The sequence below is a fragment of the Symphalangus syndactylus genome, chromosome 14, assembly GCF_028878055.3.
Source record: "Symphalangus syndactylus isolate Jambi chromosome 14, NHGRI_mSymSyn1-v2.1_pri, whole genome shotgun sequence".
Classification (NCBI taxonomy): Eukaryota; Metazoa; Chordata; class Mammalia; order Primates; family Hylobatidae; genus Symphalangus; species Symphalangus syndactylus.
This window is the reverse complement of record NC_072436.2, coordinates 10,046,440-10,167,975: the sequence shown is the minus strand read 5'-3', so window position 1 is coordinate 10,167,975 and position 121,536 is coordinate 10,046,440. Positions and strand designations below refer to the sequence as shown.

Below are 121,536 nucleotides of genomic sequence, written 5' to 3'. Positions count from 1 at the left end.
TGGGCCCCTGAGGGCAGAGGGACAGGTGGGACAGGCCTGAGTTGCCTTTCTCTCTCCTCCCCTGTCCCCTTCCCTTCCCCTTTCTTTATTTTTTTTAAGACGGAGCCTTGCTCTGTGGCCTAGGCTGGAGTGCAGTGGCGCCATCTCTGCTCACTGCAAGCTCCGCCTCCCGGGTTCACATCATTCTCTTGCCTCAGCCTCCCGAGTAGCTGGGACTACAGGCGCCCGCCACCACACCTGGCTAATTTTTTGTATTTTTAGTAGAGACGGGGTTTCACCGTGTTAGCCAGGATGGTCTCGATCTCCTGACCTCGTGATCTGCCCGCCTTGGCCTCCCAAAGTGCTGGGATTACAGGCGTGAGCCACCGCGCCCGGCCCTCTCTGTCTCTCTCTCTCTCTCTCTCTCTCTTCTCTTTCTTTCTTTCCCTCCCGCCCTCCCTCCCTCCCTCCCTCCTTCCTTCTTTTTCTTTTTTGGAGTTTCACTCTTGTAGCCCAGGCTGGAGTGCATTGGCGCAATCTCAGCTCACTGATACTCCACCTCTTGGGTTCAAGGGATTCTTCTGCCTCAGCCTCCCAAGTAGCTGTGACTACAGGCATGCACCACCACGCGTGGCTAATTTTTTTATTTTTAGTAGAGACGGTGTTTCACTGTGTTGGCCAGGCTGATGTCGAGCTCCTGACCTCAGGTGATCACCCCACCCCCCGGCCTCAGCCTCCCAAAGTGCTGGGATTACAGACATAAGCCACCACGCCCAGCCTCCTGAGCTGCCTTTCTGATAGTTCCCCACTATCTGCCCAGCTGGAAACTCTGGCTTTTGGATCTGGCTCTGCCAGTAAGTCATTGTGAGAATTGGGGCGCATCCTGCCACCCCCTATCCATGCCACCGTGCTCTGCTGAGCACCCAGCGTGTGCCATACCTGACTCTGGCCAGGTGCCACAGAGAACTGCACACTGCCTCTGCCCTCCTGGAGCTCCCAGTCCAGCAGGGGAGACACAGATGCTGCTGTGGTGAGTGGAGAGGTGGCAGACGTCCACATAGGTCCCCCAGCCGGCAGTGCCCACGAGAAGCCAGCCTCACCTGTGCCACCGTCCTCAGAGCTGTGTCCTCTCTATGCCTCATTTTCTTCAGCTATAGGTGACACTAGAAGGCTCCTGAGGCCTCCTGCAGACGACAGGTGCTTGCTGCTGTCATTGAGGGCTACTCCAGCTGCTCCTGCCTCCCACAAAAGGGCAAACAGACAAACCCCATCTCCCACCTGCACCCCTCAAGGAATCTGGGCCTGCAGCTCCCCAGGACCAGACTTGGAGCTGGGGTCTGCCAGAGGCCCGGCCACCTGACGTGGTGTCTCCTAGAGCTCAGGGCCCAGCCCAGGTGGTTCCCCCAACAAACTTGAACCCCAGCCAGCAGCCAGGAGCCCCACAGTAGGTAGTCTGTGCTGGCAGCAGGCTAGGGGCACGGGTACTGGGCAGGCAGGAACAGAGCCCCCCCCCCCCCCCGCACTTGTCCTCTGCCCTGGAGGCATTCACCAGGCTGCAGGGATGAAGCAGGGAAAGGGATTGTGATGGAGGTCATCCCCCAAACTGAGTTCTAGACCCACCAGCTAAAAGGGTTCAGGTCAAGGGTGGACCACTGGATATGGGCTTTCTGGAACTCTGACCAGCGAGGGGCACAGCGAGTGTCTAGGGATCCCCAGCCCCGACTCTGCTCCAGCCAGGCCCACTCTTCTGTGAGAGGTGGCATTGCCAGAGCTGACATTGGTTCAGGTACCAGCCTGGGGACCCCGATGTGTGTTACCAACTGCCTGCTCAAACAGAAGGGCTAAAAAGGCTGGCACAAGTTCTGCTAGGATGGCGATGCAGGGAGGACCCTCCCTCTGCAGGTGTCACCAGCCACATTGAGAGAAAAGGCTTGCATCTGAGTTTTCAGACCTGGGCTTGGATGGCATGGTGACATGCACCCCGCGGGCTGGTTTATTTTCCTCCTTCCCACCTCTTCACATCTCCTTCGGGTGCTAGACACGGAGAGAGCCAAGAGAACCACTTGGGAAGGGGACTGACAACCTCGCTGGCCATTGTATGGTCATCAGTACCATGTGCCTGCTGTCCCGGGCTCTGGCAGGTGGGCTGTGTTGAGGATGCTGTGGGACCCCAGAGCCCACACCTAACCCAGGTGGAGCCCAGGATTGGGAACTCTGGAACTAAGTCCTGAAGGGTGTTACCCAGGTGAAGCAGGAGAGCAGGAGGGTGGTCATTCAAGGCAGAAGGCAGGGATTGGGACAGGAAGAGTGGAAATAGTGATTCTGAGTGGTGCATTAGTGTGACTGGTCACAGAGGGGAGGGGAGGGGAGGGGAGAAGATGAGAGATGAGCAGGAGTCAGATCTTGATGGAGCTTAGGAGGCCTGAAGCTCCTCCTGTAGACGAGGGAACTCATTGCACTGTTAGCTGAGGAGTGATGTGGCCACAGCTGCACTTGAAAAGGTTCACCCTGGCCCCTTATCTTCCCTAGCACTGAGAGGCTAGCGGCCCCCTGGGCACACTGGTGGGGGTCCCACCTCCATGCCTTTGCTCACTCCCCTCCTTCGGCCTGAAACTCTTTTCCTCCCTGCACTCCTGCTGGATACCTGGGCCATCTCTTTGAAGAATCAACTTAGGGGCTGGGTGCAGTGGCTCATGCCTCTAATCCCAGCACTTCGGGAGGCTGAGGTGGGCAGACCACTTGAGATCAGGAGTTTGAGACCAGCCCAGGCAACATGGTGAAACCCTGTCTCGTCTCTACTAAAAATACAAAAATTAGCCAGGCATGATGGCGTGCACCTGTAGTCCCAGCTACTGGGGAGGCTGAGGCAGGAGAATCGCTTGAACCTGGGAAGCAGAGGTTGCAGTGAGTGGAGATCGCACCACTGCACTCCAGCCTGGGCTACAGAACAAGACTCCATCTCAAAAATAAAAAATAAAGAAAAGAATCAACTCGGTAGTCCTGTTGGACATGGCAGATATATTATACACATATATATCTTCACTTCCGAAACCCCATCCAAATGAAAAGGGATTTTTTTTAAACAAAGCTATATGACAAAAAGCCTTGTACAAGACTGTTCATAGCAGCTTTATTCACAATAGATCAAAATTGGAAACAATCCAGATATCCATGAAGAGGAGACTGGATAAACAAACAGCTACCATCAGCTGATGAAATACTACTCAGCCATGAAGAGGAACAAACTATTGATGCGTGCAACAACATAGTTAAATTCCAAAACTAACATGCTGAGTGAAAGAAGCTGAACACAAAGTACAAACTGTCTGGTGCCATTCATAGGAAATTCTAGAACAGGCAAAAGTGACCGATGGCAATAGAAATCAAATGAGTGGTTGCTTAGGGATGGGGTGATGGTAGGGATCCCCTGGAAAGGGGCATGAGGAAATTTTCTGTGTTTTGATATGTATTTGTCAAAATGGTTTGAACAGTACACTTAAGATCAGCTCATTTAATTGTACATGAATTTTACCTCAATAAGAACAAAATAGGCTGGGCGCAGTGGCTCACACCTGTAATCCCAGCACTTTGGGAGGCCGAGGCGGGTGGATCACGAGGTCCGGAGTTCAAGACCAGCCTGACCAACATGGAGAAACCCCATCTCTACCAAAAATACAAAAATTAGCCAGATGTGGTGGCGCACGCCTGTAATCCAGCTACATGGGAGGCTGAGGCAGGATAATCACTTGAACCCAGGAGGCAGAGGCTGCGGTGAGCCGAGATCACGCCACTTCACTCCAGCCTCGGTGAGACAGAACGAGACTCCATCTCAAAAACAAAAAACAAAAAAACATAAATCCACAAGGAAAAAACTAAAAAACCAGAAGGGGAGATGATGTCTGATGAGAGATTTCAGCAAATCTAGGCTGAGAACACATGAAGATGAAGAGGAAGTGTCGGAGAGTAGAGGGTGCAGCACAGAGCTCCTGTGCAGGTATACGGAAGGGGATACCCAAAGGAAGTTGAATGATTTTTTCCCCCAGATTCTGCAAAAGGTCAGAACACAAAGTGAAGTTTTTGCACTGAGCAGATCTCTAGCCCCCTGTCTTCCCACTCCCTACGGTGTTCCTCCCCAGCTCCAACCCCACTGAGATTGGAGGTTTATTTTCTGGAGCAATTGAACTGGGTCCTGGACCAGGGGACACTAGGCACTTGTAGGTGGTAGGGATCAGACACTGGGGTGAAAACAAGGATATTAAGTGAAAGAAGTCTGCATCCTGAAAAACAAAACCCCAAACCCCTTCCTGCCTCAGCAGCCATCACACCAGTCTCAAACCCTGTAGGGGTAAACTAGATTTTTCTCTGAGCTAATAACATGACCTTGGAGGAAAGCTCTGCTGGTATTGACCATTAGAGCCCTCCTGCAAAAAGGCTAGGTTGTCTTACAATAAAGCCCGATAGTTGACCAACTGCCTCTACTTGCTGACCTTGTAGTTAGCTTTTTAGCACTTCAATTTGAAAAATGAATTTACAGCCAGTATGACTAGACATTTGAAGAAAACCTTCAACTTGAAAGTGAGAGCTTATGATAGGTAGCTCCAAAGTGAAAGAAAGAAAGAAAAACAAGAAAGAAAAAAAGAGGCTGCGAGCAGTAGCTCACGCCTGTAATCCCAGCACTTTGGGAGGCCGAGGTGGGTGGATCACAAGGTCAGCAGATCGAGACCATCCTGGCTAACACGGTGAAACCCCATCTCTACTAAAAATACAAAAAATTAGCTGGGCATGGTGGCGGGTGCCTGTAGTCACAGCTACTCAGGATGCTGAAGCAGGAGAATCGCTTGAACCCAGGAGGCAGAGGTTGCAGAGAGCCAAGATCACGCCACTGCACTCCAGCCTGGGTGATGGAGCGAGACTCCATCTCAAAAGAAAAAAAAAAGAGGAAAGAAGGAAGGAAGGAAGGAAAGAATCCTGACCTTAAGTGATCTACCCACCTTGGCCTCCCAAAGTGCTTGGATTACAGGCATAAGCCACCATGCCCACCGTCTTTTGAGACGGAGTCTTGCTCGTCTTGCCCAGGCTGGAGTGCAGTGGCACAATCTCGGCTCACTGCAACCTCCGTCTCCCGGGTTCAAGCAATTCTCCTGTCTCAGCCCCCCAAGTAGCTGGGATTACAGGTGCATGCCGCCATGCCTGGCTAATTTTTGTATTTTTAGTAGAGACGGGGTTTCGCCTTGTTGGCCAGGCTGGTCTCGAACTCCTGACCTCAGGTGATCCACCTGCCTCTGTCTCCCAAAGTGCTGAGATTACAGGCGTGAGCCACCGTGCCCAGCCTATTTATGGATTTTTAAAAAGGTATTCATTAGAGAATGGCATTGATAAGGATTTGTAAGACTTTTTGGGACATTTGTGTATAATTAGCTATAAGAGCATAAAAAATCTAAACAATGACAAGAAATGAGGTAATTATTAACTCCTGCATCCTTTAGGAAAGGACATAGAGTGCACTGCTGGGCTGTGCAGTGAGCAATATGCACCATGCCATGGCAGTCACATGGTGTCTGCTGTTTAACCAAAAATCTGACCAAATAGGAGGATAGAGGAGGGAATCGAGCCATATCCTTACCTTCTTTTTCTTTTTTTTTTTTTTTTGAGACGGAGTCTTGCTCTGTCGCCCAGGCTGGAGTGCAGTGGCGCAGTCTCGGCTCACTGCAAGCTCCGCCTCCCGGGTTCACGCCATTCTCCTGCCTCAGCCTCCCGAGTAGCTGGGACTACAGGCGCCCACCACCACGCCCGGCTAATTTTTTGTATTTTTAGTAGAGACGGGGTTTCACCGTGGTCTCGATCTCCTGACCTCGTGATCCGCCCGCCTCGGCCTCCCAAAGTGCTGGGATTACAAGCGTGAGCCACCGCGCCCGGCCCATATCCTTACCTTCTATGGCAGGAAGCCATTGGATAACATTCAAATAAATTGAAGATCCAGTGCTGGTAGTATTAATTAGAAGCATAAGGCCGGGCATAGTGGCTCATGCCTGTAATCCCAGCACCTTGGGAGGCGGAGGTGGGCAGATCACTTGACGTCAGGAGTTCGAGACCAGCCTGGTCAACGTGGTAAAACCCCGTCTCTACCAAAAATACAAAATTTAGCTGGGCGTGGTGGTGCACACCTGTAATCCCAGCTACTTGGGATGCTGAGGCAGGAGAATCGCTTGAATCCAGGAGGCGGAGGTTGCAGTGAGCCAAGGTCCTGTCACTGCACTCCAGTCTGGGCAACACAGTGAGACTCTGTCACAAAAAAAAAAAAAAAAAAAAAACCCAGCAAGGATTATTTGAACCAGTGAAAGAACTGAAAGTGGTTGGTTATGGTTACCACAGGAGCAGGACCTGAAGGAAGAGCTAGTGACCTTTTGTGTTTTTTTAAAACTTTTTAACATACTAAGTCTTTTTAAGATTGATATTTATTCCAGGTGCATGTACTGTTACGATGTAAAAATTTTTCCTTAAAAAAAAAAAAAAAAAGCCAGGCGTGGTGGCTCACACCTGTAATATGAGCACCTTCAGAGGCTGAGGCAGGAGGATCACTTGAGCCCAGGAGTTTGAGACCAGCCTGGGCAACCTGGTGAGACCCCATCTCCACAAAAAATTAAAAAAACAGCCAGGCAAGGTGGCATGTGCCCTCTAGTCCCAGCTACTCGGGAGGCTGAGGGGGGAGGATCACTTGAACCCAGGAAGTTGAGGCTGCAGTGACTGTGATTGTGCCACTGCCCTCCAGCCTGGGCAAGAGTGAGAGACTCTGTTTCAAAGAAAAAAAAAAAAAGAAAAAGAGACAGGGTGCGGTTGCTCACGCTTGTAATCCCAGCACTTTGGGAGGCCGAGGTGGGTGGATCACCTGAGGTCAGGAGTTCAAGACCAGCCTGGCCAACATGGTGAAACCCCATCTCTACTAAAAATACAAAACATTAGCTGGGCATGGTGGTGGACACCTGTAATCCCAGCTACTCGGGAGACTGAGGCAAGAGAATCGCTTGAACCCAGGAGGCAGAGGTTACAGTGAGCCGAAATCATGCCACTGCACTCCAGCCTGGGCGACAGAGCAAGACTCCATTAAAAAAAAAAAGAGGAGGCTGGGCGCGGTGGCTCATGCCTGTAATCCCAACACTTTGGGAGGCCGAGGTAGGCGGATCACCTGAGGTTGGGAGTTCGAGACCAGCCTGACTCACATGGAGAAACCCTATCTCTACTAAAAATACAAAATTAGCCAGGCTTGGTGGCACATGCCTGTAATCCCAGCTACTTGGGAAGGCTGAGGCAGGAGAATCGCTTGAACCTGGGAGGTGGAGGTTGCGGTGAGCCGAGATGGCACCATTGCACTCCAGCCTGGGCAAGAGCAAAAACTCTGTCTCAAAAAAAAAAAAAAAAAAAAAGGAATAGAAAAAGACAAAAGAAAGGCCCAGTGGCTGTTAGGTGGAGAACATACTGGAGTGAGGGCAGTGGGCTGGGAGACAGCTGGCTGGGGGTGCCAGTCCCGAGTGAGGGTGCAGTGTGAGGAAGGCCCACACAGGGAGAAGGGGAAGCCGGCCAGGCATACGGAGAGTTTGAGTTGCTCATAGCATGTTTGAGGGGTGCCTGAGAGGCTTCTGGGTAAGGAAGGAGGGTTCTAGGAGACTCAGCTTGGGAAGGGAACCATACCTCATGAGCACAGCTCTGAGAACAGGATTCCCGTCCTGAAGCTGCAATGCCCAAACATTTTAGCCTCAGATTCTGTGAGGCCCATGGGTAAGGTTGTGGGCTTCCCAGCTCGGTGGGTTAGAAAGGCTCCCCAAGACGGGGTCTCGTTCCTTCTTTGGTGCCCCTCCCTGACTCAGCTCAAAGGTATAAGGAACCAGGTCACCAGGTGAGTGACTGACCAGTGTCCAGCAGCACCTGGGACCCTGGCCTTCCTCTCCTGCAGCTGAGAATCTCCGGCCTCCAGCTGTGTCCTGTGAGCTGGGTGCAGGTCAGCTACCCTGCCCTTCTCAGGGCTCCTGTCCCTCCTCTCTGCTCCCCTTGCTCCCGAGTGCCCTTCCAAGTTACTCCAGACCTGCTCCTCCGTGCTTCTGCCCCTTACACCCCGTAGTTCCGCACACTAGCCAGAGCTCCCCACACCCTCCGGTTCACCCTGGCGCAGCCCCACCCCCTCCCCGTCCTCTTCCTCTTCCCTCTCCAAGAAAGGGGCCGGCGCTCACCCTTCCTGCCTCCTCTGAGACCTTCTTCCTCCTGCTCCCACCAGGAGCTCTCTCAGCACTGCCAACCCCTCGGGGTCACCCGTACCCTTCTTTCCTTCAAATACCCTCAGGCCTCCCATCTTTTTTTTTTTTAGACGGAGTCTGGCTCTGTCGCCCAGGCTGGAGTGCAGTGGCGTGATCTCGGCTCACTGCAAGCTCCGCCTCCCGGGTTCACGCCATTCTCCTGCCTCAGCCTCCCGAGTAGCTGGGACTACAGGCGCCTGCCACCACGCCCGGCTAATTTTTTGTATTTTTGGTAGAGACGGGGTTTCACCGTGTTAGCCAGGATGGTCTTGATCTCCTGACCTCGTGATCCGCCCGCCTCGGCCTCCCAGAGTGCTGGGATTACAGGCGTGAGCCACCGCGCCCGGTCAGGCCTCCCATCTTAAAGCTCTCCTTGGGTCTGCCCTGACCCCTGTCCGCACCCTCTGCTTTCTTTCTCCCCATTTGGAGCTGGGGTTTGCTGCCTGCTCTCACTCTGCCCGCACCTCACCAACTGCACTAAGGAAACAGCCCCATGGGAGGCCGCCGGGACCTCCAGGGCCAATGCCGGCTTCCGCTGCCCCCACTCAGGCTGCCCTGGGGCGCTCAGCACTGTGGCCGCTCCCTTCAGGGGGTGGGGAACAGGTGTGGGAGCGCAGTGGCTCCCCCTGCCCGAGTTCCCAGGTGTCCTCCCGCTCCCTCTCGGCTTTGCCTCGTCCTTCCTGGTGCCCTGGTTTCCTAGTGGTGGTCCTCGCTCTCCGCTCCCCTCCCTCTGTTCTCACTTCCGCATGAGAGGCCCCCAAATCCACAGGGTCAACAGCCTGCCCCCTCGCTCAATTCCAGAACCGGGCAGCAATGGAGCTTTCGTCAAAGTTCTCCCTGGGCTGGAATGCCTTCTACCTCTGCACACCCTTGGGTCAAATCACTGCCTCCAGAGGCCTCAGGAATGTTCCCAGCCCGGGGACTGGAGAACCCATGGGTGTTGACTATCTGGCTTGTCGGCTGCCTTTCTATCTTGTGTTGATCTGCCAGCCAGCACATTTATTCATTCATTTATTCAAAAAATACTTAACACGTTGGGGGCTGTGATGCTTCGAAGGTAGGAATCAGCAAGACAGGTAATCTTCCCACAGGGGTCTGCAGACCTGTGGGCTTAGTAGGTAGGGTCTGTATCCCAGTCCACCCCTCCTTGTCCCCTGCCCAACTCATGGACACAGTTCACTCGAAGGAAATTGAAGGCACTCTCTTGCTCAGTGGGGATGGGGACAGGGCTTGGTGCCCAGGGTTAGGCAAGAAGAGAGGCAGGGCAGCTGGTAGGGGTGCGGGGCTGTAGACGGAGCCTGTGGGTGGCTGGGCAAGGGGAGAGCTGTGGGCAGCTGCCCCGCCTCAACTTAATTCCCTGGGCAAACAGCAGCATTGGGAGGGCTGCCCACCGCAATCCCGCTGTGGCTCTGGCTTCAAAGGGCCCTGGGGACTGTGGGTGGGGTGGGCTTCTGGGCTTCGTGGAGGTGTGCACACCCTCTCCAATTCCTGGAAACTCCTACTTTCCTGGGAGCGCAGGTCCTGGGGCTCAGACCTCTCTGTCCTCAGAACACCAAGGGCGGGTGAGGGGCTGGTGGGAGTCAGTTCAGGACTGTACTGGGAGGCTATCAGGGGCCAGTAGGGAGACCCTCAGCCCCGACAGCCCCCTCCGTTACGGTCCCCCCACCTCTCCTTGCCGTGCCAGCTCAGGCTGGCTGGCTTCCGGGGGCAATGTCCTTCCAGTTGGCCCCTGCCAACCTCTGACGCAGACAGGGAAGGTTCAAGCCCCAGCATGCCCAGAAGCTCTGACCCGCCCACCTGGGAGCCACAGAGTGCGGCAGACACAGGTGCCCCGGGAAGAATGCAGCCCCTGAGGGCCTTCTGCGCTTCACCTGCTCAGCTCACACCAGTCAGTGAGGCCTTGGCATGGGGGGGCTCACAAAGCCCCTCCCCTGCCCGAGGTCCCACCCCGCCCACCCCCATCACCTGTGTTTTCCTCCTCATCAAACAAGAATGTGTCAGCAGGGCCCGGGCTCCTCCCCCACCCCATTGTTAACAAGGCTGGCTCGGCGGCCCCTTCCCACATCCCCACCCCCAACAGGCCCAGGCCTGCCCCAAGGGACCAGCCCACTGCCCCCTGCCGGGAGCGCACCTACACCTATTTACCTTTGGGCCTCAGCCCAGGAGGGAGCTGCACCTGACCCTCCACCGCCCCGCCTTCCTTCCTGCCCTCCAGCTCACCCTCTTCCGGCAAGTCTGGGTCCTGGGGCGGGGGAGGAGGTGGAGAGCCATTCCTAACTCCTGCCCCAGATGGAGCTCAGCTCTGCAGGGGGCCTGGCCAGTTTGTCCCAGCGCAGCATAAAGTGCAGGGTTGAGGGGGATCCCTGGGGACCTTCCAGACCTGAGAGTCACTGGGCCCCGGGTGGCCTGTCCTATTTAACAGGATGTGCCCTGGGCAGGGAGGGGGAGCCGTCCAAGGTCTGAGCTCCTGGCCTTTCCTCCCACATCCTGGCCCTCCCTGCTCTCTCCACCACATTCCTAGCTGGGGGATACAGCGGGAAGACAGAATGGGGAAGAGGCTGGAAATTCTGGGACAGAAGGGTGGCTCCGTGCTTTGGGAACAGGCTTCCCTCAACACTTAAAATGAGGTGGGGCTGGGCGTGGTGGCTCACTCCTGTAATCCCAGCACTTTGGGAGCCCGAGGCGGGCGGATCACTTGAGGATCCAGCCTGGCTAACATGATGAAACCCCGTCTCTACTAAAAATACAAAATTATTCGGGCTTGATGGTGCACACCTGTTATCCCAGCTACTCAGGAGGCTGAGGCAGGAGAATCGCTTGAACCTGGGAGGTGGAGGTTGCAGTGAGCTGGGATTGTGCCACTGCACTCCAGCCTGAGCGACAAAGCAAGACTGTCTCAAAACAAAACAAAAAAAAAGAGGTGGTTCAGGTGGGGGCTGTCACGTGCAGCAGGGGCTGGTTATCCCAAAAGTGGAGATTGCAGGTTAGAATGAAAGGAGATGAGGAACCTGCCAGGGAACTTGAGTTATGAGCGCAAAGCCACACAGCTCCAAAGAGATAGGACAGTGAATGAACGGTGATCTCGGATTGGGATGCTGGCACAGGGAGGAGCGTGACAGGGCAATCTGCAAAGTTTGAATGGGGTCCGTGGATTAGATGGGATTATCAGGCCAATGTGAATTTCCTTTTTTTTTTTTTTTTTTTTTTTTTTTTGAGACAGGGTGTCACTCTGCCACCCATGCAGGAATGTAGTGGTGCAATCAGAGCTCACTGAAGCCTTGACCTCCTGGGCTCAGCTCAGGTGATTCTCCTGCCTCAGCCTCTTGTGTAGAGAGTAGCTGGGACCACAGATGCACACCACCATGCCTGGCTAGTTTTAAAAATTATCTGTAGAGGTCGGGCACGGTGGCTCACGCCTGTAATCCCAGCACTTTGGGAGGCCGAGGCGAGCGAATCATGAGGTCAGGAGATCGAGGCCATCCTGGATAACACAGTGAAACCCCTTCCCTACTGAAAATACAAAAACTTAGCCAGGCGTGGTGGTGGGCGCCTGTAGTCCCAGCTACGCGGGAGGCTGAGGCAGGAGAATGGCTTGAACCCGGGAGGCGGAGCTTGCAGTGAGCCGAGATGGCGCCACTACACTCCAGCCTTGAGACTCCATCTCAAGACAAAACAACAACAACAACAACAAAAACCCAGAAGTGCCCTTGTTTTAAGGAAATACATACTGAAGTATTTAGTGGTATGGGGAGTCAGGTCTTCAACGTACTGTCAAATGGTGCAAAACATATTTTGGTTAGGATTACATTGAACCCAGAAATAAGAGGTAAATGGGCTGGGTGAGGTGGCTCACGTCTGTAATCCCAGCACTTTGGGAGGCTGAGGTGGGTGGATTACTTGAGGTCAGGAGTTTGAGACCAGCCTGGCCAACATGGTGAAACCCCATCTCTACTAAAACTACAAAAATTAGCCGGGCATGGCGGCGGGCGCCTGTAGTCCCAGCTACTCGGGAGGCTGAGACAAGAGAATCGCTTCAATCCGGTGGGGCGGGGCGCACAGGTTGCAGTGAGCTGAGATGGCGCCACTGCATTCCAGTATGGGCGGCAGAGCGAGACGACTCAAAAAAAGAAAAAAAAAAAAAAGAGGTAAATGAACATCTTTTTACGAAAAAGCCACCCCACTGAGGGGCAAGGCAGGGGTGAGTAGGAGTGAGGGGCTCCTAGCCCATGCTCTCGCCATTCCCCAGCTTGGCCTGCTCCAAGGGCCCCCTCTCAGTTTTGCTGCACATTGGAAGCATCTGGGGACCTTACAAATGCTGAGGCCTGGGTCTCACCCTGGAAATTCTGGTCTAATTGGTCCAGGGTGCAGCCCGGCAGTGGGACTTTTCAGGAGCCTCCGGGTGACTGTCCAGCTGGGGCAAACCTCGATCTGCTTCTCAGGCCTGGTGCTCCCCCAGTTGGGGGGAGTCCTGCCTGCCCCAGACATTGCCCCTCTTCCCCCCAGCACAGGCCTGGGGCACACAGCTACATGCCCCGCCTGTCAGTCTAAAGCTGGAGGCTGATCCCGTGGGGAAAAGGCTGGAGCCCACCTTGTTCCCCCAATGGTGGGGTCCATGGAGAGGAAGGGGGCAGACAGTGGGGAAAAGGAGAGGGGAGTTGCTTGCAGGGTGAAGGGAATTGGGGCAGCCCTCAGCCTGCCTTCCTGGACCCTGCAGGCTGCGTGCCCTCCTGCAGTATTTAGAATAATTAGCAAGTGAAAGCAGCCGGTTAGCAGGGGAATGCCAGGTTGGCCTAGAGCCAACCCCGAGGATGGAAAAAGAAAGGGGCTTTGGGAGAAAGGGGTCTGTGGAGGCTGGGCAGGAATGCTTGGGACGTTGCCTGTGTGTGCGCCCGTGTGCGAGGAAGTGGCTCTCTGGGGGCGTCGTGCACCCGTGAGGGTGTATATGTGGCGGGGACTGAGTTGGGAGGTGGCTCCCGGGCAAAGCAAGGGGGAGGGGATTGAAAGGTGCTGGCTGAGTGTCACCCAGACACAAATTTCCCATGCCTCAGTTTCCCCATCAGAACTCCGGTAGTCTGGCTCCTGCCAGTGTAGGTGGGAGGGATGGGTCTGAGCTCACTCCCTTCCTTGGTGGCCTTCCTCCTCTCCAAACCTGCGTTGGGCCAGGTTGTGTGGGAAGTGGGGGCCCTGGGGCTGGGTCCCTCCAGGAGAGGACCAAGGGAGGGAGGTGCTGGAGACTGGCCCAGGCCGGGGATGGCTGACTGGGGCAGGCGGGCCCGGGCAGGCCCTCGCAGCGGGGGACAGCAGGGGCTGAGCCCAGTGCACACTTAGCCTTTGAGATTCCCTGGGTCTGGGGGCGGGGGCCATTCCTCCTCCCTTTGTCTCCTGATCCCCCAGAGCTGTGGGCCCCAGTCTTCCCACTGCACAGATGGAGGCACCAAGGCCTAGGCTGCAGGGGACATCCGAGAGCCACCCCTCAGCCCCTTCCTCCCTGGGGATGCTGAGGTCATGGGGAGTTGGTTAGTGCTCTTTGCAGGCCCTAAGTGCCCCCGCATCTTCCTCTCAGCCATCCCTCACTCCAGCCAAGAGAAGCGCTGCCCTCCAGAACACTGAGCCCTCACCTGTTCCCACAGAAAGTTTTGAGCAGGTCCATATTTAGATTTTTAAAAATTTTATTTTTAAAAACTTTTCATTGTAAATAACTTTCATGAAAAGGTTAAATTGCCCCACGGGGCAGGAGGGTGGATGTGGGACGCAGCCCAGGGAGTCCGGGTGGAGCAAGGCACGCCCCGTGCCCCCGAGGAGTGCAGGCAGGAGCGCGGGGTACTCCAGTTCTTGGTCCCAGTAGTTCCAGCAAGCTCGGTGTCCCTCCCAGTTAAGCCTCAGCTACAGCTACACTCACTACATTAGTCTGTCTGTCCTGCCCCTTACAGCTTGGCTGCCCCGGCCCCCAAACCGCCAAACGCAAACTTCCTGCTGCTCTCAGCCTCAAGTCGGGTTTAAAGATTAGGGATTTACGTCCCCTCCCCGCCCCCTAGGGATGGGGCCAGGCAAAGACCCCAGAGGCCCTAGAGAGGATCTCCTTGCCCCACCCTGTGCCCCCACCTCTTTTTGGTCTCCTCTCTCTGCCCCCTCCCCCAGTCCATCTTCTGCCCTGCCCCGCCCCATCCACTGCCTGCCCCAGCCCCAGGGAGGCTCTGCCGGGAGAAGCCTCCAGGGGGTTAATTTGTTGTCATCTAATTAGCATTTGTTGTACCTGGGGACTCTCTCTGGATAGAGACCTTGGGAAGGAGGGGGGAAGCGGAGGTGCTCTGGGAGGGCCCAGTTCTGTTCCTCCCCAGCCTGACCCGGGCCCCTCCAGGCCTTGCTCTCATGGTGCAGGACCCTTTAGCCGGCTTCTGGGGCTGGGAAGACGTGGAGCAATGAAACACTGTGTGTACAAGGCAGGGCTGGGGAGAGGAGGCAGCGATTCGGGGGGTCCTGGGCCCTCATTCTCAGCCTCCTGGGCTTGAATCTGATGGCAGCTGGGGCTGGTGGTCATGTGGCCTGTGGGGCCAGCCTTGGAGCCCTGGCCCAGCCCCTGCCTGGGTAGTGGGGTGTCTGTGGATCTGTGTTGGGGGGCAGTTCTGGGCCCTGACTTGGGCACTGTCCAGAGGTGGGGCAGGGCCTGGCCTCTTACAAGAAGGCCCCCACGCTGGCCCAGTCCTGCAGGTCGGAGGCCAGGGTGGCGTCCCCGGCTTCAAAGAGGGGCTCCGGGGGCAGGCAGCCACTGCCGCTCTCGTCCCAGGGGTGCTGCAGGAAGGAGGTGGCCAGGAAGGTCTCATCGAAGTCCAGGCTGTTGGCAGCCTGCTCCACCGAAGGCCCCCAGGTGGCGGGGCAGTCGATGTGGCGGCCGTGGACGGTGAGGTCCACGTCCACGTGTGAGGCGGGGCTCAGAGGCGGGCTCAGCTCCAGGGCCTCCAGCGCACCCAGCTCCCCACCCAGAGTGCCGGCGTCGAAGATGGCCTCCCAGTCAAAGTTGCCTTTGAGGGGTTCCAGCTCACCCTGCTCCTCCGGGGCGGGCAGCAGGGTGCTGGGGGGCCGCGGGACCTTGGCCACCCGCTTGGGCAGCGGCTGTTTGCGCTTATGCCCCAGCCTGCCCTCGCCTGCACCCCAGCCCGCCTCCCCGGTGGCCTCCTCGAACTCCCGCAGCAGCTGCTGGGCCTCGGTGTTCACCGTCAGCGGCCCGGCCCGGGGGACAGCGCTGGGCTCCTGCGCGGCCTGGCGGGCAAAGGCTGGGTGGATGTGGACAGGGGGCAGTCGCCGCTTCTTGAAAGCCCCGCTCAGTAGCCGCTCCGCGTACTGGGGGTCGATGCGCCAGAAGCCCCCCTTGCCTGGTTCGTCCTTCTCCCGAGGCACTTTGATGAAGCACTTGTTCAGAGACAGGTTGTGGCGGATTGAATTCTGGGTGCAGGGAGAGAGCGAGAGAGAGAGAGGAACCGCAGGGTCAGTGGGGATGGGGAGATGAAGTGGCACCTGGCGCTGCTGCGCGCCCCCCATCTTTTCTCTGGGAGGGGAGAGGAGGGGGGGACAGACACACTGGTCTGCCTAGGCGGCTGCGGCTCTGGGACACCAGCCACGGGGCACTGGGAGCCCGGAGTGCTGTCGGGGGCTTTTGTTCCCTGTTGCCGGGATATCTGCCTGCTCAGTCATCCGAGCTCTGAGCCGCAGGGTGGCTCTCGGTGCCACCCCCGTCGCCTGCCCTCCCTCTCTCACCCTGCCGCTGACAGCCTCTGGCCAAAGCCCTCGGCTCCCCCAGGGCCTGGACCACCGTCTCCCTTTGCCTGGGCCTGGCTGGCCCTCTCTGTGACTGAGTGGTTCCAGGGAGGGGGCTGGGCAGCCGAGAATGGAGAGGGAGGGGGAGAGAGAGAGAGAGCGCGCAGGGATGAGAGGTGGGGGATCTGATGACTTTCCTTGTTTGTTGAGCCGGCTGCTGGCCTGAGCCTTCACCCCCCACGGCCCCCTCCCCCCACTCCAGGCTCAGTTGATCATTACCCAGCCAAGAGCTAAGAGCATAGCACTCATTCCTGGGGCCCGTTTCTTCGAAGCCCAGTTGCACAGGCTTAGGGTAGGGTGGGGCTGAGGGTCTCTGCTTTTTCGGTGCAGCTACAAATGACACTGCTCTAGGGTCAGGGGCATTGGAAATGGCTTGGGACTGTGGTCCTGTGGCCTGCCTGCTTTGGGTGCTTCAGGGAAGAGTCTGGGCGTCCTTGGGGGGCCTCTGCCTCCAACTAGCCCTTGATGGTGATGGCGGAAGACTCTTAGGGCACTGCCTACTCAACCTCAAATCCACCATCCTCCTGCCTTGTCCATTCTTAGGTGCTCAATCTTGTCCAAAGCCTGCTGGGGGACAGGGGTCCTGGGCTGGGACGGCAGGGCAGGTGGGTGGATAGCGCCTGGCAGCAAGGCTGGGATGTTTACATGGTGGCCTGGGCCCCTTGGCTGCTCAGTGCCTGCTTCCAGAGACGTGGAACATGAAGCCAGTGTGGTAGGCAGAGCCCCAGTGGGAGGCACCTGGCTCAGGTAATTGTCCCCCCAGGGAGGTTGGCTGACATCGGGGGTTGGAAGCAGGAAACTGAGCAGAGGTTGAGGTGGGGGGCTGGGACAGCAGCTTTAGGAAGGCCCCTTACCCCCTCCACCCTCCATTGGGACATACCTGGCCCTCACGTGCTACAGCACCCCTTCCATTCCACCCTCCCCAAGCCAACTGCAAAAGGGCAGGATGTAGAGCCTGGCAGGGGGGCCTCGTTCTAGTTTCCGTTTCTGACTCCCGGCCCTGACAAACCATGCCGGGGCAGGGCAGTGTCTAGGAATTCTAGGACTTGGGACAAGAATGTGCCTTCAGTTCATCGCTCTCCCCAAGGAGACTCTGTCCACGCAGAGTCTAGCCCTGGTCTTTGGCCTGGGCCTGCTGGATGAATGGCAGGTTATTTCCCCTTGAATCTCAGCCTCTGCACCCCTGAAGCCCTCCACCTCTGGACATTCTCCCTTCTCTCTCTCTCTCTCTCTCTCTCAGTCAAAGGAGGGGCAGTTGCAAGAACTGGGCTCCTTTGGCAGTGCTCCCTTCTGGGGCCCTGGCCGCACCAAGCCTACTTGGCCTGCAGATCTGGGATATGAATCCAGTGCGGCGTGGAGAGCGAGGAGGGAGTGGGGAGGGAGCGGCCGCCGCCCGTGCCTCCTCTACCTGCCAGGTGGGATCTGCGTGGCGGAAGTAGCAGAAGTTGTCCGTGATCCACTTGTAGATGGCCGACAGGGTGATCTTGGTGGCCTTGCTGGCCTGCATGGCCATGCAGATGAGCGTGGCATACGAGTAGGGTGGCTTCACGTGCGGGTTGGTGGCGTAGTCCACGTCGTCGGGGGGCGGGGCCTGCAGCCCCGGGGGCGCGCTCCGCGACGTGCACGACGACGTGGGCTTGCCCGGCGTGTGTGGCTGCTCCAGGCAGGCGGGGTCGGCCGCCAGGGGGGACCCGGGCGCCGCCGAATCTGGCACCTGGTGGTAGCCGTGGGGGTCGGTGCCCCCCGGGGGCAGGGCGGGGGCCTTGGCGTTGAGAATGGAGAATTCCTGCAGCCACTGCAGGCTGGTCAGGCTGTCATCCAGGGCGTCGGGCTCCTCCAGGCCGCCCTCCGTCCCGGCCTCCTCCGCCGGCCCGGCTCCCGAGAGGCGCAGCCAGCTCTCCGCCATGTCTGCGGGGACTCTCCGAGGGGGCGGTCAGCATCCACGGGCTGAGCCGGGGGTGGCCCGCCGCGCTCTCTGGCCCGCTGAGTCCCGCAGCTCCGGTTAAACGGCCTCCCGGAAGCGCGCTTCCATCTCGCGACCCCGGGGGCGCCTCCTCCGAATAAGTATGTGGTGCCTGCGAGGACCACGGTGGGAGCTGAGCACTACCCCACCCCAGAGGGGACAGTGTGTGTAGGGGGACGCCTCCTCTAACATCATCCCCGCAGCTGGGGAGGATCTTTTAGTGCCGAGGTCTGGGAAACAGAAGCAAGGCCCTGGGGTCCCACCCCCACCAGATCCGCCTGCCTCTTCCTTTCCTCTTGGAGGTTTTATTCGCCAAATAAAGGAAGAGGGTAGGGGCATCCGAGGCTATCCTTTTCTCCCGAAGAGCAGGAAATCAGGACCCCCTTCCTCCTCGCAACAAATGGAGATGGGGCGAGAAGTTTGGGAGGGCAGTACGACGGGGCGGGGGCGGAGGAGGTCCTCTGATCCTTGAAAAGGAATATTATGATAGGGGATCATCGGGAAGGAAGGGGACGGAACAGTTATGGGGGGCAGGAGGCGAGTTTCCCCCAGACTCCTCCGATGTCAGTCCCTGGGCCCACCACTTCCGTCAAGGACGAATGAGAGAGAGGGTTGGGACCGTCGCCCACCCTTCCCCCTGGCCTGCAGCCCTCCCCATCCCTTACCTGGCTCAGAGCGCAGCCCAGGCCAGAGGAAGGTTCTGGAAGAAGTTGCTCCCACCCCCTGCGGCTCTCTGCCCTCAGCTCGGGGGCCCTGCCAGCGCCTCTTGCCGCGCCCCCCGCCCGACGGGCGCTTCTCTGAGCTACCGCGGCCTCGGGACCGGCATTAAGTAGGCGCTCCAAAGGCTTCTCCTGCTGCCATGGCGACGCTCCGCCCCCATAAACAGCTTCCGCCGCTGCCATTGGCCAGCACGTCTCCAAGGAGACCGCGGGCACTTGCCACTCTCTCTGGCGGCAACTCTCTTCCAACTCCCTCCTTCTGCCGCCCTCTCCCGCGCCACCCAACCCCCTACCCGCCGCTACGTCCCGGCTCGGCTCATTCGCGCCCGAGGGCCCCGCGCTGGGGTCGGAGAAGCGCGCGGCCCGCGGCACCGGGAACCGCTATGGATCCGTTCGTCCTGGCGAAGCACGACTCTCGCCCCCACCGCCTTCCTGTCCCGGTCGCTTTGAGGCGTCGACTGCTTCTGGGACAGAGCCTGGGGTTGGGGTGCTAAGGCTGGGAGCGGGCTCAGGCTTGGGAACCGTATCCTTGAGGTTTTCTTTCCTCTCCGCTACAAGTGGCACTTTCTCATGTTTCTGCAGCCTTTCCCTCTCCCCCGACTCTTAGGGTCTTTCTCTGGTGTCCCTGGCAGGTCTGACGTTCTGATGCCACCTGCCGCTTACATCCACAGAGGCGGCAGACACACCAAGAGGGTAGGGTAATCCAGTATGTCCCAGTAAGCAGCTCCTTCCCCACCCGTATCCTCGAGGTTCCAGGAAGCTGACATTCCAGAGGCTTCTGCAGAAGCGCACTCACTCCTCTGGAGACAGCTGATGAACCAGAGCCCCTGGGTAAAACTCTGAAGTCATGGACTTGTCAAATTCTCCTAGCGGGGTCATTTGCCCAATTAATTTCACCAACCTTTAACTGACAGGGATTAAGAGTAGAGGGACTCTGGGGACTGTATCCCTTCCTCCTCCCTTTCCCTGGCCTCCCTCCTGTCACCAGCTTTCCTGCTCTTTAATTATTGAGGAGCTGCAGGGTTAGACGTTCTCCGGTTTAAGGCGGTTGCAGAGGCAGTGGTGGGGGCTGGGTTGCTTACCCCTCCTCTGCCCAGGAGCTGGAGAGCTGGGGTCGGGAAGCCTGGTGCCCAGACCATGAAGAAGGCCCGGCTACGGCGCATCACTCCCCCACCAACATGCCTTTCCCTAGCCCTTGCCTCTCCCACTCCTCCAACTGCAGATCCTCTTGAGTAAAAATATTAGAGTGCTGGAGAAAGTCAGACAGAAACTTTCACAGATAAGCTCACTTTGCAGTTAGCTCTCCTTCCCTTGTAAACAGTTTTATTCATTTTTAAGAATCATGCAGCAATCCATAAATATTGCATTCTTGATGTCCCCGCTGTAGTGTGACCACAAGTGTACTCCAGGGAGAGGGGTACACAGATGGCACAAGCAGTATACACATGCACACACCAGGTGTGCAGACCAAAGCAAAGTGAGCAACCAGCGTGCTAACTCCAAGTGGGCAGGACCCTAACTCCCAGGTGAGCGGGCTTGAGTGTGGTGGTCTGTGCCCAGGAGATGCCTGGGGGGGGGGGGGGGGGGGCGGGGCAGTTAGAAACTGGTGGGATGGAGCTGGGCAGAAGGAAAAAAGGGCTCTGTGAGGAAGCCGGGATCACACCACCTGAAGGCAACAGGGAGAGCACAGGCCTAGTGCAGCAGGAAGGAGCCCTGGGTCTCCATAGTTAGGCTGTGTCCTGTGGTTCCCAGGCTCCACCTCTTCTCTTTGGGTGAACTGTTGACGTGACTATGTGACTGTCTCCAGATGAAGGACTGGGGCAAAAGGGTTGGCCACTGACCCGTCCTCATCAGGCTCACTGAGGACCAACTCCTTGGATGGAGTATTTCTGTGGGCCAGAGAGCTAAATGACAGCCAAGAGAAGGCAGGGGGAGGGAGGAAGAGGAGAAATAGTAACTGAGAAACAAGTAAAGGACATTTCTAACCTAGGTATGCCTTGGACATGGGACTGAGGCCTTGAGGAATCTCTCCAGGAAGGGGGTCCTGGCCACTGCGGCTACTGTTTACCTGAATCTCCTTCATCTCAGCTCCTTCCTCCCTCCTCCCAGGTAACACCACACTGTGAATACTACCTGCAGGGGACAGGACAGGAGGTGGTCTGTGTGCCACCACCCCAGGGTAAGGGAAGCTCCCTGTCGCCTGCTGCTTCTGGGCTCATATTTCAGGGAAATCAGGAAGTGGGATTATTGCTCAGCTTATGCATCTTAACTATGAAAGGGGCGGGAAGAATGTAGCGGGAAGGAAAGTACATTAGGTGGGGCCTGAAATGATAAAGTCTACTGCAGTATTTCAGAGAGGGTGGATGATGGGCTCCCCTCCATCAGGGCAGGATGTGAGCCACAACCACTAGGCAGTGAGACAGTCACTGCACTCCTGGCCTCTGCAGCCACACAGAAGCAAAGGACCCCCTGGGCACCACGCTCTTTTTGAGGCTATCTGCCTTGGAAACAGCCTTGAATTTTTTTTTTTTTTTTTTGAGAAAGAGTTTTGATCTTTTCGATCTTGTTGCCCAGGCTGGAGTGCAGTGGCGCGATCTCGGCTCACGGCAACCTCCACCTCCTGAGTTCAAGCGATTCTCCTGCCTCAGCCTCCCGAGTAGCTGGGATTACAGGCATGTGCCACCACGCCCAGCTAATTTTGTATTTTTAGCAGAGAAGGGATTTCTCCATGTTGTTCAGGCTGGTCTCAAACTCCCGACCTTAGGTGATCTGCCCGCCTTGGCCTCCCAAAGTGCTGGGATTACAGGCATGAGCCACTGTGCCTGGCCAAAAAGCTTTTAGGGTAACAATTCCAAACCCTAAGACAAGTCCACCACAATGGGCATAGCCTATATAAGGCTCTCCCACATCTCAACCTCACAAATAATAGTTGTTCCTAGCTTTGCTTTCCAAATAATCTCATGCCCTACTAAACCACCACCTTTTCCAAAGGCCAGTAGACAACACATCTAAGAGCCACATGGAATCCACTGATGACATGCACGCTGAGGAAGGCGGAGCAGCCACCACCTCACAGTCCAGCCATGCTGTTTCAGCTCTTGTATTTGTGCCCTTGCACTGGACCGGGGCAGGGAGGGCACATGAACAGAACACTGTTTCTGAACTGCCAATCGGCATGTGCCTGGCTCCATCTCCCCCTTCAGTAATTAGGTTCAGCAGCTCTGGAAGGCAAGGGAGGAACACATGGAGGATGGGGAGGGCCCTTGAGGTGAAGGCCCTGAGCCCTGATTCCAACCTCTGTTCCCAGCGCACTGCTGCTGGCCACATGCTGCTGCCTGAACTTAGCTCAAGGCTCCCCACCACTTCCTTTGGGGACCCGGGCACCAAACTGAGAATCACTGGTCCACATTTCTCTCAACCATTAACAAAAGGGGGTACAGATGGGGGCAACAGGGACAAGAATACCACCTCCCAGGTGAGTGAGGATGAATTATGGTAATATATGACCACTCCTCACCCAGTGCTTGGCACACAGAGGTGGTCAACACATGTGTTTCTTGAAATGTCACCTTAGGATGGAGTCGCAGGCCTCCCTGAATGCACCTGATCAAGAGAAATGCTCCTTAAGGGAAATCATCTTAACTGGGGGATTCTCAGATTCAAGGGCTCCTTTTTTTTTGAGATGGAGTCTCGCTCTGTCGCCCAGGCCGGAGTGCAGTGGCGCCATCTCGGCTCACTGCAAGCTCCGCCTCCCGGGTTCACGCCATTCTCCTGCCTCAGCCTGCCGAGTAGCTGGGACTACAGGCGCCTGCAACCACGCCCGGCTAATTTTTTGTATTTTTAGTAGAGACGGGGTTTCACTGTGTTAGCCAGGATGGTCTCGATCTCCTGACCTCGTGATCCGCCCGCCTCGGCCTCCCCAAGTGCTGGGATTACAGGCGTGAGCCACTGAGCCAGGCCAAGAGCTCCTTCTTAAGCACACAGGCACTTGAGGCCCAGAAGACTGGCTCTGCCACCAGAAGGAAGGATTGTTTCCTTCAACCAACCTTTTGGTTGCTACCATTTCTTGTCCTTGAGAAAGGTGCTCCTAGTGCTTGTGGAGGGAAACGCCACATCCGTGCAGTATGGCTCTCCCTTTTCACAGGAGCGGTCCTCCAGCCCTACCCCAAACTGCAGGTTTCCAATTGGTTATGATGTGCCAGAGACCAGCAAATGCCAGAGGGATCTTTGTAACAAAGCTGCCAAAACTCTAAGCCTTCTTGTTCTACCCCCTAAAGAAAAAAAAGATGTGTAACAAATTAGCCCATGGACCCCAGGTTCCACCTGAGCATCAAGGTACTGTGGGGACATTCCAGAGTCCCTGCAAAGGGTCTCGTGAGCTGCAGTTCATTGAGTGGCTTTAGGTCACAGGGAGAAAGGAGGGCTCCAGTTCCCTCTGAGAGGTGAGGGATTGTGGTTACAGGTTGTAACAGCTGTCACAGGAGGGTGAAAAGTCTCCAGCATCTTGCTGAGGATGCCCAGTAGGCAGCAGCTGAGTGAGGATGGATGGAATGCAGGGCAGGAGGGGAGCCCAAGTGCAGAGGCTGGGGCTCAGACAGCCAAAGGGCCCCACACACAGGGCCTCGTCTCAGAGTCCTCCAGGCTGCTGGATGACAAGCGCCGGCGCTGGGCATTCCGACTGACAGCATTGTCATCAGCCTGCCAGGCACCTGGGGAAGAGAAAATGAACATTACAGGAGCCAGACCTTTGGCTAAATCCAGATGGTGTCTCCAGCAGGGCAGCCCAGGAGCCGGCACAGAAGGAGCAGGATGCACATCCCCTGAGACTCCGATGAGGGTGCAAGCCACAGCACTCATGCGTGAGAACGGAGAGAAGCAGGTGCTGGCAGGTGCAGAGCCTGCTCCTGCCCCCTGGGCTAGGTACAGTCACTGCCACTGTGGCTCCCGGACAGGGAGGCACATGAAAGATGTTCCTTGTTTTGTGAACTTACCCTGGGATCCACTTTTGTATTTTAATTGCTTGGTTTTAAAGTTTGCCTATAGGTTACAATAGACAGGAAAAGGAAATTGGGCCTCGCTGAGCTATTTTCATCGGGGCAGGAAGAGGTGGGGGGAAGTGAGAAGACTGTTCATTCTGGCCCCAAGTGTTAATGTTTTCTGTGGGGGCCCAGGTGGGGCAAGAAAGGACTGGCCACCCAGCAGGGTTGCTGGGATGGAAGGCTGCCTGGAGGGAGGACAGTGCGAGACTCCAGTCCCCGTCACCTGCCGCTTTCCTCTCCTCCTGCACCTACGCAGCTGTTGAGGTTTGGTGCCATCAGCCCAGCAGACACCAGCCCGACAGCCTCGGGGTCCCACAGATACCACCACTGAATGCATCCTCTCCCCAAATCTGCTGCTGCCCCCACATGAGGAGTGCCAGCGCCTGTCTGGAAACCCATTCTTGGTGCTTCTCTTTCCTTTGTGCTCTGGATCCAATCCTCCACAACCTCCTGTGGACTCACTTCCTAGCCGTGTCGTGACTCCATCTGTAGTCACACTAACCTGGGCTCCACTCCCAGCTTCCAACGGTGTGATCTTGGGCACATCAATTTACTGTGGGCCTTGGCTTTCTCATCCATCAGATGGGAGATGAGCACTGACCTCACAGGCTTGCTGTGAGGACTAGATGAGAGAATGCGAGTGTTGGTGAGTATCTGCCTCCTAGAACAGCCTGTGCTCAGGCTCCTCCAGGCCATCTCGCCTCTCCCCTGGGAGTCCTCTTCATCTCCTGCCCACAGATGAGCTCGCTCCCTCCAGTGCCCTCCCTCCAGTGAGGCTAGAGCGCTCCTGCCTTGGGCCTCGGCTGCCTCCGCTCTCAGGGCCCCCTGGCTCCCTGGGGTAGGGAAGGCATGTCGTCCTCCGGACACTGGGCCTCCCAAACCATGTCTCCCAGTGCCCCGCCCCCACGAGGCATCTCTGGGCGGGTGAGGCCCAGTGTGCTCCTAAGTGCTCCCTGCACTACAGCTAAGTAGTGCTACCTGAACTACTGCTCCACGCATGCCTCACACGGCGGAAACCGCTAGGTCCTGGAGCTCCTCCATGGGACGAAGCTCCTCCTAGGCAGGGGCCATGACTTCTTCATTGTTGCAGTCGAGAGCCCAGCACAACACCTGACCCATAGGAGGACCTGTTCAGTGGACAAGGCTGACCAACTGCAGAGTGTGGCCATAAGGTTGAGAGAGGCCACTCACAAGTGTCCAGGGTCAGCCTCAGGCCAGCCCAGGACATGAAGCCCTTTAATGGCACGTAGAGTCAGCAGGTATAAACGGCTGATTTCCATCAGTGGCTTGGTGTGCCAATCCACCTCAGGCTCTAGTAACAGTCTCTGGTGCTTGACCCCAGGGCAACAGTGAGAACAGGAGAGTCTTGGATCTCTCTCTCACATCCAAACTGAATTTGGGATCTTTACTCCCTGGGGGTGGGTACTGGAGCCTGGGACATGAGTCAAGTTGTTTTTTTTTTTCACCTCTAATGGTGGCACTATGTGTCTAAGTGTGGCAGGATGAATATAAGGCAATATTAATATTGCCTTTAAAGTGAGGAACCCAAAATAAAATGAGCTGTTTGTTCATTTATATAATTTGGTAGATCTCATACCTATTCCTCAATGTTTATGGGGCAGGACTCCGGAGCTGCGGCTGTTCAGTAGGAAAGACCAAAAGCAAATGGTAAACAAGAGAGAAGACACACATGCATGCACAAATAAAAACAGCAGCACCACCACCACCACCACTGCTGCCACCACCAGCAAGCCATGGAAGGCTGGGCCGGAGAGGCTGCCCAGAGAGCTGTCCTGACTCTGAATTCACAGGAGTCCTTGCTATAAACTCCAACCTTCTATAGAAGCCTTAGCCAGGGCAGAACCGGTTACTTGTGGAAGACTCAAGAATCAGATCTGAAGTCTGCTCTCCTGGCCTCTTGGTATGCTCTGTGGTGAGGGAGATCCTGCAGCAAGCGGGGGGCACCTTCCCCTGGCAAGGACCCTGAGGGGCCCACGGCAAAGCCCTGCTGCTGCTCTCTCCTCAGCCTCATTCTCACGGTGAGCCTGGCTGTGGAAAGTCAGTGTGGGTGCTGAGGGGCCTTCCAGAGCGGGTGCCGCCATTTTGTCTGGCTGAGTCCAGGCCCCTCCAGCCAAAAAATGGAGCATAGAGATTTAAAATCCTCAGAGGGAAATAGATAAAGGTGCTTTCCGTTCACGTCTTGGTTTTTGGGATATCAAAAATGGGAGTATGAAGAGACCTCTAGAGGTAGATTTTGGGAGTACATTCAGGAAAATTTCACAAGCCCCTTTCCTGCCTCTACGAAGCCACTTATTAAATATAAGGACTGTAACAGTCTTTGTAGAGTTGCTCTCCAGGGGAAGGAGAAACTTAGTTTGGAATTTTCCTTAGTGCCCACAAAGTGCAAGTAGCATCTTAGTCTTGGGTTTTGAGGCCTCTCAAAAAGAGGAGAGAATTCAATTTTAGGTCTCCATAAACCTTTTTAGATTTCACTGGATATGCTCATTCCAGTGGAATGCAGTCATTTAAAAATTATATCTGTATTTCCACTAAAAAGACCCAAACTATCTTTGCCTTTTTTTTTTTTTTTTTTTTTTTTTTAGATGGAGTTTCACTCCATCTCAGCCTCCCAGGCTGGAGTGCAGTGGTGTGATCTTGACTCACTGCAACCTCCGGTTCCCAGGCTCAATCGATCCTCCTGCCTCAGCCTCTCGAGTAGCTGGGACCACAGGCGTACGCCACCAAGCCTGGCTCATTTTTGTATTTTCTGTAGAGACGGGGTTTCATGCATTGTCCAGGCTGGTCTCCAGCTCCTGGGCTCAAGTGATCACTTGCCTCAGCCTCTCAAAATGCTGGGATTACAGGCGTGAGCCACTGTGCCTAGCCTATCTTTGCCTTTTTCCATCACTGACTACCCCAAGCCTTCATATAACTATCACTTGCCACGATGACTTTCCTGCCACCTGTGTAACAGTCCACCAAACTCCTCAGAGCCACATCTGCTTAGCGTGGTCTCGCAATTCTAGTCTTACTACCACCTGTCACACCTGTCAACTGAGATCTCCTTCCTTTATTCCTTTCAGAAGCAATCTCAGAACACACCACTCCCCAGTGAAAAACCAAAAATCCACCCTTGGTCTTGGGGCCCAGGAAGACCCAGAAGCTTCTTAGGGGGAGAGGGGCTAGAATGACAAAAGTGCCTCTAAGCCCCTCACCAGTGTTACCAGAGTGGCGAGGATGGGAACCAACAAGGTTCTCAGTCCTTGCCACCAGCCGGGTCTCCTGGCAGAGCCCGTGAGCAAGGTGCAGGGCACAGGGACAACATGGGTTGTACCCCGGGTTCCATTTCCCACTGGCCCTCCACGAAGGGAGTGGCACCCGCTTGAAGAGGGAAATAGACTCAAGCAGAGACCAGGCGCATGTGCAGCTGTCCTGATGGGGAGACAGCTGGCCGCAGGAGCAATGAGGCGCCAAGACAGCCAGTGGTATCTCAGCCCTAGGATAGAAAGCTGAACTTACAGCTGAGTATGAAGAGGCCTATTTATTCCACGGGACCTACCAAAGTGGCTATTCCTGTCTGTAACCTAGCAGACACTTCCAGAGAGTTCTCCAGCAAATTTGCTACCAGTGTGATGCTAACAGTGGAACCAGAGACACATTTTGCCTAGAGATGTGCTTTTCCCTGTCAAGTAAAAAGGGAACCAGAGCTTTTGAGACATCACTTTTCACCCAACTACTGACCAAGGATGCCAATTAAAAACAAATCATGGCCGGGCGCAGTGGCTCACACCTGTAATCTCAGCACTTTGGGGGGCTGAGGTGGGCAGATCACCTGAGGTCAGGAGTTCGAGACCACCCTGATCAACATGGTAAAACCCCGTCTCTGCTAAAAATACAAAAATTAGCTGGGCATGGTGGCATGCGCCTGTAATCCTAGCTACTCAGGAGGCTGAGGCAGGCGAATCACTTGAACCCAGGAGGTGGAGGTTGCAGTGAGCTGAGATCACGCCACTGCCCTCCAGGCTGGGTGACAGAGCGAGACTCTGTCTCAAAAAAACCAAAAAAACCCAAATCCTTTCCATTGTCCTTGCCACAGAAGCATTCCCATTTTTATTGAACAGAAATTAATATAGTCTCACACATATTTTTCTTGGAAAATCTTAGTATATTGAATACAGCCCCTTATCTTGAGGCCTCTGGTGAGGATATAATAGGACACTTAACCGTGCCTATACCTGAGGCCCTCTTCCGAGAGCCACCACAGACATTTGATTTCATGTCTGGCACAAACTGTGAGCCCACCATAATCTCTAAATAGCTGGCTCCACAAGTCACCCTAAGGAACCCCAGGGCTTCTCTCTTCCTCCCAGTCCTCACTCTCCTCCCGTGATCCCATGGAGTAAACTATCAACAAGCAGGTTAGCTGAGAGTAGTCAGGAAGAGGAGGAATAAGCTCAGTTTCCACTAGCACTGTTGGCTAAAACAACTCCCAGCAGCTCCCTCTGCCAAAAAAATAGGGGTAAGGGAGTCCCTTGAGGGAGGCAGGAACCTAAATTTCTCTCCTAAAGCCAAGTAAGGGGTTGACCAGGGTAGAGCTGCCTCAGACACAGGGCACAGCTAAGGCAGAGACATCATTTTCACCCAACTACTGACGGAGGATGCCAATTAAAACCAAATCCTTTCCATAGCCCTTGCCACAGAAGCATTCCCATTTTTGTAAAGCAGAAATTAATGCGGTCTCACAAATATTTTTTCTCAGAAGATCTTAGTACCCTGAATACGGCCCCTTGCCAATTAGGAATGGGAGCCTTGCTCACAGCCCCAAGCGAACGCCTCCCACGTGTGTGCGTGCCCAGCAAGCTTTGGACGGGGTGAAGCATTGGCGAGGAGGACAGTGCTGGCACGGAGTGAACACGAACTTTCATACCAAGTCTAGAGAACATACATGAGTTTAGAAAATAAACAAACCAGACAGACAGATTTACATTTGGCAAAATGATGTGAAACACAAATGGACAGATGGAAGCCAGGCCAGGAGTGGGAAGGCAGGGAGTGAAGCAGCCCCTGGGCCCCAGCAGCTCCAGTCCAGGCCTAACTGGCAGGAGGCTGGCCCTGTGGTCAACACTCCCTCCTCCACACTCAGGCAGGAAGGGGGTCTTCCCTGGGCCTGTGCAGGAGAAGCAGGGGACTGCCTCTTTTGGTCTCACTGAAGATGAAGAGGCCTGGGCAGTGTCTTTAGAACAAACTAAATAGAAAATGACTCAAGAAAGCCCTTTGAAGGGCTGGAGAAAGTATCTCTAGAGAATTCCAGCTTCCCCTGCCACAAGCTTGTGTGGGGCCAGAACGTGCTTGGACTGTGTCTTGCACAGGCTGATGGAGAGTGGCAACCACAGAGGTCGCTCCAGCCACATCGCTGAGCGAGTAAAGCACTGGACCCGGGATGTGGCTGTTCTGAAGCTGAAGTGAGTCTTCGTTCAGGGAACGTTTACGAGGATTCAAACAACACGATCTGAAGGACAATTTCTGTCGTGAAACCCGGAGGGGACATTTGACTGAGTCCACTTGGGCAAGATGTGGATTTTAGAAAAGCAGTTTTTGGAGCCCTTGAACGGGCACATTAACTAAAAAGGCACTCGGTGCTCAAAGTGTGATTAACATGATCCTGTGTAAGGCATTACCTAGATTGGGTTTAGCACCATGAGGAGGAGTAAGGGGCACACTGACAACCTGATCACCTGTGAAGTTACAGCTCCAGGGAGCATAGAGGAGCCCTAACTTGACCTTTCCACTGGGATCCAAATCCAGTAGTATGTACAATGCAACTGGGAACCCAAAGCTCCCTGGATCACAGAGCCATTCCCTAGCCTCTAAAATGCTGGCTTTCACATTCCTCTCTGATCCTAGCTGAAACACATTTCTTCTGAGGAGCTACAGCTTCACTTTTAAAGGGCGCAGGCAATCCTTCCAAGACCTTCGGAGAGAGGTGGTGTCTGTCTGCTCAAACTTTTTGTTGATGAAAACAAGACTGGGCCACCTGACATGGTACCTGCAAGGCCGTGATGTGGGGTGGAGAGTGGTTAGGCCAAATCGTAAGTTTTGCTTCTTTCTTCCTATCCTAATATTCTCACTCAGAGCAAGGCTGGCTCATTGCAAAAAGCTCAAGGACTCTCCCAGGCCTTCTTACTTCCTTCAGCAACTGGTCTCCAGCACTAGCACACCCCAGGCCTTCTTGGCAGGAACTGCAGGGCAGGAGATGGGTGTACCAGGGTGAGAGCAGGGGTAAGAGCACAGGGATCGTCTCCCACCAAGTTCATGTTCGGCAGACTGCCACTCACCAGGTAAGCAGACCTCAGAGCACAGCTTATTGTCCAGTGCTTTCACGCTTGCGATGCCAAAGTCATTGTTATTGTCACACTCCATACCTAGAAATGCGCATGTCCTCTGGCCTGTAACGGAGTTAATGCAGTTAGAGAGGGGCTGGCTGTGTTTTTCTCTGCATTGCTGTACTTAAAATAAAAATCTTAAGGATGGAGACAAAAAAAAAATCAAATCATATGTTAAAAAAACGACAATAATTAAGTGGATAAAGAGTGGACAAGAAAGGAATCACGTTGTGTGGGCATGTCTGTGTTCTCGCACTATCCTGCTGTTTCCCTACAGCCCTTTCCGTCTGCTGTTCCCTAACAAGTCAGATCACTGAGGAGGGCTGTGGGACACAGGCTCAACAAAGAACACTACAGCGAGCAGAGCTGGGCAGAGGACAGGCTGGTGGCTGGTGAGGCTGCGACCAACCAGCAGAAGCTAGGGAGGGCCAGTGGGGAGGGCATCCTGCTCATGCCTGCATCCGCCTTGGGTGCGAGCTGGGTGTGTTTAGGACAACATGGCTCTGCAAAATAAGTACATGAAACAACAACTAAAGGTCTTAGGGTCCACAATTTTGCACATCAAATCAGAATGACTATATTCACAAAATTATGATTTCCCTTCTTATGAGACCTGAGTTGTTATTTTCAGTGTGTTTTAGGTGGCTAACCAGAAATCTACAGACATGTAAGAAGGGAAGCGAAAAGTTTTAAAAGTTGTTTTTTATCAAGCTCCCCTCTTTTTTTCTCAGTGAAACAGAGAGAAGAAAACAAATCCATTCCACGGGCTAGGGAATGTCAGGTGAAACAACCTGGCCACAATGCACCTCTTAGAAGCAAATATTCTATGGGAGAAACAATCACAAGGGGTAACTCTAGAGCCTCAAGCACTGAAGTCATCAGCTGAGTTGGTGACACTCCAAACCCCCTTGGGCTGGGGTGCAAGAGCTGACGGAGGCAGCCTTGGCGGCCACCTTCTCCTTCAAGCTCCTTGGCCAGGCGGGAGCTGTCAGGTCCACATGCACACCTCCAACACTTCCCAAGCGATGGCCAGCGCTAAAGCAGAAGCAATAGGATGACATCTGCTGGCGCGTCTGCATCCAGGCCGGGCATACGTGTGCTCTGGAGGTGCCCCTGAGGGAGGTGCCTCAGAGCAGCAGGGGGAAGAGTCTGGCTCCTGGAACACATAGTGTTCCCTGCTTGGGGGAGACTTTCCTGCCCCCCTTCTTCCTCCTATGTCCTTGCTCTGTGGGCCATTCCTTCTCTTCTAGCCTTACTGGAAACAACATTCTTCCAACTGAAGATATAACTGAGGCCTGAATTATGGTAAAGGAAGATTATTACAACAGCCTTTAAAATACTTGCCTAAGCTGAGCTCTTGAAGAAACCTGGACCTGTTTCCTTGACCACGCCTTTAACATGTCTGCCGGCTCCTGAGAGTCCTCTTTTACAGTAATGTCGGCCATATTCCTAACTAACGCAAGACCTGACCAGCTGCCAAATAGTCCTCCCCCTCCCCCCAGTGGAAGAAATGGCTACTGCTGTTCAACACTGAGAATGCCAGAACAGCTCTGTGGGGCTCCACTGAAAACCTGCAGCAGGGCGGCTGATGATGGGAGTTGCTTAGAGAGCTTCCGAATCTACTTCAGGTAAATATGGACCTGTATGTATCTCCTGCAGCACCCGCACCTGACATCCATGGCTCTAAGGCCCAGAAAGAGCTGAGGAGGTCATAGAGGTCATCAACGCCCTGCTTGCTTTGATGTACCATTAAGAAGACGATCTTTTCCTCTAACAGCCCCATACAACTGAGCAGTGCCATCAAGTCATACCGGTACCCTTTTCTTTACCCCTTAAAGAATACCCAGGAAAGAAAGATAAAGAAAGAAGTAAAGGACCAGATCTTTTACCATCTTCCTGCGTGGGTGACCCATCCTCTTCCTCTATAACATCATTTCCCTAGGACAGAAGCAAGGCCCTGTGAGTCTGTGAAGCGGCAAAATGAGTAAACTGATTGGCTGAAGACAAAACGAATCATCCTAATGGTATCTAACTCCAGCGCCTACGTTAATAGCATATATTTCCATCTGTGTTTAATATGCCTCAGAGGCTGAGTAGAGGCAGATCTTGCTTGGTGAGGCACCATCTGCCTATAGGGATTAGAACCGAGCCACATTACCCATATATGCTCAGAATGGTCTGTCAGGAACATCCTTGTTAATAGTTTAGCTGATACTGTTTCTCTAAGGTGGACGTAAAAATTACTAAATGAAAGAGCAAACCGTGAGATCATAAGACTTTCAGAAATCCCTTAAGATCCCAAACCCCATCCAGATCCTCCATCGAGAGGAGTTGGCTCAAAAAGAGTTCTAGGGCTCTCACTGTGAGCTGGCGTTCCACAGCACACCACGGTCAGGGCACGTCTCACACTGAACTGTGGTCCTGTCTGCCTGCTAGACTGGGCTCCTAGATGGGTGCAGTGGGCTGGGGGTAGGCAGAAACCTCGCCACACAGGTCTGTATAGGTCTGTATGTGCCCCAGCACCAGTAGAGCACCTGTGACGTAGTCCCCCACGTAAATACTAGTGGAATGAAGGACAATATATTCTCAAGGCCAGGGGCTGGCCAGAAAAGTTCCCTCTCAAACTCACTCCACACCAGTGACCCTGGGAACCAGTGGCCCCACTCACTGGACAGTCCACAGGCCTGGGAGCAGCTGCTCTCATCTCTACCCACATTCCACTTCTCACTGATCTAGGCATGTCCCCTAGGAAGGCTTCGTCAGCACAGCCTCCCGGCCCTGGTCCTTACTGGCATCCCCAGCCAAGGCCAGCACTCCTCTGGCTGTGGGAAGGGGCACCACTCTGTGCTGTTGGGGTTACCTCTGCATCCTGCTCTCCAGCTGGGAGGCCAGCAAAGTTGCTGTCTGGAGACTCCGCGGGCAGCCCCTGCAGAAGAGCACAGTTTTTACAGGCTCTTCCATCAAGCTCTCATGGCAGCAAACCCAAACCTTCTTCAGAACAAAACTGGTGTCAAATGGGAGGGTCAGACCTAAGGGAATGCCTTGTTTTCTGCAGCACTCCTGGCATTTTGGGGGCTTTGCAGCCATGCATGGCAGACCTTTGGTTATGCTACTTTGGACATGTGTGCAAAGAACAGAGAAGCCAGGGCAGTTCCCGTCCCTTCCCTTACCTCTCCTTCTTCTGAGGGGGCCCTGCTGGCAGGCTGGGGGGAAGAGAGAGCCTCTCCCTCCTCTTCAGTGCCAGGGGCGATGTAGGAGCCAGACATAGAGGAGACGGTGTCGGTGCTGATCTGGGAGGATGCCATGGACATGACAGACTGGGCCAAGCTGCTGCTGGCAGGGCCTTTGGAGACAGGGGATGGGGAAAGGAGCCTGGAGGTCAGGCAGGGCTTCTGCAAGCTTTCTGGGGAGCAGACCCCTCTCCCTGCATTCAGGCATTGAGGAGTGAAGTGGCCATATCTTGTCCTCCCCTAAAAGTGGTTTTAGCTTTACGGTTTTCCAAAATTCTGTTCCTTTATATTTTAGAGCTCAGAACTCAGCCTCGGGGACAAGACATTTGCTTTTCCCTGTCATAATGCTAAAGGAAACCTCATTACAGCAGGACTGGGGCTGAGAGAATTGACACCCCCCTAGCTACAGGCAAGCCCGCTATCCCATGGTAGGAAAGCAAGTCCTCTTCCCTCTCAAGCCAGGGCCTACTTGTCATGCAGTCCAGGTATTAGCTTGCCACTCCCATGTCCCTTCCTGGAGGAAATACCAGGACACTGTGGGCTGGATAAGGGGGAAGGACATGCAGCCACTCCCCGCTGCTTATGTACCTTCTGGGGAGGAAATAGTGGATGACAGAGGCGTCCCTGTGCAAGATGACTGGTCAATAGCTCCAGATGACGACAAGGTGAGATTCTCACTTTCTGGAGTCATACCACATTCCTGGGGGTTGTGGGGGGACACAACAGGACATGGAGCAAGCGCCAGTCACCTGTGCTGGAGGAAGGGGTCAGGGCGGAGGTCTGGGTAGAGATGAGGAGGAAAGGCGACACTGGGAGGGACTGAGTGGCATGCAGAGGCCGCAGCTTCTCTCTTCCGTCCTCACTTCTCAGCCCAAGCCTGGAATGACTGCCTCCCAGGGGAGGCACACACTTCAGTCAACACCTCCTGCCCAGGGCACAGCATCTGCCGCGGCCATACAAAGACTGCAGCTCAGGTGACCCAGGTCACCCTGCAGCTGTGACATGGGGACACCCCACGTTTCCCCAGGATTATGATCGGCTTTCCTTCTGCGCAAAAGCATACAAAGCCAGCAGAGGCCTTCCTGCCTGCAGGCTATCTCCACGTGGACCCCAGTTAACTCCTGCCCAGCTGCTTTCTGATACAAACACCACCGTGCTCCCCAGCCTGCTGCTCCTCCCACACCCCCACCTCCGATCCCAGCCCCCACCTGCCAGGCATCTGGGTGCACAGCCTCACCCATCCAAGACGGATGCAAAGTTCTACGAACTGTGTCTCCATAATCCCTTCCCTCTCCTCCAGGCACTCCTCTTTTGTCTTAGCACACACAGTCCTTCTTTTTTTTTTTCACTTTTTTTTTTTGTTTGAGATGGAGTCTTGCTCTGTCGCCCAGCCCAGGCTGGAGTACAGTGGCGTGATCTTGGCTCACTGCAACCCCTGCCTCCTGGGTTCAAGCGATTCTCCTGTCTCAGCCTCCCGAGTAGCTGGGACTACAGATGCATGCCACCACACCTGGCTAATTTTTTCTATTTTTAGTAGAGACGGGGCTTCACCATGTTAACCAGGATGGTCTCGATCTGACCTCGTGATCCGCCCGCCTCGGCCTCCCAAAGTGCTGGGATTACAGGCGTGAGTCACCGTGCCCGGCCTGTCACACAGTCCTTCTTGCCTGGGCTACCGAAACCCTTTCCTGGCTGGGTCTGTCTCCCGTCTAGTCCAGGCTGCACGCTGCGGTCGGGTGGGCCTTTGGGGAGTGAAGCACTCACTGTGCCCTTGGCTTGCTCTGAGCCCCGACTTCCTGCTCTGTGCCTTTGCATGCATCATGCTCTCCACATGGATGTTTCTCTCACCTTTTTCTCCATGTCTAAAAAACTTCAAGGTTTAGCTAAAATGCTACTCCTCCATAACACATTTTCTGATTTCCTCCACTTACAATGATCTTTTCCATCTCTGACACAGCAATTTATTGTCTCTGTTTTGGGCACACTTCTTTTTTATAAAATTTACTTAGTCATTTAACAAATACTTACTGAGCAAGAACAATGTGCCAGGCACATGCTATTCCCATGTATATGTCCTGTCCCAGCCAGACCTGAGCACCTAAGGGCAGGGACCACTTTATTTACCTTCCTATGCCCCACTGTACCTAGCTCAGTGCCCTACAGAGAGAAGCTGCATAAGCCTTTGTTAAGTGAGGTCTCTGTGGGATGCACAGAGTAGAAAATTCCAGCCTTGTCTTCCATTCTTCAACATGGGCCTCCCGGCACCCCCCACTTACCCCCAGGACTTTCTCCTTGCTGTTCCCAGGCCTAGGGCCCTCTCTCCTCGTATATCTGCATAGCTAGCTCTCCCACTTCCCTTGGTCTCGGCTCCTGGACCGCTTTTTAAGAATGGCAGCCCCCACTTCCAGCCGTGACACTCCCTTCCCACACGTCACACATGCTGATCCACAGCACCATCTGGCACACGTGTATTTTTTTACTTATTGTCTTTTGTGTCCCCCACCCCCACCCCAGCTAGCAAGAATATAAATGCTACGAGGGCAGGGACTTTTGTAGTGTCCCAGCTACTATCCTCAGCATATAGCACAGTGCCTGGCAAATAATACAGGCTGCACACACAGTTGAACGCATGAATCCAGTGAAACCTTTGCCACTGCCTCAGAGGGTGTTGACAAGGTGTTTGATGAGTGAATGAGAGCAGAGGGACCTGACGAGGCATGCAGGTAGGAGGAAAGTCCCTGGAGTACAACACCCAAGAAGAGAAGAATGTCCATTACCTCTCCAAGATGCTGACCGGACGGTCTCTGAGAGAGCTGTGTCTCCGACTCGCTGCAGGAGCGCTCGTCTTCCTCTTCACGCAGCACGGAAGAGTTCTGGGAAATGGATCTGTAGGAGTCCAGTGGAAAAGCAGCTATATCCAACGTCCACTTAAAGAACAGTACTTACTACAAGGGGAGCTGAGGGGAAAACCCAAATCTTTTTTGTTTATTTTTTGAGACAGCATCTCATTATGTTTCCCAGGCTGGGCTCGGACTCCTGGGCTTCAGCGATCCTCTTGACGCTTTAACAGAGGAGGAGTACAGCTTCCTGAGGAGCTGAGTAGGTCCAGGCTAACTTGCCTGGCTCGAAACCCAAATCTTAAGTAGGACTAGGGAGATAGAAAAGAGAACCAGGGAGGGATGGAGACCTCTTTTGGGTGTCAGAAGCACTAAGTTTTACTTTTAGCTCCTTTGATGACTTGCTATCTAAACTTGGGAAAAACCACTGCCATTTACAGGGTCTCAATATTTTCATCTGTAAAATACCCTGCCCTTTACTCTGCCACAGAAACCTTGTCATGATTTGTGCCTAGCTAGGTTTAGATGTTTAAGAGATATGGATCACAAGGTTCCTTCAGTCTTTGGACTAAGCAATGCTCCCAGGGGCCTAGAAGGCCCTGTCCACAGTGTTCAGCGTCCTCTTCCCTATATCCCATACCCTATCCTTGAAAAAAAAAAAAGAATACATAAGAGATTTGTCTCATCAGAGTTTTCCTAAGTACCTACATACCATCTTATTTTCATCTCTTAATGGATGGGATAACCTTCCCGCAAGCAGCTCTGGGAACAGCCCAGAGGGTTACTCTGCCCTAAGTCCCCAGGATGTGGGCCAGCACCAAGGAGGGTTGAAGCATCTCATCAAGGATTCCGGGGGCAACAGTGTGGAGCACTGGCTACTACTCACTTGGAGAGACTCTTTTTGAGTTTGAGTCCCTGGCTACTGCAGTCAGACAGGCGGTCAAGAGGCGAGATCGTCCTGACGGGGGGCAGGTGGCCATCACTGCCATACGAAGGGAGCATTCCTGAGAGGTGGCCATCTCCAAGCACGTGAAGTGGAGGAACTGCTGGGGACGGGGTGAGGGGCCCGTTGAGGGCCTCCAGAAGAGATACTACTTCATAGCCTGGTGGAATATTCTCTGAGGACTGGGGGAAACAGAGACAGGTTGAAAAATTAATTAGATCCTTTTTGTTTTATGACATGATCATGCTACTTACTCTACACTGAAAAAAATGTTTTATATCTGTTCTTGGGTGGGGGGGTCTGGTAAGAACAACTGTACTAGAGGCAGAGATAAAATATCAAAGAACCACACATTGCAGATCCTGCTTATTGGTAAGCTTTTTCTTAATAGTCTCTATTTTTTTTCCGATTATAATGGAAATTTGGAAAATACATAGAAGTAAGGAAAAAAAATCACCAGTAATCAAATCACCCTAAGTTACTTTTGTTAGCATGCTGGTGTCTCTTCTTCCCATTTTTTTCTGTGTACTATTTACACAGTTTTGATCAATCTGTAAATAACAATTTTATATTCTGCTTATTTTATTATACTTTCCTCTTTTAAAAAAACAGAGATGGGATCTCACTATGTTGCCCAGGCTGGCCTTGAGCTCCTGGTCTCAACTGATCCTCCCGCCTTGGCCTCCCAAAGTGCTAAGATTACAGATGTGAGCCACCATTCCTGGCCAGAACATAAGTATTTTCCTTCGTTTCTGAAGCCTCTTCATGTATGTCCCCTTCTCATAGATCCCCTAAGTTTTCTAACTATTCTCCTAGTGCTGGGAATCTAGTTGTGTCTAACACATCCTATTGTGAACAAGTTTTGATGAACATCCTTGAATGCCTTTTTTCAAATTATCTTCTTGTTATTAAATTACTAGCTCTTAGATGATGAGGTATAAATGTTTCTAAGGCTCTTGATATATACTGCTGTTTTCTGCTGTTTTGTTTTCTTCAGTGCCTTTTCTAGTTATACTCCTATAAGTAATACAGAAGACCTATTCTGACTGCTTCCCCGAAAGCAGGGAGAATCGCTAAAAAGAAAAGTTTTTAAAATTTGAAAGTTGGAAAACGGTATTCTCATATTTGCATATCATTGATTTTTAATGTGATTGAACTTTTTAAAAAATTCTATGTTGAGTATGTTTTGTTTATGCCCTTTGCCCATTTATCTACTGTTTTATTCAATATGAACTATGGCAAAGACACTAGCTTTTCCTCTGATACATACATTGTAAATACTTTTTTTAAAAAACCACTGTTTGTTGTCTAACTTTTAATTTTGGTTACCTTTTAGATCTCTGAAGTGCTAAACTTTTTAGGTGGTAAAATGTATGGTTCTTGCTTTCAAGCTTAGAGAATCCTTTCCAAACCAAAGTCAACTAAATAATCATCTATAATTTATTCTAGGTTTTGAATGTTTTGCTTGGTTTGCTGTAATGTTTGTTTGGTTTGATGCTCTTAATATAGTTAACTAGTTACTCCAGCTGGAATTTATTTGGTAAGGAGTAAAGTGCTAAACTAATTTTTCCTCCTGAAATAGCTAATAATTATCCCAATACCATTCATTAAATAATAATCTCTCCCAGCAGTGCGTTAATCTAAAGAAAGACAGTATCTGCTGCTCTTTAACTGCAAAACTTTGAGGTTTCACCCTAATATCAGCACTTACACTAGGAAACTGAAGTCAGTTACTTTATCTCAGGCACTGAGGTCACAAAACAGGATAAAGAAAAACAGTTACTTTCTTCGAGGATTCAAATAAAGATAATAAGTTGTATTTAAATCCAAAATAATCGTCCCATTGTTTCTGTCTGGGGGAGTTCGAGTTGAACCTCGCTGGAGTGAAACTGCAAGCAGATGGCTCTAGGAATGGTAAACATTAACTGGACACCAAGTTCCCAAGGAGGAAAAGGGAGGTTTTCATGACCAATATTCAATTTTCCACAGTAATAAGTTGGTTTTAATGCATGCTCACAGCCGGCTTGCTAAATACTGCAGCATGCCCGGGTCTAATTCCTTGCTGCAATGCCATGTAGAGAAGCATGAAAAGTTTAAAAAAGCCAATGAGGCATTTGCTTCAGAGGGGCCGTGGTTCTGAGCCCAACTTACTGAATGCTCTTCAGAGTCAGATGTCTGGGATGAGATGATGGGGTTAAAGCTGGTTGGGGACAAGGGGCCCAATTTTTTCCTCATGGCTCGGATCTGAAGCAGTGCCCGGAAGGCTGTGAAGAAGAAAACAGGCAATCAGGACATCCTGATGCAGGATTAAGGATGAACAAGAGCCCAGACAGAAACCATGATCCCTCCCAGCGCGCATCCGTTTCTCAGATCCAGCAGCAGCACGTTTCAGTGTTTTGTAAATGTCCTCTTGTCCTCTCTCCCACCCACCAGTCCCCCTGCCGCTCTGGGGCTTACGCAGTCGGCAGATGGGGCAGTTGTTGGCCTGGTAGCGCAGGGTGTCTGCACAGGTGTTACAGAGGCAGAGGTGACGACAGGGCAGAATCAAGGTGTCCCGGACATCCGAGAGACACACCACACACTCGGCACTGTTATCACTCACTTCGTCTTCAGCCACCTGGCCGAGGAGAAAGAAGTGTAGCCAATGGCACAAAGCCCTTCCTGTCCCATACTTTACTGACAAGGCAGCGTGGCTGAAGAGCTAATATAAGTAATAATTATGAACAAAATCTGCATTGACATTGGACTTTGTCGTTTACCCAGTGCGTCCACACACTTAGCTTCACTGCTTCTGGGAAGTATTTACCTAAAATTGAGAGGACGAGACTAACCACTAGAGGTCCTCCTATAAGGCTCAGAGCTGGGCCTTTCAAGTCTCAGCTGAAGGGACCTAGGGGACCACACAGATAAAGGAAAAGGAGCAAAGAAAGGGCCCTGGTGGAAACCGAGTTGGACAGAGCTCTGCGGCAGAACAAAGCCAAACAAGCCTACTTTTCTCATTTCCAAAGTGGTAAAAGCATAATGATCTGAAATGAGGAACAAGAAAATACCCTTCTAAGACCTAACTGATTTCAGAGCTTGGCACGCTAAATTTCTGGACGCTGGCTTACGATTTCTCACTTGGCCTTGTGGAAAGAGTACATTCAGAATTTTGGATAAAACTTACCTTAGAATCTTGTGTGTTGTACTTGTTTTCAATTCCATAGATCTCCTGAAGGAGGTAGCTGACCCCGTCTACCTGAACAGCAAACAGATAGGTTCAAGGACAGGCTGTCTCTACTGAGAGGCAAGAGTGGGAACTCCCTCCCATCTTACCTCTTTTGGTAACCAAGGACTACCGATTCATAATGAGAAAAAAAATCAAAGGCCTAGATAAGTAAAGGATGCTTTTATTTACTTATGTTTTCTCTTTGAGAGAAGAAAATCAAATATTTAATTCACTCATCATTATATACAACAGGCAACATAAAATTTCACAAATATAATAATAATACTTGCACTGCAGCTTACTATTATGGACAATTAAGAAGGCACAGACTAGAAAAAGGATGGGAGGGTATGCACTAAAACCTAGGCATTTGCTATGTAATCCAATTTGAGTTCAGACATTATAAAAATAAAGGAATGGAAAAGAGAAAGAAAAAGAAGAAGAAATTGGCAAGGAAAAAGATGGGAAGGGAAAATATGGATGCAAAGGGTGATAGCAAGGCCTTGAGGAAGAGGCTAATGGTGTATACCCCACACCATGAAGCCACCCCATCCCCAACATGCAGCAAAATTACACCTCTTGGTCCTGTTTCTTTTCTTTTTTCTTTTCTTTCTTTTTTTTTTTTTTTTTTTTTTTGAGATAGGGTCTTGCTCTGTCATCCAGGCTGGAGTGCAGTGGCACCATCTTGGCTCACTGCAACCTCTGCCTCCTGGGTTCAAGCAATTCTCCTGTCTCAGCCTCCTGAGTAGCTGGGATTACAGGGCGTGATTCACCATGCCTGGCTAATTTTTGTATTTTGTGGTAGAGATGGGGTTTCACCATGTTGACCGGGCTGGTCTCAAACTCCTGACCTCAAGTGATCCACCTGCCTCAGCCTCCCGAAGTGCTAGGATAAGAGGGATGAGCCACCAAGCCCGGCCAGCCCTGTTTCTTAAAACCCCAACTACCAAGGCCCAATCCCACTCCCATTAACCTGGGCCATGTCAGTGCCTACGCTGACCCTGCCCCATTTACTTTTAGCAGCACGCTCTTCTGCCTCACCTCTGTTTCTTAGCCATCCCTTCCCCTAAGACATAGCCGGTCTCTGATTTTATATCCCACTCTCCGGTTTGACAGTCTCTTGCTAATGCCAATCTAACAAGAGGAAAATGGTTGAGCCTTTCCATCCCATCCAGGCCTCCTGGAGAACCAGACCTTCCCCTATGAGGCAACTCACCAAGGCCTGGCCTGCCCAGGTAGTGCCCTGGGCTCAGGATCTGTTTCCTCCTCTGCTGCTCTTAAAACTTGTTTTCATGCAGTGATTATATTGGAAAACTAATTTATACTAAGTTATTCTTATCATTGACCTCATTAAAAGAGAGGCGAGTAATTAACCTAAAAGAATGAACAGTGTAGAATTTCAGGTATCTATCACCCATCTGCAGGGAGGCTTTTCTTTGCATCTCGAAGAAGCCCAACCCCGCCTCCTACCCAGCTGCTCTACACCCTCCGTGAGATGACCTGCCCCTCACCCACCCCCCCCTTGCCAATGCCACTGGCACCACTCTCTCTCCTCCCAGTGATGTCTCCTCCTACCTCTATAAGAGTGGAAAGAAAAGTGCTGGCACATGGTAGGGGCTGGGACTTCTAGCAGACATATGCATAAGGTGCTGATCTTTCTGGAAGAGGGAGAATGGCTAACTTTGAATTTTAGAAAAGGAATGGATAAATTAAGCCAATGACTCTAATTACCCTCAATTGGACCCTGATGCTTTATCCTTTTGCTTGAAATGTTTCTCACTCTGGCATTTTAAAGAAAAGGAGTTCTCCCTAAACCCAATGTTGGGAAATAAATCTTATTCTTTCATTTCTCAAGTCCTTTGCTCAGATAAAGGCTCCCTCAACACCAACACTTCTGGAACAATGAAGACATCAAAAATCAGCATTCCTTTCAGGCCACCCAAGTCGTTTGTAATAGCTTGTAACATTCAAAAGCACTCCCTTTTTTTCTTTTCTTCTCTGATTTAAAAAAAAAAAGAGGAAAAAGAGAGAGCAAAAAGTAAAACAAAAACAAAAACAAAAAAAGAGGGAGAGAGAAGAAGAAAGGAAAGAATAAAAGGAAGGAAGGAGCCTAATACTAACAGTCTGTGGTCTTCAAATACTTACTACTTGTTTCTGTTTGAGGGGCTTGACACAGAAAGTTCCATCCGTGTGCTGGAATGAAAATATGAAAGTTATGACAAGGAAGGGAGGATAATAAAGCACCAGGTATTCTTCTGTTACATCTCCCAGTTACAGTCGCCCTCCCTTATCTGCAGTTCCATTTTCCATGGTTTCAATTACCCACCATTAACCACTGTCTGAAAATATTACATACAATAAGATATTCTGAGAGAGAAAGATCACATTCAGACTTTTATTACCTTATAGTTATAACTGTTTTAGTTTACTCTTAATCTCTTATTGTGCCTAATTTATGAATTAAACTTTATCATAGGTGTAGATGTAGTATGGGAAAAACCACAGTGTATATGAGGGTTCTGCACGATCTGCAGTTTCAGGCATCCACTGGGGGTCTTGGAACTTATCCCCTGAGGATAAGGGGGGACTACTGTACACATGTTCCTGGACACTCTCAGAGTAGAATTATACAATCCTAATTCTTTAAAGGTCTTACAATTATCCAGTCTAACCTTTCTTTTTTTTGAGACACAGCCTCACTCTATCGCCCAGGCTGGAGTGCGGTGGTACCATCTCAGCTCACTGCAACCTCCGCCTCCCAGGTTCAAGCAATTCTCCTGCCTCAGCCTCCTGAGTAGCTGGGATTACAGGTGCCTGCCATCATGCCTGGCTACTTTTTATATTTTTAACAGAGGCGGGGTTTTGCCATGTTTCCCAGGCTAGCCTCGAACTCCTGGCCTCAAGTGATCCACCCACCTTGGCCTCCCAAAGTGCTGGGACTACAGGCATGAGCCACCGCGTGTGACCCAGTCTAATCCTTTCATTTTAAGGAGACTGAGGCCTAAGGAGTTGAAGGTCCTGTAGCAAGCCGGTGGCAGGGCTGGACCTACACCCAAGCGTAGCCCAAAAAGTGATGTTCTTTCACCATCACAGACTCTAAAGCCAGACCCATTCTGCTGAGCTCAGGCACCCAGCAAACGGGTTACATATGCCTCACATGAAAGAAAGGGCTAAAGGCAGTAAAGTGAGGCCCTCTAAAGTCACTCACCTTCTCAAAAGTACCCAGCAGGACATGGCAATGGCCAAAATACTCTGAAAGAAACAAAGGCATGTGAGTGAAGAAGCCCAAACAGCACACCTTGATGCCCATGACCTTCTCTAGTTCCTTGCAATCTGGCAAACCAAATGTGCCAGGCTGTCCCTAGAAGGGGCACATTATATAACCCATACTTTTTTTTTTTTTTTTTTTTTTTGAGACAGAGTCTGGCTTTGTTGCCCAGGCTGCAGTGCGGTGGCATGATCTTGGCTCACTGCGGCCTCCGCCTACCGGGTTCCAGCAATTCTCCTGCCTCAGCCTCCCAAGTATCTGGTATTATAGGCATGAGCCACCATGCCCGGTTAATTTTCTGTATTTTTAGGAGAGACGGGGCTTCACTATGTTGGTCAGGCTGGTCTCGAACTCTTGACTTCAGGTGATCTGCCCGCCTCAGCCTCCCAAAGTGCTAGGATTACAGGGATGAGCCACCACGCCCAGCTAACCCACATTTTTTTCAGACCAAGTCTCACTCTGTCACCTAGGCTGCAGTGCAGTGGCGCAATCTCAGCTCACTGCAACCTCTGCCTCCTGGGTTCAAACGATTGTCCTGCCTCAGCCTCCCAAGTAGTTGAGATTACAGGCACGCACTGCCATGCCCAGCTGATTTTTGTAGTTTTAGTAGAGATAGGGTTTCCCCATGTTGCTCAGGCTGGTCTCGAACTCCTGACCTCAGGTGATCCACCCGCCTCGGCCTCCCAAACTGCTGCGATTACAGGTGTGAGCCACTGTGCCCAGCCAAACCCACACTTTTCACATCAGCCCAGGAGCTTGGAGTCACAGATGTGAGAGGATGCGGAGACTGCCTGACTCACAGTCACAAACACCCACAAAGAAGGCATGTTGTTCTGGGGCCACAGCTGTTGCCAGGAATATGCCACAAAGAGCAGTGTGCACAGCCAAAGAGGACAGAAATCGCCCCTACCATCTCCTTCATCCACCACAGCATGTACCACTAGAGGGTAAACTTCTCGGTCTAGATCAAAGCCAAGCTGAAGGGAAAGAAAGGAAAGAAAAAAAAAAGAGGATTTAACACATTTAGATGGCACAGCTAATCTCAGAAAGGGCGATACTGTCAAGAAGCATTAATCTCATCTCTGCTCCTCATTCTTTAGCTTTGTTAATTACCCAAGTTTGTTAACTGAGGGCCATCAGCTGCTTTTTAAAAATCTCATAGATGTAAATAAGGCCCTCTAACCTATAGGTTTTTTTTTTTTTCTTTGAGCATAGCTTTCTCAAAGTATCCTAGGCTAATGGGCTATTTCCATTCCTAGGGAATGGAAAAATTAACAAAGTTAGGTATATCCTTGATGCAAAATAAGCAGAGCTTTAAAACGACATAACGAAGTCACAAGGCTGAAAGGTAAGCATGGCCTTCAAGCGTCTGAGTAGCCCCTTTGCTGTTGGCCCGAGTCCTAAGTAGTCCCTAGGCCCTTCTGAGTCGATGTGGGAAACCCTCCCTAGAGGCAGCTCACCTCCTCTTCGGCCCACTCGGAGGGATCCACGGTGTGGGAGGGCAGGCAGAACTGCTGACACACTCCTCGCTTGTAGTGCACAGTCTCCGACTGGAGGCTGTTGTCTTTGGGAATGTAGCTATTGATACAAGTGGGAGGCAAAGCAAAAGTCAGTATCCGGCACAGATGGGTCTGACAACTTCCTCTGCTCACGCCTGTTCTCAATTATCAACAGGCTCTAGCGAAGAGAAGAAAGGGTCCTTTATAATCCCTTTCCTTTGCTCTTGCTTGGCAACGTTAAACTTTTCTATTCAACCCACACATCCAAAGAAAGGTAGCTTACTGGATTTTTAACAGCATGTTAAGGACCTGAAGGACTACCACCATTTGCCACTATACCAAGATGGCACAATTTGAAGAGAAAAGGTAAAGGGTAAGGCTTTGTAGAAGAAAATCTAAATTCACGAACCAGATCTCATCTGGCTGCAGAAAAAGAATGTTTTCTGCCCTTGCTGAGAGGATGAGACATGGACTCTACCTATCTGGGAAGGAAGTGGCTCTCCTTGTCTCCTGATCTTACCCGGCGATACCATTCTGGAACTCTTCCGTGGCCTGGTAATAGATGGTGATGGCTACCCGAGCATCTGTGTCAAAGGTGAACTCAACATTGTAGTGGACTTTAGCTTTACTGGCCTCTTCTCCAGGGCTCTTCACTTCCTCAGCACATCTAGAAAACCACAGACTCAGCATTTGCAGAGTAGCATATCAATATTTTAAAATTTACCTTTTAAAAAAATTAGCAATATATTGTGGGCTTCTCTGAATGATAAGCATAGGTCTACCCCTTCACTTTGAATGATCACAGAGTGCTTCATGACCAGTGTTGCTGGGCATTTAGGTTACTTCTGATATTTCATAGTGCTACCACTACACCATTGTGCATTTGGCACTTTTGTTTTTATTTTAGTAAAAGTTATTAATCACATAGTTTAAATAGTTTCCTCAAGGCAAAAAACAGCAGGCCTTACTTCTTCCCTTTCCCCCTCTTCAGAGGACACCCCTTTTAGTGATCATTTTGGCATTTACCCACGTTTCTAAAAAATATACTTGGGTTACTACTTCTTGATTTTTCAGTTTCAGGCACCATCTATGGGTTTCCTACTACGGAAACAAGGATTTCTTTCTTTCCTCATTCTGCTCCATATAGAAACTCCGCCATCCCCACAGTGTAGCTGCATCATGATTTTAATAGTCCAGTACATTTGTGTCTGTATTATTGTGATTATACAAACATATAATCTATGATTTTTCTTTTCCTGCATAACTTCTTTTTCTTAGTGCTCATCCTTTTTTTTTTTTTTTCAATTGTGTAGTTTCCTATGTACTCATCACAAATTCCAACCCAACCTCTCTGGGGCTGTCTAAATCTCTCAAGACGTTCAGATGCACCAAGCAGTCTATTCATTTCATCTTATTGAGGAGGTCCCTTGGACTTGCTCCCATCTGTATTTGGCCCTCTGCACCTGGCTCCCAGCCGCCACCCTGGAATCTCTCCCCCTCCATCATCCTGGTGGGTCCCTTTTGCCTCTGTCCTCCTGTAGAAGCTCATGTTTCCTGCACCTCAAGTCTTCCGCTGTCTTGGGTTATTCTTTCATATCGGCGGAGCACGTGTTCTACCAGCTTCCTGAAAAAGGGTGTGTTGGGAAATAAACTTTTGAGAGCTTTTATTCAACATTCACACTTCATTGAAAGTTTGGCTGAGCAAAGTATTCTAGATTATAAATAATTTCTAAAAGATACTGAAAGCCTTTTTGCTGCCTTATTTTTCACTTCCCAGCGTTGCTCCCAAGTCTAAAGTCGTTCCAACTGCTGACCCTTCTTCTTCTGAAAGCTTACAGACGGCCCTCTTTCTCATCCACTGGGGCACTTGGTGGTCCTTCCCATTTAGAAACTTGTACCCTCTGGTTCTGAGAAATATTCTTAAATTCTATGTCACTGATGATTTCCTTCCTTTTATATTCTCTGTTCTCTGTAGAACCCGTTAGTTGGATGTCAGATCTTCTAAATGGGTGTTCTATTACTTGCATCTTTCTTCTTCTATTTTCCTTCTCTCTGGATTTTTGCTCTACTTTCTAGAATATTTCAAGTTTTCTTCCTATTGTTCTATTGAAATTTTCATTTCTGCTCCTTGTTTTTAATTTCTAAAAGCTATTTTTTTGGTTTCATAAACACTTTGTGTCATCGTGTCCATGAAAGAAAAAGATCTTTTCTCGTGTCTTTGAGACTATTAATGAAGTTTTCTTCTTCCTGCATAGCTTTTGTTTCCAATTAGATTCTTTTTTACTTTATTATTATTTTATATACAGATGGGGTCTCACTATGTTGCCCAGGCTGGTCTCAAACTCCTGAGCTTAAGTGATCCTCCTGCTTTGGCCTCCCAAAGGTCCGGGATTAGAGGTGTGAGCCACCACACCCGGCCTAGTTAGGTTGTTTTAAAATGTTGGGTTTTTTTTGCTACTGTCTTTCCTATTACAGGCATTCCTTACACATCTAAGAACCTGTGGCTGTCTGCTTGTATTTAAGATATTTAAACTGCTGATTAGAGCTCTGAGTGCACAGCAGGACTTGGGGATCCTGGGCTTCACTGTGGGCAGACCTGGATCTGTTGAGGAACCTCTAACTCGTCTCTTAGGTTTTCCTATCCAGGCAGGTCCAATTTCCAGAAAACAGTTTTCCTCTCTCTTGACAAAGGCCTGGCTGCCAGCATTCTAGAGGCAGAGTGGAGAGGCAGCTTGAGGGCTCAACATCCAGTATGCCAGGATCCACTCACCCGCTGTTTTGTTTTGAGACAGGGTCTCACTCTTGCCCAGGCTGGAGTGCAGTGGTGTGATCGTGACTCATTGCAGCCTCGATCTCCCTAGGCTCAGGTGATCCTCCCACTTCAGCCTCCCAAATAGCTGGGACTACAGGTGTGCACTACAATGCCTAGCTAATTTTTGTATTTCTTGTAGAGACAGGGCTTTACCATATTGCCCAGGCTGGTTAGCCTGTTTTTAGTAGTGGCCATTAACTGTGCCTGGGTCTCTCTTGTCCAGAGATTCTCTGTTTTGACCTTTCCAGGGAGAGTCATCTGCCTGCCTTCGGCCAAGGTATAGGAACGTAGCTCTGGCTGTGTGGTACAAGGGAGGGGATCTGCCTACCTTGAGGGCAGACTTTCTACCAATCTTCTTCATTTTAGCCTCCCATCTCAACTTCTAGAGGGACCTGGCACTGCTAATTTCTGAACCCTCTGGGGGATAATATCATAGTATAAATTGGGTGATTATCAGCTTTTCTTTCTGCTAGTTCAGGATTCTGATTTCCTGGGTCTCCTAAGTCATTTAACATTTACTACGTGTTTCCAGCTTCTAAAATTTTGTTGCTGTTGCTCTCTTCCCTTTCTCCAAATACTTACAGATTTATGCCTTTTTAAATTTTTATTTTTATTTTTTACTTATTTTGTTGAGATGGAGTCTCATTCTGTCGCCCAGGCTGGAGTGCAGTGGCACGATCTCACCTCACTGCAACCTCAGTCTCCCGGGTTCACACCATTCTCCTGCCTCAGCCTCCCGAGCAGCTGGGACTACAGGCGCCTGCCACCACGCCCGGCTAATTTTTTGTATTTTAGTGGAGATGGGGTTTCACCGTGTTATCCAGGATGGTCTCGATCTCCTGACCTCGTGATCCACCTGCCTCAGCCTCCCAAAGTGCTGGGATTACAGGCGTGAGCCACCGCACCCGGCCTTATTTTTTATTTTTTAGATGGAATCTCACTCTGTCACCCAGAGTGGAATGCAGTGGTACAATCTTGGCTCACTGCAACCTCTGTCTCCTGGGTTCAAGCAATTCTCCTGCTTCAGCCTCCAGAGCAGCTGGGATTACAGATGCGTGCCACCATGTCTGGCTAATTTTTGTATTTTTAGTAGAGATGGGGTTTTACCACATTGGCCAGACTGGTCTTGAACTCCTGACTTCAGGTGATCCGCCCGCCTTGGTCTCCCAAAGTGCTGGGATTACAGGCATGAGCCATCAGGCCCAGCCAGATTTATGCCCTTTAAATACGTGTTTATAATTACTTAATGGGATTTTCAGAGGAAGCAAAAGTAGGTGTTCAATCCTCCATCTTTACCTGGAAATCTGAGAATCAGAATTTATTCCCATAATCACAGAAAAACAAAACAAAGAACACCCTTCAAGTTAACTTTTTTTTTTTTTCTTGAGACAGAGTCTCACTCTGTCACCCAGGCTGGAGTGCAGTGGTGTGATCTCGGCTCACTGCAAGCTCTGCCTCCCGGGTTCACGCCATTCTCCTGCCTCAGCCTCTCCGAGTAGCTGGGACTACAGGCGCCCGCCACCACGCCCGGCTAATTTTTTGTATTTTTTAGTAGAGACGGGGTTTCACCATGGTCTCGATCTCCTGACCTCGTGATCCGCCTGCCTCAGCCTCCCAAAGTGCTGGGATTACAAGCGTGAGCCACCGCACCCGGCCAAGTTAACATTTATTGAACACTAGGTGTTTTCCCTTCTGTTACCTTAATTTTGACAACCATGAAAGGTAAAGTTGATTATCACCATTTTACAGATAAAAAAACCTGAAGCTCAGACACTCATTTAAGCAAGCATCTGTGGACCTGGGAAGCAAATTGCTCTGCTGCTTTCAAGTCTGGTTCTTCTAGCGCATGACAGCTGCTTCATCCTATTCTAGAGCTGCAGCCAGGCTGCCATGGCAGAGGCTATGACCTTGCAGCAGCTCAGGCCCTTGAATGGTCTCCATCAAATGTGTGAATGTGCCATATGTGATGAGAGAAACCAAGTGGACAGAGTAGCTGGCAACTGGCAGGCCCCAGAGGCCTCGTTAGTCTGCTCTGCTGCTGGATGAACTCCCCTGGGTCGGGTCGGGGGACTGTTCTGCAGCAGATAGGTACCTCCTTGGCTCTCTCCTCCCCAGAGTTGACCCTGGGGTGGAGAGAAGCATAGTTGGGGAACCAGTAGAAACTTCAGGGATAAATAAAATATAAAAAATTAAGAGACAGAAACAGAAAATAGATTAGTGGTTTACTTAGGGCTGAGAGGACTGCTTGAGCCCAGGAAGTCAAGGCTGCAGTGAGCTGAGATCGCGCCACTGTACTGCAGCCTGGGTGACAAAGCGAGACTCTGGGCCGGGTGCGGTGGCTCACGCCTGTAATCCTAGCACTTTGGGAGGCCGAGACGGGCAGATCACCGGAGGTCGGGAGTTCAAGACCAGCCTGACCAACATGGAGAAACCCCATCTCTACTAAAAATACAAAATTAACCAGGCGTGGTGGTGCATGCCTGTAATCCCAGCTACTTAGGCAGATGAGGCAGAAGAATCGCTTGAACCCGGGAGGTGGGGGTTGCAGTGAGCCGAGATTGTGCCATTGCACTCCAGCGTGGGCAACAAGAGCAAAACTCCGTTTCAAAAAAAAAAAAAAAGCGAGACTGTCTCAAAAATATATATATATATCAGACAGAAACATCGTAATGCTAATAAGGCTGTTCTATAGAAGCATGAGATGGTCTCTGAGTCCTCTTCCTTGCCTATTCAGAAAAATCTGGGACCTTGATTTGCCCTAACCAAATTTTTTCACCAGGGAATCAGAGAGCCTTGGTAGACATATCATCTAGGGGTGGCGGGCGGTGGGAATGTATCAGATTAAAAATTACACTGTCTCGAGGATGGCACCAAGAAGGCAAATGACGAAAACAAACATTGATGATGAGGATTAAACAATCAACCCAGGGAACTATGAGTTCCTTAGAGAACAGACACATAAGATAGGGAATAAAAAAGGAAAAGAAGGCTGGGTGCAGTGGCTCACGCCTATAATCCCAGCACTCTGGGAGGCCAAGGCAGGTGGATCATGAGGTCAGGAGATCGAGACCATCCTGGCTAACACGGTGAAACCCCGTCTCTACTAAAAATACAAAAAATTAGCCAGGCGTGGTGGCGGGCGCCTGTAGTCCCAGCTACTCGGGAGGCTGAGGCAGGAGAATGGTGTGAACCCAGGAGACGGAGCTTGCAGTGAGCCGAGATTGTGCCACTGCACTCCAGCCTGGGCGACAGAGTGAGACTCTGTCTCAAAGAAAAAAAAAAAGTAAGAAAAAGAAAAAGAAAATATAGCAATAAAATAAAGGATTTGATATTCTAAGTTCAAATTTCCCATTTTTACATTGGCTTGTTGGAGTAGCTGCAAAAATTCCCATTTTACCTTAATAATTCTTCTTCCCTTTTAAAAAATATTCATAAAATAAGGATACTGAGCATTTCTAGGCAAGTGAAAGTTTTTCACAAACACAGACCATTGCATCCAGTGCTGAACGACATGGGTGTGGATGGCCTGATCTCGGCAGAAAGTAGTGCCCGCACTCCTGTCTGAGGCCTGGAGAAGCAAGCTCTGGGGCTGCCAGAAACTGCTATGTGAGTTCCTTGGGAAGTCTGTCCCCCGGCTCCCAACCTCCCCAAAGGAAGGTGCCCGGGACCTGGCCCCAGCCTCTGGGAACTTACTTGACAAGCCTCAGTGTGTCCTTTCGGATATTGACCAGGCTTCTCAGAGTCTTCACGGGTTCTTGGGGAGGTGGGGCGGCGTAAGGAAACTGTGTCGGAAACAAAGTAGGAGAAGGTAGTGTGTTTAAAAAGACCCACAGCTGTCCCTCGCTTTACAGTTCACCAAGAATAGCCCTAAGAGGTGAGGCAGGAAGGCACAACTCTCCTAATTAAGTGAGGAAACTGAAACTCCGACATACTGAGTCAACCTGCTCAAGGTCACAGCTAGCAGGAAAACTGGGATTCAATTTGGGGCCCAAAGAGCCAGATTTATCTTCTTTTTCCATTATATGAAGCTTATCTGGGTCAGTGTTCAAAACTTGGAGAATTAATAAAAAAAAAAAACAAAAAAACACTGAAGTTCCAAATACCAAAGGACACACTGTGGCCGAGTTAATCACAAAAGGCTTTTCCATCTGACCTCAGACGACAGGGAGCCAGACCTGCAAGCCCTTTCCTTTGGTGAGGCCATGTGGTATCCCAGGAATTTAGGGACTGCAAATAAAAGAGAACCCCATCATGTGTACAGAGCTGAAGTTTGCAAACAGTAAAGAACAAATTTCCCCTGCAGCTGATCATATAAAGCAGAGCTCTTTAACATGCGAGCCAAGAGTTATTTTGGGGTCACCAAAGGTTTATGGTTGTCTTCATCATTTACCATCCACTTTTTCCCCCTTTGCCCGTTTAGACCTTTGGATTTGAAGTTCTGAGTTGTTGATAATAAAGAGATAAAGAAAGGGGAAACAGCCAAAAACTTCACTGGGAATTGCCTTCTGAGGATCAAGAATGATTTCAAATGTTCCCAGTAATTTTAAAATGTTATTTGGGCAATCAAAATGTTTTAACATATAATTCTCAAAAAACCTAATGGTCTCTGCAGCTTTGCAAAACTGTGGTTCTCTTGGCTCAAGAAGAGTCTGCCTCCATAGTGTGGTATCACAAAACAGGACACCCAAGTTATAATCGAATTGTGCCTTCACAGGTTTTTATTGAATATGGTTATTTTACTTGGGAAACAACATAGTTAAACCATAGTTAAGGTGCATCTGACTTTATGTATGCAGTAAGATTGCTTATAATTCAAATGTATGAATGTGACTCTTACATTCAATAGAAATTATTTGCATTCAGATTACTCACTTTGTGGGCATGATGTAGTAATTTACTTTTTCATTGATATATTAACCATATATTCTTTTAAAAATGATAGTTTTTTCTAATTACAAAGTAATACATGTTTAAGCAGAAAACTTGAAAAACACCAAAAAGTACAAAACTATCCCTAATTTTACTACTCAGCAATACCAAAATTAACACTACGGAATATGTATCTCCATCCGTCCGTCTATCCATCCATCCATCCACCTCTGTATCTATGTGCTGTTTCAAACTGAACATACCATTTTGCAGTTTCTTTTTCACCTAAAAAGATGTGGTAAACATTTTTAAAGTCTATAATTTTGATAACGTGCAGATAACAGCATACTTTAATCAATTCCATATTATTCAATATTTTATGTTGGTCTTACTTTTTTTTTGCGGCTATAAATGTTGTGGTGAATATCCTTGTCCCTGTATTTCTGCATGCTTGTTTGATTATTTCCTTAGGACAAATTCCTAGAAGTGGAATTACTGGATCAAAGAGTAAGCATATTTTTAAGACTTTAAAAATTATTTTGCCAAACTGTTTTCCACAAAGCTGACTCCAACTTTGCCCTCCTGCAAGCAGTGCATCAGGAGGCCTTGACATGGGAAAACTGAAATTCTAGTTCAGATCCCATCTGTGGCCTGTTTCTCCTCCCCCAACTTTCCTAGGCTGTCATACTAAAGGAATTTAAAACAATTTTTAAATAAGCTTAAGCAAAAAGTAATTAGGCAGGAAAATCCGACACAAACGCTAGTCTATTCTAAAGCCAAAATAAATGACTTTGGGATTAACCTTGTTTCTGGAGTAGCAAAGTTAATCATTTTCACTGGTACAGGTACTTGGGTGTTACCCATAACTCCTACCTGCATTTCAAAAAAAAGATGCGTCTTTTCCCTTATTCTTTACTCTTTCTCCTCCAATGCCACCCCCTGCCGCAAAAGGAAGAAAAATAAAAAGAAAGAAAAAAAATCCTGGCACTCTTCATCCTCCATTTTGAATATATTTGATGATAACTGTGGCAATGAAACATAAGCTATTTGGCTCTGAAGGAAAGGTATCAATGAGCTCAATTGTTAATAAATCCACCCCTACACTTTAGGCTCTCCCTATACACACACATACACGCACAAGACAACAACGGCAAAACTGTTCAGGAGAACCTTGTTCGTGGGCTGCTACCTACCAAAGTTTGTGCCTTGCTGGACTTTCATTCATGCAATCAGAGTCTACATGCAACACTCCACGCCAGGAGTAAGGAGAGATTGAAAACCAAGAAGATTAGGCCCTGCTCTTTCAGGAAGCTGCGTTATAAGGCAGCGACATAGTAATTGTAATATTAAAGAGATTAAACATATTAATATTTTTTGCCACAAAAGGCAAAAATAAAGGAAGTGATCATTTCTGGCTGAGGTAATCTGAAGGCTTCATGGAGGAGGTGGTAGTTGATCTGGGATCTTAAAGGATAAATGAAATTTGCAAATTCAGAGATGACAGAGAAGATGGAGGGGACAGTAGGATCAGAGGCAAATTGAAAAACAAATATTTTTCTGCTCTTAGAGTTGTCTCCCATTCTTCTGTAAATCGATTTTGCCTACCATTACTCTCTAAATTTCTTAGTGAGTTATCTTCCTTTCAAAAATTACCATTTATTGAGTGCTTACTATTGATGACAGTGGTGGGCCGTCTGGAGCAGCCGCTGCCATCACAACGGCCGCTGCAGGGAGGTCGCAGGGAGCAGACAGACAGCCCCTCCACAGCTTGCCGCCCTGGAGGCCACCCCATGGGGCTGACCGGGTTACCCGCCAGCAGAGGAGCAGCGTGGCAGAAGAGCAGCGCGGTAGGGCAGAAAGGAGCCCCGAGGTGCAGCTGGGCCTCGGACAGTGTCCCGTTTGCACATGGAGCGCCAGGGCCAGGGCGCGGAGCTGGGGCCATACTTCAGGGGCCTTGGGCAGGAAGTGGAAGCAGCTTCCGCTTCAGGCACCTGGCCATTGGCGCAGCCACTGTGCCCACCCTGCTGAGGGTGCCAGATTCCTGTGCCTCGGGAGGAGGCTCTGCACAGCCCGTCTGGGGCTGCGCCCCCGGGTCTGCCCCACATTGGGGTGACCACTGAGCCTGACACTCCTGGCCAGATGGCCTGGCCCAGGCCCAGGCCCAGGCCCAGGATCCACTCTGTCCCAGGCTGCCCGTGAAGCGCCGGGGCAACAGGTGGAGCTCATGGCGATGTCACCCTGCCCTGGATGCTGGCTCCGGCCCAGTGAGGACCTGGAACCCCTGCCCTAGGCTGCAAGGGGGTGCTGCAGGGGCTGCATGCTCCACAGAGCTGGTGGAAGCCAGGAACAGGCAGTGGCCCCGCCTTGGGCTGTGGACCTGGGGCCTCCATAAGCTCTTGGAGACACGGAAAAGCCCTGCCACCCCCGTGCCCCAGCAGGCTTGGAAGTGCCTGCTCCTGCCGCCTAGCTTCTGCCTGCTCTTGGTGCTGGCTCTGATCTTAGAGCAGTGTGGCGCCAAGCCCAGGTGCTGTCGCAGCCAGGCTGGGAGTGCACACGCTTGGGGTAGCACTGACAAGCCAGCCCCCTGCTGCCTCCGCCCCTTCCAGACTTTGGGCACTGATGAGCATGAGGGAAGGGAAAGAGGCGAGGGGGTGCTGAGGGCAGCTTGGTGCTGGCCTTCAGGGAGGACGTGAAGGCTGGGGGCCTGGCTGCCAGTCCCGCTCACGGGAGTGGGAACTTGTGTTGCCTTTTCTAGGCCTGTCCATGGCTGCCCAGGGACCAGTCTACCTGCACTTCCTCCCCTCTGAGGCCCATAAAACGCCCAGGCTCAGCCAGAACAGAGCAGAGGTTGGGACCACTAGCTGCAGAGAGGAGCAACCTACTCCAGTGCCTCCTCTCTACTGATAGCTGCAGAGATGTCCATAAGACCAGCTGCAGAGAGGAGCTAAGCACTCCAGGGCCTCCTCTCTGCTGAGAGCTGCAGAGAAGACAGGATGACCTTCCTGTGGAAAAGAGCTTCCCACTCCAGGGTCTCTATGCTAGGACACTTGTCAGGACACCCTGGCTGCAGAAAGGAGCTACCCACTGTGGGTATCCTCTGAGCTGTTCTAAGGCTCAGTAAGGCTCCTCTTCATCTTGCTCACTCTATGTTTGTCTGTGTATCTCATTCTTCCTGGTTGCAGGACAAGAATTTTGGACCCATGGAATGGTGGGACTAAAAGAGCTGTAACACAAACAGGACTGAAACATGCTCCTTGCTTGTCATGTTGCAGGCGAAGAGGAGAGAAGAGCTGTGGCCCTTCGGGGAGCCCAGACCTGGGAGCTGCCCAATCCAGGGCTGTGACTTCCTCTTTGTGGCCCTGTGGTTCCTGGCATCTCCAAGCTTCCAGGTGCCACCACATTCCCTGGTGCCAACCGGGAGAGCTGCCTGCAGTGCACCTGGTCCAGCCACAGCCTTGCAGACAGCTGGCACCTATGCTGGCACCCGGGGCTGCCAGCCCCACAGCAGCAGCTGGACAGTGGCCGGACCCCACTCTTGCTCACACCCCCCTTGCTGCTCCATGCCTGATTTGCAGTCTCCCTTGGAGGCGTGGGATATAGGCTGGTAGTGTGAGCTGAGTGCAGCCTGTCAGGCCAAGTGGGTAGAAGAAGCCCAATGTGCCTGAGGCGAACCTGTGCAACGCACCACTAGCCACAGGTTTCCAGCTAGAAAAGTGACACCCCAAAGATCACATAATACTATGTGCCAGGCACTATGCTGAGCTCTTTATTTATATTATCTTATTTAATCTTTGAGGAATCCTGTGAAATAGTCATGGTTGTTCCCATTTTTGCAGGTAAGAAAATAGTGGTTGCAAAGAGGTTGAAAAAATTCTCTAAAGTCTCCCAAGTTTTAGGGAGCAGAGGTTATTTTTCTCTCTTTTTTTTTTTTCCAGTAACTAACATGTCTTAAAGGGAGCAGAGTTGAGGTTTGAACACGTTCTACCTTTATCTTTCCCCAAGATGCTCTGGATGCAGCTTTTTAATCTAGAGATGAGATTTCCAAGGATTAAAGTGCTGGTAATTAAAAGATCTGAAGACACAAATTTATTTATTTTCTCATTCCTTTCTAAAGTCAAGACATCAAATAAATGTTTGTGTTTGTCCACACTATCTCCTCAATACATGCACCATTACTAAGTTATATTTAAGACACAAGACGTATCCTGGCTGGGCACAGTAGCTCACACTTGTAATTCCAGCACTTTGGGAGGCTGAGGCAGAAGGATCGCTTGAGCTTAGGAGTTTGAGACCAGCCTGGGCAACATGGCGAGACTTTGTCCCCACAAAAAAATAAAGAATTTAGTCAGCATGGTGACACACACCTGTAGTCCCAGCTACTCAGAAGGCTGACGCAAGAGGATCACTTGACCCCAGGAGACTGAGGCTTCAGTGGGCTATGATAGCATCACTGCACTCCAGCTTGGGGGAGAGAGTGAGACCATCTCAAAAAGAAAAAAAAAGAAGCCAAGCATGGTGGTTCATGTCTGTAATCCCAGCACTTTGGGAGGTTGAGGTGGGCAGATCACTTGAGGTCAGGAGTTTTGAGACCAGCCTGGCCAACACAGCAAAACCCCATCTCTACTAAAAATACAAAAATTAGCCGGGTGTGGTGGCACGGGCCTGTAGTCCCAGCTACTCCGGAGGCTGAGGCAGAAGAATTGTTTGAACCTGGGAGCTGGAGGTTGCAGTGAGCTGAGCTCATGCCACTACACTCCACCCTAGGCAACAGAGCGAGACTGTGTCTCAAAAACAAAAAATAAGTACCGTATTTCAACCTAAAACCAGAGATCTCACTCATAGGCTAACAGGTAAGTATGAAAGGAAAGAAAACTAATGCCTTCTTGGGACCAAGAAAGATGAAGCTCAGAACAGATTCAGGGCCAAGCATTTTTCTGAAGTGCTCATGCACCAGTCCACTGTACTTAACATTAGCGATTGTTTTCTCAGTTCATATCCACAGAGTTTCTGTTTTTTTTAGAGTTTGCAAAGGGTAATTTTCTCAGCCCTAGGTCTACTGAGTAAGGGAGTGCATGGTGACAAGGAAGACCAGATAAAGTCTTTCTGATGTAAGCATCCTGGCATATCCGGAAACAGGAAGAGCTTCCTTTTCTGTCTTGCATACAGCATGCCCCAGGTCCACAGACAGAGGGAGACTGAGAAGCTTTCTGATCTCTTACCTCAAGCTCAACATGGATTTATAGAATGGCTTCCTGTTTCTCAGGTATCATTCTGGAGTAAATAAACCCTTAACAGCCTTATGAAGGATAACTAAATGCAGCTTCTAGAATCCTATTTCACTTTTTATAATGAAAACAGGCCTCAGATCAAGACTTATGAACAAAGAATGAAATTTGGTCTGCTCAGGGATTTGCGGACCAAACATTATGTGTGAGTATCTTTACGACAGAAAAGCAAGGCACAGATCCCCCTAATCTATTCATCTAACCAGAAAACTCTGCCAAAAGAAAGCCCCTTTCATGGGGTAAAACTTGGGTAACCTGCAATTACAGCTTGGCAAATCATGAAAAAAGAGAACGTAAGGAAATATTTAATTGAGTATGTACTATGTGCCAGGCATTATGCTAGGTACTTTAGATAGATTCTTTTTGTCCCCCATTTTACTTATTTTTTATCTTTATTTTTAAATTTTTGTAGAGATGGGGTTTTACTATGTTGCCCAGGCTAGTCTCAAACTCTTGAGTTCAAGTGATCTTCTCGCCTGAGCTTCCCAAAGTGCGGGGATTAGAGGTGTAAGCCACCACGGCTGGTCTTTTTTATTTTTATTTTGGTAAAATACACATAACGTGAAATTTACTATCTCAATCATATTCAAGTATACAGTTCAGTGGCATTAAATAACATTCACATTCGCATTATCGTGCGGCCATCACCGCCATCCAGCTCCAGTTTAGGTATGCTCTTATTTCATATTCTCGACAGAAACCATATGCCTGCCACTCTCACCAGCCTGTAAGTTCTGTGTGTATGCTGGAGGACGGCCTAACATGCAGGAGAAACACAGTAGCTGACTGAAAAATGAAGAATGTCAGTTAAAGAAACTGACGTTCTATAGATAAAGAAACTGAGACTCAAAAGATTCACTTAATCATCCAGGGTCCCAGAGATAGTGAGCAGCAGAACCACAATTTGAACCCGGGTACATCTGACTCCAAAAGCCATACTCTACTGCACCGCTTCTACTGTAGGGCAAATCTACAGGCTCTTCTAATCCTAGGGGTTTTCTAGGGACCTGAGCAGAGTTTGGGGAGTCCGAAAGTTATACCATCATGGCAAACAGTACTGAATTCTGTGAAGGTTCTAGAAGCTAGCCAAAAATCTCCGATGGCGCCCTATGCTTAGGTGGCAGTATGTACAAAATCATACCACACACCACACTCCTTTCCATCTTTAACAGGAGTATCTAAGGTCTTCTTAGAGAAGAGGTTTCTTGGAGCACAGTATGACAAAATCTTTGTAAGATCTAACAGTGCCTGCAGAAGATACAAATGTACACTGAGGGCAGGGTGACTGCCGGCAGCCACAGCCGCAATGGACATGTCAGTCAGTGTTTACCTTCCACCCAAGATGCTTAAAGATGTGTTACTGCCAGATAGTTCTAAAATATGGCGACTTCTCCACTAAATTATTTTCAAAACACGGTCGGGCGCAGTGGCTCACATCTGTAATCCCAGCACTTTGGGAAGCCGAGACAGGCAGATCACCTGAGGTCCAGAGTTTGAGACCAGGCTGGCCAACATGGTGAAACCTCATCTCTACTAAAAATACAAAAATCAGCTGGGCGTGGTGGCGTGTGCCTGTACTCCCAGTTACTCAGGAGGCTGAGGCAAGAGAATTGCTTAAACCCAGGAGGCAGAGGTTGCAGTGAGCTGAGATCACACCACTGCACTCCAGCCTGGGTGACAGAGTGAGACTCCGTCTCAAAAAAAAAAAAAAAAGAATAAATAAATAATTTTCAAAAAACAAAGACATTTACCCATCCATTCAGCACTCTCACTATGTCCTGAGTACTGAACTAGGCCTGGGGGACACACTGAAGAGTCAAGCAAACCTCTCTTAGTTCCATCTGTAAAGGGGCGTCAAGCTTGCATCTGGTGCCCTGCATGCTTGGATACAACATCCTCCTGGGACTGGGCTGCTGTGTCTGTCCTGAAGTAAGCCTGAATCTGAGAATAACTTAAATCCCAAACATCTCAAGCCCAGAATGGAAGTAGAGTTTGGCTCAGCCAGAAGACCCCTTTTGGTGGACCTCAGGTGTTTACCGACGAAGGCTCTGTGGGCTACATGAGCAACTCCTCTTTGGCTTTTTCACCCTGGTGCTCATCAGCTTCCTTTTACGGGCACATCACATCAGCAAAGTGCCACCTGGTGATGAAAGACGAAATTGCCAGGCCAGGCCCAAATGCAGGCCAGAAGGGTGCACATGCATTCACATACACATGGGCACACACGCATTTAGTCTGTGTGTGTGTGTGTGTGTGTGTGTGTATCAACCACATGTCCTAGATTTTTTTTTTTTTACCATTCTGATTTCAAATATTACACTACTCCTACGGTTGTACTATTTTTGCTGTAAAAAAATATGGTCACAGTACATGTGAAAGGACATCTTACTCTGTGTATAAATTATTAGGCAATTCCCAGTAGTCTATAAAAAAACACAATAATCCATTCATCCCATCCATAAAAATAAATAGTTAACTTCAACATAAATCTTTTGTTAAAAGTATACACTTTGTTTTCATTTGCTATTAGATTCAGGCCTTGTCATATATATATATATAAAATAAATAAGTGAAAACTATATTATTACCATCAATTCTCAGGTAAAGAAAGTATTGATACTGTATACTTCTGTTCCTTACTTTTAATTTCATAATTTTTATTTATTTTTATTTTTATTTTTTGAGATGGGGTTTCGCTCTTGTTGCCCAGGTAGTAGTGCAGTGCATGATCCCAGCTCACTGTAACCTCCCCCCACCCCTGGGCTCAAGTGATCCTCCTGCCTCAGCCTCCCAAGTAGCTGGGATTACAGGTACATGCCACCACGCCTAGCTAATTTTTGTATTTTTAGTAGAGACGGGGTTTCACCATGTTGGCCAGGCTGGTCTTGAACTTCTGACCTCAGGTGATCCACCCGCCTCGGCCTCCCAAAATGCTGGGATTACAAGCGTGAGCCACTGTGCCTGGCCTATTTTTATGTTTATATTAATTTTTTTTTTTGGAGACGAAGTCTCACTCAGCCGCCCAGGCTAGAGCGCAGTGGCACAATCTCAGCTCACTGCAACAACTGTCTCCCAGGTTCAAGCGATTCTCCCCTCTCAGCCTCCCAAATAGCTGGGATTACAGACACCCGCCATCATGCCCGGCTAATTTTTGAATTTTTTTTTTTTTTTCAGACGGAGTTTTCGCTCTTGTTGCCCACGCTGGAGTGCAATGGCGCGATCTCCACTCACCACAACCTCCACCTGCCGGGTTCAAGCAATTCTCCTGCCTCAGCCTCCTGAGTAGCTGGGATTACAGGCATGCACCACCACGCCCAGCTAATTTTGTATTTTTAGTAGAGACGGGGTTTCTCCATGTTGGTCAGGCTGGCCTCGAATTCCCAATCTCTGGTGATCCACCCGCCTTGGCCTTCCAAAGTGCTGGGATTACAGGCGTGAGCCACTGCGCCCAGCTAATTTTTGAATTTTTGTAGAGACGAGGTTTCACCATGTTGGCCAGGATGGTCTTGAACTCCTGACCTCAGGTGATCTGCCTGCCTCGGCCTCCCAAAGTGCCAGGATTACAGGCGTTGAGCCACCATGCCTGGCCTATTTTTATTTTTTTGAGACAGGGTCTTGTTCTGTCACCCAGGTTGGAGTGCAGCAGCCTGATCACGGCTCACTTGCCACCTAGACTTCCTAGGCACAAGCAATCCTCCTGCATCAGCTTCCTGAGTAGCTGGGGTCACAGGTGCATGCCACCATGCCCAGCTAATTTTTTTTATTTCCTGAGATGGAGTCTTGCTCTGTTGCACAGGCTGGAGTGCAGTGGTACAATCTTGACTCACTGCAACCTCCGCCTTCCGGGTTCAAGCAATTCTCCTGCCTCAGCCTATTGAGTAGCTGGGATTATAGGTGCCTGCCACCACACCTGGCTAATTTTTGTATTTTTAGGAGAGACAGGGTTTCACCATGTTGGCCAGGCTGGTCTTGAACTCCTGACATCGTGATCCACCTGCCTCGGCCTTCCAAAGTGCTGGGATTACAGGCATGAGCCACTGCTCCCAGCCTAATTTTTTTTACTTCTAGTGGAGACAAGATGTCATTATGTTACCTAGGCTGGTCTCAAGCCTCTCAAAGTGCTGCGGTGCGAGCCACTGCACCTGGCCCCCTTCTGTTGGTTATGCGTGTGCATTTTTTCTGACTACTTCATGTTAATCATAATATTCTGGCTTTTCTTCAATTAACATAATTATTCAAATAATAATTTTTAGTCCACCTAACCAATACTTCCTTGGGAGATAGGTCAGGATTATTAAAATAATTAACGGTTTGGGCAACTCTAGAAATAATGACAGATTTCAAGATGAGGCACTAAGAAAGTATGTAAAGTTTGTTAATGATCATGTAGGGAGGCAGTAATACAGTTTGCATCTGATTCTGTGTCCACTACTTAGCCAGTTAACTTCTAACTCAGTGATTCTCAAACTTGAGAGGGGCCAAGAATCACATGAGAGTTTTTGTTTTTGTTTTTGTTTTTGAGACGGAATTTTGCTCTTGTTGCCCTGGCTGGAGTGCAATGGCACGATCTCGGCTCACTGCAACCTCCGCCTCCCGGGTTCAAGCGATTCTCCTGCCTCAGCCTTGCCTCCCAAGTAGCTGGGATTACAGGCGCCCGCCACCATGCCTGGCTAACTTTTTAAATTTTTTTTAGAGATGGGGTATCTCCATGTTGATCAGACTGGTCTCGAACTCCTGACCTCAGGTGATCAGCCCGCCTCAGCCTCCCAAAGTGCTGAGATTCCAGGTGTGAGCCACCACGCCCGGCCTCACATGAGAGTATTTTTGAAAACTGCAGATCCCAGGGCCCTGTCACTAGAATTCTGATTCAGCTAGTTTGGGGTAGGAACTAGGAATCTGTATTTTAATAAACATTCCAACCAATTCTGATGCAGGTAGGTTAGAGACCCCACTGAAAGAAAAACTGCTGGTCTTCTGCAGCTAATAATATTTAATTATATACCAAAATAAATTCACATAAAGTTATTTTTGTTTTGTTTTTTAGAGGGAGGGTCTTGCTATGTTTCCAGGCTGGAATGCAGTGGCTATTCACTGTGACCATAGTGCACTACAGCCTTGAACTACTGGGCTCAAGTGATCCTCCTGCCTCAGCTTCCCGAGTAGCTGGGACTACAAGCAAGTCATCACAGCTGGCTAATTTCTATCATTTCTTGCACATTAAAAAGCATTTACGGATATAGAATAATTATAGCTTTCTACATTTATTAGCTGGGATTCTACTGTAAGGAAGAGCTGTCCTTTATCATTCAATTATTTCTTCATTTGTTTAATTATAAATTATGTATTTATGTAATTTATTTTATATTAATTTTTTACTTAAGTAAAAACAAAAAACCCAAAATACCAAAAATATGCTTCCAAAGACAGGAAATCATTTTAGACAATTTATAATTAAAATAGCAAAGTACAAGCTGGGAGTGGTGGCTCACACCTGTAATCCCAGCACATTGGGAGGCTGAGGTGGGAGGGTTGGTTGAGGCCAGGAGTTCGAGACCAGCCTGGCCCGCATGGTGAAACCCCATCTCTACTAAAAACACAAAAAATTAGCCAGGCACAGTGGCACGCGCCTGTAATCCTAGCTACTTGGGAGGCTGAGGCAAGAGAATCGCTTGAACCTGGGAGACAGAGGTTGCAGTGAGCCAAGATAGTACCACTGCATTCCAGCCTGGACGACAGAGCAAGACTCCATCTAAAAAAAAAAAAAAAAAAAAAGCAAAGTACACATTTTATATATTGAGCAGACATTTAATATTTATGCCAAAGAATCAAATAATAATCACTATAGAAACCAACACCTGGGGTCATATCGAAAACTCATTTATGGTACTACATAATCTCTTTCTTTTATAGGGTTTTGTGTTTAAATTCTATTTCATTTTTATTTGATGCCTGGTTATTTTCCCAGCTTTCTCTGCTTCCCTTCTTCTGAGATAGATAACGTGTCCAAGGCTTACCAGTGGATATTTTTAGACTGGTGATGGATCAGTGTTGGGGAGAGCAGCTTCGTATTTGCTTGAATGCTGTGAAGTGAATACAAATTTGCCTTAAATTTAGCCAGATTCATCCCTGAGACAGACTGATGTGCCTGCTGTAGATCAGAACAACAATGACCTATATTAACTGCAGTAAACCTCTTTTCACTAATTTTCCAAACAATCCTCATGGGGAGCCAATCACCAGCTTAGAATGAATGGTAATCACAAAGCTGACAAGATACAAGACATTCTTTCTACTCAAATCAAAGATATGAGGGAGATAGCAAGAGAGTGTCACAAGATGACCTTGCACACAAAAATGCTTTGTATTCAGATTTGGCTATCAAAGAAATCAATCCAAGAAAGCACTCCATTTATAATCTTCCAACTCCTCTGGCTAGGTCTCTTGGCTGGAAGTACACAAGACCAATGTCATGGCTATATGACCTCCCACCTAATGCTGACCTTTTCCAAAATATTTAATTAAGCAATTGCCATTTAAGCAATTCTCTCTGTTCACCCTAACAGGTGATAAGAGTACGAAAAACCTACCACAGAGTGAAGAACACATCATAAAATTGCATAGATCTTGGTAGTGACCATCACAGATCCATTCTATATCTCTCCTTATGTTTTAGGTCTTGACTCATTGTTTGAGAATACTGAGACCGGGCAACATGCTCAGTACCACTCTGTCATTAAACACACCTACATGGCTATGTGAACTGCTTAGATGACAAACGAACCTACTCGACTTCCAGGCCCCCACAGATAGGAAGCCTCCCTTCCCAGCAGGCTAAAACCTTCTACCCAATCATGTTGTGCTTCTAAAATAAAACTACCTTCCAGAAGATGAATTTTTTTTAGTTGCAAAAGATTTTGCCTAACACCAGCTAATTTTAAGTTGAGTTAAAAGGAGAAAGGAGTGCTTTTAATAAAGCAGACACAGTCATCTTTTCCCCTCCAGCGAGTTGGTAAATAATGACTAGTGGTCAGAGATTACTCCTTTCACACGAGCAACCCATCCTCACTGCCTCACTTCCTGATTTCATTTGGTCAGGAGACTCATAACCCAGCTCACAAATAAGAATACACTTTTAAGCAGCAGGTTTTGAGATGCCTTGACACTGTATGTATGTGAAGAATATGCTTAGAGAAGCAAGCACCAGTATCAGACTAAATAGGCATTTAAAAATATAAAACATATATATATTTCCTCCTGAGCAAGTATTTGAATGTTCTAATGCCAAGTATTAAGTTTTCCAGATATTTTAAAACAGAGGCATTTTTGATAGGCCAATTACTAAGGGCAAGAGGACCAAAATCTTCCCCACTCTCTATTTCAAAAACAGAAAATAAGAAACCGTAAACTGGTCTTCAAGCTGAAAAACTCCAAGCTGTCCTTTCATGTCCCATTAAAAAACATCAACTCTAAAACTATTTATGGGCCGGGTGCGGTGACTCACGCCTGTAATCCCAGCACTTTGGGAGGCTGAGGTGGGTGGATCACCTGAGGTCAGGAGTTTGAGACCAGCCTGGCCAACATGGTGAAACCCGTCTCTACTAAAAATACAAAAAGTTAGTTGGGCGTGGTGACGGGCGCCTGTAATCCCAGCTACTTGGGAGGCTGAGGCAGGAGAATCACTTGAACTGAGGAGGCAGAGGTTGCAGTGAGCCGAGATCACACCACTGCACTCCAGCCTGAGCAACAAGAGTGAGACTGTCTCAAAACAAAAAACAAAACAAAACAAAACAAAAAAAACAAAACAACTACTCATGTGAGATTCAAGATTAATTACAAGAGTTGTCAATACTTCTCTCACATTCCTGGAAGGAAAATATGCTCTGAGGTCTACCAGGCTATAAATCTCAGGTCTGGGCGGAGGGCAGTGGCTCACGCCTGTAATCCCAGCACTTTGGGAGGCCAAGGCGGGCAGATCACCTGAGGTCAGGAGTTTGAGACCAGCCTGGCCAAACTGGTGAAACCCCATCTCTATTACAAATACGAAAATTAGCCGGGCATGACAATACACATCTGTAATCACAGCTACTTGGGAGGCTGAGGCAGAATTGCCTGAACCCAGGAGGCAGAGGTTGCAGTGAGCTGAGATCACGCCACTGCACTCCAGCCTGGGTGACAGAATGAGACTCCGACTCAAAATAAATAAATAAATAAATAAATATATATATAAAAATAAAATCTCAACTCTGGTTTGAGAAAAATAATAATAGTATGAAATTTATCAATAGAAATAGTTAAGTTTATAAGCCAAACAAACATGGAATTCAAAGCCCTGGCAAGGTCTGGTTATCCTGGCTAGGCTATGTATTTGCAGATGCAGCCCTGGGAAGAAAGCCACTATTCAATCAATAACTCTAATAGGATTTTTTTTTCTTCTTTTTTTTTTTCTTGAGATGGAGTCTCGCTCTATCACCCAGGCTGGAGTGCAGTGGTGTGATCTCAGCTCACCACAACCTCTGCCTCCCAGGTTCAAGCCATTCTCCTGCCTCAGTCTCCCGAGTAGCTGGGATTACAGATGCGTTGACACCATGCCCCACTAATTTTTTGTATTTTGAGTAGAGACGCGGTTTCATCATGTTGGCCAGGCTGGTCTTGAACTCCTGACCTTGTGATCCACCCACCTCGGCCGCCCAAAGTGCTGGGATTACAGGCATGAGCCACGGCGCCTGGCCAGGATTTTATTTTCTTTAGCTAATCCTGTGGTACAGAAGCCCTAGATAATTAGAACAAAATAGCATAAAATAAAAATCCATAGCATATACCTGATAGTTTTATTTTATTTTATTTATTTATTTATTTATCTTCTGAGACAGGTTCTCACTCTGTCGCCCAGGCTGGAGTGCAGTGTGGCAATCTCAGCTCACTGCAACCTCCACATCCGGGGTTCAAGCAAGCGACTCTCCTGCTTCAGCTTCTCGAGTAGCTGGGATTACAGGTGCTCGCCACCACATCTGGCTAATTTTTTTTTGTAATTTTTAGTAGAGATAGGGTTTTACCATGTTGATCAGGCTGTTCTTGAACTCCTGACCTCAAATGATCTGACTGCCTTAGCCTTCCAAAATGCTGAGATTACAAGTGTGAGCCACCGCGCCCAGCCCTGATAGTTTTATTTTCTGAGTTACTAATGTAAAGATGTGTGGAAACCCTAGTGGAAAAACCTATTCTGCAGCTAGTTTAATAAGGTGGCACTTGTTCCATTTTGCATTGCTAAGCTCCTAAGAGTCTTGAGAGCTCTGATTATTCTTCAGTCACCCCTCAATAGCAATGGGCAGCCAAGATTCTGTAAACCAAGTGAACTACTTTCTTTGGCTTTTATGAAAGTCTAAACTCATTTAAAGACTGGATATAGTGAAATGCAGTGGCTAGAACTTTAGGTTCTAGATGGTGAACACCCATACTCTCTATCATGCTCCAACTCCAAGGTGACTTATGTTCTCTTGTACTGCATCCCACGGCCCCCTACCTGGGATCACTCCACTGCCCCACGTGGTCACCCATCACTTCTCAGCCTATCCTGGTAAATCTCCACTCCTTGAGCCACATCCTTCATCACCTCCAATTTCCTCATTCTCAGCAACCTCTTCTCTGTGGTTCTTCCTCTTTTTACTGATTTTCTGCACTTCATTAAGACCCTGGGCTTCCGATCCTCTTTCAGGGCTTGTCAGAGGTGATTACAGTCCCTGAAGAATAAATAGATGTCTTAGCATTAACCACAAGCTTTCTGAGACTAAAAATAGCCAAGTTCCAACTTTAAACAAGGTGCAAGCAAAGATGGTGCAACAGATGCAACAGATAATTCCCCCCAAAGCAATGCATGCTAGTATCTCCTAACAGTGTTAGTTTGGCTTCTAAGTTTATAATTCTCAGTCTGGTCATTAATACAAAGATTCTTTTATGCTAGTTAATAGTCTATAAAGAAAGCATGGCTCCATAATTAAGTGGGAAGTCAAAAGTTCAGCAAGAGGATTTAGTGACTGGCTTCTAACGAATACATCATGGAAAGGGGAAGATTTACAGTGGATAAACCTGTACCATCCGGACCAAGTAACCAGGGCTAATATCAACAGCAATAAGTCATGTGATACTATGTACCTCTGATATGATGCAACTACGTCTGTGGTTTTCTTTCCCAATGTCTATAACCCTGGTCTTTTGATATTTCAGAAGAAAACATTAGAAAAACCCAAATCAAGGGAAGTTCTACAAAATACCTAGCCAAGTACATCTAAAAATTGTCAAGGTCATGAAGAACAAGGAAAAATTGAGAAACTAGCACACATTGAAGGAGATGAAGGAAACATGAGAACCAAAAGTATCCTGGACTAGATCCTAGAACTAAAAAAGGACAATAGAGGAAAAGCTGGTAAAATCCTAATAAAGTCTAGTTTTAAAAATAGTAACGTAACTGGGTTAATTTTCAGTTTGGATAAATGTGTTGCAGTTATGTAAGATGTTAACCTTAGGTGGAGGTGGGTAAAGGCTATATGGCAACTCTATTATCCTTTGTGATTCTTCCGTAGGAATAAATTATTAAAAAAATTAATTGAGCAAGAGAAACGCAGAGATGAAATGGAAAAAGCTCAGGATCTACGAGCAAAAGGCGTGGGTCTCAGCTCCTGTGCTGCTCATTATGGTGACTTTAGACAAGCTGCTTTGCCCTACTAAGCCTCAATTTCCTTATCAGTGAAATGAGCTCCATAACAGCAACCTCAAAATTTGTGAGAGTAAAAGTTGTATTAATCATGGTTTAGTCAGGAAAACAGGTACTACACAAGGTATTTTAATGGGCAGAATTAAATACAAGGAACTGGTTAAATGGCTATCAGAGAACTAAAACACGAAAAGGAGGCACGGAGACGACAGAGAGAAACTGCAGGAAACGGTTTCCATCCCCATGGCTGAGGGAACCAAAGGGAGAGGTTGGGTTCTGAGATCCTGGAAGCCTGGAGAACGGACCCTCCGAAGCTGGGACTCAGACTTCTGAGATGAGGGTACTGCCCAGCTGGTTCTGGGTTTGTTGCGGGGAGAACACGAACAAACAAAAACAACTGAAGGCTGAAGCAAACTGCAGCTGGTGGGATGAAAAGGCATTGCTGGGATGGTGGTCATAGGAACAGCCAGGTGCAAGAAGCAGTGGGTCCTTCTCCTCCAGCCCTGTAGACCTTCCAGCACCTCCCACTGGCAGCACGTGGCCAAGTGTAGCAAGCAATGGAGAGAGCTGCAGAGTCCCAGCCCCAGTGTTCACAGGGTGGTGTGGGGCCAGGAAACAACAGTGGAATTGTGGAGACAAATAACTTTGTAAAGGGTAGATGTGACCCACTGATACTTATTACCATTACTTCTGTTAAGTGCTCAGGCTAACTGCTTGCTCTCTCTCTCTCTTTTTTTTTTTTTGAAATAGATTCTCACTGTCAACCAGGCTGGAGTGCCGTGGCACAATTTCGGCTCACTGCGACTTCCACCTCCCGGGTTCAAGTAATTCCCTTGCCTCAGCCTCCTGAATAGCTGGGTCCACAGGCACATGCCACTACACCCAGCTAATTTTTATATTTTTAGTAGAGACGGAGTTTCGCCATGTTGGCCAGGCTGGTCTCAAACCCCTGGCCCTGAGTGATCTGCCTGCCTCAGCCTCCCAAAGTGCTGGGATTACAGGTGTGAGCCACCGTGCCTGGCCACTCTCTCTTTTAAAAATAGTTTACACTGGGCACAGTGTCCAGGGAAATCACTTGAGTCCAGGGAAGTCAAAGGTGCAGTGAGCCATGATCGTGCCACTGCACCATCCAGCCTGGATGACAGTGAGACCCCATCTCAAAAAAAAAAAAAAAAGAATTAAAAAAATAGTTTATGGCTGGGCGCAGTGGCTCACACCTGTAATCCCAGCACTTTGGGAGGCCGAGACGGGCGAATCACAAAGTCAAGAGATCGAGACCACGATGAAACCCCATCTCTACTAAAAATACAAAAAATTAGCCGGGTATGGTGGTGGGCGCCCTGTAGTCCCAGCTACTCGGGAGGCTGAGGCAGAAGAATGGCGCAAACCTGGGAGGCGGAGCTTGCAGTGAGCCGAGATCATGCCACTGCACTCCAGCCTGGGCGACAGGGCAAGACTCTGTCTGAAAACAAACAAACAAACAAACAAACAAAAAAAGTTTCCACAGCTGAATGCAGTGGCTCACACCTGTAATCCCGGCACTTTGGGAGGACAGGAGTTTAAGACCAGCCTGGGCAACACAGTGGGACTGTTTCTACAAAAAGAAAAAAAAAAGTTACGATATGGATTAGCAGAGGACATAAACCTCTCGTGTTACCAGCATTTAAGATTTTAGTAAGTAGAAAATATGGCTAAGGACTACATTCTATTCTATAATTATACCAACCTTTACCCTAAAGTTCAGTGCTGCCTTCTATAGATAAAGTGGGCTGGGTGTGGTGGCTTATGCCTATAATCCCAGTACTTTGGGAAGCTGAGGCAGGAGATCGCTGGAGCCCAGGAGTTCAAGATCGGTTTGGGCAACATAGTGAGACACCGTCTCTACAAAAAAAAAAAAAAGTTAGGGCCGGGCGCGGTGGCTCACGCCTGTAATCCCAGCACTTTGGGAGGCCTAGGCAGGAGGATCATGAGGTCAGGAGTTCAAGACCAGCCTGGCCAAAACCCTGTCTCTACTAAAAATACAAAAATTAGCTGGGCGTGGTGGCGGGCGCCTGTAATCCCAGCTACTCGGGAGGCTGAGGCAGGAGAATCACTTGAACCCCGGAGGTGGAGGTTGCAGTGAGCCGAGATTGCACCACTGCACTCCAGCCTGGGCGACAGAGCGAGACTCCGTCTCAAAAAAAAAAAAAAAAAATTAGCCAGGTATAGTGGTATGTGCCTGTAGTCCCAGCTCCTAGGAAGGCTGACGTGGGAGGATTGCTTGAGCCTGGGAGGTTGAAGCTACAGTGAACTATAATTGCACCACTGCACTTCAGCCTGGGTGACAGAGGTAGACCCTGTCTAAAAAAAATTTTAAATTTAAAGATAAAATGTGTGTCTGGTTAATTTCTGTAATAATCAGGGCTACTATTTTATTTGATTGGCCTGGAAAGACCATCTTAGAGAATGAAGTGTGCTGCTTAGGGACACAATTTACTTGCAATCAACTGTTAAGCTATTTGACTCATAAGTCTTTGACAATACAATACAGACTTTTATGTAACAGTTTCATTAACAGTTAAGGCCACTATGCATCTCTTTAAACGCTGAAAAAGTTAACCAGATTTTTCTTTGAAATGCAAAACCAGTAAGTATAGTTTCCCGTCAGAGGGGGTGCACAATGACAACAGGAAACGGAGGTGAGAGTGTGCACACTTGGTTTCAATATGCTTCAAAGAAATTTCGAGGAAATTCCTACAACACAGATGCTTTAGTTACACTACTGAATACCACAGCAGTTCTTTGTACTCTGGTTGGTTAAGAAACATGGCATCAAACAATGAAATAAAAGTTCAAGCACTTAGTGGCACTTTTCAAGTCAGCAAAATTTACATTATAAAGTTCCTTTCTACAAGCTTTTATATGACTATTTTTATACTGCATTTTTCACTCCCTGCTCTGTATTATAGCTATGTATGTCCAAGTCTGATCTTCTCCATGAAATCATAAACTTGAGGGCAAAATCCACGTAGGAATCATCTTCGTGTTACCCCTAGTGATTAGACCAGCACACACAGAAGGCAGAAATAGATGTCTGTAGAATGAATAAACGAACAAGATCTTCAGAAGAGTACAGCATGTGCCCATGGTGACTCTTTAGATTTTGAATATTTCCCCTCAGACTAAATGGCAGACTGGTACAATTAATGCTCACGAAATAACTGAAAAACATAGACCACCATGTGTTTTTAAATTAAGGGTTTGTGGAGTAATACTGAGTAAGCTTGACTAGGAGCTGAAACCCTCTGGTTCTGCCAGTGAGTTGTATGAAAGACTGGAAAATGAAGGTGAAATGACTTAATAAAACAAGTATGACATCAAGAGCCAGAAGACACAGGTTCTTGTTTCAGCTCTCCCACTTTTTTTTTTTTTTTTTTTTTTGAGACAGCGTCTATTCTGTTGCCCAGGGTGACTGCGACGGCCATCACTGCAGTCTCAACCTCTCAGGCTCAAGTGATTCTCCCACTTCAGCCACATGAGTAGCAGCGGCACGCCACCACACCTAGTTAATTTTTTACTTTTTGTAGAGACAGGACCTCGCTGTTTCCCAGGCTGGTCTCAAACTCCAGAGCTCAAGTGATCCTCCCGCCTCGGCCTCCCAACATGCTGGGATTACAGGCGTGAGCCACAGCACTCAGCCTTCTCTCACTTCACACACAAGACTTTGGGCAAATAACTTAACATCTCTGAGCATCAATGTCCTTATCTGTAAAATGAGATTTATAGCTTCTGTCTATCTCCTAGGGTCATTAAGATCAAATAAAAATGTTTTGAAAACCATACAGTGCTATAAAAATATATGTTATCGGCCGGGCGCGGTGGCTCACACTTGTAATCCCAGCACTTTGGAAGGCCGAGGTGGGCGGATCATGAGGTCAGGAGATCGAGACCACGGTGAAATGAAACCCTGTTTCTACTAAAAATACAAAAAAATTAGCCGGGCATGGTGGCGGGCGCCTGTAGTCCCAGCTACTCGGAGAGGCTGAGGCAGGAGAATGGCGTGAACCCGGGAGGCGGAGCTTGCAGTGAGCCGAGATTGCGCCACTGCACTCCAGCCTGGGCGACAGAGCGAGACTCCGTCTCAAAAAAAAAAAAAAAAAAAAAAATAGGCTGGGTGCAGTGGCTCACGCCTGTAATCCCAGCACTTTGGGAGGCCAAGGCGGGCGGATCACAAGGTCAGGAGATCGAGACCATCTTGGCTAACGCGGTGAAACCCCGTCTCTACTAAAAATACAAAAAATAAGCCAGGTGTGGTGGTGGGCACCTGTAGTCCCAGCTACTCGGGAGGCTGAGGCAGGAGAATGGCATGAACCCAGGAGGCGGAGCTTGCAGTGAGCCAAGATCGTGCCACTGCACTCCAGCCTGGGCGACAGAGCAAGACTCCGCCTCACACACACAAAAATATATATATCTATATATGTTATCATTAGTGATCCTTAATGATTAGCATTAGTGATAACATCTTCATTAAAGAACCTGTAATGCTATTTTGAATGCTTGGAAAAATAATGCACAAATGAAATATAAGCAATTAGATAAGTATCTGTTATCTACAAATCCCAAAGCACTTGAAGTAAATACAATTAGGACATATCTCACTTGGTTGTGACCCAGAAGAATTATTGTAGATCTGCCCCATATTCTACTGGAATTTAACCTCTTGGAAACAGCTACCCCCACCCCCCCCCCACCCACGGACACTTATAAGACTCTACCATAGAGATTCTCAGTTTATGATCACAAGGGAAATGGAAGACACTGTCTAAGGTAACGTGAGAGTTAAGCAAGTTCTCCTTTTGTCTGTTGTGACCCTGATTGTCTAACAAACAAACGTGACTTCTGAAGCCTGATCCAAAACAATCAGGAGCTGAGCGAGAAAACAAAGCAGAGGTCTGAGGCACAGCTCCTGGGCAGGCTCTCCTGCATCCTGCAGTGAGGCTGCCGCACCCATAGTTTCAGATCTGAGATTAGCGCCTGGCCGAGGGCTGCTGATGCAGGAGCAATGCTGCCCTGCTACCCCTCCCACCTCCACCTCCACAGACAGCCTCGGGGGACATGGCTACCACTTCTCAGTGGTACACGTCCACAAACAGGGACTCCCTGGACTACATGGCAACCATGCCACAGAGAAGGCAATCGCATTTCTTTTTTTTTTTTTTGAGATGGAGTCTCCCACTGTCACCCAGGCTCGAGTGCACTGGCACAATTTCGGCTCCTCTTTCCAAGGCACATTCTGTTTTTTTGTTTGTTTATCAAGGTATAATTTATATACAGTAAAATTCAGCCTTTTGGTGTACAGTTCTGTGAATTTTGACAAACACACACAACAGTGTAACCACCATTACAAACAAAATAAAGAACATTTCCATTACCCCCACATTCCCTCGTGCCCTCTCTAGTCAACTCCTCCATGCACCCCAGTCCCTGGCAACCATTGATCTATCTCTTATCTCTATTGTTTTGCTCTTTCCAGAATGACACAACACTCTTTACAATGCTTAAACAGCCAAAGGCCTCATTCAGTTCGCATAGAACACCACACACTCAGCCATCATAGGAGACTTTCAAATACATCAGCAATAGTGAAGCCAGTCTGATGGTGGGAAGGGTGATAGATTCACTACAGCCTGAGATGACTCTGCAGGCTCTGCTGAAAGACCCCCAAAAGCTGGACGCTTCTTAGTGGGCTGTGAAGTGGATAGTTTAAACCCAAAGACAAATAACTCATTTAAAATTGTCTCTATAGAAATGGCCTATGTCCTCTTCTATGATTGTATAATACAGTACCAGACACGATTAGGTTTCCTTCCAGTTTAGATAACTGCTTTCTTCTGAATTGCTACTAAAACAATAGTAAAGAGATTTAAAAAGAGGGAGAAAAAAATATAAAACCACAAGAGCAGGCTGGGCACAGTGGCTCACACCTGTAATCCCAGCACTTTGGGAGGCCAAGGTGGGCGGATCACGAGGTCAGGAGATGGAGACCATCCTGGCTAACACCGTGAAACCCCGTCTCTACTAAAAATACAAAAAATTAGCCGGGCATGGTGGCGGGCGCCTGTAGTCCCAGCTACTCAGGAGGCTGAGGCAGGAGAATGGCGTGAACCCGGGAGGTGGAGCTTACAGTGAGCCGAGATGGCACCACTGCACTCCAGCCTGGGCGACAGAGCGAGACTCCGTCTCAAAAAAAAAAAAAAAAAAAAAAAAAAAAAAAAACACAAGAGCAGAGGGAATGGGAGAGGATATTATAATAAAAACTTGGAAGCTGAAACACACACTGACAAGTGGAAAGCGATTCAGGAGAACAGAAAAGGCCGAAATCCCAAATGGCAGAAACATATTCATGTCACAGAACTCCAGACAGGCTTAGGAAATGGAGGTGTGGGTCTCCTAAAAGTGGGGTATAGTAAGGCTGGAAAAAGGAAACTGGGGTTGGTATGAAAAGCATTTAGACCCCTAGATCTTTTTCCAGACACCATGTAACCAGGAGATCACCTGTCTCTCCAACTTCATCGGTTATCAGGAAAATGAAAATAAATTCTACAAACCTACGACAATGGCTAAGATTAAAAAGATGGAAAATACTAGGTGCTGGGAATTCTAAACACTGCCAGTGGGAAAAAAAAATTGGTATAATCACTTTGAAAAGTGGTTAGCGGTATCTACTACAGCATATTCTATGACTCAGCAATTCTCCTAGCTATAGCCTTAACAGGCATGCATACACATACGCAACAAAATACATGTAATAATAGAACGTTCATGGCAGCACTATGTGTAATAGCCAAAATGCCCAAAAAAGCTCAATGCCTGCAAACAACAGACTGGATAAATTATGGTGTATTCACACAATGAGATACTATACAGCAATGGAAATGAACCGTACACAGCACAGGAATAGTTTGTTCCTTCTCGTTACTGTACGCCATTGAGGTAGGATGTAGGACTTGACTCAGGAAGTGAGACTCAACTCCAGAGGTGGGGCTCGGACATCGGACTAAATTGAGGACAAGCTAAAACAGGGACTGGGCAGAAGCAGCTTTCCATAAGATAGCCCGTACCTCCCATACCTGTCAGTGTGTGCCATGTCAGTTTACTATTGCCATGGCGACACCTGCAAGTTACCACCCCTTTCCATGGCAATGACCCAATGACCTGGAAGGTACTATCCTTCTTGAAATTTCTATATAATTTGTCCCTTAATTCGCACATAATTAAAAGTGGGTATAAATATGATTACAAACCTGCTCTGAGCCGCTACTCTCAACACACTGCCTTTGGGTAGCCCTGCTCTGCAGGAGCAGTCGCAGAGCTGTAACACTGCCGCCTCAATAAGGCTGTTTTCTTCCACCACTGGCTCTTAAATTCTTTCCTGAGCAAAGCCAAGGACCCTCCTGGGCTAAGCTACCATGAGATAAATAAATGTCACAAAGATGCTGAGTGAAAGGAGCCAGACATTAAAGAGCAAATTGAACACAGTTCCACTTATATAAAGTTCAAACCAGGACAGAAGTTAGGATTGCAGTTACCTTAGGCTAGAGGTAACAACAGTAAAGGAGCAGAAGGGGAGCTTCTGGGGGTGCAGGCCATGTGCTACTTCTTCATCTGAATGCTGGCCACAGCGGAGGGCTCACTTTATGAAGATCAACTGTGCATGGATGACTTGTCATCTTTCTGTGTGTATGTTATACATCAATAAGTATTTTTAAAGAGGACAAGTCAGCCCTAGGTAAATGGATCTAGAATGATCTCCAATATGATACACCATTAAATTAAAAAGCAAGGGCCGAAGTATGTACGGGAGTGTAGCCATGTGCTGGCATCCCAACCTGCCCCAACCCCCTCCCCAGGTCTCTGTACCCCTGCTGTGGAGAGTTTTGGCTACAAACAGCCATAGCTACCCCTTCTCCAAGAACTGGGAACCAAAGCCACCTGATCCAAGAGTCTTCCTGATTCCCTATCTCACTCCAGGACAGCCACCAACAGCCAGTGACTGATTGACAGGGCTGTACAAAAAGCTGGCCCCTTTACCTTGAGATGAAGCAACTCTGTGGTACAAGCTGTACTCCAAAGCTTTCCCGTGGGACCAGGCCAAAATGGGTCTTGGCCAAGACCGCACTCATGTTTGGTTTTGCTCCACTGCCCCATCTGTCTTCCTCATCTCTAGAGAGCATTCCCTCAATAAATAGCTTTCACAAAGATCTCCATCTCAGGCTTTGCTCCCAGAGAACCCAACCTAAACCGGTTGATACGTCTATGGATGGAATTTGTGGGTAGATCACCCACCAGCCAGATGGCAATGAGGACCCATCACTGAGGTGGGTGGAACGTGGATGGTCCCCAGCATGCTGTAGACATTCCCCTGTGGCGAAGGGGAATAGGAGACACGGGGCTGTATAACATCCAGGCTATGTTGATGTCTTTGGTACAGGAGGTACAGGAGAAACAGTTACAGTAAGGACTGTGAAACTGGGTGACTGTTATTAAGAGGACTGGTTCATTGAAAAGAGAAAATGAGTTTCAGGTGTAGCAATCAAAAAACGTAAAGCCAACTATGAGGCTAGATGTGGTGGCTCATGCCTGTAATCCCAGAAATTTGGAAGGCTGAGGCGGGAAGATCACTTGAGGCCAGGAGTTTGAGACTGCCCTGGGCAAAATAGCGAGACCCCATTTTTTTTTTTTTTTTTTTGAGACGGAGTCTTTCTCTGTCCCCCAGGCTAGAGTGCAGTGGCGCGATCTCGGCTCACTGCAAGCTCCGCCTCCCAGGTTCACGCCATTCTCCTGCCTCAGCCTCCCGAGTAGCTGGGACTACAGGCGCCCGCCAACACGCCCGGCTAATTTTTTGTATTTTTAGTAGAGACGGGGTTTCACCGTGTTAGCCAGGATGGTCTCGATCTCCTGACCTCGTGATCCGCCCGCCTCGGCCTCCCAAAGTGCTGGGATTACAGGCTTGAGCCACCGCGCCCGGCCTTTTTTTTTTTTTTTTTTGAGATGGAGTCTCACTCTGTCGCCCAGGCTGGAGTGCAGTGGCGCAATCTCGGCTCACTGCAAGCTCTGCCTCCCGGGTTCACGCCATTCTCCTGCCTCGGCCTCTCCGAGTAGCTGGGACTACAGGCGCCTGCCACCACGCCCGGCTAATTTTTTTTTTTGTATTTTTAGTAGAGACGGGGTTTCACCATGGTCTCGATCTCCTGACCTCGTGATCCACCCACTTCAGCCTCCCAAAGTGCTGGGATTACAAGCATGAGCCACTGCGCCCCGCCGAGACCCCATCTTTATAAGAAAAACTAAAAATAAAGAAATAAAGCCAGCTATGATAGTCAGTAAGCTTCCTTTGGCAATTTTTACTTATTTATTAATTTATTTGAGATAGGGTCTCAATATGGCACCCAGGTTTGGAGTACGGTGGTGTGAACATAGTTCACTGCAGCCGCAAACTCCTGTCTCAAGCCATCTTCCCACCTCAGCCTCCCAAGTGCTGGGATTACAGATGTGCCACCATGCCAGGCTACTTTGGCAGCATTTAAAGACAATCATTTCCTGCAGGCACAAGACCTAATTTTAAGAATGGCAGAATCAAAAAGGATGAACTCTCAGCCTATACTAGTCTACTGTGCCAGATTCAGGCCCTGGTAGGGAAGGAGTGAACTCTAAGACTTGAGATGGGAATGTCTGTGTATATTTATTTGAGGAACATGAACCCCAGATTCCCTAGGCTTGCAAATGGCCCACTCTCTCTCCCTTGAAGATGGGAGGAACCTGCTCCTCCACCCCTCATGATTACACAGAGGTCTCAAATGAGGCGAGTAACTTAAAAGACAATGCTTACCCTACAGAGAACCTGCCCCCACCTTCCTTCCTGGCCACCCAACCATAATTAGGGCCATTATCTGAGTATCACTCAACCGGGGCCTGCTGGACCTACAAAGAGAGGATAGGGCTTATCATGCCAGAGGTGCTTGGGACCTGGCCAACAAAGGCACTAGCAGGACCTGGAGGATGTGTGGGAGGGGTTCCTGAGGGTGTTGGAATACAAAGTTGGATGAGGGAGAGCCTGTTGATATGGGGACATTCTCTTATGACACAGAATAAACACCTTGGCAAGAGCCTTGGATCTGATACGTGCTGGGGGAGGGGGGGGTTCTTGGGAGCTTGGAAAAATGATGGACCACAGTAAATGATTCCAGAACTGCCACAGAGGTCTTTAGAGGAAAAGCTCAAAAGGCTTAGTGTCTACTCCACGAGAATGGGTCTCCACATAAAGTGGGAAAATCCACTAGCTGGCTGTGTCCTTTGGTGGGGCCTGAACATACTCTAATTACCACACCCTAGATTCTGCCCCACATTGGTTACCAGCATAGGTTCTGCCATATGCATCAATGTCCTCTTCATTCCTACTGCGGCCTGAGGTCAGACCTCCATCACATCTCAGTTGGACAACTGGTTACCCTGTATCCATTCTCATGACTCTCTAATCTACCTTCTACACTTCATCTGAGAGATCTTTTAAAATGTGTCTTCTGTGAGCCCCAGTTTAAAGCCCATTAGTGGTTCCTCACACCTACAGGACAAAAATCCGAAGCCCACAGGGAGGCATAGCAGGCCCCTTGGTCCAGGCCTGGCGTCTCAGCCTTATCTCTTGCAAAGTCTCCTGCCACCCTCTGGATGCTACACCTGCTTGTGCTGAATCATCTGCAGTGCACAGACCGCTTGTTGGTTAGATGTCTCTGTGCCTCTGCTCATGGGCCCTCCTCCAACGTGTTCATGTTTCCTAGCTGTACAACTCCTTCAGGCAGGGACTGCATTTCATCGGTATTTCTAGTGTCTAACATCAGCCTGGAGGACAATGGGTATTCCACAGAATGTAAATGATTGAGGGAATAATGAAGGAGTGAGCCAGTCAGTCAGTGATTTGTGTAACAGAGGGGAAAGAAGATCAAAGCTGGCAACGTGTAATGATCATTTAAGAAAACTATCTTCTCAACTAGTACAGAGACCAGATTAAAACACGAACAAAGAAGAAACTATTCCTTCCTCTACTTTCTCTTCCTCCTTCTCCCAGTGCACTTATGTTCCAAATTGGTTTGGGCTGGAGTGCAGTGGCTTGTTCACAGCTCACTGTGACCTCAACCTCCCAGGCTCAAGTGATCCTTCCACCTCAGCCTCTTGAGTAGCTGGGACTATAGGCACGCTCCACCATACACAGCTAATTTCCTTTATTTTTTGTAGAGGGTCTCACTATGTTGCCCAGGCTGGTCTTGAACTCCTGGGCTCAAGTGATCCTCCCACTTTGGCCTCCCAAAGTGCTGGGATTATAGATGTGAGCCACTGTGCCCTGCCAAAAGCAGCTGTTTTTTGTATTCAAAACAGAAAGTTAAAAAAAAAAAAAAGAACAGCTGGCAGGAAGAGCCACATCAATACTAATAGGTATAAACACTGATTCAACTTCTCTGGGAGTGCCCCTTTTATCACTGGTGATCTCAATGTGAAGTGTGACTGCACTTGGTGATGCAGCTCACTGGTCTCCATCCCACTGCCACCTGCTCATGCTACTGGGACCCCTGTCCCTCTGAAGATCCACCTACCACAGAAATCCAACTCCATAAAACAGAGGTCTCAGGGCAGGAAACTCCTGGAACAGAAGCCCCATAAAAATCCCCTTTATAGGGCCAAGCAAATGCTTGGACCTATTAATAGCTTTCCAAAGTTCTCTTTCTTTTGCTACTTATTTTCCAAAAGTATAGTTAACCTTCCACATACTGTTAGGCCTCATATTTTATGCTCTTATATATTTTTAAAAAACCCAATCCTATACTATTCTCTATAAAAGTAACCAGTTTTTTCCATGTTATCTCTGGAATCATGAGAGAGTTGAAACTAACTCGAATAAAATCTACAATCTGGTTATACTTTCTTGGTACTTGAAAATATGACTATGATGTTACCTACACACAGCAAAATAGTCTTGTTTGTGTATTCAGTATTCATTTATTAAGTGACTGGGAGCTACTTTCCCTAGAAGGGGGCATTTTAAATAATGTCCTCATCTTTATTGAGGACGAAAAGTAATATAAATTGAATAAAATGTTTTTTGTGAGAACATAAAAACAAGTTAAATTTCAAAATTGAACCTACAACAAGCCTACATAATTTCATAAAACCAGGCATTTCAGGCCGGGCGTGGTGGCTCACACCTGTAATCCCAGCACTTTGGGAGGCTGAGGCAGGCGGATCACGAGGTCAGGAGATTGAGACCATCCTGGCTAACATGGTGAAACCCCGTCTCTACTAAAAACACAAAAAAAAGTTAGCCGGGTGTGGTGGCGGGCACCTGTAGTCCCAGCCACCCCGGAGGCTGAGGCAGGAGAATGCTGTGAACCTGGGAGGCGGAGCTTGCAGTGAGCCAAGATTGTGCCACTCCACGCCAGCCTGGGCGACAGAGCAGGACTCCGTCTCGTCAAAAAAAAAAAAAAAAAAAAAAAAAAATAGGCATTTCTTCCCTAGCCCAATAGCCAAAAGGCAGGAGCAACCCAAGTGTCTGTCTACTGACGGATGAATGGATATACAGTGTATCTCACAAAAGAACAAATATTCTATGATTCAACTCGTATGAGGTACCTAGAGTAGTCAAACTCCTAGAGACAGAAAACAGAATGGTGGAGGCCAGGGGCTGGTAGGAGAGGGAAATGGGGAGTCAGTGTCCAGTGGGGACAGAGTTTCAGTTTTGTGAGATGAAAGGAGTTCTGGAGACTGTACAACAATGTGTGATGAGCAGGGCGGCCACCTCTGGGGAGGGCGTGGAAGTAGGGAGACATGTATTATAAGAATGCCTTAAGTGAAACTCTTTAAAGCCCTAAACCATTTTAAAAGTATGAATATTAATCCCTTAGTTCTGTTACTGTCAGGTTGCTGAAAAGCAGGCCACATCCATACTGAATCTCATACCATTTCGAATCAATTGTTTCTAAAGGTGAATTACTGCATGTTGGCACCAAGAGGACCGAGCTCCCTGGCTCTGCTCCTCCCCATGCTTACTCTGGTTTTCTGTCTTTCTCCACAAGCCCCCAGACACTTCCCGGCACACATCCCAACCCCACTGAGCAGACCCTACCTTTCCTGTAGTTCACTAAAAAATTAAAACCATTATTTTGTGAACTCCCTTAATTTTCCTACTTCTAAATATTCTTCTAAGCCTATTTCCTTCCTCTACTTAGAGGTATTCCCACCTCTATTTTTAAACAAAATTAAAATACTTTTCATTTAAAAATGAAAACATGTTCACTGGAAAAAATTCAAACAACATAGAAGAATATGAAGAGCCGGGCACAGTGGCTCACACCTGTAATCCCAGCACTTTGGGAGGCCGAGGCAGGAGGATTGTTTGAGCCCAAGAGCCTTGGCAACATAGTGAGACCCTGGGCTCTACAAAAAAAAAAAAGAAAGAAAAAGAAAAAATGTTAAATTAGCTGTGCATGGTGTCATGCATCTGTAGTCCCAGCTACCAGGAAGGCTGAGGCAGGAGGATTGCTTGAGTCCAGGAGTTCCAGGTTACAGTGAGCTATGATTGCACCACTGCACTCCAGCCTGGGTGACAGAACAAGCTTCTTTCTCAAAAAAAATAAAGAAAATTTTAGAAAATATGAATTAAGAAGTGAATACCCCCCTTCTTGATATATCCCAAGAGTTGCCATTGTACCAGTTTAAATGCATTGTAATAGTATATTTTTATGGCTATAAATATATCTACATAAATGCACACATGTACATATATTATTTTTATCCGAAATGAAATCAGACTCTACATTATATACTGCAACTTCCTTTATTCAGTAAGTGATGTGGTTGTGGACATATTGCCATCTCAGTGGACACAGATCCATCTAATTTTTGCTGAATAACAGTTCATGGCATAGGCACATTATAATTTATTTAACCATTCCACTACAACGGCCATTAGATATTTTCTAATTTTGCACTACTACAAATAATGCTATAATATACATTGTAAATAGGAATCATTTCACACTCTTCAAAATATTTCTGTAGGAGAGATTTGGAGAGGTGAAACAGCTGGGCCAAAGGGTATGCACAGCTCAAAATTTAATCAATATTTCCAGGCTAAAGGACAAAAAAAATTGTAGTAAAATTATAAAGGAAGGAAGAAGGAAAGAAGATAGCATGCAAAAGGCAAATAACCCAATCTCAGTTTCTCTCTCTCTCTCTCTCACACACACACGTGCATGAGAAAGACACCCGTTCCCGCCGTGGGCTTTAGGCCTGTAGGGCAGTAAGTGCCAGGTCCTTGTGCTGTGACCTATTAGGCCAGTTACTCCAAGTCCAAGGCACAAATAAATCTCCAAACATAACACATGCACAGCATCTGGGGTAAGTGGTGGCCTCTCACAGAGGCTGTTCCTTGTAGTGTCCTTTGCCTCAACTCACACTGCTGCAGTTCTCTAATCTGCACTGTATTCATTTTATTTTCTGTTTTTTAGACACATTTTAGTCTGATCACACATGGTCCAAGAACATACAAGTGATAAATCAAATGTAATCAGATGTTAAAGATGGGTCTTCAAAGATTACGGCAATGATGCCACACTTGCCTATGAGCTCTCTGACATAAAATCACATCCACACCTCAGTGGCCACCACATCATTCAGCAAAGCTTTCTTAACCGTGAGCTATTAGAGCATTACTATTTTTTTTCAGGCTCTGAATAGTTCTAGAGATCTCACTAGGGGTTGGAGGAAGCAGCTCAGCCTTGGCATAGTACCAAAAAGTGGCCAATCGATGCTTCAGATAAGTCAAAGCAATGATCATCAGCCCTGGGGCCTTCTCTGCAAGGTTATAAATTGGTCCATGGTTCTAGGGTAGAAAGTCTGCACCATGTTTATTTGCAATGCTGTTAATCCTATTCAGGTATTTCATATATTTTTTCTTAAAATAAATTACTTCCTAACTGGTCTTCTTATTTCCTGTCTTTCTGATTTATTACCTACACTGTGAATTAATTTATAGAATTTTCTAAAATGCGAATTAGATTGTAATAGTTATCTTTTTCTTTTGAGAGATGGTCTCGTCCAGCCCAGGATGGAGTGCAGTGGCATGATCTCGGCTCACTGTAACCTCTGCCTTCTGGGTTCAAGCAATTCTTATGCCTCAGCCTCCCAAGCGGCTGGGATTACAGGCAGCAGCAACACCATGCCCGGCTAATTTTTGTATTTTTAGTAGAGACAGGGTTTCACCATGTTGGCCAGGCTGGTCTCAAACTCCTGGCCTCAAGCAATCCATCCACCTCAGCCTCCTAAAGTGCTGCCACTACAGGAGTGAGCCATCAGGTCCCACCATCATTTTTTGAGTCCTTAAAATATTCCTGCAAGGTAATGTTACAGATGGGGAAACTGAGACTCACTGATTGGCCAGCACCTTAACCAATATGACAAAGTCAGTCAGCGGCAAAGCCATTCATGACTATGACCTCTACTGCCATAGAAGAAAAAGTAAAAACTTTTTTTTTTTTTTGAGATGGAGTCTCGCTCTTGTCACCCAGGCTGGAGTGCAATGGCGCGATCTTGGCTCACTGCAACCTCTGCCTCCTGGGTTCAAGCAATTCTCCTGCCTCAGCTTCCTGAGTAGTTGGGATTACGGAACCCACCATCACGCCTGGCTAATTTTTGTATTTTTGTAGAGACGGGGTTTCACCATGTTGGCCAGGCTGGTCTTAAACTCCTGACCTAAGGTGACCTCCCCGCCTCAGCCTCCCAAAGTGCTGGGATTATGAGCGTGAGCCACCACGCCTGGCCTGTAAAAAGTTTTGTTTCTTTTTTTTGTTTGTTTTTTGAGACAGAGTCTCGCTCTGTTGCCCAGGCTGGAGTGCAGTGGTACCATCTCGGCTCACTGCAAGCTCTGCCTCCTGGGTTCATGCCATTCTCCTGCCTCAGCCTCCTGAGTAGCTAGGACTACAGGTGCCTGCCACCACGCTCGGCTAATTTTTTGTATTTTTAGTAGAGACGGGGTTTCACCGTGTTAGCCTGGATGGTCTCGATCTCCTGACCTCGTGATTGGCCCGCCTCGGCCTCCCAAAGTGCTGGGATTACAGGCGTGAGCCACTGCGCCTGGCCCGTAAAAACTTCTTAATACAATATTGATGGCTCTTCAGATATGAACCCAATTTGTCTTTCCAGCCTCAACTCCAACCAGCATCCCTCACAGTCCAATCCTTATTGACTACTCACCACTCTGAGCACCAAAAGCACACTTCTGCATCTTTATGCTTCCTTGTATTGCTTATTAATTAATTCTGCCTCAGATGCCTCTCCTCATCTTCCCTATCTAGGAAATCCTGCTTATCCCTCCAGGTTAAAGGAGTCACCTCCCAGAAGCCCCTTCCCTGGAGAGAGGGCATCCCCACTGGTCTGTGCTCCAGGGCACTCTGGTCCTCTCTTGTAGAACCTATCACAGTCCCTCGCAGTGGGGGCACATCAGCTGCCCCACTCTGCAGCAAGCATCTTCAGGTCAAGGGTCATGTCTTCTCATCTCTGCATTCCTAGTTCCCAGCACTGTATCTGACTCATAAATACTTGAATGAATGAATAGCACCGGGACTAACAGAATCATGTTCTCTTTTTTTGCCACAAAGCTCCATGTGTGCAAAACTCTATGTTACAAATGGATATACTACCAAGTTCCTTTAAATAACTTGCTCTTCCTGACACATGTGATAAAAGGGTTCAATTCACAGAAACTGGATTTGAGTACAACTTTTGGTATATCTGTACTAGAGAAAGAAGAAAAGTACACTGTATGCGTCTCATTTCTTTTCTTTCTTTCTTTTTTTTTTTTTTTTTGAGACTGAGTCTCACTCTATCACCCAGGCTGGAGTATAGTGGTGCGATCTCGGCTCACTGAAACCTGTGCATCCTGGGTTCAAGTGATTCTCCTGCCTCAGCCTCCCAAGTAGCTGGGATTACAGTCACCCCCCACCATGCCCAGCTAATTTTTCCATTTTTAGTAGAGGCAGGGTTTCACCATTTTGGCCAGGCTGGTCTTGATCTCCTGACCTCAAGTGATCCACCTGCCTCGGCCTACCAAAGTGCTGGGATTAGAGGCGTGAGCCACCTTGCCCAGCCTCCTTTTTTCCTCCCTCCCTCGCTCCCTCCCTTCCTCTTTTCTTTTCTTTTTTCTTTTTTTTCTTTCTTTCTTTTTCTTTTTTTGACAGGGTCATGCTCTGTCGCCCAGGCTAGAGTGCAGTGGCACAATCATGGCTCACTGCAGATTTGACCTCCTGGGCTCAAGTAATCCTCTAGCCTCGGCCACCCAAGTAGCTAGGAATACAGGTGTGTACCACCACCCCTGGCTAATTTTTTTTTGTAGAGTCAGGGTTTTGCTATGTTGCCCAGGCTGGTCTCAAACTTCTGGCCTCAAGTGATCCTCCTGCCTCAGCCTCCCAAAGTGCTGGGAATAGGGATAAGCCACCATGCCTGGCACATTTTAGTTCTTAAAATAATGTCAGCGGCTGAGCGCAGTGGCTCAGCCCTTTGGGAGGCCGAGATGGGTGGATCACCGGGTCAAGATATTGAGACCATCCTGGCCAAGATGGTGAAACCCCGTCTCTACTAAAAATACAAAAATTAGCTGAGCGTGGGGGTGCGTACCTGTAGTCCCAGCTACTTCGGAGGCTGAAGCAGAAGAATCGCTTGAACCTGGGAAGCAGAGGTTGCAGTGAGCCAAGATCGTGCCACTGCACTCCAGCCTGGCGACGGAGGGAGACTCCATCTCTAAATAAATAAATAAAAATAATAATGGCAGCTATGCAGCCCTGATTGCAGGGAGCATGAGGAAGAAGAAACTGTGTCAATGGGGCCCAGCTACAGAACACACAAGAGGATACAGACTATTAGGAACTAGGCTAAAACTCAACTACTTTCCTTATAAACTGAGAGGAGCGGTTTGAGCTCCTGTCTACAAAAGGCAGGTAGAGGCGGCGCACAGTGGCTCATAGCTATAATCCCAGCACTCTGGGAGGCCAAGGCAGGAAGACTACTTGAGCGAAGGAGTTTGAGACCAGCCTGGGCTATATAGTGAGACATTCTCTTTATAGAAATTTTTTTTAAAAAGCCAGGCATGGTGGGGCGTGCTTGTAGTCCCAGCTACTGGAGGATCTGAGGTGAGAGGATCACTTAAGCCTAGGAAGTCGAGGCTGCAGTGAGCTGTAGTTGTGCCACTGTACCTCAGCTTGGGCAACAGGGCAAGACCTTGTCTCAAAAGGAAAAAAAAAGAGGCAGGAAGGAGTCAAGGCATTACTTGACTAATTTCTAAGCCTCTAATAACTTAGAGTTTGGCAGTAATTATCCCAACAAAACAAGATCTAACTCAATAAAGGAGCAGAAAAGCAACACCAGCTCTTCCGCCACCTAGGAAGGGAAGGGATGGTCTTTATTTAACATTTTATAACTGATTCACAGACACCTCAGTTCCTCTATATAGGGGACCAGAGCAGAAAGACCTTCAGAAGCCCAGTTTACTACTTTAAATACTTAAGACAGTATTTAAAAACCAGTGAAGAGGCCAGCCAAGGTGGCTCATGCCTGTAATCCTAGCACTTTGGGAGGCCGAGGTGAGTGGATTGCCTGAGGTCAGGAGTTCGAGACCAGCCTGGAACAACATGGTAAAACCCTGTCTCTACTAAAAATACAAAAAATTACCTGGGCATGGTGGTTCGCTCTTGTTGCCCAGGCTGGAGTGCAATGGTCTGATCTCGGGATCTCAGCTCACTGCAATCGGCTCACTGCAATTGGCTCACCGCAATTGGCTCACCCCAGCCTGGGCAACAAGAGTAAACCTTTGTCTCAAAAAACAAACAAGCAAACAAAACAGTGAAGATCCCTCTACCTAGAATAACAAGTAGCTGTAGAAATAACCAACTGGAAAGGTAGCAAGTATAGCTAACATTGCTGCATGCTGCTTTTTGTCCAGCAATTCCAAGAAATATTCCAAGCATTACATTATCCTAAAGTCAGAACTATCTCCATGTTACAAGTAGGTAATTTGAGTGCCTGAGTGATACGTTTGCCAAGGTTACAAAGAGTTTAACGGTAAGATATAAATAAAACTTGAAATCTAGATTCCAACTCTCTTCCACCATCTTTCTGTATATACACACACTCTAGTTTCTTTAAATCTGACCCTTAAGACTTGATAATAAACTTGGCTTTGGGCCGGGCTTGGTGGCTCACACCTGCAATCCCAACACTTTGGAAGGCTGAGGCAGGAGGACTGCTTGAATCTAGGAGACTGAGATCAGCCTGGGCAATAAAGCAAGACCCTGTCTCTACAAAAAAATTTTAAAAATTAGCCCAGTGTAGTAGCATGCACCTTTATTCCCAGCTACTCAGGAGACTGAGACAGGCAGATCATTTGAGCCCAGGAGTTTGAGGCTGCAGTGAGCTATGATCACGGCACTGCACTCCAGCCTGGGTGACAGAGTAAGACTCTATCTCTAGGGAAAAAAAAATTGGCTTTGATGCATTATCCTAAGTGGTACACCTGTGGTGCGAAGTACAGCTCAGTCAAATGATACACTTTTTAGTCTGCTCATTCAGAAATGACAGGATATCCCAGAAGCCAGGAAGTCTATGGCATTTACACCTTAATATAACAATTAATTTTAACATATTTCACTGCCCATATTCATTCTCTCTGCAAAGAGGAGCCGCTCTTGCTGCATGCCGCTGGATGGCTGTAAAAGGTTGTTCTCTTTCCTGCTCCCCTGTAACCTAACACTCATGTGCTGACACCCAAGATCTTTTGCTAGAGAATGGAAGTCAGCTGTTTAGAACTCAAGCTACACGTCAATCTTCAATCTCTGGGCCTTCCCCTAAAGAAGCATGTTGTGCAGTAATGGCAAAACCCAGAGGCCAGCTCAGCAGATGGAATTACACATGGAATATGAACTCTGAAGAGGCGCTCCAAGAGAACATACCACTGCCACTCGTCTACTTTTATTTATTTATTTATTGAGACAGGTTCTTGCTCTGTTGCCCAGGCTGCAGTGATCATAGCTCACTGAAGCCTTGGCATCCTGGGCTCAAGCGATCCTCCCACCTCAGTCTCCTGAGTAGCTGGGACTAGAGGCATGCACCACCATGCCTGGCTATTTTTTTTTAATTTTATATTTTGTAGAGATGAGCATCTTGCTATGTTGCCCAGGCTGGTTTTCAATTTCTAGGCTCAAGAGATCCACGGGCCTCGGCCTCCTGAGCAGCTGGGACTACAGGCGTAAGCCACTGTGCTGGCCTCATTCCACTTTCAGATACCAATATTTCAGAAATTGCACTTGAAGATCTACACAATGGACTCACCAACAGGATGTGGGCAGAGTTTCTGAGTACACCCGGCCTAATTAGCAAAAATGGCAGAGTGGTTCAGGCTCTGGAGCCAGACTGCTAGGTTCCGATCCTGATCCCTTACAGGCTATGCAGTCTTTAAACTCTCTGTGCCACATGTTCTTCACCTGTTGAATGAGGACCTTTCTCATTATGATGTGAGGACAAAATGAGATAACACAGATGAAAAGCTTAGAACAATCAGCCCTGGCAGAAACTAGGTGTTCAAATGTCAGCCATTATTATTATCAAATAACCTGTGGGGAAAAGAAAAAGAGAAACACGCTGCATTTATTCTCTATACTACATTTTTATGTAGCTGTATGAAGTTACTCTGATTTCCTTTCCTAATATAAAATTATGTCTTTTAAAAACATTTGCCAGCATGGTGGCTCACACCCGTAATCCTAGCACTTTGAGGCCGAGATGGGCGGATCACCTGAGGTCAGGAGTTCAAGACCAACCTGTCCAACATGGTGAAACCCCATCTCTACCAAAAAAATACAAAAATTAGCCAGGTGTGGTGCCAGGCGCCTGTAATCCCAGCTACTCAGGAGGCTGACACAGGAGAATCACTTGAGCCTGGGAGACTGTGGTTGCAGTGAGCCAAGATCTTGCTGCTGCACTCCAGCTTGGGTGACAGAGTGAGACTCTGTCTCAAAAAAAAAAAAAATCATTTGCTTTGTGTAACATTAAGCATACTTAATGATTACTACATAAAAGCAACAACAAAAACTCCAACGTTGATGTTCTTTTTTTTTTTTAAAGTGGCACTGATTGATTGATTGATTGATTAAGATGGGGGTCTTGCTGTGTTGCTCAAACTGGACTCGAATTCTCCTGGGCTCAGGTGATCCTCCCATCTCAGCCTCAGCCTCCTGAGTAACTGGGACCACAGGCACATGCCACTGTGCCCAGCTTGATCTTCTTTGGGAAAAAGCCTCAACTTTAAGGTCAAGGCTGCTACTTAGCATTTCAGGAAGAGCTCAGTCATTTATAGGTCGGCATAGGCTTGGGAAAAGTCTGCCAGCCAGCATAAACTTCAAGTTGAACCTAAAGCAGCATTTACTTCAAGCTTGTCCAACCTGTGGCCCAAGGGTAGACGGCTTTTAATGTGGCCCAACAGAAACTCGTAAACTTTCTTAAAACATTGTAAGATTTTTTTGCGGTTTCTTTTTTCTTTTTTAGCTCATCAGCTATTGTTACTGCTAGTGTATTTTGTGTGTGGCCCAATGTGACAATTCTTCTTCTCCAATGTGGCCCAGGGAACCCAAAAGATTGGACATCCCTGATTTACTTATTTTTATATTTACTTATTTTTATATCATCTTTATGGACTGAAAAGGCCAAAATTTTTTTAAATATATAAACTATCTTTACATCAGATGAAAGGAAAAAGACAGAAACAGACGCAAACATCAAGTCCATGTTATTAATAGAAGAAACGGCTACTTTCATTTTTGTTTTTGTTTTTTTTTTGAGACGGAGTCTCACTCTGTCGCCCAGGCTGGAGTGCAGTGGAGCGATCTCAGCTCACTGCAACCTCCGCCTCCTGGGTTCAAGCAATTCTCCTGCCTCAGCCCCCCGAGTAGCTGGGACTACAGGCGCATACCACCACGCCCAGCTAATTTTTGTATTTTTAGTAGAGATGGGGTTTCACCACATTGGTCAGGATGGTCTTGATCTCTTGACCTTGTGATCCACCCGCCTCGGCCTCCCAGAGTGCTGGGATTACAGGCATGAGTCACCGTGACCAGCAGAAAGGGCTACTTTCAAAGCACAAGCTGACTCCCTGTGAGTGAGGAAATATTTTTATCTGGCTCTATCAGAAAAAAAGAAAGATCTTTCTACTCTAATTACCAAGACAGTAGTAACAAAATCAAAGAGTAGACATTTGATAAGTATTAGTTGACATAACTTAATTTGAAGCAGACAAGATTTGGCATTTTGAAAAGTGTACTACTGGACAAAAAATTAGCAGAGGGGTCACCCTAGATAGAAAGGAAGAGAACAGGCTGGGCGTGGTGGCTCACACCTGTAATCCCAGCACTTTGGGAGGCCAAGGTGGGCGGATCACGAGGTCAGGAGATTGAGAGCATCTTGGATAACACGGTGAAACCCCGTCTCTACTAAAAATACAAAAAAATTAGCTGGGTGTGGTGGCGGGCGCCTGTAGTCCCAGCTACTCGGGAGGCTGAGGCGGGAGAATGGTGTGAACCCTGGAGGCGGAGCTTGCAGTGAGCCGAGATCGTGCCACTGTACTCCAGCCTGGGCGACAGAGCGAGACTCCGTCTCAAAAAAAAAAAAGAAAGGAAGAGAACAATGAAAACCAACAAAATAATTATTTTTATGCTAAAGGTCAAGATGGAAGACCATCATCAGATCAATCTTCCTAAAAAAGCAATTTCTCCAGGTCACTCACCTACCTACAAGTCTTAAATATTCCTCACGGTCCACAGGAGAGAGTAAAAAACCTATCAAGGTAACATAGCCGCCATCTACCTTTCTTTTTTTTTTTTTGAAACACAGTCTAACTGTAGCCCCTAGGCTGCAGCGCAGTGGGGCAACCTCAGCTCACTGCAACCTCCACTTCCCGGGTTCAAGCGATTCTCCTGCTTCAGTCTCTGGAGCAGCTGGGATTACAGGGGTGTGCCACCACCCCGGGCTAATTTTTGTGTTTTTAGTAGAGATGGGGTTTCACCATGTTGGCCAGTTTGGTCTCGTGCTCCCACCTCAGGTGATCTGTCCACCTTGGCCTCCCAAAGTGCTGGGATTACAGGTGTTAGCCAACGTGCCCGGCCCACCTTTCCAATCGGGCCAGACTGGTTTCCTTATTTGTTCCAGGGAAGAACAAGCCATGCTCATTTCAGCTCTGTATCCACAGCGCCAATCACGGTACCTGACACACAGTAGTTGCTCAGTAAATGTTTGCCAATTCAACAACTTGAATGCTCTTAGGCCCGTGCTGTGCTCTACTCCTGGAAAGGCCTCATCCAACACACCATTCTTCAAAGGCCAGTTCAACTCCCTGCACCTCTTCCCAGCACAACACTGAAGCAACCTGTCCTTGCCATTGTCTTCTCCCACTCTCAATTCCCACCAAATTCAATCATTTCTGATCTTTATTGTTAATTAAACATTTCCTGTTTCTGTGTTTTGTCTGCTCCACCAAACTGGCAGAATATTTCAAGGCAGTGGGGAGCACTGGAAAGATTACTGATCTGTGACCAGGCAAACCTAGTTACATGACTTTGAGAAAAATGTATATAAAACCCTTAGAACAGTGCTTAGAACATAGTGTGCACTTCCTAGCTTCTGTCATTATTCATCTCTCCAAACACCTCAGTTCTCTCGCTTATAAAATAGAGTGATAAGTCCTATGTCAAGTGGTCTTCATATGGAACAGGGGTCTCTAGGACCTTCCTAGCACACAGTAGCCACTCAACAGCCACCTGGCAGCTATTATTACAAAGCCTCCTGCATGATGCAGAGAAGGTGCTCAATAGAAATTTATGAGAAGGAACAACTGAGAGAAATGTATTCTCATATCAACTCACATATCAAGAGAAAAATTTTCAGTCATTCATTCCACAATCATTTATTAAGGGCTTAACATTACGTGCCAGGCTTTGTTCTAGGTTTGGGATACTACAATAAAAACAGTCCTTGCCTTATGAAACTTACGTTCTAAAGGAGGAGGTAGACAATAAGCAGAGAAAGAGACAAATCAATAAAAGGTTGGTGTTAAGTGCTATGAAGAAAAAACAAAAGCTCTTGGAAGAGGGTTGCCTGAAGAGGTGGCATTTAGGGAGAGATCCGGATCCTCAAGAAAGCTTAATTTGTGAGACTCATCCTCTCCCTCACAAGACTCCAGGAGCTCTTCCAGTCCTCTAGCAACAAGAGACCCCATACAACCAAGGAGGCTGCAGTTTGTCTTCTAGTGCATCTCTCTCAACTCAGACCAAGCTACGAACTGCTGAACAAGCAACTGCAAACTTATTTTTGTTACACTTTTTGAATTGGCCACTTAAGCTCCAAGTGAGAGTAAACTGATTACAGCCATACCGCAACTGGTCTGTTCCCCAGAAAGTTCAGATCGCTGTTCTCTCCAAACAGGTAACCTTCAGGATGAGTTGAGTCAAACTTCTCTCCTCCCATAATGAAGTGGCTGGCAAAATAGCTTCCTAGAGAGGAACAAACAGAAAAAAAATCAAACAAGCAGAAAACAGTCAACCTAAATCTAGTAAAAAAAATAAAAAGCGGATTTTAAAAATGTTAACCTTAAAAAAAAAAAAAAAAAGTTAACCTTTTGGGCCGTGCGTGGTGGCTCACACCTGTAATCCCAGCACTTTGGGAGGCTGAGGCAGACAGATCACCTGAGATCAGGAGTTCGAGACCAGCCTGGCCAACATGGAAAAACCCTGTCTCTACTAAAAATGTAAAAATTAGCCAGGTGTGGTGGCACATGCCTGTAGTCCCAGCTACTCAGGAAGCTGAGGCAGGAGAATCGCTTGAACCCGGGAAGCAGAGGTTGCGGTGAGCCAAGATCCTACCACCGCACTCCAGTCTGGGTGACAGAGTGAGACTCCATTTCAAAAAAACAAAAACAAAAAAGTTAACCCTCTGAATGAATAATTAGAGCAATTTCTAATCCCAAGAGTGTTTTCTTTTCCTGATTTGGGACAATGGCACAAAATAAGTAAAATCATAGCAGGGAAAACCCCAGATACCAAACATAGAATAAATCACTGTTTTCCTTTTAACATTCTTAATTGAATTCTTCTAATGATCTGTTTAAAATACCTCCAGCCAAAAGACCAAAAGGTCCTACAATGCACATTAATGATAATATATATTTTTTGGTTCCTGACTTTTGCCTTTAAACTTGAAGTAGTTATTCCACGTATTGAAGAATCTCAGCTACAAGTATCATCATATACATACACTGTGATATTGTAAAATATATGTTTGGTCTTCAACCCTATTTCCTGGAATGCAACTCTTAAAATCCTTGGAATATCCAGGCCGGCATGGTGGCTCATGCCTGTAATCCCAGCACTTTGGGAGGCCGAGGAGGGCGGATTACTTGAGGTCAGGAGTTAGAGAGCAGCCTGGCCAACATGGTGAAACCCCGTCTCTATTAAAAATACAAAAATTAGCCAGGCATGGTGGCATGTGCCTGCAGTCTCAGGTACTTGGGAGGCTGAGGCAGGAGAATCTCTCGAACCCGGGAGGCAGAGGTTGCAGTAAGCCAAGATCACGCCACTACACTCCAGCCTAGGTGACAGAGCGAGACTCCATCTCAAAAAAAAAAAAAAAAAAATCCTTGGAATATCCAAAGTGATGCCTTTTTTTTTTGTCTTTACATATGCTAACGAATTAACCAGTGCCTGGCAGCCCCTAGGTAGCCTCAGGATGGTGGCTGGTCACTGGAAAGAAAAGGCAGGATTAGAGGGTTGGGACTTTCAGCCCATCCCGTAACCACTGAGGAAGGGAGAGGGGCTGAAAGTTAAGTTGATCATCAGTGTCCAATGATGTAATCAACCATGCTATGTAATGAAGCTTCCATAAATATCCAAAGGACTGGGTTCGGAGAGCTTCCAAACAGGGGAATACTTAGAGGTTTCTGGAGGGTAACGTGCCCAGAGACGGCATAGCAGCTCTGTGCCCCTTCTCACATAACCTCGCCCTATGTATCTCTCTCTGTATCCTTTGTAATATCCTTGATACTAAACTCGTAAATGTGTTTCTCTAGCTCTGTGAGTCTCTCTAGCAAGTTAATCAAACCCAAGGAGGGGGTTATGGGAACCCTGCTTTCTGGTTGGTTAGTCAGAAGCACAGGTAAAACCACCTGGGGCTTGCGATGGGCATCAGAAGTGGGGAGCAGTCTTGTGAGATTGCACCCTCAACCTGTGGGATCGGACACTATCTTCAAGTAGTATCAGAAGTGAAATGAATGGGAGGACACCCAGCTGGTGTCCTCTGCAGAACTGAGTGGTTGCTGGTGGAGAGAATCCCCACATATTCTGCTGACCAGAGGTCACAGAAGTTTTCTGCGCTGCTTGTGTTGTGAGTGTATAGGAGAAACTGAGTTTTTTTCCTATATCTGCAGATACATACATTTATTTGCCTAGATTTTCTTTTTTTTTTTTTTTTTGAGACGGAGTCTCGCTCTGTCACCCAGGCTGGAGTGCAGTGGTGCAATCTCGGCTCACTGCAAGCTCCGCCTCCCGGGTTCCCGCCATTCTCCTGCCTCAGCCTCTCCGAGTAGCTGGGACTACAGGCACCCACCACCACGCCCGGCTAATTTTTTGTATTTTTAGTAGAGACGGGGTTTCACCATGGTCTCGATCTCCTGACCTCGTGATCCGCCCACCTCGGCCTCCCAAAGTGCTGGGATTACAAGCGTGAGCCACCGCGCCCAGCCTATTTGCCTAGATTTTCATAAGCCAGCTTATACCTACACACAGAAGTCTCAGTACCCACCCACCACTACTGCGATACCTCCATAACCTTCTATGATGAAGGTTCTTCACACTTTAACTTGCTGTAAAACATTATTGTTTCACAGGAAAATATGAATTTAAATAATACAGCTATCCCTGGCTTACTCTACCAATTACTACACAGGCTATGGTGTAAAATAAGGGGACAATTTAATGCTATGAAAGAAGGCTACACACATACTCTCTCCACCTCAAATTCATTAACAGTGCTAACGGCCAGAACTGCTGGGACATCAGTCATGGCAGGGCCCCTTTGCCCCTTCTTAATCAACCAGGAGGCAGAAATATTTTCAGTACAATATAATAACCAAATGAAATCAGCAGTCAGGGGCCAAAATTCCCATCAGCCTCATCTGGAAAAACCAAGGAACTGTGACAGGATATGATGGAACTGAGAAGTCACCAAAAGAGGCTTAGGTTATGCTGAAAATTGCATCTGGGAATACATTTTAAGTCTGATGATTAAACGAATGACTCTTACCTCTAATTTCCATTATCTAATTCTCCCATGAAGGTAAGCTGTCCAAAGTAAAGGACACATCCCATAATATACCGTTATCAACAATCTCATATACCCCATTTCTGAAATTAACACAAGGAACTTATTAAGTGGCAAAAGGTTTGTGTATAATACAGTGAGGATATACACAAACTCCCTAAATCAGTTGCAATATTTGTTGAAGATCTGTAGCAGGCAGGGTGTGATGGGTCTTCCTGTAATCCTAAAACTCTGGATGGCTGATGCAGGAGGATTGCTTTAGGCCAGGAGCTCGAGACCAGCTTGGGCAACTTAGCAAGCTTAGCAAGACCTTGTCTCTACTAAAAACAAAACAAAACAAAAAATAAAAATACAAAAATTAGTTGGGCATGGTAGCATATGTCTGTAGTTCTAGCTACTCAGAAGGCTGAGGCAGAAGGGACACTTGAGTTTAGGAGTTCAAGGTTGCAGCGAGCTATGATTGCCACTGCACTCCAGCCTGGGTGACAGAGTGAGACCCTAAGAAAAAAAAAAAAAGAAAGAAAGAAAGAAAAGAAAAGAAAAGAAAAAAGGAAAAAAAGATTTATAGCAAACTAAAAAAAAAAAAAAGAAGAAAAAAATGAGATTCAGTACTTTGAGCCTGTGGAGAAGCCATAGGAAGGAAGACAGAGAAGAAAATTCTAGCAAAAACTGAACCAAACATTCACTTTTAAAACTTTCTACAAAGGAGCTTTAGTCTAGAAATATCTATTAAACAAAACAATGTGGATAAAATCACTCACCACAAAGTGAGGCACCTATTGAATTAAACAAGCAGGAAAACATTCTTTGAGAGTAATAATGCAGCCCAAATCAAAGCAATCACTGAGGAACTCCTGAAAGTCACCCATCAAAACTTAAAAAGACAAAGGGCAGCCATCTGATACAGTGATACAGCAGTGGAATTCATCATTTAGGAAAGCTTAATTATCAATTATTTATGTCCAGCACCTGCTAGCCCTATTTTCCAAGTGCATAATTTATGGAGAGGGGAGGTACCTAGTTGCCTTAAGTAGAAGCAGCAATCTCAAATAATTTAAGTCATTTCCTGATGAACTTTAGTAAGATATATTTTCTATGCATCAGGAATTATACATTTATCATATATTAGGTAAAATTGGAAAAGTTAAAGATGTTACACAGATGGATGGCTTGCCCAAATCATGAATAAAGAAAGGGGGAGAAGAGAGTTTGATGTCTGGAATTGTCTAGGTTGACCTCAGTGTGGGACCACTGAATTTCTAGTACCTGTGAGAGCTCAGGGGAGGGATCTGGGGCAGTAAAAATCCACGGATGATTGGCTTAGAGGTGGCCGTGATTGAACCTAGCGAGAGAGGACCACCAATGATTTGGGGGCTAAAGAGTTAAAGCAGGCAACAGCTTTCGATTAGAAATGCCCTTTTATGCCATAATATTAAAAGAAAAGAAATGACCACAAAAGATGTGTAGAGCTAATTGTAGTTTTGCCTTGCATTAAAATCAAGAATAGTCTGGGCATGGTGGCTCACACCTGTAATCCTAGCACTTTGGGAGGCCAAGGATCACTTGAGCCCAGGAGCTCAAGACCAGCCTAGGCAACATGGTGAGACTCTGTCTCTGTATATTTAAAAATAATAATAATAATAATAATAATAATAATAATAATAATACTATGGTATATTCAGTCAGTAGAGTATTATGACGCCATTCAAAGTGGTGTTGTAAATCTGTATCTACTGACATTAAAAATGTTCACAATATATTACCATTAGACCCTCGTCTCTACAAAAAATTAAAAAATTAGCCAGGTATGATGGCCCAAGCCTGTGGTCCCAGCTACTCAGTAGGCTGAGGTGGAAGGATCACTTGAGCCCAGGAGGTCAGGCCTGCAGCGAGCCATGATTGCGCCATTACATTCCAGCCTGGGTAAAAGAGCAAGACCCTGTCTCAAAAAACAAACAAACAAAACCCACAAAAGCTGTATAAGCTGTATACTTATAACTGGGAATGATTTTCTCAAAATTACATAGTTGGCAAAATTGTTCTTACTTTTACTTAAAATTAGCTTGAACACCTGTTCAATCACTCAATTAATAATTCTTTGGCAATATTAATTTCTAAACTTTTGGTTATTAAGGGGAAGATGCATAAAATATGCAAGATTGTATGAATTAAAAAGAGCTCCCCAAACCTGCTTCTATTTTTTATTTGTTTTTGTTTTTCTGTAGAGATAGGGTTTCACCATGTTGGCCAGACAGGTCTCAAACTCCTGGGTCAAGAGATCTGCCTGCTTCAGCCTCCCAAAGTGTTGGGATTACAGGTGTGAGCCACCGAGCCCAGCCATCCTCATCTGTTAAAAGGAAAAATAAATTTATTTATTTGTATTTTGTTTTACAACCAAAAATTTGCTTTTTCCTTTCTTTGAAATGAACCCCTCTAGCAGCTTGCTTTCATTTAGACAAGTGAGAAAAGCAAATCAGCCCTTTTCAGACTGAATAAAGCTTTCTATTTGCTCAGTCTTTCTAGAGGGACAAATTGGTGCACAGCTATGTATAGCTACTAGATCATCAGATCACCAACACCAAACACATCAACAGTCCCCAAACAAGATGACTTCTAGACAACTTATGCATATTTTTACTTCTTAACACAATGAACTGTGCTTCAAAATCAGAAGTGGTGGGGGAAAAGAACTCTACTAAAGTACTTCTTTGCCTATTTGTTACTAGGAAAAACATGTCACTCACAGATAAACTGCAGAACTCAACTAAAATACACCATTGCCTATTTGCTAACGGGAAAAAAACATATGTCACTAGTAGATAAACTTCAAGTGTTCCATTATTAGTGAGCTATAATTTCTTAAAACTCATATTCAGAAATCTTTGCAGGCTTTAAGAAGTCACATCATACACATATCTCCAAGATTATACATAAACCGTAAGGTATGAGTGGGAAAGAGAAAGGGGAAATTAATGTTTAACAAGTACATAGTTTTAGTTTTATAGACTAAAAAAGTTCTAGACATCTGTTGCAAAACAGTGTGAATATATGTAACACTAATGAACTGTATGCTTAAAAATGGTTACTATGATTAAATTTAATGTTGTGTGTTTTTTTGCCACAATAATAAACATATAAATATCAAGAAAAAAAAAAAAAGGTATGAGCCAGAATGATCAACACTAAGACAAGTTCAGTAAAACGACTGACCTTTAAAGAAAGAAAGGCATCCAGGCAAAAAGTCAAAATTCTAGAGGGGAAGAAAATCGGTGTCATCAGACTTTTCAACAGAAACACTTTATGTCAGAAGATGAGGGAGTAACATTCTAAGGTAGTCAAAGAAAGAAAAGCCCCTGAGCTCATCTGAGGAGTCTACTAAGGAATAAGTTTCCAGGCCAAGCCCAGTGGCTCACGCCTGCAATCCCAGTACTTTGGGAGGCCAAGGCAGGAGGATTGCTTGAGCCTAGAAGTTCAAGACCAGCCTGGGCAACATAGCAAGACCTCATCTCTACAATAAAAGAATTAACAAGTTAGCCAGGCATGGTGGCATGTGCTTGTGGTCCTAGATACTCGGGAAGCTAAGGTGGGAGGGTTGCTGGAGGTCAAGGCAGGAGTGAGCTATGATCACACCACTGGACTCCAGCCTGGGCAACGGAGTGAGACTCTGTCTCAATAAAGGAAAAACAGGCCGGGTGTGGTGGCTCACACCTGTAATCCCAGCACTTTGGGAGGCCAAGGTGGGCAGATCAACTGAGGTCAGGAGTTTGAGACCAGCCTGTCCACCATGGTGAAACCTCGTCTCTACTAAAAATACAAAAATTAGCCAGGAGTGATGGCATGTGCCTGTAGTCCCAGCTACTCAGGAGGCTGAGATAGGAGAATCACTTGAACCCGGGAAGTGGAGGCTGCAGTGAGCCAAGATCACACCACAGCACTCCAGCCTGGGTGACAGAGCAAGACTCCATCTCAAAAAAAAAAAAAAAAAAAAAAAAAAACAGAAAGAAAGAAAATACAGTACAGCTCTCAAAAAATAAAGAAGGGGGATGGATAGCAGAGAAAAAGCAGAATATGTTTGCTGACAAACTTTAGGTGTAAGTGAGAGTCAAAGGAGATACTTCAAATGCTGGAGTAAAGAGGAGAGGTGAGTGAAGACGTTACTGGTTATATCCATATTATTCACAGTAGGAAACTAACAGACAAAAGTAATAATAATAATAACAACCTAACAGTAGTATATAAAGATTAAATAAGGGTAACCATTAGAGAAAAATACAAACCTTCCTAAATCCAAAAAATACATCTTAAAAAAAAGAGCAAACAAAACAGACTACATAGCGAAAGACTGTAAATGTTTATATCTATTTATATACATATAGATATAAAATGGCCAGCCTTAAGCCAAACATATCAATCATATCAATAAATATAAATAGGCTTAATTTATATTATGCTACCATGCATGTAAGGAAGAGTGGCTATGAAGACATATACATATCAATTAATATTTTTAAAACAAGCAATGTAAGGATAAATCATAATAATTTTAAAGCGATTATCTATAGGAGGAGGGAGGGAATGAAGTAGAAGGGACCAGACAGAAGGTAGGTTTCTTTGAATACACATCGTTTTATGTATCTACCACTGGAACCATGTAAATATTTTGCATAATTACAAAATTAAAATTTCTGTAAAGCAATCCCTAAAAATCAAAAGTAAAGTGAAACAAATGAACCTAAGTGTGTGTGTAGTGGAATAACTACAGAAAGAGAAACTATTCCCAAGAACTTTAAGAGATTGTAATTTAACTGTACATCTCAATAGGAAAGAAAACTGTAAAAAAGATATCTCAAACAGTTTACAGTAATCCTATTATTGGTGGCAGTATTTTCTTCTGAGAATGTGGCATTAAGCAGATGAGTAATTATGTGATATTTCAATTTTATCATACCTAGTGTATTGAGAATCAGAGAGAAAGTTAAAGAAAGCCAAGGTCAAACAAAAACCATATAGTCCTGAATTTGTATTAGAAATATCAATAAGAATGCATGATATGTATTTTATCTTTACAAACAATGTTTCCTAGCTTGGGCCACTCAAAAGGCCTACAAACAAAGACCAACAAAGTAGGAGGGGGTGCCTCTAGCACCCAGCCGGTAGTCTCCAAAAGTCATTTCCCACTAACAGGAACAAGGGCTCTTTGGAGGCCACATTCCAAGTCTGTGGCAGGGAATACACAAGATGGGACTAGAACATCTTGTCATACCAGATAACAAGGACGCTCTCTAAACCTACTAGGGTCATATCCAAGGGACTCAAGAGCTGACTTAAAGAGGTTCCCGCAGAGCAAAGATGGACTATATTAAGCTTCATCAGCATAATAAGGACAAGGAATAAAATAAGTCGAAGTCAATGAGTTCATAATATCTTAAAAAAAAAAAAGGTTACCATTGAAGGATGCTAGTAAACCAATTCATTATTTTGGAAACTGGCAATTAAAGGGAAAGCCTCAAGCATTTATCTTGCCTTTCCTATACGAACTGTACCTCTGGGTGAATGAATAATTAATAGATGAGGGGAGGCCGGGTGCCACGGCTCACACCTGTAATCCCAGCACTTGGGAAGGCCTTGAGCCCAGAAGTTTGAGACCAGCCGAGGCAACATGGCAAGACACTTTCTCTACAAATTTTTTTTTTTTTTTTTTAGTTAGCTGGGCCGGCACGGTGGCTCACGCCTGTAATCCCAACACTTTGGGAGGCCGAGGTGGGTGGATCACGAGGTCAGAAGTTTGAGACCAGCCTGGCCAACACGATGAAATCCTGCTCTACTAAAAATACAAAAATTAGCCGGGCGTGGTGGTGTGCGCCTGTAATCCCAGCTACTCAGGAGGCTGAAATAGGAGAATCACTTGAACTGGGGAGGCAGAGGTTGCAGTGAGCCAAGATCGCGCCATTGTACTCCAACCTGGGCAATAAAGTGAGACTCTGTCTCAAAAAAAAAAATTAGCCGGCTTGGTGGCAAGGGCCTTGGTCCCAGCTATTCAGGAGCCTGAGGTGGGAGAATTACTTGAACTCAGTAGGTCAAGGCTGCAGTGAACCGTGTTTGCACCACTGCACTCCAGCCTGGGCAACAGAGACCCTATTTCAAGCCAAAAAGAAAAGGTAGATGAGGGAAAGTTTCTCTTTACAGAAATATTCTAGCTAATGAACAAAGAAGGAATGATAGGATTAGAATGTAAGTCTTAATAAATTAATAAATCATCCATTACCAAACCTCTCCCCCACAAAAGAGACAACCAGATACATGCTAGTGACAGAAAACGCAACAGAGTAGTCTTACCAAAGTAAGTAGCTTCAAATTTTAAAGCTTTAAAAAAAATGAACTTGATCGAGCTGCTGAACCCAACCATCAGCTTATAGGGAATAAAACAGAACATGATTAATGAGAGTTCACGGAGGCAACTGGCAAAACTCAGGCTGCAGAAAACCTTAATAAGAAAAATGACCAGGTTTCCTCAATGAATATATTGTAAGGGGGGAAAGTATGGCAACAGAAAATCCAAAGTACAGACTTTATTTTATTAAACGCTTTAATTTCCACATATTTTACCGTATACGATCAACAAAAACCAAGACTTTCTTGGTCCCAGCTATTGTTCATGCTCCTTCATTGGTTCTTCTAAAATAACTATGAGAAATAAAATACAAGGAAATAATAGATGTTCAAATCATATGGGTTCACAGAAGTACTATTTATAATAATCAAAAGGTGGAAACAAATGTCAAACAACAGATGAATGGGTAAACACAATGTGATATATAATGTGTCCAACATACACTTTTACAACGGAGTATTACTCAGCCATAAAAAGAAGTGAAGTTCTGATACATGCTACAACATGAATGAACCTCCAAAACAGTATGCTGAGAGAAAGAAGCCAAACACAAAAGGTCACATACTGTAGTATGATTCCATGTATATGAAATATCCAGACAGGTAAATCCACAGAGAGAGTAGACTGGGTGATTGCCAGGGGATGGGGGCAGGGGAGAGTGGGGACAAATTGCTTAATTGGTTTTATTTTGAGGTGATAAAAATGTTCTAGAGGCCGGGCGCAGTGGCTCACACCTTTTGGGAGGCTGAGGCGGGTGGATCACTTAAGGTCAGGAGTTCAAGACCAGCCTGGCCAACATGAAGCAACCCCGTCTACTAAAAATACAAAAATTAGCTGGGTGTAGTGGTGCATGCCTGTAATCCCAGCTACTTGGGAGGCTGAGGCACAAGAACAGCTTGAACTTGGGAGGCAGAAGTTGCAGTGAGCTGAGGATCGTGTCACTGCACTCCAGCCTGGGTGACAGAGCAAGATCCCATCTCAAAAAAAAAAAAAAAAAGTTCTAGAATAGAGGTAGTGGATTGTGCAACATTGTGAATGTTCAAAATGCCACTGAGTTGTTCACTTTAAGATAATTTTATGTTATGTGAACTTCACCTCAATTTTAAAAAATCATATGGGGAGGAAGAATTTGGCACAGTCAGGTTGTAATGCTGTCATTTGAATTTTTATTTTAACTTCCAAGCATGTATTGTAAGCAAGATACAGAACTTTACCAAAATTATCCCTGATTTTCATCTGTAAGATATTCTCTTATGCCCATTTTTCAGCTGAGGAAACTAAGGATTAGAAGAGTTCAGTGACTCGCACAACATCCCACAGTTAAGAAACAGCAGAGACCGAGAGATGCAAGGTTTGAACTGAAGGTCTGGCTAACTCCACATCTCAACCCTGCACCTGTCTCTCCATCTGACAGTGGCAAAGAATAGCATGTGTGTGAGAGAAATGAAAACAAACAACTGTGTGTGTGTGTGTAAATGTAATGTTTATTATTTCATACATATGTGGAAGACGAGCCAAATGTTTAAGGTTCTTTTTTTTTTTTTTGAGACAGAATCTTGCTCTGTCGCCCAGGTTGGAGTGCAGAGGCACCATCTAGGCTCACTACCGCAAGCTCCGCCTCCTGGGTTCACATCATTCTCCAGCCCCAGCCTTCCGAGTAGCTGGGACTACAGGCGCCTGCCACCACGCCCGGCTAATTTTTTGTGTTTTTAGTAGAAACGGGGTTTCACCATCTTAGCCAGGGTGGTTTCGATCTCCTGACCTCGTGATCCGCCCGCCTTGGCCTCCCAAAGTGCTGGGATTACAGGCGTGAGCCACCGCACCCAGACTTTTTTTTTTTTGAGACACAGTCTCACTCTGTCACCCAGGCTGGAGTGCAGTGGTCCAATCTCTGCTCACTGCAACATCTGCCTCCCACGTTAAAGTGATTCTTCTGCCTCAGCCTTGCAAGTAGCTGGGATTACAGGCGTGTGCCACCACACCTGGCTAATTTTTGTATTTTTAGTAGAGACGGGGTTTCACCATGTTGGCCAGGCTGGTCTCAAACTCCTGACCTCAGGTGATCCACCTGCCTCGCTCTCCCAAAGTGCTGGGATTACAGGCATGGGCCACCATGCTCGGCCAAGGTTCTTTACAATATAAAGAATACCTGACTTTTCCTTTTCCTGTACTGTAATAGGAAAAAAGAAAGAGGGATAATGAATTGATGATAAAATGCTTAACCATATAAAACCCAAATTTTTTTCTTTCTGACAAACAGGAATTGTAAATCAAACCCCTTGGTCTCAAAAACATTTTGTTTTCCACATCAACTTTAAATATTGTGTTTTACATATCTAGTGGAAGAACCACTAAGTTCAACGTACAGCCTCCCTGTTCAGAATAAAATATGGAATATAATAAAACAAAAAAACAAATAGACTGCACTGCCCACCTTTATATTTTTGGAAACAAAAGCAAAATAACTCTGAATCTCGGTAAACAATGTTAGAACATGTAGTGTTTTCAACACATACACAATTCATGTACAACTTTGCAGAGCACCATCAGAAAGAAATAAGTATAATAACACAGGGCAAGGCCCACACTGGCCAGAGCAGCTCCAGACACTACTCCTTAACATCTGACTTTATCTTAGTCACTATCACCACTTTCTGGCTCTACAAGAACTCAGGGCAATGCAAAGGGAACTTGTATTACACTGAGGGAGCCCTACCCTATCAATGGCAATTTTTGAAGTGAGAGCCCAAAATCAGCAAATTGACTTCAACAAAGGAAAATCAACTATTGGTTCCTTATAATGTGAACAAAAAAGAAAAATCTCATTTAAAATTCATTGTATTAAATAATTTGCCTAATCATTTTGAATTTAAGTTTTGGGGGCATATTCCTACCACCATAGTGAAATTAAATATTGAGCAATGGGTTCTCTAAATTATGTCTGCCTCAATGAGATACTGTGACATTTGTTACCAAACCACTATTAATTATAACAATATATAATAAAGGACAATTAAACCCATTTTCCATTCTTCTACAATTCTATGGGGATCCTAGTAAATTTTCATATATTTGAAAAAATCTTCATCTACATGACATTTCAATAACAATAAGCTTTAGAGTACAAAAATAAGAAGAAAATTAGAAAATTGCAAAAACCTCTAAATATTCAGCTCAATTCTATAATGCTACAGTGCTGCTTTTGTTCTTCATTTTTAGGTTTTCCCCCTAGAGCAAGGGTGCCTAATCTTTTGGCTTCCCTTGGCCACACTGGAAAAAGAAGAATGGTCTTATGCCACACATAAAATACACTAACACTAATGATAGCTGATAAACTTAAAAAAAAAAAAAGAAAAGAAATGCAAAAAAACTCATCATGTTTTAAGAAAGTTTACTAATTTGTGTTGGGCTGCATTCAAAGCCATCCTGGGCCACATGTAGCCCAGCCTGTGGGGCGCGGGTTGTACAAACTTGCCCTAGAGCATATTTTTATTTATTAAAAAAATTAGGGCCGGGCGTGGTGGCTCATGCCTGTAATCTCAGCACTTTGGGAGGCCAAGGCAGGCGGATCACTTGAGGTCAGGAGTTCGAGACCAGCCTGGCCAACATGGTGAAACCCTGTCTCTACCAAAAATACAAAAATTAGCAGGGTATGGTGGCGGGCATCTGTGATCCCAGCTACTTGCAAGGCTGAGGCAAAAGAATCGCTTGAACCTGGGAGGCGGAGGCTGCAGTGAGCCAAGATCACACCACTGCACTCCAGCCTAGGCAACAGAGCGAGACTCCATCTCAAAAATATAAAAATAAAAACAAAAAATTACATGTTAGGTGCAATGGCTCACAACTGTAATCCCAGCACTTTGGGAGGCTGAGGTGGGAGGATCACTTGAGCCCAGGAGTTCAAGACCAGCCTGGGCAACATAGCAAGACTCCATCTCCACAAAAAGAAAAAAAAATATACAATACATGTCCTTTGCCAAAAAAATTAGTATATAGAAGTTAGTAATTTAAAATTTAACCCTGCTCCATAAGAAGTAACTCTGCTATTCACAATTGGGTGTGGCCTTCCAGATTTTTTTATACATATACAAATATATCCAGGTCTTCTGTTTTGTTCTATTATTTTTTTAATTGAATGGACTATTGCACATATTGATCTGCAAGTTGCTTTCACCTAATATACTGTAGGCATCTTTCTATGTCTGTATTTATGGCATGACCTCATTGTTTTTAGTGGCCAAATAATATTAATATCCTCTTTTTTTTTTTTTTTCTTGAGACGGAGTCTCACTCTTGTCGCCCAGGCTGGAGTGCAATGAATGACGCGATCTTGGCTCACTGCAACCTCTGCTTCCTGGGTTCAAGAAGATTTTCCTGCCTCAGCCTTCCAAGTATCTGGGACTACAGGCACCTGCCACCACACTCAGCTAATTTTTGTATTTTTAGTAGAGACAGGGTTTTACCATGTTGGCCAGGCTGGTCTTGAACTCCTGACCTCAGGTGATTCACCCGCCTCGGCCTCCCAAACTGCTGGGATTACAGGCATGAGTCACTGCGCCTGGCCTATAACCTCTTCAGAGGACTGACTCTATACCAGCACTGTACTATCAAGTACTACACAGGTTATTCTTCACAACCCTTTGAAGATGTTGCTGTTTTCTTTTCATTTTATAGAAGAGGAAACTAATGCACAGAGGTTAAATAATTTGCCCAAGGTCACACAGATAGTAAGAGGTAGCGGCCTGGCGTGGTGGCTCACGCCTGTAATCCCAGCACTTTGGGAGGCTGAGGTGGGCGGATCATCTGAGGTCAAGAGTTTGAGACCAGCCTGACCAACACGGAGAAACCCTGTCTCTACTAAAAATACAAAATTAGCCGGGCATGGTGGCGCATGCCTGTAGTCCCAGCTACTCAGGAGGCTGAGGCAGGGGAATCGCTTGAACCCGGGAGGCAGAGGTTGCGGTGAGCCAAGATCGCACCATTGCACCCCAGCCTGGGCAACAAGAGCGAAATTCCATCTCAAAAAAAAAAAAAGAGGTAGTGTCAGGTCCCCAAATCTAGCTATATTTATTCCAGAACCTGTGCTCTTAACCGTTATACTGTATTCCCATTGAATGTCCAGATTTAAGTAACTGTTTCCCTACTGATAAACATTCTTTTTACAGTTTATGTTGCTTCCTGTTTTTTACAAATGGAATTCATAGATGTAGACTTTGTGGGGTTTTTTTCTAAAAAGAAATAAAAAAAAATTTATTGAATATTCCATTTCCCCCACTAATTTAACTTCTATGCTTATCATGCTAAATATACTTAGATCTGAACTCTTCTATTCTGAACCAGTACAACATAGTCTGAACAACAGTAGCTTCACAGCACTTAGAGAAAGGCACACATCAATGCATCTAAACCCTTCTCACATTCTCAAGTCCCAACCCCAACCCTGTACCCTTCTTCCTTGTGGCGTTCTCTCAAAACCCTTACGCATTACAAAAGTTTCAACACCTAACAACTTCCCATATTTCTATCCATACTTTCTTCCAGTCTCAAGGAGGCATTCCTCCTTTCCAAGGTTAACTTCTTCACCTGAGTTCTCATTCCCAACTGCCTCTACCTCACCTGAGATCACATCTGTAACCATCCTTCTTGTTAAACACTTGCGTTCCTCTCTCTCCACTGGCTTCTTACTTACCTCATCCTACAAGCATATACTGGTCTCCCCAACTCAAATAACAAACACCAGAAAAGTTCCATCTGCCATGGCTTACTAACCAGTCACTCGGGCCGGGCACAGTGGCTCACACCTGTAATCCCAGCACTTTGGGAGGCTGAGGCAGGTGAATCACCTGAGGTCAGGAGTTCGAGACCAGCCTGGCCAACATGGTGAAACTTCCTCTCTACTAAAACACAAACTTAGCCAGGCGTGGTGGTGGGCATCTGTAATCCCAGCTACTCGGGAGGCTGAGGCAGGCAGAGAATCACCTGAACCTGGGAGGCAGAGGTTGCAGTGAGCTGAGACTGCGCCATTGGACTCCAGCCTGGGCGACAGAGTGAGACTCCATTTCAAAATAATAATAATAATAATACAAAAAAAAACCCATTCACTCACCCACCCACCCACCCACTCACCCGTCCATCGATTCATCCTGTCCCTTCACACCACATGTCCAGTAATTCCTCAAGTCTTTACAATAGTTTCCACCCCTCTACTAAAACTGTTCTCTGGAACACCAACCAAACCAAGTCTTGTCTCACACTTCATTTACCTCTGCAGAATTCAACACTCATTTCTGAGGCTTTCTTTCCTCAAAACCCTGGATAGTTTGTGTCTCTTCTGCCTCTCACTTGTTTCACTTTTCACCATAAAGATGGACATATCTTAAGGGTTCAGGCCTCTCCTCTTCCTTCACACTTTCTCTCCTCTTCACAGAATCGAAGCAAAGGTTTTGACTTATGAGAGAGCTGGATTTTATCCTGATGCTGCTGTCTATCAGCTTTGTGACCTAGGACAAATTATTTAAACTTTTTGAGCTTTGGTTTATTTGTAAAATAGAGACAATAATACTTCTTTCAACAGATTATTGTTGGGATCAAGTAAGATCACATGTGTATAGAAGCTGGTTAAGCCCAGTGGGCAACTGATAAATTTTGGCTTCTCCCTTCCCATACTCAACTCCCAAACCTTTGTCTCAGATCTTCAGCATTTCAGTCCAAATCTTCAATCACCTGCCATATCTTTGCATCCAGATAGCCCATCTTTGCCTCAAACTCAATAACCTTTTCTTCTGGAAGGAGGAGGAATCAAGAGGACTTTATCTGAAGAGCTGGCACCAGAACTCCTCTTAGGGAAGGCACTATCTTTTTGGAGGATGCACCTTAATGAGCTACTTAGAATGGAGAGCGGCACACTAAGGGTATGTATGGGTGCGTCTGTAGCTCCTTGATGGAACCTAAACTGCTTGTAATTTGTTTTTCTTCTAAGACATAAGAGTGAAGAGTCAAAAAGAAAGAAGGAAAGATAAGAGGAAGGAGACATTAGGACCAAGAAAGGCTAGGGTTGGAGAACTTAAAGAGTCAGTAAAACTCTAAAGTAAAGTTTAGGGTAACTATGCTTACGATTCCTCTGGAGTTGTTTGCATTTCTATAATGTACACCCCAACTCATCATTCCCCACAAATCATTAGTCAAATCTATATTGAGAATATATCATGTGAATGGAATTTTTTGGAGAAACTGAAGAATGGACTGATGTCACATCTGCAGTGGGGAAAGACAGCAAACTGGATCGCGGGAGTCAAAATGATCGTAATGTGAGTCCCTTGGCAATCCACAGAAACCTTCGAGGGGGCATTAAAATCCTCTATTCTGTGGTTTTGGGAAATGAGTGGGTTTCTGTCTAATTTCCCCGGATCTTGAGGCAAAGTAAAGCAACCAGCCGACATTTAGGACTCACTTCAAAAGCAGTTTCTGCTCCAGAATTCCAATTTCTGTCAATGGTATCTCACTTCTCTGGTCACCCAGGCTAAAAACGTCAGTCATCAAAGAAACAAAAACACTGAACATGTGCTCTGTGCAAAGCATCCTGGGTCAAGACCTTAGCCCTTTCCAAGTTCAATTACAGTGGGTTATCTTCTAAGAGTTTCCTACCAAATCTCTCTGCTTCCAGTCTCTCCTCCAAATCACTCATATTTCTTAAAAAGAGATATTCAGCCGGGCATGGTGGCTCACACCTATAATCCCAGCATTTTGGGAGGCTGGGTGGATCACAAGGTCAGGAGTTCGAGACCAGCCTTATCAACATGGTGAAACCCCATCTCTACTAAAAATATAAAAATTAGCTAAGAATGGTAGCAGGTGCCTGTAATCCCAGCTACTCGGGAGGCTGGGGCAGGAGAATTGCTTGAACCCAGGAAACGGAGGTTGCAGTGAGCCGGGATCACACTATGGCACTCCAGACTGGGCAAAAGAACAAGACTCCATCTTAAAAAAAAAAAAAAAAAAAAGAGAGAGAGAGAGAGAAAGAGAGAGAGAGACTCTTCCTAGATTAAAAGATTTAACCTTTTTTTTTTCTTTTTTAAAGTTAGGGTCTCGCTCTGTCACCCAGGCTAGAGTGCAGTGACCAGATCATAACTCACTGTAGCCTTGACCTCCTGGGCTGAGGCAATCCTCTTGTTTCTGCCTTCTGAGTAGCTGGGACTACGGGTGCCCACCACCATGCCTGGTTATTTTTAAAATTTTTTGTAGAGATGAGATCTCACCACGTTGACTGGGCTGGTCTCAAACTCCTAACCTCAGGTGATCTTCTGGCCTTGGCGTCCCAAAGTGGAAGGATTTCTTGAGCCCAGGAGTACAAGATCAGCCTGGGTAACATAGTGAAACCCCATCTCCATTTATTTAAAAAGAAAAAAAAAAGTCTACCTTCAATGCCTTTTGCTACTAAGAACCCCACCCTTTCAGTTATCAAGCTCTCGTCTTTATTTTATCCAAAAGGCACAAACCCCTCTGTGCTGTTATTTTTAAGAGCTTTATTGAAGTATAATAAATATGGCATAAAATTCATCCATTGAACAATTCAATGATTTCGGCAACCATCATCACAATCCAGCTGAAAACATTTCCATCACCCCAAAATGTTCCATCATGCCCATTTACAATTAATTCCTACTCTTATTATCAGCCTTAGGCAAACACTATTCTGCTTTCTATCTCTATAAATGTGCTTCTTCTAGCCATTTCATATAAACAAACTCATACGATATATAGCCTTGCATCTGGTTTCTTTCCCTTAGCATAATGTTTTTGAAGTTAAATCATGTTGTAAAGCATGTATCAGTAGTTCATCCCTTTAAATTGCTGAATATGGCCAGGCGTGTTGTCTCATGCCTATAATTCCTGCACTTTGGGAGGCCGAGGCCGAAGGATGGCTCAAGACTAGGAGTTCAAGACCAGCCTGGGCAACAGAGTGGGACCCCATCTTTACAAAACATAAATTTAAAAAATTAGCTAGGAGTGGTGGCATGTGCCTGTAGTCCCAGCTACTTGGGAGGCTGAGGCTGGAGGAGTGCCTGAGCCCAGGTGGTCGATGCTGCAGGGAGCTATGATCGCACCACTGCACTCCAGCCTGAGCACTAGAGCAAGACCCTGTCTCTAAAACAAAAACAAAGAAACAAACAAAAAACTAAACTGCTGAGCAGTGTTTCATTATATGACTGTACCATGATATAAACAATGGATTTTGTTTATCCATTCACCAGCTGATGTACACTTGGATGATTTCCAGTTTCTTGGCTATTATGAGCAATGCTGCTATGAACATCTGCATCCATGTCTTTGAGTGTACATATGTTTTCAATTTTTTGGACAGATTCATAGGAGTGGAACTGCTGAATCATAAGGCAAATTTATGTTCCACTGTTTAAGACACTGCCCAACTTTCCAAACTAGCTGTACTATTTTACATTTCCCACGGCACTTCATAAAGATTCCAATTTCTCTGCATTCTCAACATTTGACATTGTCTGCCTTTTCTATTTTAGTTATCCTAATTCTAATAGGTGTGAAATGGTATCTCATTGCAGTTTTAATTATATTTCCCTAATGGCTGCTGATGTTGAGCATCTTTCCATGTGTTCATCAGCCATTCCTACAACTTTTTCGGTGAAATATCTATTCAAATCTTGCACATTTTTTTTTTTTTTTTTGAGACACAGTCTTGCTCTGTCGCCCAGGATGGAGTGCAGTGGCCCAGTCTCCGCTCACTGCAACCTCTGCCTCCCAAGTTCAAGTGATTCACCTGTCTCAGCCTCCCGAGTAGCTGTAACTACAGGCACCGGCCACCACGCCCAGCTAATTTTTTGTATTTTTAGTAGAGATAGGGTTTCACCATGTTAGCCAGGATGGTCTCTATCTCCTGACCTCATGATCCGCCTGCCTCAGCCTTCCAAAGTGCTGGGATTACAGGCGTGAGCCACCGTGCCCGGCCTCTTGCACATTTTTTAATTGGGTGGTTTGTCTCCATAATATTGAGTTATAAGAGTTCTTAATATTGATACACATCCTTTATGTGATTTGCAAATATTTTCTTTCAGAAAGTAGCTTGTCTTCTCAACTTTTTACTGTCTTTTGAGGTGGTAATGTTTCTAATTTCGAATAAATCCAATTTATTATTATTTTTTACTTGTATGGATTTTGCTTTTGGTGTCACATCTAAGAACTCTTTGCCCAATCCAAATCAAATAACATTTTTCTCCTATGACTTCTTCTAAGGGTTTCATCGTTTTTGCATTTAGGTCTATGATCCATTTTTTTTCTTTTATTAGTGACAGGGTCTCAATCTGTCACCCAGGCTGAAGCGCAGTGGCACAATCATAGCTCACTGCAGCCTTGAACTCCTAGGCAAAGCAATCCTTCTGCCTCAGCCTCCCGAGTAGCTGATATCATGCCACCATGCCCAGGTAATTTTTTAAAAAATTTTTTGTAGAGACAGGGTCTCATTCTGTTGCCCAGGCTGGTCTTGAACTCCTGGGCTCAAGCCATCCTTCAGCCTCGGCCTCCCAAAGTGCTGGGATTACAGGCATGAGCCGCCATACCTGGCCCCATTTTGAAAATGGCTTTGTGGAGATACAATTTATATACCACAGAATTCACCTATTTAGTGTGTACAATCCAATGGTTTTTAGTATATTGACCGTGTTATACAACTATTCACCACTATCTAATTTTAGAACACTGCCATTATCCCAAAAAGAAATCCATTAGCAGTCACAGCTCATTTCTCCCTCTCCCTAGCCTCTGGCAGCCGCAGGCACAGCCACTGCGCCACTGCCACTAATCTACTTTCTGTCTCCGTGGATTTGCCTCTTCTGGGCATTTCTTATAAATGAGATTATTCAGTAGATGGCCTTTTGCACCTGGCTTATTTCACTGAGTATAACATTTTCAAGGTTCATCCAGGTTGTAGCACATATCAAATCTTCATTCCTTTTTATTGCCAAATAATATTCTATTGTGCAGACTTACTATATTTTATTTATCAGTAGTTCTATTCATCGGTTGATGAACATTTGGGTTATTTCCACCTTTTAGCTATTATGAGTAATTCATGTGCAAGTTTTTATGTGAATGTATTTTCTTCATTTTTCTTGAGCGTATACCTAGGAGTAGAACTGCTGAGTCATCTAGTAACTAACCATCTGAGAAACTGTCAAACCGTTTTCCAAAGTGGCTGCCCCACTTTACATTCACACTGGCAGGGTATGAGGGTTTTGCTCTCTCCATATCCTTACCAGTACTCACCATTATCATTTTTTAAAATTATAGCCATCCTAGTGGGTGTGAAGTGGTATCTAATTATAGTTTTGATTTGTATTTCCTTGAAAGTTAATAATGATCATCTCTTCAGGTGCTTATTGTCCACTGTATATCTTTTTTTGGAGAAATGTCTACTCAAGTGCTGTGACCATTTTTAATTGGGTTGTCTTTTTATTATTGAGCATATGAGTACCTTATATATTCTAGATACAAATTCTTGTCATACCTATGATTTATAAATATTTTCTCCCATTCTCTGGGTTCTCTTTTAACTCTATAATCCATTTTGAGTTAATTTTGGTGATGTAAAGAATAGGTCTGAGTTCATTTTCTTTTTTGCTCGTCCCAGCATCATTTGTCGAAACCACTATCCTTTCCCCATTGAATTGTCTCGGTACTTTTGTCAAAATCAACTGACAATAAATGTAAGGATTTCTGGTTCATAACTCTGTTCCACTGATCTATATGCTCTTCGTTGTGCCAATACCACACTATCTTGATTACTGTGGCATTATAGTAATTATATGCATAGTAACTTTTAAAATAGGGTAGTGATAGTCCTCCAACTTTGTTCTTTTTCAAAATTGTTCTGGATATTTTAAAGTGTCAAATAGTGCCAACCAAATAATTCCTTATTTTGTAATAAGTTACTTCTTTTTTTTGAGACGGAGTCTCGCTCTGTCGCCCAGGCTGGAGTGCAGTGGCGCGATCTCAGCTCACTGCAAGCTCTGCCTCCCGGGTTCACATCATTCTCCTGCCTCAGTCTCCTGAGTAGCTGGGACTACAGGCTCCCGTCACCATGCCTGGCTAATTTTTTGTATTTTTAGTAGAGACGGGGTTTCACCATGTTAGCCAGGATGGTCTTGATCTCCTGACATCGTGATCCGCCCGCCTCGGCCTCCCAAAGTGCTGGGATTACAGGCGTGAGCCATCGCGCCCAGCCGTAAATTGCATATTTTTAAGTGTATGGTTTCAAATCTAATATTAAATTGATACTCCTAAAGCTAGGAGAAACTTATATAAAAACTTTTATAGTTATTCGACAAAGACTTATTATCCATGCCTTTAAAAACTGTTCTTGCAATAGGAAAGACCCATTTGACAAGAATATGTGTACTCTAAAATAACAAAAATTTGGAGAATGATGATGTAGACAGATGTGATACATCTACGGCTGGGTGCAGTAGATCACTCCTGTAATCCAGTGCTTTGGGACCCCGAGGTGGGAGGACTGCTTGAGACCAGGAGTTCAAGACCAGCCTGGGCAACACAGTGAGATACTGTCTCCACAAAAACTTTAAACATTAGCCAGGCATGGTGGTGTGTGCCTGTAATCCCAGCTACTGAGGAGGCTGAGGCAGGAGAATCGCTTGAGTCCAGGACTTTGAGGTTGCAGTGAGCTTTGATAACACCACTGCACTCCAGCCTGGGTGCCAGACTGAGACCCCGTCTCTAAAAATAAATTATTTAATTTTTTAAAATCTACAATCAGTTGACTTTAAGTAAAGGAGATTATCCTTGATTATGTGGGTGGGCCTCGTCTAGTCAGTTGAAGGCCTTAAAAGCAAAAACCCGGGTTTAACCAAGCTAGCTGGTCAGGACTCTGATTACCATTCTGAATTTCTGTAGTAGGTTTACTTCTTAAAGACTTCGGCAAAACAAATTATTCCTATTTTCCAACTTGCCCAAATATGTGGAGGGAAACAAACTAGATTTATGAGGTACTGATTTACATAAATTAAATTGTCTTTATATTATGCCTATTTCTTCCTGGATAGAGAAAACAGGCTTGTATCAATGTGGACTTTTATCAATGTGGATACTTCTGTCAAAAGATGAACTTTCATAAAAGCAACCATCTCCGCAAAGCCATACCTTTCTTTGCTAAACAAATGATCTTGGGCTTTTAAAGATGCAAAGATCTTAGAGAAGCACGTATGACCTCGAACTCAAAAATTACAAAAGTACATCCAAATATAGTAGAATCGTGCTCTAAATTGCTTTCTATGCTAATGTAGAAATGCTATACAGAAACTCCCACCATACTTTCTATTACTTAAATGATTAATATTCACACAATTATTAATAAATCTAAAAATCACCTAATGCATAACATTATTCACTGTTGCATTGTTTGCAATAGTAAGATACTGAAAAAACAACTCAGAGATGTTTATCAATAGGAGACTACATAAAAAAAAAGATGGCATATGCATACAGAGGAATACTATATAGTTGTTAAAAAGCACAAAGAAACTTATCAAATATGAGACAATATAAAAAGATCTCCAATATCTCTGAAAGCAAACAGAGCCAGGTGTAGAACAGTCTAACAGCATGCTATGCTTGCATTTACACAAGAAACTCTAAAAGAATTCCAAAGAAACCAAAAGTGGTTACATGGGATGGGAGGTTTAGAGGGAGGAAGGAGAACCAGGTGGATGGACAACAGCGGCGAGAACAAGGATTTCACTGTACGGCGTTTTCCCTCTTTTAAAGTTTGAACCATGTGACTATATTACCTATTCAAAAATAAATAATTCTAAATAATTTAGGCTATTTATTTCTATCTATCTCTATTTAAGGATAGAAAAAAGCTACAAACCCAAGTCTCAACTTGAAATCAGCCATTCTTGATAGGATTTAAATGTTTCTATTTCAATGTGCATACAAAACTAAGAAGTTCCATTAAAAGTACTAAGAAAAAAGCAATTTCCGCTGGACACTGTGACCATCATTACAAGGACAGATGATGGTGTTTCTTTCCGAAACACCTGTTCTACAGGCAGTGCAGTTCTAGCCGCTTTCCAGCGAACCAGATCGTGGTGTCAACTTAACACTCAAACTACAAGGTATGTCATCTGGAGAAAGCTGACTCTGCTACTTGCTTTGTTCCACTATTAGTACTCAGGATAAGGATAAGGAGACTTCTCAAAATCAACCCAGGCTGATTCCTCTACAGGGACTTCAATTATGACACAAAATAGCCTTCATTCCACAATCATGGAATGATTGTTTTAAGTCTTGTTTTTTGAGTACAAGTTCAAAACCCAATTCCTTGAGAGGTAGAGGTAGACAGTATAGTATGAAGAACACTAACTAGCTGAGAGACTCTGGCCATACCAATTTATTTCTCTGGTCCTCCATTTTCTTATCAGTGAAATGAATGGGAGGCCAAGGCGGGAGGATTGCTTGAGACCAGGAGTTCAAGACCAGCCTGGGCAACATAGTGAGACACTGTCTCTACAAAAAACTTGCCTGGGTGTGGTAGCTCACGCCTGTAATCCCAGCACTTTGGGAGGCCGAGGCAGGCAGATCACCTGAGAGGTCAGGAGTTCAAGACCTGCCTGGCCAATATGGTGAAACCCCATCTCTACTAAAAACACAAACGATTAGCCGGGTGTGGTGGCGAACACCTGTAATCCCAGCTACTTGGGAGACAGAGGCAGGGGAATTGCTCGAACCCTAGAGGCAGAGGTTGCAGTGAGCCAATATCGCACCACTTCATTCCAGCCTGGGCGTGACAGAGAGAGATGCCGACTCAAAAAAAAAAAAAAAAGATTAAACACTAGGTAGGCATGGTGGTCATAGCCAAACTCTGTCAACGGTTCCTTTCAGGACTAACACCGTAATCCCACAAAAAGCCAGGTCAATTCAAAGATCAGAAGAAAGGCGATGCCTCTATCTAAAACATATATGCAAGCTCACGTAAGGTTTCAAATACACAAAGGTTTGCTGACAGAGACAGTATGTTCTGATTCTATTTTCTATGTTTTAGCTTCAACATAAATAATTTGGTCCACTTGCTGTAAAGACTTCTCTAAGTATAACTTCTGATTTAACATGAATTACAGTTTTACAGTTAAACTTTTAAAAGACTGGTAGAGTGGAGAGGATTATTTAAGACACAGTATTGAGTGTGCTAATTAACAAAAGTTTTGGTTTGGTCTATTGTCTTTTTATTATCATCACCCAAGATTCATACTTGTACAAATATGCTTCGGGTAACAGCCTTCCAGAGGTTTACCCATGTTAAGTCCCGCATGTGAAAGAGCGGTAAATACTTTTCTGAGGCAGCAAACACTGTTGAAAATTCCAAGCTCAGCAAAGTATGCTCCATATTTTGATCAATAAAAGCCATGTGGCTTAAGAAAAACAGTGCCCACAAATACTGCTGCATATTTTTGTCTATTTTAAAAAGATTTCCTCGTGCCGCCCTAAGAATATTTTTGTCTATTAAAAAACAAAATCTATGCCTTGTTTAGCATGATTTTACGTAGTCATAATCAGTCAGAGCTGCTGGGCGCGGTGGCTCACGCCTGTAATCCCAGCACTTTGGGAAGCCGAGGCGGGCGGTTCACGAGGTCAGGAGATCGAGACCATCCTGGCTAACACGGTGAAACCCCGTCTCTACTAAAATACAAAAAATTAGCCGGGCATGGTGGCGGGCGCCTGTAGTCCCAGCTACTCGGGAGGCTGAGGCAGGAGGATGGTGTGAACCTGGGAGGCGGAGCTTGCAGTGAGCTGAGATCGTGCCACTGCACTCCAGCCTGGGTGACAGAGCGAGACTCCGTCTCAAAAAAAAAAAAAAAAAATCAGTCAGAGCTTTATTAAAATACTAATGACCCACAGCTTTATCTTAGACCTTTCTAAAACAATTCTTCCTCATATTCATCTTTGCAAGGATTCATTCCTTGGCACAAAAGCAGTGAGAAACACAGCTCCGGCAGACACTCTGCAGGGATGCGGGCAGGTTCATCGTCTGGCCCCTGCTTTCACCTGGCAGACACTGGACACACTGCTGAGAAACCAGCTCATCTCATTAGTATGTCTCTATTCTACCAAAAAGAGACGAGGCTCTGCTCCAATTCTCACACCTCATTCTGAGAACACCAAAATCTCCATCAGGTCCTAAGCAGACAGAATGTGGCAGCCATTCATCCCCAGAAGTCTTGAGTAAAATTAAAAGTAATTAATTAAAGTAAAACTACTTGCAATTAAAAGTAAACAACGGCTAGATCATGCAATTCACACTGGCCGGTGCTCACGTAACTGAACTACCTTCTTGTGATTCTCTGCTTTGCTGTCAAAATCCTCCTCCACCTCCAATGCTGATACCACAACCCAGAGGCTGGAGACATTTAAGTGAAGGGATGATTCTAATAACACACATACTTCTATACGTTTCCAATACCTCTGCCCTGTCCCAGAGCTGGTCCCACTCCAAAACCCAGGCTTGCCACTACGCTAGCAAAGGGGCAATCCGAGTGACCCTGATACTCAGATTCCCAAACATTGCTGTTACTTTTTCCCCCCCGCTTCTGACAGCCTCTGCAAAAGCACCAGCACTGCAAATGCCTGTTTGGCTTCCATCCTCCAGCAGGCAATGGAAGCTTTTCCAGGAGAAACCTAATTCTAACCTTTCCAGAGGCCAGGAGACGGCAGCGCAGGGATAGCACCTGGCGCAAGTGCCTGTTTGGATGCCGAGGTCGCCTCCCCCGCTGCCCTCGGACCCCGCGAGGCAAACAGGCTGTGGGCCGGGCCAGCCGGGTCCGTGCGGGGCGCCGACCTCGCCTGCGACGCCGCCGCAGCCCCGCTCCCCAGGAGCCTCAGTCCCTGCGGGCACGCGTCCCCGTCACGGGACCGATTACAATGGAGGCCGCTCCCGTCCTCCCGTGGAGAGGCTCGGTGCCCTCGGTGACCCTGCCAGACCCCGCAGGACGCCCCGTGGGCTAATTCGCCCGGGGCGGGGGAGACCTTGGCCTTCTCGAAGACCTCCCACGCTCGAAGACCGTTTCGGAGCGGCCGCAACCACTGGGTCCCCGAAGACCCGCGGGGCCCCCTCAGGCCGTCCCGCCCCGGACCCCTGCCCCTGCCCCTCTCCCTCCTCGCGGCTGCGGCGCCCGCCCGCCCTCACCGGACTTGGGCGGGTAGCGGTACACGGAATTAGACGGGATGTCCACCTCCTCCACGCCCGCGTGCTGCCGGCTCGTCAGGGCCCCCATGGCCGCTGCGGCTGCAGCCCCGGCCCGGCCCCAGTGCCCGCGCCGCCCTCCGCGCTTCACCGCGGCCGCCCGCCTCGCGCCCGGTGCGGGGGCCGACTGCCCGCCGCGGCCGGCTCCGCTGTGGCGCTGCGGCTCTGGCGGCGGGGAGCCCCCGGCGCGCCGCGCACCATCCTCCGCCGGGCACCGCGGCAGCGCCTCTGCCGAGGGGGCTGCGGGGCTGGGCCGGGGGCGCCGCCGCCGCCTCAGGCCCCGTGATGTCAGCGGCGGCTCCGCGCGGGGACCGCGGCGGCCCCAGCCAATGGCGAGGCGGGGCGGGAGCGCCCGCGCCGGAGCAGCCAATGAGCGCGGGACTGCAGCAGGAGCCGGCGGCGCGTGCCTCGCGCGGGGAGCCGCGGCTGGACTCGGCGCCCGTGGACGCAGCCCAGGGTCTCGCGGCGGGGGCGGGGGAGGGGGCGGGGACTCGCGACGGGGGCGGGGGAGGGGGCGGGGACTCGCGACGGGGGCGGGGGCGCGGCTGGGGGCTCGCGGCGGGGCGGGGCGGGACCGGCCGGAGCGGGGACCCCAGGAAGCGAGCGCTGCGCCGGGCAGGGACGCGTCGCCGCTCCGCGCCTGTTTATCCCGGCTCGGATTACCGCGCAGGGAGCCGCCCCCTCCCGCGGTCCGCGAGGCCTGGTCGGGAGCTCGCTCGCCATTGTCCCGGGCGTCCCAAAGCGGGCGGCCCCCGCTCCGCAGCTCCCGCGCCTGGAGGAAGCCTTCCCAGCCCCGCCCCTCAGCGTCTGCCGGCGGAGGTCGTCGGAAACCTCATGCAGGGGGGCAAGGAGAGGGGTCCCACGATGTATTCGCATCTCTCCTGCCCCATGTTAATGCTGGTGACCGGCTGGGAAGATGCCGCCTCCGACGTGCGTCTATTCAAAGCGCTCCCAAGTCTATACCTGCTGTTTAAGGCTCCTTGTAGCCCTAAAGTTAGGAGAACATCGACTGAGGATAAGATCAAGACATTCAGCCTCTGTCTGTATCTTGGAAACGGGACCCTGGAAACTTTGGAAAGGCCTGAGTGCCAAGACAGTCAACGCAGGCGAAAGCGAACCGGGCCAGGCAGAACCGGGGGCTCCTCTTGATAAAAACACGCGCAACAGTGGGAAGCTTGGGCCGGCAGAAGACGTCATTCCATTGCTTAATTACAGACATTTGTGTTTTAAACCTTCTATTTTCTTTGTGGGTCTGGTGGTTTTTTTCCTGAGAGAGTGGACTGATCAGCAAAAATTTCAACTGCTAGAACATGACTTTAACAACTTTTCAACAGTGTTCGAAGTACAGTTTGGGGTGTCTGGTTCCCTTGATTAGCTTTGTAAAGCTATTTTACGGAGTCCAGGTCTTTCCTGGTTATATTTTGTTTTTGTTTTTTGTGTGTTTTGAGACGGAGTCTCCCTCTGTCGCCCAGGGTGGAGTGCAGTGGCGCGATCTCAGCTCACTGCAACCTCCGCCTCCTGGGTTCAAGGGATTCTCCTGCCTCAGCCTCCCAAGTAGCTGAGACTACGGGCATGTGCCACCACACCCGGCTA

At 47.4% G+C, this 121,536-nt stretch overlaps 2 protein-coding genes across 9 annotated transcripts; both read right to left on the bottom strand.

Annotated features, from left to right (window-relative positions):
* Positions 1 to 13,915: 13,915 nt before the first annotated feature.
* Positions 13,916 to 18,934, bottom strand: FOXJ1 (forkhead box J1). The gene is made up of 3 exons (XM_055242174.2): positions 18,705 to 18,934; positions 17,485 to 18,151; positions 13,916 to 15,704 (listed from the first exon to the last, which is right to left on the bottom strand). The coding sequence occupies exons 2-3, from the start codon at positions 17,980 to 17,982 to the stop codon at positions 14,937 to 14,939; spliced, it is 1,266 nt and encodes a 421-aa protein (XP_055098149.1). The 5' UTR covers positions 17,983 to 18,151; positions 18,705 to 18,934; the 3' UTR covers positions 13,916 to 14,936.
* A 1,130-nt stretch (positions 18,935 to 20,064) lies between these two features.
* RNF157 (ring finger protein 157) lies at positions 20,065 to 120,300 on the bottom strand. 8 transcript variants are annotated; one of them, XM_055242132.2, is made up of 20 exons: positions 119,887 to 120,298; positions 93,332 to 93,450; positions 51,671 to 51,759; positions 45,686 to 45,832; positions 45,127 to 45,244; positions 44,577 to 44,643; positions 43,607 to 43,650; positions 42,544 to 42,591; positions 40,357 to 40,428; positions 39,648 to 39,807; positions 39,342 to 39,454; positions 37,134 to 37,372; positions 36,188 to 36,296; positions 33,999 to 34,110; positions 33,351 to 33,523; positions 33,041 to 33,106; positions 32,070 to 32,118; positions 30,133 to 30,243; positions 25,395 to 25,435; positions 23,380 to 23,467 (listed from the first exon to the last, which is right to left on the bottom strand). In XM_055242132.2, the coding sequence occupies exons 1-19, from the start codon at positions 119,972 to 119,974 to the stop codon at positions 25,395 to 25,397; spliced, it is 1,965 nt and encodes a 654-aa protein (XP_055098107.1). In that variant the 5' UTR covers positions 119,975 to 120,298; the 3' UTR covers positions 23,380 to 23,467. The 8 variants fall into 8 exon arrangements, with proteins under 8 accessions (XP_055098106.1, XP_055098109.1, XP_063473214.1 ...); XM_055242131.2 differs by lacking the exon at positions 25,395 to 25,435 and having other exon boundaries at positions 20,065 to 23,467; positions 119,887 to 120,295; XM_055242134.2 differs by lacking the exons at positions 25,395 to 25,435; positions 119,887 to 120,298 and adding an exon at positions 53,720 to 53,785 and having other exon boundaries at positions 20,065 to 23,467; positions 93,332 to 93,412.
* Between the last annotated feature and the right edge of the window lie 1,236 nt (positions 120,301 to 121,536).

Bases quoted from the DNA above. Each gene is read 5' to 3' on its own strand.
- FOXJ1 (XM_055242174.2), bottom strand. From the start codon at position 17,982: ATGGCGGAGAGCTGGCTGCGCCTCTCGGGAGCCGGGCCGGCGGAGGAG. The intron at 15,705-17,484 runs GTAGAGGAGGCA...CCCTGCACCCAG, and splicing joins ACGCAGATCCCACCTGGCAG to AATTCAATCCGCCACAACCT.
- RNF157 (XM_055242131.2), bottom strand. From the start codon at position 119,974: ATGGGGGCCCTGACGAGCCGGCAGCACGCGGGCGTGGAGGAGGTGGAC. The intron at 42,592-43,606 runs GTGAGTGACTTT...TTTTCATTCCAG, and splicing joins TGCTGGGTACTTTTGAGAAG to CACACGGATGGAACTTTCTG. The intron at 39,455-39,647 runs GTAAGCCCCAGA...TCTTCTTCACAG, and splicing joins CTGCCCCATCTGCCGACTGC to CCTTCCGGGCACTGCTTCAG.